Source organism: Dreissena polymorpha, chromosome 9, assembly GCF_020536995.1.
Source record: "Dreissena polymorpha isolate Duluth1 chromosome 9, UMN_Dpol_1.0, whole genome shotgun sequence".
Taxonomy (NCBI): domain Eukaryota; kingdom Metazoa; phylum Mollusca; class Bivalvia; order Myida; family Dreissenidae; genus Dreissena; species Dreissena polymorpha.
In genome coordinates, this window is record NC_068363.1 from 38,640,783 (window position 1) to 38,784,961 (window position 144,179).

General features: G+C 34.4%; 3 protein-coding genes and 1 long non-coding RNA gene across 6 annotated transcripts in view; 2 read left to right on the top strand and 2 right to left on the bottom strand.

Moving 5' to 3' along the window:
- Nucleotides 1–5,274: 5,274 nt before the first annotated feature.
- Nucleotides 5,275–21,174, bottom strand: LOC127845973 (C3 and PZP-like alpha-2-macroglobulin domain-containing protein 8). The gene is made up of 11 exons (XM_052377152.1): nucleotides 21,009–21,174; nucleotides 20,501–20,689; nucleotides 17,166–17,416; nucleotides 16,183–16,284; nucleotides 15,908–16,055; nucleotides 13,729–13,982; nucleotides 12,828–12,989; nucleotides 11,432–11,640; nucleotides 9,295–9,469; nucleotides 8,503–8,608; nucleotides 5,275–7,088 (listed from the first exon to the last, which is right to left on the bottom strand). The coding sequence occupies exons 1-11, from the start codon at nucleotides 21,166–21,168 to the stop codon at nucleotides 6,850–6,852; spliced, it is 1,995 nt and encodes a 664-aa protein (XP_052233112.1). The 5' UTR covers nucleotides 21,169–21,174; the 3' UTR covers nucleotides 5,275–6,849.
- Nucleotides 21,175–55,749: 34,575 nt separating this feature from the next.
- LOC127845466 (uncharacterized) lies at nucleotides 55,750–116,405 on the top strand. 2 transcript variants are annotated; one of them, XM_052376394.1, is made up of 3 exons: nucleotides 55,750–56,269; nucleotides 112,231–113,213; nucleotides 114,751–116,405. In XM_052376394.1, exons 1-3 carry the CDS (start codon nucleotides 55,932–55,934, stop codon nucleotides 115,101–115,103), a joined length of 1,674 nt encoding a protein of 557 aa, XP_052232354.1. In that variant the 5' UTR covers nucleotides 55,750–55,931; the 3' UTR covers nucleotides 115,104–116,405. The 2 variants fall into 2 exon arrangements, with proteins under 2 accessions (XP_052232354.1, XP_052232355.1); XM_052376395.1 differs by lacking the exon at nucleotides 55,750–56,269 and adding an exon at nucleotides 106,535–107,010.
- A 9,951-nt stretch (nucleotides 116,406–126,356) lies between these two features.
- LOC127845258 (uncharacterized) lies at nucleotides 126,357–129,838 on the top strand. The gene is made up of 2 exons (XR_008033145.1): nucleotides 126,357–126,705; nucleotides 127,107–129,838. It is a non-coding gene; the product is annotated as an uncharacterized LOC127845258 (long non-coding RNA).
- Nucleotides 129,839–133,959: 4,121 nt separating this feature from the next.
- LOC127844526 (biogenesis of lysosome-related organelles complex 1 subunit 4-like) overlaps nucleotides 133,960–144,179 on the bottom strand; it is a 12,103-nt gene continuing 1,883 nt past the window's right edge. The window contains exons 2-6 of one of the 2 annotated variants that reach the window (XR_008032783.1): nucleotides 142,780–142,851; nucleotides 139,898–139,999; nucleotides 137,757–137,873; nucleotides 134,785–135,828; nucleotides 133,960–134,460 (exon numbers count right to left, since the gene is read on the bottom strand). Coding sequence is in view for 1 of the 2 variants with exons in the window: in XM_052374798.1 (XP_052230758.1) it covers nucleotides 135,658–135,828; nucleotides 137,757–137,873; nucleotides 139,898–139,999; nucleotides 142,780–142,851 (462 nt within the window). In the remaining variant the exon portion in view is untranslated. Of the gene's footprint in view, nucleotides 135,829–137,756; nucleotides 137,874–139,897; nucleotides 140,000–142,779; nucleotides 142,852–144,179 lie in introns of both variants that reach the window. The other variant, XM_052374798.1, reaches the window with a different exon arrangement.

Genomic DNA, 144,179 nt, shown 5'->3' on the forward strand with positions numbered 1-144,179 from the left:
GATTATATGCATGACCTTTGTCCGAATGTCTGTCAATTTCATTTTGATGAGTGTCCCTCTTCAAGTGCTATTGCAACATATACCTTATCAAAGCTTGCAACATGGTATACCTTTTCACAGGTTTCACTGTTTAAAACTTCAAACAAATATAAGCAGCAGTAGGTAGACATGTGTCCCTTTGCAATTTACTCCTATAAATATGAGGTCGATATATATTCTTTAAATAAGATTTGATTTGAATGTAAAATATAGCTGTTTAAACCTGTATCTCTTGATAATGCAATTTTTTTTCAATCGAAATGTGAATTTTTTTTATTCTTCGCTCTTCGCTCGCTCGAGAATTTTTTTTGCTCGCCTCTTTAACTTTTTTTCAAAAAATCCGTAGACCAACATATCAATTTGGAGTGGCCTTATGCATTTTTGTGTTAAGTATTTATGTAATGTCAATGCATATATATTAAAACAGAAAAAAATTATACTGGATGGTTAGCTGTCCAGAACAATTCTAAAGTTATTATGAATCGTTCTGTTCGTGTTTATTGTTTTTTATATATTCAGTGTGCGCAAAACGGTTTGCGGTCGGCATGTATTACCAAACACAATATCATTGGACATGTGAAATTTACATACGTCTCTTAAAGTAATTAACATTTAATTGTAAATGAAGTTTTGAAACATTCAAAAGGTGGCGTGCCTTATTCAACAACATCGACAGATGAAATTCTTAAATTGCAGTTTAATTTTAACGATAATTTTATGTAGATTTTATATCAATTTGAAATACCTTAACCATGTTCACCGTGTGATATTTATCAATCATCTATGTTAAGCAAATATATCTAGTTGCACATTTCTTTCAGGACAACAATGCAAGTAACATATCAATGTTGTGTGTGCGCTGTGCTAGGCGCGTTGTTGCTCCCGGAAGTTCACCTGATGTCAGAAGGTGCTATATTCCAAATAAGCAGCCCGGCAGCAACTGCCATGGAGCCTCGGGTTACCACCGAAAGTCCACCATTGTGCGAATTTAGTATCTGGGGGAAAAGCAAAATATTCTTTGTTTCCCGTTTGCGCCAAATGAATCCGAAATTTATCAAGTTTGGAATACAATTTTATAATGGGACAAATGTGATTGAACACATTGAACCAGAAGTATTGCAACGAAACCCAAATCTGGTTTGGGACGTATTCCACGGTGGAAGAAAGATATCCGTATCTGAATTGGAATGGCAACTTTGAGTTGCTGACATTTGGTCTTCTAGACTCAGCAACTATTGAAATCCCTGATGTGGATTTTAAGGCATACACTACATCAAAATGTATTGTGAACTTTGGTGCAAACGAATCCATGATACATGTTGCAAAAGCTTTTCGGAGCAAGTGGTTAATAAAACAGTAAATGAGGTGCACCAGTTTGAACAAATATCTTTTTGTTATTTAACAGAGATCGCTGGAGCTAAATCTGGAATCGAATATTATGCTGGACTATACCTTTAATATCCAGTACCGTTTATTCAATATTCGTGTTGTGAAATATTATATCATTACACCACAAGTAAATATTCAGATCCGGATTGTAAAATTACTCACGACAAATGGACTTTATGCTTCCTTGGTCCACATATCGTATGTTTAATGATTCTCTTGTTCTTCCCTATAATGGTTTTTGAATTCACTCAATTTCTAAAGACGAAGTAATTCAATCGTACGACCACGAGAGTACGAATGAGTTATCGTGTGTAGTTTATTATCGAGAACCTGAAGCACAATAGGTTTTCCTAGATGGAGCATCGCCATTGACCTTATCTTATCTACCAGCCAAGATGTTCGCGGAATTCAAGGATGTGCAACCAGTCTTGTGCTCGCGACTACGACGGTTTGTGTACATGCTTTTGGTACCTGTCTTGTTATTTGCTAATGAGTTCATGTACAGAAATGGTATAGGAAATGACCTTAAACTCACTATTGAGGACTTGGTAAAGCGAGGAACTCCAATGGGTTTTCTTGCCATCCTTGCTGACACCTATGATGCCCGAAAAGTGTTTGTTCCAGCTCTCGGTGGGCCGGTTGAAGTTTTGATAATTTACTACACTCCTGGAGTCCTACTTCTGGTCATACCACGCAGTCTGAAACAGCTCGTGGAGAACGGGATGCCACCAAAGCGGACGTGGTCGCCTTTCTGTCTCAGTGTCGATGAGATACTCCGCATGGCGATGCTCGGGCCAGAGACAGAACCTGGATACCATCGAGCCCCTGCTGTGTGCCGTGGAAGCTTCTATATGGTCTTTAATAAGGAATGTTGGTACTGAATACTGTACATGCAGCAACGTCGACTCGTGCGATTAAAGCGAAATACACCGATCATGTTCGCTCTTACACTTCCAGTCGTGTTACTTGTTTGCGCCTTGAAACTGTAGCATGCGCCTTTTTTTAACCTTTTTCCTCTGGAACACTTTGCTGTGATTACAGTCAAGGGAGCAGTGGTATCACTTATTGAACAGAGGCGTCACTACGAATGCATCCGATGCTGTTTCTGTACACCATTGATCGTAGTGCTGCTGTGATGTGCTGCGTATTATTCACATTGTTTGCTTATACTGTCATGTTAATATTCCTCGAACGTTTTGTGTTCATCTCACAAGTTGCTATATTATTTTTTGTAGCTGTTATTGTTTGTCCTTCCGTTGCGTTCGGTTATCTGTTTTTCTTTGTAGTTCTTCTGTATTACCTATTTCGACTTGCTCGATGATTCGGTGATACGTATTTTGAACTGCTATCAATAGCAGTTGAGAAATCGCAGGATCTGGAGGCCCATGTTAATCACGTGTCTATGCAAGATGGTACTTTAGAAATCTCCAACGTGCGGGGTGCGGGTGTCAGAAGCATTCGTGTGAACAACGTTGTTATCGACGTTCCACACAACACACTTGAGAGAGAATTAAAAACAGAACAAACACCGAAGAAAACCCGACAAAGGGCAAATGTCCAAGGGATACCGAGAGACATATTTGAATATCTGGTAACCGAACATCGGCCTATTCATATCCAGTTTATAAGGCTTGTTTTTTACTTTGCACTGATTATAACGCTCGTTGCGTTGACCATGTTGATAATTTCGAAATTCAAAATGGTGACCCCATCGGAGTCGTCGGATGTCATGCACGTGATTTTCATTGTGACGGTCGGTGCGTTGCCAAGGGTTTTGGAGTTAGCATTGTTGGATGGCAATGAAATGTTTAAGCGACAGCTAGAAGAAACTAAGATTGAACAGTCCACTCTGAGGTACTGGGGAAATCGCTTGGAATCTTTTGAAGACAGTAGCCGATGCTCACATAACTCCTAAGAATAAACTTGTTCTTACAAAGTTACCTTAGGCAATTGTTGTCTTTGTTGATAATTGTGCATCAAGTATTTCATTTCCAAACACAAATGTACATTTTGATTTCACATATATCCCTTAAAATAATGATCTTAAAAACTTATCCTTCACAATTGAAGCCATGCAATGTAATTGTGTTCGTTAACTTTTTTCCATCCACCATCTAACAGGGGTATTAGATTTTTGTCTGACCAGAGTGTAATGTATCTTTCGCATGTGTGTATTCAGTGAGTATTATTTCGTATACTGTGGTAATACAATTCACAGCACAGACTGAATACTGAAATGTCGAAACTAACAAAATTGTAATTTAAGAGAACAATAGTATTATCATATGTTTTATACTCATTATTTAATATTTTTACTTGCATTTGAAGTGATCTGATGTTCATATTAAAAATATACATGTATGTATGTATCTTGTTGTTTATAGTACGATAGCATTTGGAACTTTTTAAGCTTCACCTTGGTGGTGCATTAATTCAAAACCCGACAGTATTTTTGCTTTAATAAGTAGCCGTCCACTTAAATTATGAATTTAACGGTGAACTATCATACGCAGTCTTTTTCGGTGTTTTGCGATTGTTAAAAGCGTAAAATACTATTTTCAACAGTCGTCAAAAGACATGTCTGCAGGGAACAAGAATACTAATGTGCCTCGCATATTCTAAACTGGACATCTATTTATGTTTGCAACTATTTTACAAGTGTACGGTCTTTCTTTGGATACAAAATCAATACTCTTCCAGTAACGCAACATTATATTTTCTATATTTATTATGTCATTTTAATTAACGTGTTTTTTACGTCCGAATGACATTCAAATCCGAATATCTGTCATTGTTATAAGCCGGCACTATACTTGTGTACTTACTTCATTTTATACCATGTAACGTTGACATGACTTTTTATTGTCCATTTACATGAACAGAAAATTCTCTGTTTTGTCCTCTCTAAATGGATGCCGAGGTCCTCGATTGTGTATATTATTAACAGCGATGTTGTGCCGACAATGAATAAACGTCGCCGACAATGAATAAACGTCGCCGACAATGAATGAACGAACGTCGCCGACAATGAATGAACGTCGCCGACAATGAATGAACGTCTTGACGCCTTCTTACTAGCTTGATCAAAGCGAAATGTATTGCCACCGATTGCTTGACGCCTTCTTACTAGCTTGATCAAAGCGAAATGTATTGCCACCGATTGTTTCAGTTGAAAGTGTTCTTAAATGATTGAGAAGTACTGAGTAGGAGTTTAACGGCAATGCTATTACCATTGTTCAATGACCGCATAACTTACCCCTGCTCCACTTGGTTACATGTACAACAGTACAACAAATTGTAAATTAACGGATCGCTATACTTGAAAAATGTGTTGTGCACATAAACATTTTAAAGACTTAAGTGATGACCTACTTGAAGTTTCAATGCAAACGCTGCGTAAAGGTGTAACTACATATAATATTCCCATTTGAAATTCCAATACAGAATGTTCTAGTCAATGTACACGTAAATTTCAGCACGCCTTCATCATTTTAAGGTTTTCTTTGACAATAAACCAGCCAAATAATAATATAATTGTATAACAATTTAGGAGAACATTTATATTGCCATTTCATTGACAACCCATTTAGGCATTATACCGCTAGAGTATCAGTGTTACGTTTTTTTCTATCGTTTGTATTTCAGCCAGGCCATTTATTGCACGCATTAAAATCACGCCGTATTTATATCAAGGGAAATAATTCTAAATGTTGACAAAAGAAAAAAAAACTTTTTACTGCTCTGCAATTGGCATGACGCTTATTTTTCTATTGCTTATGGGAAAAACCCTAACAGAACAGAATCGTTTTTGTTTATTTTCTTTATTATAGAATGTATGACATGTAATATGGAATGTATGCAGTACAAAATGACGCCTTAACTTGCTAGGTATATGTCTATGAGTAAGGTACATACACAATAGTCGCGATAGTAATATGATGTTTATCTGTAAATAACCAATGTATGGTTGCATGTCTATCAATAAGAATTAGACAACATATATCAGGCTTGCCTTAAAAATCAAAATATTTCCGACAAATTTGTTGATGTTTAAATTAAAATGTTCCAAATCACCAAATATATTTTTATAAATATTAATTAATTGCAACAATAAAGCTGTTGAAAAACAGCTTCAGAAACATTTCGTTTCAAATAAGAGGAATATATAGTGTTCAAGTAGTTTCATGACCTGTTTTGTGTGCTTGATGCATAAACCAAGAGACACTTGTGAAAATGCAGACAACTACATACTCCAGGAAAGAGAAGTTATTTCAAACATTTCAAGAGTTTAAGACAACGTTTAAACAATCTTCAGTCAATAAATCAATTCACATGATAAATTATGATCAATTAAAAATGACACGTTTCTATTGCACACATACATTAGTGAGCAAAATATATTGAAAAGCACAAAACCGTTTTGGAAAGTTATGTTACACTAATTTAGTCGGAAAATACAAAGTGGTACATATGTTTGAACCTAATATTTGAAACAATTAAACACTCTTGTACCTGATTTGGAATATAGGATGTTAGAATATCGATTCAACACACTTACCTAACAGTACTGATTGTGATTACATCACAATAAAATATGAATATGAGATAAAAATTCAATAATACATACAGTTCAAAATGTAGAAAAAGAGAAAATATATATACAGCATATTACAAAACTAAATATATGTGTGTTATACATATATATATACAACTCTATTTATCAATTAGTAAAGTAAATGAGTACAAAATACACAAAATGGTAATTACAATGAAACAATTATTAAAAGATCATGATATGACATATTTATGTATAACATATATCAGGTTATGGTTAAAAAAGTCATCTTATTATCTACCCAGACAGATTTAAAATGCAATTCATCAACCGAATCAATGCTTCATTAAATATAACCCACTATTATGATATTAAATTGCTTTTATAATTGATGAGTGTAAAATTTCCTTAAAAAAATAATTTTTAAATCTCATGTACATCACTTACATCTGTAAAAGACATACAAACATCCATTTGAATTTCTTCGCGGCACTGTAGCATGCAAACCTTAAATTTAAACCTCAAGTACTCATCAAACAAAATACGGATTATTTTTAAGTGTACCCATGCAAATGAAAACACGATTTAAAAAACAACAACTTCTGATTGCAAATACACACAACCTTGACTTAATTTTGCTGTATCACGACTACACCTTTCCTCTGCACAGAAATGAACAATTGTATTACAAATCTGGGGACATTACTAGTGTAAACATGTTTGTGTCACATCAAACATATCAATGCGTATCGCAGATATGCTGACACACTTTATAAAAATAATGGGACGTGTCACATAAAAATTAAATTCAATACTCCATAGTGAATCATTTTCTGAGAGATCTATATACAAAATCTGTTAAAGCACTAATGAATCCGCACGATGAAACGTTTCATCAAGAAGCCTAACACGAGCGCCACACACGTGCAGGTGGCCTTGAGGACATCGGCCCCATTGACGGAAGGGCTATTGTCGGCCCCATTGACGGAAGGGCTATTGTCATTGTCAGTGGCATTGCTATAAGGGCATTGGTATGAACCACACACGTAGCAGATGTTCAGGATGAAGTGGTTGTACGTCGTCCAGATCGATGTGTTGTGCATGCCTGCCAAAGGCAATAGAGTCAGTACCAGTAAAAGGACTTGTTGTCCTTAGTTAAGCTAACAGCAGTGAATATTTCAATCGTGTCATTCATGACACTTAATTTTTCTGACTTTAATATATGAGTCAATTGTAAACAAATTTGTATTCTTGAATAATTTGAATAAGTTTCATAATAATATTTTGTTTCATTTATGTAAATTGAGTCAAAAGAAAACACAGTGTTTTAACTTTACTTGTCGTAACAAGTTTTTTGCAACCGGGCCCTGGTTTTTATAATAAACATTTCATACATGTGAAGCTATGCATGTTTTTGAGTTTGTTCTTTATATATTTACATGTTTTAAAATGCCAGTTTTTTATTCTGTCTGATATATTAAAGCTTATGGCAATGACCTTGAGCCATAATTAAATTATATCCTATACATTAACCCTTTACCACTTAGATACGTATTTAACCCTTTACCACTTACATATGTATTTAACCCTTTACCACTTAGATACGTATTTAACTCTTTACAACTTAAATACTTATATAACCCTTTACCACTTAGATACATATTTTGACACACGCATAGTCCTTTAGAACGTTAACTGTATTTTTAGACCTTTCTTACTAAATTCAAGTTTTAAAGGCTTCAACTCCAAACCGTAGGTACTGATGAGCAGCAAACAGCATAAAACCCTGAACAGTCTGCGAGTTACAGGCTGTTCTGGTTTTAAGCTGTTTGAACCGTGCCATTTTAATTTTGCTTCTAAGCGAGAAAGGGTTTAATCCTATGCATTAACAAGGAAATTATTTTCTAATTGTTAACGTTAAGCCTATTTTTTACGCAAATGGAATGCAGTTATTCATTTCCTTTTGTAGAACAATGAATTAAACAGTTGCTTGTGGGCAACCTCAGGAAGCAACGAACAAATTTAATTATCGTAAGTAGTCACTTGAACGTCTTCACTTATATTGATTGCCACTGTATATAAAAAAAACCATTAAATCGAAACTAAATCTTCCTTAACAACAAATGGAAGACACATGCACTTGGAAGAAAACTAATGAACTGTTTGTAAAAAAACAACAACTTTAGGAACTAGAGCCATCACTGAACCATAACCCTTAACCCCTAAGGCTGACATATGATTGACATCTCGTCTAAACATTAACTACTGAAGTTTGGTGAGAGAGTCAACTGAAATCTGCCTCTGCAGATATTTTATGAAAATTGATCAAACCTGCTTTTTTACACAAAATATGAGCCTTGCTCTGGCTTATTAGGGACTCGATTAAGGCTGAAAAAGTCTTCTCTGATGAGCCGGTGCGGAATGCACGGGCTGATCTGGGATGACACTTTAGGAACATGAATTAAATCTGATTTTCTTAGAGAAAGTTTCATTAAATTACATATACCATATATGCGTACCTGGTTCATAGTAGTCATAGACGCGGTACCTGTGCTGGATGGTGCCGTTACCTACTGGGTACCACCGATCTGCACGGAACTTCACACACGTCCTACTGGTATCCACCTGCACAAACATGACAAAACATGACAACCTGTTATATTCAACAATCTTGGTGTATTCATCTTCACAAACATGGCAAAAACATGAAATTTATCATATGCAACAATATTCCAGTCCAATATATGGCTATTGAATGCATGGGACGAATGTGAAATCTATTTGTGATTAAAACAACTTAAGATAACTTTTAAGAAATCTGTTAACATGGTACTCATACATAATCAGTTGATATACACTCTCCACTGATATATTTTGTTTAGAGGTCAGCTGCAACTAGTAGTGGTAGATTACAAAACGCCAAAAACAGCAAAGTCCCTAAATTGTCATAATGCATCCGGTACAATACCTTTTAATTTATTATTTGTTCTGATAAAAATGTTTATTTATAATTACAAAATGAACAAATCTAGACGTACCTATCCTTGCACTGCCATGTACTCAAATTAATTATTTTTATGATTTGTGTAAAAGTTTAGAATTAGAACTGTTGTAACCCTGTACCAGCAGTTGTGGAGTGGGATGCCCTCGACCCACACACATCTATCGCCGAGGACAATAAAGTACACACACATATATATATATATATATATATATATATATATATATATATATATATATATATATATATATATATATATATATATATATATATATATATTGTATGGAAAAAACAAAACCAAAACACTTACATGTGAGAAGTAGAAGACCACTTTATTATAGTACATCTCTGCCCTCTTCAAGTTGGGCACCTGTTTGGAGCGCACATAGTCTTGCAGGGTGTGGTTCATGATCACAAACCCAGTGGGAAGGTCTATCTCCAGCACTGTGAGGCCGGACTGCTGACTGCGCTCAGTGTACACCCACCTGGCGAGGGATGTAGGAGTTAAAGGGCAGCATAATTAACCCTGTACCACTTAGATACGCATTTTGACGCAGTTCCTCAGAGAATCTTATTAAAGGCCTTTCTTACTAGATCCAAGTTTTAAAGGTAACAGTTCCAAGCCTTAGATGAGCAGCAAACAGCACAAGAGCATCGCATAGCGGGTGCCAACGCTCGGCTGTTGGTTCAGTTTTTAATAAATGAAAGCTTGTCAGAAGTGACCTTGACCAATGACCCAAAAACGGGTGTGGCGTGTAGAATTCATCAAGGTGATACTTTACCGTCCCACACTGCTCCCGATACTGTGCGGTAGAAAAATGATCCGTTAATTTCATCAATGACCACACGTGTCTAATGTTGTTAGCCATTAACACTTGAGTAAGGCCTGTCACTTTAACTGCATTTAACTGCAATTAATACACAGCCTGCCGAACGGCCGAAAGATTTATTGTTTTTAAATCATGTATTCGACTCGAAAAAAAATTAACAAATTAAAGTTTAATTCATTACATACCACTAAAATGTTTTGTCGAATTCTCAAACTGGCATAAATAAATTTGTAATCCAAAACACGCTTCTGAATTTAAATATGAACGCGACATAAACTAATTCTAGCTTCAAATAAACAGTGCTTCGTGTATTTCAGCTATTTTTTTGTCTCATTTAAAAGCGCGCTGAAACTATGCAGACATGTACAACGTCACGTGAAAAGTGTGGGTGTATTTTATTCATTGAACAGCAAGTCAGGCAACATATATCTGTTCACTTGGAAAACCCCGTCCCGATTGGACATTATTTCATCACATCATTAAATAGTCACATATACCAACATTCATTTGCTACTTAAGTAAAAAGGCGAATGTTTATGTTTATGAAATTGTTCAGTTTACTATTAAAAATGGAATATACGGGATAATCTGGCAATGTAGCGACGGGAAAAGCAGTAAGTATGCAGTAATTGATACGAGTTGGGCTGATATGGATGCATTGGGGATTCTTTAAAAATGCCCAATCGGATATCTCGAGCTCTCGTTATCTCGATAAATTTTGTCTTGTTCTCGCCGACTTCGAGATAACGAGAGTAGACTATACTTTGTTCATTGCATTAAGCAACAAAGAGACTGCCACTCACAACTAGAGCTTTGTCACAGACCTGACGAATACTTCACATGCCGCATTGACACAGAATAGTTTGCATGTTGTCGTCACAAAAAAGCGGACACCATGTTCAATGTTTAAAACGCACTAGGTGACCCTGTGACCTAGTTTTTGACCCGGCATGGACCATGATTAAACTTGACCTACACATCATCTAGATACAACATCTGACCAAGTGTGGTTAAGATCGGATAAAAACTACTTGAATAAGAGAGCGGACACCATGCTGATTGTGTAAAACGTACTAAGTGACCCCATGACCTAGTTTTTGATCGTGCATGTTCGAACTTGGCCTTAAGATCATGTAGATAAAACTTCTGACCAAGTTTGGTGAAGATTGGTTGAAAACTACTTGAATTAGAAAGCGGACAACATGCTGAATGTTTAAAACGCATAAAGTGACCTCGTTTGTTACCTAGATATCATCTAGATACAACTTCTGAATAAGTTTGGTGAAGAGTGGATGGAAACAAATTGAATTAGAGAGGGGACACTAAATACTGACCGACAGACCGACCGAAAGACAAACAAGTTCACACCTATATACCCCCTTAAACTTCGTTTGTGGGGGTATAATAATTAACAAGAGATTGTCACAATAGTACACACGTAATAACCTTGCAATAATTTGTTACAGACGATAATCAATGGCAATAAAAAAACTGCTTTGTTCACAGAAAACTGTTTGTTTTAAGTAAAAGTCCCTCATAGTGTACATATATCAGCCAGTAGACAAGCACCATAAAAGTGCATACATTCAGTACAAACAATGATGAATATCTGAATACCTGACGCAAGGTGTCATCTCCATGATGGAGGCGTTCCTGCCGGTGAATCTTATGTTCTCTGCTGTCAACTCAAAGAACTGGATTTCGTCGACCGTTTTCTTCAGTAACCACGGATACTCAACATGTACAGTGGTCGTAAGCTGCATCATGGACCGGCCAACACCCACAGCCTGCACTCCAATGGTACCGTATGTAAAACCCTGGGGGATCTGAAGAATAAAAATAGGAGCAGCGTAATGGTTGAGTGAATAATAGAACTGAAACTTGTGAACATGAGTTCACCTTTTCCCCCATAAGAAGCAAAGTGAAAATGGCTTTTGCAACCAGCATAAAACCAGGTTTTATGCTGTTTGCTGACCATATCTATGGGTTTGAAATGAAGCCTTTAAAGCTTAAATTTAGTAAGAAAGGTATTTAATTGAATGTAACTTTCTATGGGACTACAAATGCGTCAAAATACGTATCTAAGTGGTAAAGGGTTAAGTCCAATATTTGGCAGAAATTATATTTATTCTGCATTATATATATTCTGTGTGTCCCTTAACAAGTCATAAAATTAGTAATCGTGTATCTCAAAAACTACATATTTAACATAAAAATATCCTTAAACAAAAAATAATAATAATAGCAGTGGTTATTAATAATTGTTTAAGGTTAAAGTGATATTTAGACGCATTTTTCACTGTTGAATTGAGCTGAAAAGAATTAACAGGTCAACAGAGTTAGTTAAAATGTGGTAACTGACCAATTATCTGCAACTCATCTTTCTACCAGTTGTTTATTAAAACTATATTTAATATTCGATATTTTACATTACTCACCCAGTCCTCTAAGCCGAAATGATCCTTAAAACAAAAATGTGTCTTTGTGTCGTATAAACGAATCTGCACTAAAACTAAACTTAGATTCACATCGTACATGCATGATCAGTTGTCAAACGAAAGTGCGGTTGATATTGACATGCCTTATTTTTCTCTTTCCGGGATATTGTTTTTGTATGTTGATGCTGCATTAACAAATATAAGTGTATATTAAGTGAAAACACCAAAAATAAACAACGGTTGCGATAGACACCTATTAACATAGCAAATGCGTCTAATATCACTTTAAAAGAAATTCCTGACCAATAATACCAGTCTTGTTTGTAGAGACGTTTGGATAAAAGATTGGATAGACATTTTATACAGGTTTGGTAAGAAGTTTGAATAGAAGTTTGAATAGACCTATGGACAGAACTTTGGATAAATATAAGAATAAAAGTGTGGGTAGACGTTTGGATAAACATTTGACTTGAATAGAAGTTTGGATAGATGTGTAGATAACAATTTCAACATTTTAGGCAAAACGACACGATGCCCTTGCCCCATTTTCAATGTGGTGAAAAAACACTGCTTACATAGCTGCTCTGCATGATGGTGTAGTTGGTCTTGGACAGGGAGAAGTATGTGGACCAGGTGGGAGTGGAGGAGGTCTCCATTTTGATCAGCATGTTGTACACGTTACGGTTTGGGTCCACCTGAGTGTACTCAAACAGCGCCTCCATCGCGATCAGCGTGTCCTGGAAGCAGACACTCGGTTGAGACCAGTGAATCTCTTTAAAATGGGGGCTTCATGCATGTGTGTAGAGTGTTGTCCCAGATTAGCCTGTGTAATCTACACAGGCTTATCAGGGATGACACTTTCCTCTTTTATGGAATATACGAGCCTGGTTATGAGAAAAGGGTTTTCATGCACGTGCCTTAAGTGTCGTACCTGATCACCTTGTGCAATCAGCACAGGCTAATCAGGGACGACACTTTCCGCCTCGACTTAATTTTCCTTTAAGAAACTTCCTATAAAACAAGCAAATTTTTAAAATTGATCTCCTCCACCAAAAATATATGTTGTGAGAAGACAGACAGACTGACACGACGGATGGATAACAAATTCCTGTAACAAACTGCACAGGCTAATCTGGGACGACACTTTCCGCACATGCATTTAGCCCCGTTTTATCAGAGATTCTCATATATAGAAGAGGTTTTTTCTATGTTTTTGTATAATTGATAATTTGTTATATTGTCACTGAAATTGGAAAACAAACGTGTCTTATTATATATTTTCTGCTAGCGAGTAGTTGTTTTTACGTTTTAATTGATATATATTCTGACAAAGTGTGAACTGGTAAGTGCCAGTCTAAAATTCACGCTGAATTTAAAAAACAAATGGATATTAGGTACACTCATTGAAAGTAGGCAGATTGTCTTTTATATGTTTTACAAATCTTTTACACATCAGAATGAAGAACTTCAAAATACCTGAGTGGAAGCCATTCCTCCGATGAAATTGCGTTCGTTGTTGAGCCAACGCATCATGGCGTCCCGTTGGATCTTTGTTTCCTGATCGAGACCCATTCCGTTGTGCTCGATGTGGGCCATGAGAGCGTAGGCAGTGGCCTGCACTGCGTAGGCATCATTACTCTGCTCCATGCGTGGTCTAAGGAAGCGGAGAGCGTTGATCAACTCAGACGGGTTGTCGGGAATGGCAGCGTTAGAGAAGTATATCTCGTTGCCTAAAAGGTCAATCAAAGCTTGCATACTTAGTTATATTATAAGCCATTAATCATTATTAGTTTAAACTATTTATAGGAGGATTGCCTCAAAAGCCTAAGGCTTATTGAAATGCTCTCAATTTTATTGTGTGGGTAGAAACTGTTCTTAGGGGAAATAAAGAACGCCCCCACTGTAAGGATCAAACCCATTAACTCCTGGTTGCTTGGGGGACACCATATCCACTATGCCACAGCAACCTTATGCCTTCTTTGTTTAAGTTGCACTGAAAAGGTTTACGATTGTAATCAGACAGATCATATTACTAACAGCATATTTTTAGTAAAAGCACCAAAATGACTTGGTAGAAGTAAAATATTCTTTGAAAAATGGTTAATGTTTCAAATTTACATGAGTAACTGTAAAGACTTGGGCTAAAAAAGACCAGATGTATTTACAAAAAATATTGATATAAGAAATGATTGTAATTTGCTGACTCCCTGTCCTTATTTCATAAAATATTTTACAGATGTATTAAAGCTCTCTGACTCAAAAGTCTGTTACCTTTCAATACTCAACACATTGAACATTCCATACCTTGGTTCTGGAGTTTCCAAAGTATGTTACCATTCAATATTCAACACAATGAACACTAAATACATCGGTATTTGAGATTTCAAAGTCTGTTACCAATCAATACTCAACACAATAAATATTCCATACCTTGGTACTTGTGATCCCAAAGTCCGTTACCAGTCAATACTCAACACTATGATCAGTCCATACCTTGGTTCTTGAGATTTCAAAGTCTGTTACCAGTCAATACTCAACATAATGAACATTATATACATTGAAACTTGAAATTTCAAAGTATGTTACCAGTCAATACTCAACACAATGAACATTCAATACATCGGTACTTGACATTCCACAGTCTGTTTTCAATCAATACTCAACACAATGAACATTCTATACATTGAAACTTGAGATTCCAAAGTCTGTTACCATTCAATACTCAACAGTCACAATGAAATTTCGGTACCTTGGTACTTAAGATTCCAACGACTGTTACCAATTAATACTCAACACAATAAACATTCTATACTTTGAAACTTGAGATTCCAAAGTCTGTTACCATTCAATACTCAACAGTCACAATGAAATTTCGGTACCTTGGTACTTAAGATTCCAAAGACTGTTACCAATCAATACTAAACACATGAACATTCCATACCTTGGTACTTGAGATTCCTAAGTCTGTTACCAGTCAATACTCAACACAATGAACATTCCATACCTTGGTTCTTGATATTTCAAAGTATGTTACCAATCAATACTCAACACATGAACATTTCATATCTTGGTACTTGAGATTCCAAAGTCTAATACTATTCAATACTCAACACATGAACATTTCATACCTTGGTACTTAAGATTCCAAAGTCTAAAACTATTCAATACTCAGCACAATTAACATTCTGTACCATGGTACTTGAAATTTCAAAGTATGTTACCAATTAATACTCCAACACAAAGAACATTCCGTACTTGAGATTTCAAAGTCTGTTACCAGTCAATACTCACCACATGAACATTCCATACGTTTGTTCTTGAAATTACAAAGTCTGTAACCAGTCAATACTGAACACAATGAACATTCAATACATCGGTACTTGACATTCCAAAGTCTGTTTCCAATCAATACTCAACACAATGAACATTCTATACCTTGGAACTTGATATTTCCAAGTCTGTTACCAGTCAATACTCAACATAATGAAATTTCGGTACCTTGGTACTTGAGATTCAATAGTCTGTTACTATTCAATACTCAAAACAATTAACAGTCTGTACCTTGGTGCTTGAAATTTCAAAGTATGTTATAATTCAATACTCCAACACAAAGAACATTCAGTACCTTGGTACTTGAGATTCTAAAGTCTGTCAAAGATAGTTCTACTCTTCTTATATCTCAGGGAAAGAGCATAAGCAGTGATGGCAAGGAAATGCACCTCCTTATTGTCAATGTTGTAGGATTCTCTCAGCAGGTACTCAGACGCGAGAGTCCTGGTTTTGTCGATGCATGTCAGGGCAGCCTACAGTATGCATAACCGTTAATATGAGAATACTATTATTATTATCTGTAAGGCTTTTATTGTTTAAGCAGATATAATTTATGAAAACCCAACAAGACAACAAAAAAGAGTGAAAATTTAACCATACCCCAGAGACGTCAGTTTCAATCTTGTACAATGCAATCAGGACATAGGCAGTCAGTGGCACAGGATCACCGAACAAAGCACCAGAACCTGCTTTGACTGAAGCCTAAAAAAGCATAATTTCATACATTCTTATGAAACATATAAAACAAATAAGTTAACAAGGGCTACTTTATTATAAAATATTATATAAGTTTAGTGTTGAATAGTGTAATTTAGCACTGCTAATTTAAACATGATCACAAGCGTTTGCGAGTGCATGTTTGCATGTTTATGCTTTGTAAAAAACTGATCTTTACTAAACAATTACCTAGTATTCTAGTGATTTATTTTATACCTAATGATAAAATATGACATTTCTGCAGTGCAAAATAAACAAATTATTTATTATCATATCAAGAAACTCATATTTGTTTATGATCTTGAGTGAATATAAATCTGTATTTCACCGAATCCAACATTTTCTTTTCATGTTATGCTTGTGTTCACCGTTTATTTACATTGTAAAATAGTTTAATTGGAGAATTTCGAAGGAATAATGACGTCATTTTGTGTATTGAAATGTATTGAGGCATGCCACGGAAGAAAGGGTAACGTTTAAGCGAAAGGGAAAAAGCTGTTAATTATTTTCTTGGAAAAGGGCATAACAGAAAAAAAAATGTGTTCATGTCAGTGTAAGATTGTTTGTTAGTTCACTCGTGATCATAGAAAAAAAATATTTTCACTCGTGGCGCGAATATATTTTCTATGAACATTCGTGAAATAACAAACGATCTTACATTGAAATGAACAAATATCTTCTATTTATTTATGGTAGTAAACTATAAGAAAAAACTATTTAAAAAACCTTCAAAACTTTCTGTATAAAACACACACAAAAAAGTGTATACACTTTCTTTATACAACACAAAAACAAAAATCGTATACACATTTTGTATTAAACACAACAAAAGTACAGACTTTCAATATAAAACACAACACACTTACAAACTTCCTGTCGAAGATCTGGTTATCAGGGTACCAAGCTCCGGTCTCGTTCTGCTTCGAGCACAACCACACCACGATCTTGTCAATCAGATTGATTGGGATGTATATATCATGTTTCCACTCCCCGAACCTGGCCTCATGAAGCGTGTTGGCAACAAACGCGGACAGCCAGATGCTGGTAGAGTCCTCGTCATCTTGGAACATGCGGAATGAGCCGTCTATGTTCATGTAGCTAAGCTGTCGCTGCAGACCTGGGAATTGTAAAGAGAACATGTGAACATATGCCATTTGGTACTGGAATGCAGCAATTATAATTTTATGAACTTGGGCATGAAAACTATTTACAAAACCAGTTAATATCATTTTTTAAAGCGAACTTCAGTGTGCTTTTAAAGTAACTCTGGCAAATCGAAGAGAAGAAAAGCACACTTATTCTATGATGCAATCAATATATTCTCAGATATAAACAGAACTGTAAACAAGAGCACCGCCTTGCGGGTGCAGACCGCTCATCTATTTTTCTTTTTAAAGGTGTAGGGACCTATCTCAATTTCAATCACAAAGGAGCGGGGGTGGAGTGGAAAGGGGTGTTTAGTGTGGGGGTGTGGTCCTTTATTACATTATCTTCCAAAAATGAAAAAAAAGGCAAAAACTAAAATATTTTTTTTTTGGGGGGGGGGGGGCGGGAATTCTTGGTTAGGATGGTTGGACGGTATTTCAAAAATAAAATAATAAAAATAAATATTTGTGTTTTTAACCATGTTTGAAAAAAACAAGAGATGTGTTTGTCAGAAACACAATGCCCCCTATTGCGCCGCTTTGAAAAAAATATGTTTTTTTTACCTTTTACCTTGAAGGATGACCTTGACCTTGACCTTCCACCACTCAAAATGTGCAGCTTTATGAGAATGCCGCTTTGAAATATATTTTTTGACCTTTGACCTTGAAGGATGACTTTGACCTTTAAGGATGACCTTGAACTTCCACCACTAACAATGTGCAGCTTCATGATAACGCCGCTTTGATTTTTTTTTTTACCTTTGACCCTGAAGGATGACCTTGACCTTGAAGAATGACCTTGACCTTGAACTTCTACCACTCAAAATGTGCAGCTTCATGAGAACGCCGCTTTGAAATCAAAAAAGAATTTGACCTTTAACCTTGAAGGATGATCTTGACATTGAAGGATTACCTTGACCATGAACTTCCACAACTCAAAATGTGCAGCTTCATGAGAACGCCGCTTTGAATTATTTTTTTTTGACCTTGAAGGATGACCTTGACCTTGAACTTCCACCACTCTAAATGTGCAGCTTCATGATAACGCCGCTTTGAATTTTTTTTTTCACCTTTGACCTTGAAGGATGACCTTGACCTTGAACTTCCACCACTCCAAATGTGCAGCTTCATGATAACGCTGCTTTGATTATTTTTTTTACCTTTTACCTTAAAGGATGACTTGACCTTGAAGAATGACCTTGAACTCGAACCTCCACCACTCAAAATGTGCAGCTTCATGAGAACGCCGCTTTGAATTTTTTTTTTACCTTTGACCTTAAAGGATAACCTTGACCTTGAAGGATGACCTTGACCTTGAACTTCCACCACTCAAAATGTGCAGCTTAATGAGAACGCCGCTTTGAATGGTTTAAAACAATAACCTTGAAGGATGATCTTGACCATGAACTTCCACCACTCAAAATGTGCAGCTTCATGAGATACACATGCATGCCAAATATCAATTGGCTATCTTCAATATTAAAAAAGTTATGGCCAATGTTAAAGTTTTCGGACGGACAGACGCCATATATTTGACATGTGACCTTGAAGGATAACATTCACCTTTATCTTTCACCATTCAAAATGCTCAGCTCCATGAGATACACATGCATGCCAAATATCAAGTTGCTATCTTCAATATTGAAAAAGTTATGGCCAATGTTAAAGTTTTCGGATGGAAAGACAACATAAATTTTACATTTGACCTTGAAGGATGACCTTGACCTTGACCTTTCACCACTCAAAATGTCCAGCTCCATGAGATACACATGCATGCCAAATATCAAGTTGCTATCTTCAAAAGTGAAAAAGTTACGGCCAATGTTAATTTTTTTTGCGGATGGACTGACATACTGACGGACAGTTCAACTGCTATATGCCACCCTACGGGGGGCATAAACATTATTGTTTGGGGGTGGGGGGTATAGTGTGAGGGTGTGGTGGTCATTTATAAGATGATCTTAAATTTAAAAAAAATGGAGGGGGGGATTGAGGGGGGATTCGGGGAGGGGGTATTCGGGGGGCGGGTAGATGTTTTGGGTGGAGTGTATTGTGGTATGTCAGGTAAGAGTTGTTTTGTCAAAGTATAAATCGAATCTAATCATCAATAAAGAAGTTATGGCAATTTTAGCAAAATTTAGTAATTTGACCTTGAGAGTCAAGGTCATTCAAAGGTCAAGGTAACATTCAACTTGCCAGGTACAGTACTCTCATGATAGCATGGAAGTATTTGAAGTTGAAAAGCAATAGCCTTGATACTTTAGAAGTAAAGTGGATCTAAACACAAAATGTAACCATATATTCAAAGTTACAAAGTCAAAAAGGCTATAATTCCGTAAAAATGACAGCCAGAGTTATGCAACTTGTCCTTTACTGTCCCCTTATGATAGTTTGCGAGTGTTCCAAGTATAAAAGCAATATCTATGATACTTTAGGGGTAAAGTGGACCAAAACACAAAACTGAACCAAATTTTCAAGTATAAAGGGCCCATAATTCCGTCAAATTGCCCGTCAGAGTTACATCACTTTGCCTGCACAGTCCCCTTACGATAGTTAGTGAGTGTTGCAAGTATGAAAGCAATAGCTTTGATACTTAAGGAATAAAATGGACCTAAACACAAAATTTAACCAATATTTTCAATTTTCTAAGTATAAAAAGGGCACATAAATCTGTCAAGATGCAAGCCAGAGTAATCTAACTTTGCCCGCCCAGCCCCCTCATTATAGTTAGTAGGTGTACCAAGTTTGAATGCAATAGCATTGATACTTTATGAGAAAAATGGACCTAAACCCAAAACTTAACCGGACGCCGACGCCGACGCCAAGGTGATGACAATAGCTCTTTTTTTTCAAAAAAAGATGAGCTAAAAAAATATCAAGTCAGTCATATGAAGATGTTGTGTTGTATTGTTCGCACTAATCTTTGAATTATAAACCTGCAGGTAGAAAATATGATAACAGTATTTCTGCTCTGATGCCTACATACAAAATTTAAGACATATTTACCTAAAAACTTTAGATTACATACAAAGCCCCTTCCTATATATTGTACATACCAACATTTAGGTACTGTAGAGCTGTGATCAGGGTTTCCTGGGGCAACTGTTGGTTGGTCTTCATGAACCTGAGCGAGAGCAGGTTGTACGCAAAGTTGAACATGTTCATCTCACCAGCACCGTACGGCTTGCGGAAGATGTCCTCACAGTTCATGTACAGCTTGAAGAACCCAGGGGTCACAACATCACCTGTTCGAATGTTTTTATTTATTTTACTATGCGAACAAAATGAAAACAATTTTGACAAGAAATGTGTCCATAGAGCCCTAAAATGACAAGCTTCTATAAAAGTAAAGCATGACAATGCATGTGTAAATGTAGTTTTAAACTACTGCAAAAATATTCTAATGGGTATAAATTAATTCACTTACATATGTTATTTCACTAACAGAGATTTCATTTCACTAAAAGATCCGTTATCCCAACACAGATGTTGTATTTCACTAACAGCTGATATTTCACTTACAGATATGCTGAAGCACTTACAGAGAGAGTCCAATCGACTTACGGAAAAGACTGACTTGTGCAAGCCCGGATCCTGGCACATACAAGTGTTCTCTGACTTCTGGTACAACAAACTGATCTGGAACGTTGATCTGCAGGTGGGAAATCGTCTCTGAACCGTACCGTATCATGTCAATCAAGTATTGCGTGTGGTAATAGTTCATTACACCTTCCGGCCGTCAATAGATTTGTGTTGACCATATTGTAAAAAAGGACCATTACTGCTTTTGGATAACATGATGGGGGCTTGATGAAAGATTACAAATCAAATTACTGACAGTACTGGAGTGACGAGTCAACTGACTTAAGGTGAAAATATAGGAAACAAGAGCACCGCATAACGGATGTCACGCTCAGCTGCGGATGCATAAATAAAAGCTTGTCAGAATATTTTTTAGAGGTTACAATGGCCTTTACCTTTGCCTTAGTGACCCAAAAATGGGTGTGGCATGTGAAACTCATCAAGGTGCAGCTACATATGAAGTTTCAAAGTTGTAGGTTGAAGCACTTTGATTTTATGGCCAATTTTCAAAACCTTGACAAAATGTCAAGGATTTAGCGGACGGCGGACGACACGACGTGCTGGCTATGACAATACCTCGGGTTTTCTCTGAAACCAGACGAGCTAAAAATGTAGGAATATTTGCATCAAAATATATGAGGTTTTTGGCTTGTTTAGGGTTAAAATATAGGAATTTTATGGATAAAAATTATGTTCTAGAGATATGTAGAGAACTTCTTACTTACTTGTTTTCCGTCAATAATCATTAAATTCATGTTTTAATTAACAAAATAGTCCCTCATCTTCATCACAAAGGCAGATATGCTGATGCAGCAACACACTGTGGTCATCCATGTTGACACCTGAATTTCGTTTTATTTAAATAGTTCACAATCAACAAAACAGTATTAAACATAGTTTTACAACCTAACATAAGAGTGCAACATAACATTGATAAATAAATTATTGAAACAGAAAACATTAATCACATACATGTAGTATCACATCATGGTATATACCACAGGTGGTTAGCGTGTGGCTATGATATTAATTAGTGAAAACATCATTTTGAATCATGAATACTCATATTATAACGAAACATTAACTTTTCAAACCAGGACAACTTGGGGTTGCACTTGGCCGTGCTAAATCTTCAGAGGGACTGAGGGTAATCAATTTCGATTAACCTGTCATGTAATTAGTCAGCCAGAAGTGGTACAACTCTTCATGAACCAGCCCTCAATTTAGGAACATGAAGACCTGAGCTGCTGTAGACCAGGATTAAAGGGGTAATTACATTTCAGTTTTTTAATATATGTACACAATACAGGTACTTTAATCTAGCGAAGAATTTGTTGAATTTGAGATTAAAAGTAACGTTCATGATTATATTGGGAAAGGCAACAAACACATTTAAGTTATGGAATATCAAACAGTAACAAATCAAATATGACAATTGACATAATAATACACAGTTTACACCAAAATGATATACATGTAATTGCAAAAATTTACTATGACATTCATAAATATTGATTTCCAATTATGCTCAAAGAAAGTGGTGAAATGGTTTTAATATCAAAAAGTCAACATTTTTACTAAAGCAGCATGTCTTCCTAAACCACCGGGCTATTTTTGCCAAAACTTGGCAGGAATGAAGCTTCTTCAAAGTTGGTAATGGCCCTTAAGTCAAAATCAGACCTCCCCAGGGTGTCATTGTGTTTTCGTTGTATTTTTAATTTCTGTAGATTTCTTAAAATCTGTATACTTTGAATACATAATTATTTGCAAATGATAATATTTATCAGAAAGAAAAATAAAAATTTTAAAGCTACAGTATAAGGACAATACACCTGGATTTAGTAATTTATTGACCGACAGCTTGTAAACTACTGCTCAGGTGTGGAATGTAAACACATGTTTCCTTAAACAAACTCTACCTTTTTAACTCTTACTCAGTATTATGTTAAGTTGGGATAAGACATCAATTTGGGAATAAGTTGTGTTTTTTTAAGTGCATATTATGCAGTTTTATATGTTGTATTTATTTAGTTTGACAAATTATAATTAAAACAGATACTTGCATATATAGTAGCATCATTTAAATTAATTTTACTGCAAAACTGGATTGTTTTTTTTAAATACTCATGAAATGAAACTCTCCTTGTGGTGCATGGACACAGTTTAACAATACAGTAAAAATGATGAAAATACAATCTTTGTTAATAAAAAAGACATGGAAAATTGCTTATTAAGCTTGTAGTATAAATAAAATATTACAAAAATAAATTCATTTCATTAAATTAATAGTTTTATTTGAGAAAATCACCAAAATGATGTCCATTCCCAGTTTGATGTCTTATTCCAATTCACATAATACAGTGTTCTCTGGTCTTTTTCAATTAAGTCTTAATCTGTAATGCCCTGAGGCTCTAAGAATGGCATATAAGTAACTTATTAAAATATGCAGGCCAAGGTTATATTTGTACTAGTGTGCCAGCATTGGTTTACAATTATAACATTAAACGTTAACCCTTTACCACTTAGATAAGTATTTTTACGCATTTGTATTTCCTATGAAAGATAAATTCAATTAAAGACCTTTCTTAATATGAAAAGTTTTAAAGGCTTCATTTCAAACCCTTAGATACTGATGAGCAGCAAACAGCATAAATCCTGAACAGACTGCGAGTTACATTGTAATCGCAGACTGTTCTGGTTTTATGCTGTTTGCTCATAGCCATTTTCACTTAGCTTCTATGTGGGAAAGGGTTAAAACAGTATACTTGTCAGAAAAAAAGTGTTTTCTCAAATTTATCAAATGAAAAAATAAAATAAAATTATGCACATATTTATTAACATTGCACTAGTATCAAATAAGAACTTAAATATTTCCCCAGTTGTTCACATGGGGAAACTTCCAACCTATCAGAATACCGGTAGTAGTACATCTTAGTATAATTTGAAATAAAGTGTGTTTTTTTATAATGTGGCATGTACTATTAAGTTAAACTGCCAATTAAGACAATCATTGTATTATAACAAGCTTATTTATAACAATACATTAATGGATTGAAACATTCTTGGAAAATAAATATCTGACAAATCTGGTCAAAATTTACATAGAACATGGTCTTTACATTCTAATCCCTTTTACTTTGCTTTTTTCATGGGATGTTGTTTTCATTCTGATATAAGAAGTACCTTTACTTAGTGCTAAATTGTAAGGTATAGCTGTAGCACGATTTTTGCCAGCATTTGCCTTTTGAGAAATAATTCCCTGACCAAGTCATTGCTATTGAGTGCTTTTCTATACTGCATTGCATAAGTGTTAGAATAAGCTCCATGGTATGTGGATCTATGTTGATTTAATGTATTTTCTACAACATCCGAGTTAATTAATCCTGGTGTAATATACACTAGAGATTTCATGCCGAGATACACTTTACATAGTTCTATCATCCCCAGTATACAAGACTGTGTGTTTTCATGACATTGAATAGACATTATTTGTTTATTCCTTTCAACAAACTTTAATGAAGAATTATTCAATGAGACAGTTTTCCAATCATCAAAGAAATTTGCAACACAAATCATGCAATCGTGTATCATTCATTTGCTTTACAGGACGCATGTCTCTAAAAAAACTGACAAGTTTGCTGGTATACCTTAGAAGTTCAATTGCCCCATTTAAAACTACACATTTAGAACCTAAATGTGTTTGATACTGAATCATAAGGTTAAGCATATCTGAATTAATAACTTCATCCGCTATATGATTCCGCATTTTTGATTGTGTGGATGAAAAAAAAATGTTCATTGGATAATTTTCTTTGGAGTTGCAATGCATTTCCTTTGTCCCAATGGTAACAATCAATGAACATTTGCCACTGTATAGTGTCACTTGTTGTCAAAATAAGGAGTCGTGTTGAAGATTTACATATACAACTTTTAAGCAGATTATTTCTATTTTTTTTTGATGACATGAGAACTGTCCATGATGAAAATCATGCTGGAAAATGAACAAGGGCTTAAAGCAATAAAATTTGAATTGAAGTTATTTATTTTCATAAATGTGCGGTTGCACTGGGCCCCATCCATGCATGTGTTCAAGACGTTAAGTTAAAGCCGAACATTCTTAACAGATCCACTGCCTCCCAGAATAAGGGGTATAGCTCGGGTGCCTGAATTCCCCCTGACACAAAATGTGCAACAGGAAATCTGAACCCTGTTACACCTAGGAAGACAAGCTGTTAAGCATGGGACCCCAAACTCTTCTCATTTTTTCCTTTCCTCAATGTGTTTGACATATTTCCTTCTTCCCCAAGATGCACTAGACCAATTAACGCAATGACATCCCCATGTTTACAAAGTTGTACATCAGATTGAATTGACATTTCGTCAAATATCAGACCACCATAGAATCCTTCTGGAGGAAGTTTTTGCCTGGTGGCCTCTTCAAGCATCCATGTAAAGATGTTTCTGTCAAAACTCACATTCTGTTTGACAATATGTTTGTAATGGATAAGTGTAGATTTTGATTGAAGTAATAGGTAGCCACTTTGCCTAAAAGATTCATAAGAATGTGGACTCCTGCAGTACCATTGGAGGCAACTGGATATCATTTCTTCAGTCCACCTCCTGCCTCTTGGGTCTTTATCTACATTTGACGCCTGACTTAAAAATAGTTGAACCATTTGTCCAGTTGCACCTGGTATTATTTTTTAATTTGTCAACTATCTCATCACCCTCTGAGTAAATGTCAGATTTCGTTTGATAATCCATTGTTGGTACATTTTGTGATGAAGCAGTATTAGTAATTCTTTGGCATTTAATGCATGTGTTTGTCTTACAATTTAAGGGAGTAACCCTATTACATAGAACAGATCTCAACATTCTGGATGATGCTTCAGTGCCAGTAGCCAGATTTTCAAGGATGTGGAAACGGGTCATTATTGTTTTATTGTTGATAATGACACAATTACATAATCTGATTAAGCTCACAATCTTCAGGACAGTACCCGTGCCTTTGCTGTTTTTTGTGAACCTGTTCGATATAGAAAGGTTGCCTTACTCAATTTCCTGACCAGATATTTCCAAAGACCATAAACCATTTTCCAAAAATGTTATCTCTTTGAAAATGTTATTCCCATTACTTCTAATATTGGCATCAATGGAGCATACAATATAGCTTAAGGTACATTCCACAATTGCAACATCATGGGCTAAACACTTCATTATGTCAGACATGGTGCATGCTTCTTCTTGTAATGTTTGTAAAGCAAGCAATTTGACGCCTTTGTACTGGGTAACTTTTCTGTTCAAGTTTGTTGGAAGTGTCTTTTTTCTGTTGATGGCGTATGGCGTAAATTATATGTTTTATTGTAACAGGGCTTTCAATTAAAAATTTTGAAATTTGGAAGTCAAAACTTCATGGTCTCTGAATTTGGAGTTTTTCTCACAAAATTTTGGTGTAGAAGGTGACATTAATATGTTCATAACACTTTTCCATAGCTTTATTTATTCAATTATTATGTTCATTTATATATTTTTGCACATATTGCTAATTTGAATTATAATCAGTGATTGCACTTAATACTCCAATTATTGGATTTCAATAAATTTGAGACTTCAAACTATTTTTCATAAAAGCCCTGGTATTGGATACAAAATAGACGAAATAAACTAAATGGTAAAATTATTTTGAATATGAAGTATTAACAAAATATTTTATAGAGTTTTTGCTTAATATGATAAATATCATTCATTCATTCAATCCATCATTTAAATCATTTCATAATGTGAATATTTAAAATAAGACAGTAATTCTGATAAGGTGTGTAATAAAGTACAAAGCAAACCGTTTCAAAATATTAAAATGAACAAAAAGGGTAACATAAATTTAGTTTAAATCACTGACTTACAATGTATATCACTGAGCACTTAATTAAGTAAATTACAATTTGGTTATTAACCAACTCTTTAAGGGGCCTTTCCACAGATGTTTGCATGTGTTGAAGTTTGTCATTAAATGCTTAATTTTGATACATGTAAACATGGGATCAAGTAAAAAATCAAGAATACAATTTAAAAAAGAAGAAAAAAAGTAAACTTCAATAAGGCTCGAACCTCTGACCCCTGGAGTCCTGGAGTTAATGCCTACACACTTAGATCACTCATCCAGCCGTGCTCTTACCATGATGGATGTATTTAATTCTTTATATAAGCAATCCTCAACTACAGAACTCTACAAATTATTCAATCTATTCACGATGCAACGCTTCATAATTTTCAAGTTTTTAAATTGTCCAAAGATGCATATAATTGCTATTTTAGAGCAGGGAAAATGTTCAGTATAACTGTTTCCTCAAAAATATCATAACTAAAACAAGCATTTGCGAATCTGAAACAACTTTTTATGTCCCCCACCACTATAGTGGGGGGCATATTGTTTTTCCCTGTCGATTGGTCTGTATGTTGGTCTGTTGGTTTGGTCAAACTATAACGTTTGCCATAACTTTTGCAATATTGAAGATAGCAACTTCATATTTGACATGCATGTGTATCTCATGGAGCTGCACGTTTTGAGTGGTGAAAGGTAAAGGTCATCCTTCAAGGTCAAAGGTCAAATATATGGGTCAAAATCGCTCATTTAATGTACGCTTTTGCAATTTTGAAGCAAGCAACTTGATATTTGGCATGCATGTGTATCTCATGGAGATGCACATTTTGAGTGGTGAAAGGTCAAGGTCATCCTTCAAGGTCAAATGTCATATTTATGGGGACATGGTGTTTCACAAACACATCGCTTGTTTTAATTTTGTAAATTTACCAAAATGTGAAAAGGCCCCTTTAAAAGTGTAATGTGTTACTTTTGGGGTTATACTAAGTTGCTTCATTTCTCATTTCGGAAACACACAAGAGCCAAGCCCACCAGGGATATATACATTGCAAGACATGCAGCTGATACAAGAGAGCATAGACAATGTGGAGATGAATGAAAATGTAACTAGCCAGGAAGAATTTGATAGTGAATTTGATGAACTGATCCTAAACAAAAGTAGTGTTAAAGATGATTTGACTCTTCCAGATGATTTAAATCTGGATCAAATTCTAGATCGGATATATTTCAATGATCCAGTCACTGCGATGCAAGATCATGCAAATAGGATCATTAATGATATAAACAAAATAAAATACATTCAGTTCTGCAAAAAGGAGTATGCATTTTATTCAGCACTGATTGGGTCTTCAAATACTTAACCGATTCGGCCTTTTACAGCTTAACAGCAAACATAGTTTTATTCTAATGTGCATGCTCATCAAACTAGTGCTGAATTCCGAATGAGCTGTTTAACTTTATTCGAGGACTCGCGATTCACAGATGATCATGTCCACATTTGTGTTAATGTGTCTAACCAAATACGAAAATATGTGTTGCAGAGCAATGTAAAACGATTGCCAGTTGTTCAGCGACACATATCAAATAGATCTGTGACAAATGAATCACATGCAAGAGTAAGATACATTGGCAGTAACTGCATAGCTAAAGTCCTGCACAAGAATAAGCAAAAGAAAAAAACAATATGTACAAATTAGACAGTGACTCAATTAGTAAAAACAATAATTCATTGAAGGTGCTTAATGTGTTAGAAAGTCTGAAGGTAGAAGAACAGTACATTCAGTCCATCACCAAAGAACCAGAGTCACTCATAGACATTGCATGCAAGCAATACGGACAAATATTACTTACCAACATATCAGATGAATTGTACCATTTTTCCTGGAACTTACTCGAAGAACCTTAGAATTGTTGATTGATGAAAATTTAAACAAGTATGGGAGTGAAATGTTTGAAATGATCAAAGAAAAAATTCTGTCAAATAATACACTTTTCAAATCCTCTGCCAATACTGTAGAACACAGTTTAAAGAACAAGCAGCTAGAACATGGTGTAACAAAGAAAGTTTATAATCAGATAATTGAACTTTTCCTGATGGTTATGGTTAATCAGTTTCGCAAATACCTTCTTGAGAGTTTTAATATTAAGAAGAAAATGGCCCACAGGAAGCAAGTACGAGTTTCAGAGACAGGCATTCGTGACAAAAAAACTTCAAGAAAAGGTAAGGCCCCAGCCGTTAAGAAGGCACAAATCAAAAAAGATGCACAACATGTGGAAGAAAGTTCATCAGAGGAAGAATATTTAAGTGTTTCATATGATGAACCTAGTACATCTAGTGGTATATATGCTACTTAAAAGTGAGCGAGAAAGAAGAACATATCTACACAAGTTTTTGAAGGTGAAATTTCTGTAGAAGGAAGTATTGCTGTTAATTCCCAAATGGCTACGAAAGACAAAAAGTCACACAAAAAAGGGAAAACAAGAAGCACAGTTAAAGGCCCAGCACCGAAGAAATTACAACACAAAGCAGGTCAACAAGGTGCACCAGGAATGTGCACAAAGGAATTAACTTCTGGTGATGAGCATGATGAGTCAATCACTTCAAGTTGTGTAGTAACAAGAACAAGTGAAAGAAAGAGAAAGAAAATCCATATACCAGATTTTGAATGTGAATTCTCTGAAAACGAGAAAACTGAAACATCCTCTCTAACTGACAAGACTGTTATGTCTTCTGGCGAAGATGAGGTTTAGTGTAAGATTTGTAAAAAGACTGACAATTATTTTCAAGGTCAGAATCAGTGGATACAGTATGATGGTTGTAAGTATTCGATACATCGACAGTGTGCTGGACTTCAACAACATATGAAGTGGAAGAAAGTGTTAAAAACATGAAATCTATTTTTATTTTTATGTGTATCATGTGAATATCAGTGTGTGTTTGTTAAATTTAGGAAACTTAGGTCAGTAATATTCGAGGGGATTAGGTTTACATTTCAGTAATTTTGAATTGTAGTAATTTAAACTTCAGATTTAGGGCACTCGAGATGTTAACTGACCTGATTGTTGCATAAAGCGGCTATGAAAGTGTGATTTGAATGTATCAAAACAAAACTGTTTGTTAATCAAATAGTAACATACCATATATTTTGATGGTGAAGAAATAAACTCAGTGTAAGCCATGTGAGGACATTTTGATGGGAACTCCCGTAGTAAAATTTGTATCTACTAACACTGTGTGGTTTGACTATAAAAATACACATTACATGCGTAGAATATGCGAATTTGTAAACAAATACAATAGTTAAATTGTTGTTTCCAATTTAATTATTTAGACACATAAATTTTAACACTTTATTTCAAAGTAAGCATTAAGCCAACTTTATATTGTAAAGACATTTCTTGTTAAATTTAGTTAGTTAGTAGTTAGCTCTGCTGTTTTCGGAGAAATATTGAGGTATTGTCATAGCCAGCCCGGCGTCCACAGTCTGCCGTCCACCATCTTCCATCCGCCGTACGCGTCGTGCTTAAACCTTGACATTCGTCTCTAAAATCAAAGGGCTTCCACCTACAACTTTGAGAATTCATATGTAGATGCACCTTGAACAATGTTTTTTTCATTCAAAATTGGGTCTGGTAACCGGACCCATTCCCAATGGAAAAAAGTACATATTTTTTTCCAAATGGGTGCTCAAAATTCCCAATGGAACCAAAAAAACATCATTTTTTTTAGATCCATATTTGTTTAATCTCCCATCAATGTAAGATCAATCTTAGTTAATATAATACTGTCTGACACACCTGTATACTCAATTTTGAAGCATTTGTTAGCAATACAACAAAAACATTAATTTCCCAATTTTAGTCAAAACACCGCGAATTTTCCCAATCCAAAGGGACCCGGCCCTATTCCCAAACTGGTGAAAAAAACAACACTGTTGATGAATTCTAAATGCCACACCAATTGTTGGGTCACTAGGCCAAAGGTCAAGGTGTTATGCGGTGCTTTTGTTTATATTTTGTTTTAGCGATAAAAAAGCATTTTTGTCATGGTCTATAGTAAACCTGTAGTTATTTGTGAACTCTTGTTCAACGTTCTATAAATTGAGAACTGTGAATATAAACACATTTTACCTTATTCTATTGCATTGTTATCTCTCGTGATACAATAAGAAGGTAGATATTGGGAATAAGGAAAACTGTTTACGCAGTGTTTTTTTTCATCGTTTTGAGAATGGGGTTGAGAAAATTCGTGGCGTTTTGACTAAAATTGGGAAATTAGTGTTGTTGTTGTTTTGCAAAATATGCTTCAAAAGTGAGATAAATGTGTCCAGTATTATATTTACTATGGTTGAACTTGGATGGGAGATGAATAAAATGTTGAGATCTAAGAAAAACAAAAAATTAGTTTGCAAACCTTCCATTGGGAATTTTTAGCTCCCATTTGGAAAAATATACACTTTTTCGATTGGGAATGTATCCGTTTACCGGACCCGATTTTGAATGTAAAAAACACTGTTACGTTTATATAAAACATATGTTCAGTGAATCAAATTTTTAAGTTTAGATGGCCTAATGCCTATTGCAATAGAGAACTATCCTTTGGTGTGACATAATGATATACTATGTTACCCAAGCAAGTAGTAAATGATATGTGTGACATAACGATATACTACATCACCCAAGCAAGTGGAGAATGATTGTGTTTATATTAAGAACGAGAATGCCCTGATTTATACATCACATCGATTTAATTGGTATATTCTGTTTTATTATCAATAGAGCCATGAAAACACCTCATTAGGTGATACATGCAATATTTATATTGCTCTCGAATAGCCAATGAACACACAAAACACAATTTTTTTGTTTAAGCTTCATTTTTAAAATCATTCTAAAACAAACACAATTGTATATATGTCTTTACTTTTATATTCTGTATCCCTGATTTGTCTTGTAAAGCAGACATAGCAACATACATGTATATGAGCGAGATACATGTTATATGATTTCAGTTTTATAATAAGATATAATTAACTTATTATAAAACATTGAAATATGTTGGGGGTTATGATAAAACGTTGGTAAGTTGATTTCAATTAGATGTTTTTCACACATAATTTGAAAATTTGTAGGGTGTGTGATTGCTGAACTAATAATATATGTACATGTATTCACAGAGTTTTCTTTACTTTTTGGGGAAATAATTCATCTGCTAATTAGTTTTCTGTTTTGAAAACACAGTTGATGTACAGAGGGCACTTTGGCAAGCAAGGGTCTCAAGCATAGTAAGCAAGAGAGATAGAACTTCAGCCAGACGCTGTACATTCATGGAACTCCATCCTGTCTTTGCGAACGAGACTGTTGTTGGAACAGTTATATATTGATCAGCAGAAACTGTTACTCAAGCTAAACACTTGACACTATACTGGTTCCGTCCTGTTTAGGCGGAAGTGAAAGTGGTTTGGATAGTTATTAAGTGAGCAGCAGAAAACTCAAGTCAGACTCTGGACATGTACTGACATCCAAACTGTGTAGGTGGAAGTGACTGTGGTTGGAATAAGTGTCTAGTAAGCTACAGAATATTTCAAATATTATTCTAGCTAGACACTGGACATGTCTTAACCTCCCTCCTGTTGAGGTGAAAGTGATTGTAGATGAAACTGTTGTAAAGTGAGCAGAGGGACTGTAACTCAAGCCAAACATTTGACCCTATACTGATCAACTTCCTGTTTAGGTGGAAATGACAGTGCCTGGGATAGTTGTCAAGTCAAGAATCACAAGCCGCCAAGTCGGATCAGGTAAGATAACATTGATATCAACAACAGTCACAGCCTCATTGACATGCACCCCAATTACACATTGCATTCTCAACTGTGGTTCAAGTTCTTAGATATATTATATTGTGATCAGTCATTGTCAGCTGTAAAATGTGTGTTGCCTTTCATTTCAAGTACCATTTTTTGGCTTTTGACATATATCCTTGAAACCAATGGGAAATGTGGGCATGTCTTTGCAGTCCTCGTGCAATTGCCAAGAAATCCATTTATTTGATACTGTGTGTTGTAAATTTTTGTTGAACATTGTAATTTAAGATAATTATTAATTGCAGATAATAGCAAGTTGTTCTACGCAGTTATCAAATAATTATCAAGCCTGTTATTTATCACCTGAATTAACTTGGTCAAAATATTTTGAATGAGTATTTCATAAATTCCATAAATTTACCTCAAACATAACATCATGTTTATGACTTTAGTTCATGTCTAAAAGTTTATGCAGTAATGAATGTTGACATCTAAAAAAATCCTTTTTTTCGAAACCTTCAATTAGGAACTTTTTTTAGTTCGAAATGGGGCAGAATACAGGACCCGATTTTAAACAAAAAAATCCCAGTGCTTTTGTATTGGATAATATTTTTAAAAAGTACGTCCTCCTTGCAGCGCTAACCATTTACAAAGAAAATCTCATTATCTTTATATTAAAAAAATGCTTTTTATGTTAAAACTGGAGCAGTGATATTTTTGCAACATGATAACATGTGGACCTCTGCCATGATTGCTGTGATTTGAGCTTTGGGATTGTTCAGTTACAAAGCATATTTAAACAATGAATCATATGTAATAGCCATAATTTAATAACAAAAGCACTACCAACACTGTTCTATTATGATACTGGTCTTAGATTTATCTTTAGCATCTTTGACCCTGTCTGTTGACAACAATATAAGCAGTGACAAGTACGACTTTATAAATGTTCTATTGTTCTATGAAAATATATACAGATTCAAAAGGTTTGAACAGAATCAGTAGACATCAGTGGGAACTAGAAGATTTAAGGCTCCTCAAAACCTCTCCTCTTTTAATCAAAGTTTATTATTTGAGTGAATGATCATATCAGAAAATTCAAAATGTTTAAAGGGGCAAATTAATAGTAGTTCCCCATGACAATGCATATTCTTTGTTTTCAAAAAGGTATTTATCTAAAAAAGATGTATTATTTTTTGTTTTACATACATGCCTTTAGTGGGATTCGAACTTATGCCTACACAAAACCTACTTCCATGAAATTTTAACTTCACTAAAGTCCTCTTATTAAAAGTTTGCATGTGTATAGTGGAACTAAATGTACATTTCATTATACATTATTCAGGGCCCTCAATCTATTAAATCTGCCGCCGAAATTCGGCGGCAGTCCCCCACCTGAAAAGCATACTTTTTTCCCCCTTTTGGGGGGAAAAATTTCCCCTAAAAAAAATTAAAAAATTATAACAATATTTTTTTATTTTTTTTTAATAGAAAGATGTGTCTCATGATTATTTTATCTCAATTCTATTTCAATTTAATCATTGCAAACATACTCAATTATGAAAAATGCAATGAATATAGTGCAAACATGTAAAATGTAATAATGAGAGAGTAAGTAAAAAATCCCCCAAAAAGGGAAACGCCGCGAAAATTCCCCCTCCTTTGGGCTGCGGACCCCTTCCCTCAAAGTAGTGTGAGGGCGCTGATTATTACTTTATTACTACTACCAGTTGTCCAATGCATACTTAAATTCCCGTGGCGACTATTTTGAGCTCAACTATTATATATGAAATATATTTAGTGGAGCTATGAAATATATAAAGTGGAGCTATCCTACTCACCCCGGTGTCAGCGTTAGCGTGAGCGTTGGAATGTTAAAGTTTGCGTACCACCTCAAATATTTGTTTATGTCCCTTGACATTGCTTTTATATTTTGCATACTTCTTAACCAATATGACCCCAATCTAGAAACAAGAGAGACAACTGTATCAAGCATTTTGTAAGAATTTTGGCCCTTTTTCCACTTAGAATATGCATATTATTGATAAATCTATGTTTAAGTTTGCGCACCACCGCAAATATTTTCTATGTCCCTGACATATTGCTTTCATATTTTGCATAATTCTTTACCAACATGACCCCAATCTATAAACAAGAGCAGACAACTATATCAAGCATTTTGTAAGAATTATGGCCCTTTCTCCACTTAGAATATGCATATTATTGATAAATCTGTGTTAAAGTTTGCCTACAACCTCAAATATGTTCTATGTCATTTGACATATTGCTTTCATATTTTGCATACATCTTTACCAACATGACCCCAATATATAAACAAGCAAAGACAACTGTATAAAGGATTTTGTAAAATTATGGCCCTTTTTCCACTTATAATTTGCATATTATTGATAAACCTATGTTAAAGTTTACTTTCTACCTCAAACATTTTCTATGTCTCTTGACATATTGCTTCCATATTTTGCATACTTCTTTACTAACATGACCCTATTCTATAAACAAGAACAGACAACTGTATCAAGCATTTTGTAAGAAATATGGCTCTTTTTCCTTTTAGAATATGCATATTATTGATAAATCTATGTTAAAGTTTGCGTACGACCTCAAATATGTTCTATATCCCTTGACATATTGATTTCATATTTTGCAAACTTCTTTACCAACATGACCCCAAACTATAAACAAGAGCAGACAAGCATTTGTCAGAATTATGGCCCTATTTATGCCCCCGGATCAAAAGATCGGGGGTATATTGTTTTTGGCCTGTCTGTCATAATGTATGTGTGTGTATGTCCCAAACCAAAACTTTAACATAAACTTAAACCTTGGTAATAAATTTTGCAATATTCAAGATAGCAACTTGATATTTGGCATGCATGTGTATCTCATGGAGCTGCACATTTTGAGTGGTAAAAGGTCAAGGTCAAGGTCATCCTTCAAGGTCAAAGGTAAAAAAAATAAATCAAATCTTTAACCAAAATTTTAACCTTCTTCATAGTTTTGCAATATTGAGGATAGCAACTTGATATTTGGCATGCATGTGTATCTCATGGAGCTGCACATTTTGAGTGGTGAAAGGTCAAAGTCATCCTTCAAGGCCAAAGGTCAAATTTATGGCTTCAAAGCGGCGCAATAGGGGGCATTGTGTTTCAGACAAACACATCTCTTGTTTCCACTTAGAATAAGTATATTATTCATAAATCTATGTAAAAGTTTGCGTATGACCTAAAATATTTTCTATGTCCCTTGACATCTTGATTTCATATTTTGCATATTTCTTTACCAACTTGACCCGAATCTATAAACAAGAGCAGACAACTGTATCAAGCATTATGTTATATATGTTATAATTATGTTCCCTTTTTATACTTAGAAAATTGAAAATAAGGTTTTGTTATTGCCCTTTTTTTGTTTTGTGTTTAGGTTCACTTTATTCCTAAAGTATCAAAGTTATTGCTTTCATACTTGCAACACTTACTAACTGTCAAAAGAGGACTGTGCAGGTTAAGTTATGTAACTCTGACTGGCATTTTTACAGAATTATGGCCCCTTGTTTACTTAGATAATTGATTTTTTTTTTAAGTTTTGTGTTTTGGTCCATTTTACTCCTAATATTTCTGCAAATTTATTAAGCTTTAAAACATCTAACTGGCCACAACTCATAAACAGAGGGTTTAATATACAAAAATGTTCGCCAGGGTCTGTAGATTTCAGAACAAGATGTCGTTTTTCTGGAAAGTGCTGGAGGGCTTAGAAATCCAAGATGGCGTCTAAGATGGCCGCCGTTTTTTGATTCAATTACTAATAAATATGAATTGAATACGTCTATTGAACACCTATATGTACTGACTTTAATATCTGATAGAAGTAATCCATTGATATAGGGCTTCTTCCAAACAGATCACCAAGGTCACCAAAGGTCAAGGTCAAGGTCATTTCATGGTCAAAATGGAAAAATAAACGAAAATTTGAGTATTGACATATCATTTTCTTTTTTAATTCAAATGCTTTACATTTGCTGTGATAACGAACCTCTTTATTATATAGCCACATTTACAAGCTTCATTTTAAACAAAAGTAAATGCCTAAAATTGTGTTGGTAACCATGGTAACCAAGACTACATACGCTATGTGGCCATTTTCCTGGTTCGTGGAAAGTCTTTTGGCATTATACCATCAAGTTTAATGAGTTTGCTTTTAATCTTTAATAAATACTTTAAGACTTATCGAGGCAAATGTAAAGAACAGCTATGCAGTGTTCCATGTATCATATTTATTCAACAATCAAATCTAACCAGGTATTAGTGCTTGATACAGACTCATAAACGTTATTTACAAATGTTGTAAATTATGAGGTTTTACGTTGTATTTACTAATACAAATGATGCAAATTACAAATTATGTTTTCCAGTTACAAACACTGAACAACAACTCCTGTAAACCAGGAAGTGACTGACTGTCAAACGTCCTACTTGTTGCTTTCGGAAGTCGTGGAATCCTCGTTGACTCGGCTGGCGCACTGCTGACCAACATGCTTGTCATCGCATGAGTCGCCATTTACCGCCAACTGTTCGCTTATTCAGATACCAGTTATTAGCAACTGCAACTACAAGCTTCCCCCTTTTGTCTCTAGGTAGTATATTGTCTGGTACAATACCACCAGAGTCTGTTATTTTGTGTGATGCAATGTTCTGTTGGGCTGCTGATGTCAAGAATAACCGAAGATCTGGATATGAGATGGAATAAACAAGAGAGTACATATCTTCAATCAGATGGCGGCTGCCAAACTCGTTGTTGAGGTGTATCCCTAAGCCCAGGTGTTGAGGGGATGGGTTTTACGTGACAAGTGTAGTTAGGTCACAAGCAACAGCTAGACATCTTGTAATGGTCTTCTCAGAAGCTTCCTTGAAGCATTTCTGTCATGTAACCAACACACTGCCTTTAAAGAAGAGGCTCCACAAACTGCTTCTGATCTGACAATTTGATTTCTTCTGGAGCGTAAAAGAAGTCATCAAATTTAGTATTATTCTCTATAATTCGTCTTCTCAAAATACCCATCGCCTTATGATCTACAGCTTCATCTGTGTCGTCCTCTGACTCTGGTAGTTCATCGTATGAACACTCATTGTCATCTTGAATGACCTGTTCCATCTCCTTTGACTTTCTGACAGCATCATTAATAGTCAAACTAGACGAACAAACTAGGTCAGGCTTTTCATGTTGATGAATAAAGGATACCTCTGGCAATAATTTTTCAAACAACTTTTTCAAATTGGAACTTTAATAAGAGTTTGCATCATTTAAACATCCGTCTGATTCAGCAATTCCAACAAAACGTTTTTTTAATGTAGGAAAGAAGAAGACCTTTTTATCAACAACAATACAATGCTCAAATTCATTTTTAATTATCTCATCAATTAGTGTGTATGAAATTGTTTGGTTTTCAGAAGTGGCCTTATTGGGTGTCAGCCCGGAAAATGCATAAGTATTACACTGGTAGTATTTAGTCAAACAACCTTTTTTCTATGATATCGAGCCTAAATGGCTACAAGATCACCACCTGGAACACTTGCCAATCTGTCAATTATGGCTACATCATTTATTGCAGTAGCAATATCTTACACTTTGCGATATATAGAGTTAGAGTCTGAATATATAGAAGTTTCAACTAGGCCAAACAAAAAAAAAGTGTGTTCGGGTAACCCGACCCTTCCTACGATTTTGGTCCCGACCCTACTTATTTTCGTCTTGTAAAAAAAAGATCTCTGAAAAAAATTGTGCCAGAAAATAACCGCGCATTTGCCACTTCCGCTATCGTTATCAATCATCCGATTTTACGCCCGGCAATTATCGATTGCACACTATAATCCAGCGTAGAATTTCATAAATTTCCAAGGATACGCATAGTATTGACGATTTTGACAGACACGCTCCATTATCAGCAAAGAGTCGCTTTCGCACATGTAAATCCCTTTTGTTGAAACATCGCTGTCTACACAATAGGTCAGTAGAACCGCTAAGCGTGTTTTTTAATGGACCGGAACTTATTTCATACTCGACCTCGAAATCATTAGAACTAATGTTCTGAGCAAGTTTAATGATCATTGGACAAAATGATATGTGTTTTTAAGTGTTTACATGGTTTCTCAGACGCAAAAGAAGAAAAACCAGACCGGAATCATTTAATACAAACTCAGCCGAGATATCATTAAAAAAATGTTCTGATTGAAATAAATGATGATCGTCTTCTAGCGCGTCCACAATATATCACTATAGCCTCGAACAACTGCCTCACCTCCTTGTTTTACTATAGCCACATAAGAAAACTGCCCTACCCAACGGCGGCCATGTTTTTAAAAGGACAAGGGCCATTTGTAAACTATGCTGATATATCATTTAAAAAAACGGTTCTATGCAAGTCTCATAATGATTGTATAAAACATCAGACTTCTAGAGTGTCACAAGGTTTGACTATGACCATGTTATAACAGCTGCTACCCCCCTCCCGCAGACAGCCATGTTTTTAACGAACGAAAATCGTTTGCAAACACTCTGCTGATATATCATAAAAACACATGTTCTGGGTACGCTTCATGAAGATTGTGTAACACACGTTTCTTCTTGAGCTTTCACAAGCCCTTTTTTTAAATCTGACCTAGTGACGTTGTCCGAAATATCATTGCGACAAATGTGCTGAAAAAGTTTCGTAAAAATTGAGCAATCCATGTGTGCTCTGAAGTGTTAATATGGTACATGATAACGAACAGACGACGCACACAATATTGTCACAAAAGGTCTTCGTGAGCAATGTGTACTCAGATAAGAAAAAATCATTGTGCACACAACAGCAGTGAACACAAACAGTTTGGCGAAGAAATCAGAACATGCTATCAGTGGAAATCACTTGATGGAGATAATTGTCTTTACATTTGTACAGAATTAAGATTTTCCACACTTAATGATAATATCCTTGTTTTTGGAGAGCTTTTCAAACAAACTTCTCACAGGCGGCCAAATTGTTTTACCGCCGAGGATTAGTTTTATGACTTTTATCACATTTTTTTGTCTGACTCAGGAATTAATTTCAAGCAAGAATGTATTTGGACACAACTTAAAATATAAGTCGGGTGAAATTACAGCAACATTTGCCGAACAGCGCTTACAAGCAGAAGCACACTTTTGGATCTACCTTTAATCCAATTCCAAACACACTGGGGAAAAAAATGATTTAGATGAACACGCTACTGAAAAAACCGCATTGTAATCGGTAGAATAACGAACAATTTGCTATAATTAATTGCATAGATAGAATTATACAAGTGATTGCGCTAGAAGCCTTAAGAGTTAATCGATTAAGTTTACACGCAAAAATAAGTAAACATAAATATCGCACCAAGCGCTTTTGAGCAGACACATTTTTTTTCTTCAAACTAAATTCGTTTCAATGAAATAAAAGACGCTTTGTTTTATAAGTACTCATTATAGTTTAGCAAGACTCTTTTTTCAAACGTACTACGTATATTTAAGCATGCATTCTGTAGTGGCACGCGTATCATCGAAGTTGCAAACTGTGACCTATTTCGGCTTGAATCAGCAAGCTACGACTTATTTTAGCTTGGGTTATCAAACAGTGGAGGGCTATAAGTAAGCTATCTTCACCCTCGAATATAAACGAGTTCACTCGCATTAAGCTTTACTATTCGAATACAGTATTACTATGGGGAAAGAAACACACACGACAGAATTGCAGATTATTATGTTCATGTATATATGGTTTTTTCAGATTGAAGTCGAAGATCTGGGCAAAATTTTGCAACAATTTAATTTGTCAACCAAGTTTTACAAGCCATGCAGTTAACCGCCTTATAATAATTTTTAAACTGAGCACTGTTACATTACAAGATAAACGCGTTGGTTTCTGTCCACTCGAACAAATGTAGCTGATAATTTGCTCCGATTAGTGCAGATTAACTGAGGACTCTCCATATCACGTTTGATAAATAGCTTCTCATCTTTGTTTACTTGTCAGGATTACGGTATCCACCGACGGTTTTGATCTTAAAGTGAGTAAGAATTATCTGTAAGTATCGACTGTTTGGGAACAATATCTTGTTGAGCACAAGGATGTGTAGAATCTTGCAGAAACGAACCACTTTGTAGCATCTATTGACATCAATGTCAAGCATGTTTATACTTGGAGATTAATCTCCCAATATTAGAATTATGCCTTATTCATGATTAAATTACATGTGCTGATATATATGTATGGAGTGTCTCATTTAAAACAAATATGCACAGTTTTTGCAAGCATAATATAATAAGTACACAGGTTATCAGATAATTTGCAAGTAGTATTTTACAAGGTTTATTTAAAAACACGTTCAGGTTAAAAGTGGCAATATGCATTATTTCATTTATGTTAAATTAAAGTCAATATATCTGCCCATTTAAATCTTAACAATTGTTCCATGATTTGGAATTGGGTTAAAACCAATAAGTTTAAACTTCATGCTCGTTATACGTGATGCATTTTACGTACATAAACTACAGCCATGACTTAACATACCCTCTCACCACTTTGAAACAGCAAACAAAATTGTGTCTTGAACATCATACACTTCATGTTATTGCCATATTTCAAGTTTCAATTCTATCGCTTGAGAAATATGGAAAACGATCACTTCACAAACGGAGAAAATTGTATACGTTTGCCATAATAGGTTTACTATCAAGGCTAAATAACTCAAGAACGTGTGGATCACTGCTCATGAAAAAGTGTCTTGCACATCTTCACTTTAAAGGGGATAACATATTCCATGTTTCGATTCAATACATTGACAAATAAAGTCGATCAACAAACTTTAAACATTTGATTCGGACAAACAAACAAATCCATCATCCGACCAACCAATCGACCGACCGCCCAACAGCGCGACTCCTACATAACTCCCTGTCAAACTTCGGTGTATAATTATGTCAATCTGTTGTTGTTTTTTTATATATAATTAGCAATTAATCTTTAAGATCTATGAAATTGACACAAGATATGGTCAACGTACCGCTTATAAGACTTTTTAATAGTGTTATTTGTGTTTTTGTTGTTATACACCAACCACTATTTTTTTCATAATATTGTTTTTCTAAATGCTTTTCAGTAGATAAAAGTGGCCTGGTATACGTATACAACTAAAACATGAAACCCGGTTGACGACGACCGCTATTGGTACATACGAGCTTGACACAAGATTGTCACTGCATACTTTATATTTAGTCTCTGATATATATATATATAATGTAGTGATACTAATGTGAGCATACAAAATGTTTATTATTGCTTCAAACAGGAAAATTGTGAATCGAATTACGTGTTAATGATTTTCGAACAGTTTGATTAACAGTTATGAAGGGGGTTTATTCCGCCTGTCTGAAAACTGGTAGGGGGTTTGTTCCGCTATGGAAGGGTGTTTCTTCCGTTTATGCAAAATGTGAAAGGGGGTTTCTTTCGCTATGCTGTTTTTAGGGAAGGGTGTTTCTTCCGAAGGGGGTTTATTCCGGGATTCGTTTTGACAACACCCAACACTTAATCCAGTTTCGTCTGGATTTTCTGTTGCACCAGTATACAGTACAATAACTGTTTCAATAGTGACATATGTAAACGTCCGCAGCGATAAATATACATTGTGTTTGATTTGCAATTAATTTTGAGGAAATGTCAAATTCCAAATCATTCGCTATATCATTCTGTTAAAATTTACCACGGAACATTAAACGGAAATTTAATGCACGCACGCTTTCCATGCGTTTGACGTGACGTTGTTCATGTAGGGAATAATTTGCGCGCGCTTTTCTCGAGAGAAAGATTAAAACACACTGTACATTTACAGTTTGTTTGAAGAATGTGATAACGTCGAGTAAAAATTAAATAGGGAAGAGTGTTTCGGATTACAAATTTAATTATGCGCATTTGAGAATTCAACAAGAAACGTAATATGATCCAATTTCTAGGACGCGCACACTTCGGTACGATGTTTTTTTCAGGGTATTCCCATTGCAAAAGCATGTGAGCCATCGCAAAGACCAGAAAAAAATGCCTACCCTACCTAATTTTTTTTCAGCCGTTTCCCGATACACACAATTTTTTTTTATTTGGCCCTAGGGACCAACTTCTGCTAAAACCTCTTGATGTATTGTCTCTATGACGGCTGCACTTTTCGCCACAAATGAAGTACTATGATTTCCAGTCAAAGTTCTCATAGTGGACCTCGTCCTAAAAAGGTGTTCTTGTGTTTTCCTTGTCATCCATTGTTGAGTCATCATAGGACCATCTGGGCCTGAAAAACAGAAATACATATGAAATCCTATGCAGAAAAATAGAGAATTTGAAATGACATTAATGTTCTACTCTCAATGATCATGTTTGAAAGAAATCAAACTATGATATTTATGAATATCATTATCATTGTCATACCAGACCAGAATCACAACATTGTTGTCATATATGTCTTCAGTACACTCCTCTGCTTCATTTTTTTAAAGCAAACAAAAATCATCTTTGATTTAATAATAATTATAACTTGCCTTTGTTCTCATTGTAAGTACATTTATATCTAACTATTTAGTATACACAAACCGCTTTAATAAATGACTGTAATAATGGATCAACAGAATTCCAATTAACAATACATACTTTCTTACTTTGCAGTCATAGTAGATCTTTAAGCTCTGTCCAGATGTAGCCATGTTTTCTTCCCCGAAGACTGTGGCATTCCCTTGGCTGATGAAGTTCTTTTGTCGAACCTATTTATATTTTCCTAACAATAGTTTAGAATAGGCAGAAATTAACATATATTAGGCATACACAATAATTCATCAACAGAAAAAAAATATAAAAAACTCCAATAAGTTAATTTACAAGATAATAAAATGAGTGAAAACAATGTCCGCTTACTAGTACCTATCCGAGTACTACTCAAGTTTTTGAAAAACAAATATTAGCACATCTTATTAAATACAAAAGACAGTGTAGGTTTCTTGTTAGGGTTTCCGATTTTCACACACACACTACTTTTGCATGTATTCAAACGGATTTTAGTAAATATATGTGATGAATAACATCAATGACATTGCAGACAAATTTCCTTGTGATGATGTTTGAGAAAATGTTTTATCAATTAATATCTATAAACATAGCATTTAGTTATGAAACGAACAATTAATAAACATGTTTAATACTTACCATATTAGATGTACATGAAAACAACTTTGACATTGGTGTCTGCTAACTTTTATGTAAAATTTAAATCAAAGGGGAGTAACTCAACAAATGTTTAGTATCTAAAATAAAATAATTCTTTATATTATTATAGTTGTCATAGCTTTCAGAGTTTAAAGTTGGCTCAGTTCATAAAAATGGTATATAATTTCATTTAAATGGATAACATATTACTGGTATAAAATCATAATTTAAGTTTTAAGCTATGAATTAACACAATATATAAAATAGAAGTACAGTTACAAATCACTTCATCAATTAAAATATTATTTAATGATATCTGGATCGTATTCTTGACCATAAAGTTTTCTTTTTCATTTGTTTTAAAGGGTATTAATACACATATTAATTGTACTAGATTTTAAGTACATTTTAATCAAATACTTGATAGTCATACATTGAAATACTAGACTTTGCCACCAAAATTGGAGCATTTTTTGCTGATTTTCAGTAAAATATGCACAAAAATGCATTCCATTACATGGTAATAGGTAAATAAAGCATTTAAGATACACACCCCTTTCATTTAATGTTGATATAGAAGGAGTATAGCAATTTTCCCCACATAAAATAACAGTTGTAATGTATACAGTGAGTAGGACACTTTTGGCGGCCATCTTGGACGCAATCTTGGATTTTGAAGATCTCCAGCACTTTTCGAAAAATGAAATCTCATACCATAATCTACAGACCCAAACGAACATTTCTGTATATAAAACTCTTTGTTTATGATCAGTGGCCAGCTACTCCCCTAAATAAGCGACTTATGTGTGCCTGTTTGCAGCACTAATGTACACTCATTTCAAGTTTAAATGAAATCTGCACAAGCAGTTCCAAGATTTCGCTCCAGACACAATAGTGTGATTATTTTCAAGTAAAAAGGGCCGTTACTCTGTTATCTGCAAATGGATTGCACCAGCATTTTACACACATCATTCTATTATGATATATACACTTATATCAAGTTTCCATGAAATCGGTTCAAGCAATTCTGAGATATTGCTCTTGACACAAAAGTGTTCCGGACGGACAATACTAAAACTATATCCGTCCACCTATGGCGGTGGATAATAACATTCAGAGAAGAGAAGCTATTTCTTAAACTATTATTTATTATTATATCTTACAACAAACATTTTTGCAAGAATGTTAAGGGAACAAACTATAATAATAACATATTAGATCAACACCATGTATAAGAGAATTTAAAACCCAAACATAATAAAATATAACATTTTACTGCATCATGATTCAAAATGTGAATATATTGATACTTTTTTGCATTATTATGTAAATCAAAACAAAATAATCATTTATATACAAAATGAAATCCAAATGTACTGTTTTATTAATCATTTTTAAATTTTAAATCTTATTGATACTTGGTCAGAATGTTCATCTTGTCATTATAAAGGCTTTGTCAGAATTAAGGTCAATTGTGGTCCAAAACTAGAAAACCTAATAATGTCTTCAACAATTGGTAATCAGTTTTTCAAATCTTATTGAAACGAGCTATACAAACATTTGACAAAAATCAACACTCAACACAATAAGATTTGGAACATTTTTAGCTCGACTATTATATATGAAATATTATATAGTGGAGCTATCCTACTCACCCCGGCATGCAAATGTTAAAGTTTGCGTACTACCCCAATTATTTTCATTGTCCATTTGACATATTGCTTTCATATTTTGCATACTTGTTTACCATCATGACCCCAACCTATAAACAAGAGCAGACCACTGTATGAAGCATTTTGACAGAATTATTGCCCCTTTTGTACTTAGAATATGCATTTAATTAATAAATATATGTTAAAGTTTGCGTACTGCCCCAAATGTTTCCTATGTCCTTTGACATATTGCTTTTATATTTTGCATACTTCTTTACCAACATCACCCCAATCTATAAACAAGAGCAGACAACTATATCAAGCATTTTGACATAATTATGGCCCCTTTTATACTTAGATAAGTGAACAGTTTGCTTAAATCGCAATAACTTCTTTATTTATAATCAGATTTGATTAATACTTTGACAAAACAACAGTTACCTGAATACCACAATGGATTCCACCCAAACAATACCCCGCGCTCCACCCAAGATTCCCTGCCCCCCCCCCACCTCCCACCCCCAAACATTTTTTTTCCTTTTTTTTATTTTTGAAACTTCATCTAATAAATGACCACACCCCACATTATACCCCCTCTCAACCCCCCACCCCCACCCCAAAATTTGTTTTTTCCTTTTTTATTTTTGAAAGATCGTCTAATAAATTATTGAATATGAACAATTTCCCCATGATGGCTTACGTTATACTGTCAAGCACTCGAATAGTCGAGCGCGCTGTCCTCTGAGAGCTCTTGTTTTATTCTATGATTCATGATTTTAAAGTAGTGTTTGGTATTTAATAAAATATATAAATTCAATGTAGATACAGGTATGAATTTTTGCAAAAACCTGCTTATCTTTTAGGTGCACTGTTTGCCCTAACAGGTGGTCTACTTAGTACGTAGAGAACACAATGGATTTCTTTACAAATAATTTTACCTACAAAAATCAGATTAATTATCTCATACATTTTTGTTTTGTATATTCACAGTTGATGTACCAAAGGATTGGTCAGCCAGTGAAACATATTCTGTGAATATTGAGAATAAATGGAACTCTAGCCGGATACTGGACATGTACTATACTACTAACCTCGTTTGCTGTCTATATGGAAGTGACTGTACAGTAGTTGTAAAAGTTTCCAATTGAGCAGCATAATGGAACTCAAATCAGACACTGGCAATGTACTGACATGATCCCAATTGTCTAGGTGACATTGACGAAATAGTTGTCTAGTGAGTAGTGGTACCAGAACTAAATCAAGACACTAGACATGCACGGACCTCCATGTCTTGGTGGAAGTGACAGAGGTTGGAATAGTTGTCTAGTGAGCAGCAGGAATTGAACTCAAGTCAGCCACTGGACCTGTACTTACCTCCAACTTGTTGAGGTGGAAGTGACTGCGGCTGAGATAGTTGTCAGGTCAATAATTACAAGCCAAGTCTTGTCAGGTAAGATAAACTTGATATCAATAACAGCCACAGCCTCAGTGGCATGCATCCCAGTCACAGATTATGAACTGTGGTTTAAGTTCTAAGGTATGGGATATTGTGATCAGTCAGTGTCTGCAGCCAAATGTGTTTTGCCTGTCATTTCAAGTACCACTTTTGGCTTTTGACATCTTCCTTTAAACCACATGAAAATTTTGACATGTCTTTGCAGACCTTACCCAATTGAGAAATTTTATATCCATATTTGATACTGTGTGTTGTAAATTTGTGTTGAACATAGTAATTTTAGACAATTATTCATCACAGTGTTGTTACATGTTGTTGCAAGATAGTGTAAGTATAAAGTCATTATCAAGCCTGTTATGTATCACTTGTATCATCTCAGTCAAATTATTTTCAATAAGTATTTCATAACTTCCACAAATTTACCTTAAACATTAAACCATGTTTATGATTGACATGTTCATGCCTTAAGTTCATGTCTTAAAGAATAATGAAGTATATTTTTCAGTTTAACATGTGTATGGTGACATTAAGAACTTCTTCAAGTCCATGAAGTGAATTAACTTATATTTTCTTGACAAACAGAGAAGTTTGGTAAAATTGTTAATTTTGAGTGGTCTCCCTTGTACTGGCATTGCTTGTATGGTAGCAGACCACGGTAGACACACACTCTCTCGGAGACGCGGACGCTTTATTGATCTCCACCACGCTCAATTCTGAAAAAAACGAACCTGCAATCATAAAAACACATTCACTGCACAGAAGCAGTCTGAAACTTACATTTAAGTTATAAAAAGAGCATATGGAGCATGTACAGGTGATACTATTGACAAAAATGAAAGAATGGCAAGGCTGCAAACAGGGGCTTCAAAATCAACTTTTTACCGAGTACGAAAGTGGATGGGGACGAATATAAGGTAATGATAGCCTGCTTTTGGAATGATTTTTTTACATGCAAAACAGAGCACAACCCATCAAACCATGAACAAATACCACGTTTGCGCAATACTTCACAGCGCGACCCTACTAGAGATTCCAGCTTAAAAAAAACAAAATACAATATGCCTACTGCAGTTCGTGGGCTCCACGCAAGACTATCGTAACTCACTTTTTGAAAATTTTACAGGAGAAGCAAAAAACGTTTTATTTTTCTTAATACTTTTTTTAAAGACAGAAGTTCCTTAATGTGAGTACAAAATAACAATCTTTTAAATAGGAGATAGTAAAATCTAAATTAACTTTCATCATTTTTTATATTTTTAACTATGTTTGAGTTACAATACTTTTGCAGGGAAAATGCTAATTTTTTTTGGCGGATTTTCCACGACAAAGTATCGTAACTTGAGTTACGATACTTTAGCATGCAAAATACCATAACAATGGAAGTAATTTTTAGTTGCAAAACTACCGTATTTTTTGTTGTTGAAGTTTTCAGCTACTATAAATTGAAAAGATTTGTCTGCTTTAATTTTGGCAACGTTTATAATCATTTCTAATGGCCAGACTTACAGTAAGTTCAGGAAAATCTAAACAGAAACATAATATTTTGAAACTTTATTCAATAACTCTTGAACAGTATAAAACATTTATATAAACAATATTGATTGTTGTAAACATTGTGTTTGACTTAACAATTAATACAAATCAAGAAATAATAGAAATATTTTGGAAATTTATCAGTAATTAAATATTCAGCTCTCTTTTTAGTTGGTGTTGAATTAAAATACTTGTAGTATTAATTTATTTTTCATATGTATTTCTCAAAGATAATAATCTTTATATATGCACAGAAATCTAAAACAAAAATGGGATGTATTTTAAAATATATAGTTATTTAAACTAAAATCCAGAATCATTATTATTAATTAATATACAATATTGTCAAGACTATTATCATAATTATTGATGGTTAAAACGAAGATGCTTATACAATGAACTCAGTTTTTGATGGATAGGAATTTGAGTGTAACCCAAAGTGACAGCGTTACACGAAATTACCAAACACGGTAATTTAATCAATTGCAAATATCAAAATTATCAAATGGCCGGTTAACTAACCTGTATATGAAGAGACTGTTACCATACTCATGAGGCAGAAGTAGAAAAAATCAATGGTGCACCATTTTAAAAAGGTAGTCTGCACAAAGACCTATGATGTCTCTAATTTTTACTTGCTTGAAGTAATCAAATCATCCCTCATAAGAATATTGTGCTGGGTCTTGGTATGTCTCTTTTATTGTGTTAACGTACATATAGTTACAGTAAATTCCTCACTTTCATAATAAAACTGATACTTAAATTGATTTGGATAATTGATGTCCATTTTTATGGTTTTAAAGGGGCCTTTTCACGTTGCAGTAAATTGACATAATTTAATAAAATTGTTTCAGATTCGCAAACTTTCATTGTAATTATGATATTTGTGATGAAACAGTAATACTGAACATTTACCATGCTCTAAAATATCCATTACATGCATCTTTTGACGATTTTGAAAACCTGAAAATTATAAAGCGTTGCAACACAAAACGATTTAATAATTTGGAGAGTTCTGTTGCTGTCGTTATATATTTTGTGATGATATGAGGATTGCTAATATTTAGTATAAAATACATCACTCCTTGTGTAAGCACGGATAGCCAAGTGGTCTAAGCAATAGACTTTTACTACGATAGACTTTTACTCTAGGGATCAGACGTGGTTCGAGCCCAGTAGAGAGTTACTTTTTCCTTCTTTCTTTGATTGTATTCTTGTTTTTTTACTGGAGCTTTTAAGATCCAATGTTTACATTTATCAATATAAAGCATTTAATCAAAAATTTCAATACATTCCAAAATCTGTAAAAAAAGGTCCCTTTAAATCGAAATCAATGTATCTTTTCCCGCTCTGTTGTACCATTGAAATACAAATGTATTGTATAAACATGCCTTACAGTTATAGAAGTTATCCAAGGATGTCTATTCAACTTTACTATTCCTAAGAAAACATGACACACTATTCCCTAGACTATCAACCTATTTTGTCTGTTTTTCTCACCATTCCTTAGACTACTGATCTCAACTTGATTATACCCTAGAAAACTGATTTCAACATCACTATTCCCTTGACAAGCAGCCTCACTTTTCCATAGACAACTGACCTTTACTTCATTATTCCCTATACAACTGACCTCATCTTGACTATTCCCTATACAACTGGCCTCAACTTCATATTGCATAGACAACTAACATCAACATCACTATTCCCTAGACAACTGACCTCAACTTCATATTCCATAGACAACTAACCTCAACTTCACTATTCCCTAGACAACTGACCTCATCTTCACTATTAACTATACAACTGACCTCAACTTCACTATTCCCTATACAACTGACCTCAACTTCATATTCCATAGACAACTAACCTTAACTTCATATTCCAAAAACAAATAACCTCAACTTCATATTCCATAACAACTGACCTCAACTTAACTATTCCCAAGACAACTGACCTCAACTTCATATTCCATACCAACTGACCTCAACTTAACTATACCCAAGACAACTGACCTCAACTTTACTATTCCCTAGACAACTGACCTCAAGTTCACTATTCACGAGACAACTGACCTCAACTTCACTATTCACAATACAACTGACCTTCACTTCATTATTCCCTAGACAACTGACCTCAACTTCACTGTTCCCTATACAACTGACCTTCACTTCATTATTCCCAAGATAACTGACCTCAACTATACTACTGGTATTCTATAAATTAGTTGCCTCATTTTTGATTAACTTTTGACCTCAACTCCACTATTCTGTTGACAATTTGCCGCACCATTCCATTGACTATCAACCTCAACTTCCTTTTTCTTTTGAATAGCTGCCTCAATATTCCTTATTCTAATGACCTCAACTTCACTATTCCCTAGACTTCTTGCCTTACTATTCGGAGTATTCCCTAGACTACCAACCTCAACAATACTATTTGTATCCCTTTCTACGTGTACCTCACTATTCCCTATTACCAACTTATATCCCTTTATTCACCAAACTATTGACATCCACTTTAATATTCCATTGCCTGTCTACCTCAAATTAACTATGCCATTATCTACTGACCTCTTGTTCACTGTTCCTAGAATAACGACCCCAACTTCAGTTTTCCTTGGACTACCAATGTTCACTTCACTATCCCTTTGTCTGCCTTTGCATTTGAATTTCAAGGGGTCAGTGGTTCGAGTCACGTTAAGTGTTACTTTTGTTTTCTTAATTTAATTATATTCTTTTTTTTCTAGAGATTTTTAGATCCAATGTTTACATTTATCAATATAAAGCATTTAATGACAAACTTCAGTACATGCCAAAATCTGTCAAAAGGCCCCTTTAAATATTTTTTATAGTTGAAAACAATCGTTTTTTTAAATCAAATAGTACCGGTGATAACTTATATGGTTGATGTTTTTCCTAACAATTCTTTGCATCCTAAAATCCACATACATTTCAATGAGTACGAACCTAGGTAATAATCTTGTCGGAGACGTATGACAGTTTTGGCCTATCAACATAATACATCGCTAAAGAGTCATTATGTTGCATTTTCCTTGTTTTTTTTTAATGCGGATTTTAATTTGCAAATTAATATTTTGTATTTAATACCTTTCCTTTAAGACCTAAAAACAATTGTTTTGTAAACTGGCAATAAAACTAAATTATGCTTCATTTTGACATTTATACAATATTACCCTAATTTACACTAAGCTTACCCATACCGACACATTTACTCGTATGAATTGCAAAACTAAAAATGTGTCTACATGGTGAATGAACAAATCTACAAAAAAGTAGATTTCCCGAATTGCTATATCCTTTATTCTAATTACTACACAACAAAGATTGTCAAACAGTTTTTTAGATTATAATTCAACTCTTTTTGAAGACATTATAAATTATAAAGTTGTTTATTTCGCTTACCGGTAGTTTAGGTATTTGTTAAAAATTGGAAATATTCAGTTATTCAATTTTGGCAATTTTGGCCTACTGGCAGGAAATCTCTCCAACATTTTAATGGCTCTCGGTAAAGCTCAATGAGAAAACATGGTTAAGGTCCAGGCCAAAAAAAATATTATCAACAATAATGATGGATGTAGAATCTAAGTTTAAATGATCGTTCTGAACAGAAAACAGAATAAAATTAACAAAAGGATATAAAATGCACTTTTTTTTACTAAGTGGAAAACCTTAACTATAACCATGCTGAAAATAAAATAAAAACATTTCAAGTACTAAGTTTTAATAAATTTCAATGTAAAATGTGCCCTGAAAACTCAAGTTACGATAGTTTTGCATGAAATATTTATCATGATGTGATGCATTTTTGTATGCAAAACTATCGTAACTCTAGTTACGATAGTTTTGCAGGGAAAAAAAGCAAGTTTTGAGTTACGATATTTCTGCACTATCACCATTACAACAATAAAGATTGGAAATATAGTGCTAGTAATTTTACAGAATATGTAGAACATTTAAATACTATGACACATTCAGAAAAGTCATTTTCTAAAAAATGTGAAGTTACGATAGTTTTGCTTGGAGCCCACGAGTTGTCCTTCCTGAGTAACAAAGAACACAACAAAACAAGAGGTCATGACCCCACAGTTTCGCATTTGAAAATGGTCATATTCTTAGGATTTTATACAATTTGGGGGGTACAATAAGACCTATTACCCTCAAATTTGACATTGAAACCTACCCTTTACCAATATTTCACTTTCGTCGAAATTCTTATGTTTCCCGCAAATATTCTACAACTTTCTTGGTGTATGCCAATACGTTAATGATTTAAAAGTAATAATACTTTGATTTTGGTCAGGAACTCTTTATACATTTGCTTAAAAAAGAAGCCTCACATTTAGCGCATAAAATAGTTTGAACCCCACGGCAAACAGAAAATGCTTTCTGAAACCCTTAATAGAATTCCTGCTATCATTTGTCATCAGTTACTTATGTTGTTCAAAATTATAGGTTCATTCTACCAATTGTAGAATATTGCAACCCGTCCCTGAATAATGTGAATATGCCATGAGGTTGGATTCGCATATATCCCGATCAGACTAGAATATTAAATATACCAATTGTTGGTTATAAAAAATAATAACATAGGTTACAACTCAAATTCCTCGTGCATAATACGAATATGCTTACTTTGGTTAAACTTATTATAATTTGTGCATTATAAACTGGCAGGGGAGCAACATATGTGTGTTCTCCCTTTCTTCTTTTTTAATCACTGTCTGAAGAAGTATTTGAACATAAGTAAACTATAATTTTTACAAAGGAAATAAAAGCGTTTACCGTCTTGCTTTACCATTCGAGCATAACATATTGACTGATTATATTCATAAATGTAGCATTATTTGTGTTAAATAATATTTGTATGTTTCTTATTGGCTTTTGTGCTTCATTTGAATATAAAACGCCTATGCGATACATGTGTAGTAAACTTTAACACACTGATGCCTGTGATGTTAATCGAGATAAAAGGTAGACTTAAATATTTCTCGAAGAGGGATTGGCAGGAATGTTATATACTTAGAAACATGCTGATGATCATTCATTGTGTAACCCTTCAAACATGATCTACGTAAAATATACTTTTTTCATTGGGGACGCCGCCGATATTCGAGGGTAAAAAGTGCCAAACGAGGGCCCTGCTTTAAAAAGAATACTTGTCCTTAAGCATTGGCCTATTTCTATCAAATTTGGTATGTATTAAAATCTTAAAGTTCTCTACCAAGTTTGTTCAAATTATGCAACTGGGGTCAAATTTGACCCTGCCCCGGTGGTCACAAAATTGAACATATGCTTAAATAAGGCCTATTTAGTGCAAACTTTAAAAATCTTCTTGTTCCTAATTGTAGACAATAGGGATACTAAATTTGGTATGTAGTGACATCTAATAGTCCTCTACCAAATTTGTTCAAATTATTCCCATGGGCTCAAATTTGACCCTGCCCCGGGGGTCAAAAAACTGAACATATGCTTATGTTCCATAACCGTAGGGCCTAGGGCTACCAAATTTGGTATGTAGTGACATTTTATAATTCTCCATCAAGTTTGTTCAAATTATGCCCCTGGGGCCAAATTTATCCCTTTAAGGCTCCCATTAAAAAGTTGTTCAAGAAAATTTGATTCGTCAAAAACATGGCCACAGGAAGTTTGCATGTTCATGCGTTTTTGCTATTGATTCGATATGGGATGAAAAAACTATTTTAGTCTCAAACTAAAAGTTCATCAAAATACACTTGGGATAACTTTTAGTTATAAGAGATAAATGCATACATGTCGAGCGTGAAAGGTAGACCAACATGTTAACCATCCATAAATGTTAACCCTTTACCAAACGACACATTTTGGACTGCCCCAAATTGAAACGATTGCAGACGAGAAATAATATTGTAAAGGACTATTTATAAAGTGGCTGGGTGGGATAAAAATCATTGTGATAAAAGGAGAAATTGCTCATAATAAGCAATTTCTCCTTTTTGAAACCGGAAGTCCTGTTTTCAAAACGAAAACAAACTCTTCAGAAGGAGTTATGGTCTAATGGAACGTCAGATGGAAAAAGTAAAGGAAAGTTAGGTCAAGCTAATTGTTTGTCATGATATCTCTTTAAACCTCACGCCATATGCAAGTAGTGTTGCCATAATCGCAACATCTTGATGAATTATAATTCAAAGTTTTGTCTCATAAACATTTACTTTGTTGAACAAACAACCTCTACAAATTTATCATTCCTACTGCCTTTCGGCACCTCATGAACCTGAACCAAAAAAACGCATAACTTGATGTTTCCTCAGGCAAATATCTTCTTTGTACAATTAACAATTTCTTCACAACATTAACAATCCTGCTTCACTCACTAATGCCTCAAGAATGAAGCAAAGTTCAGGTGATATACGTCATTAGATATTTTGCATATGTCATGAACTATATAAGTAACAGAAACTTTGAAACCTACATACACTTTTTGGAATTTAATGGAAAAAGATTCATGATTGAATGAAGGAACTTTCATTTATCTTGTCGAACATGCGTAGATTTGATCTTCAGCATCTAAAAATATGTGAAATAAAAAAACGACAATATTGTTTGGAGAGATAAATGTACCTACGCGATAAACAAAGGACCTGTGCAACAATTCCCGGGCTTTTAAGTCTGTTTATATAAGTTAACACCGTAGTAACATTTTCCTTATATAAAAATGCTCACCCTTCCAACTTTAAGAACCCAGTGGGACGAGGGATAGAAAGAGACAGTCACATGCTTGAGTACATTTCAACCAATGCGCATTGCACACTTTTTTCGAATAAAAAACAGTGGAGCGATTCAGGGCCATCATGGCCCTCTTGTTAATACTGTATGAGGAAAAGGATCTGATATTGTAATAAAATTGGTTTATGTAAGAACCTGCTTAATATTATCATTATAATTCCATGTTCATAACATGTCATTTATTAGAGCAATTAAAAATGCTGTGTGTTAAATAATTTGGTTTAAAGGTTTTATCTATACAGCTTCTTTGGTACAGTTTAAACTCAAGTAATCAAAACACACATTACCCAATAGTCATGTGACAGCATACATAGTTACACTGTTAACCTCTATCATACAAGCGTCATTTGATGGTTAACTTGGTTGCTGTTCAGTTAGAAATTTCATATCACTTGTCTATGTTAAATAACATTGTGTGTGTGTGTGTGTGTGTATGTGTATTGTAAAACATATGCTTGGACATAACTATTTCAAGTTATTTCAGATTGTAAAATCGTGTTTGAAAATCGTGATCGTCGTGATTGAAAGTGAATTATCAAAATGGCGACATCTGGAATTTCTAGAAATTCTTATGTGGTTAAATATTATTGTTGTACAATCTGCGAAAAAGAGCGGTCTGTAGAAATGGATGCAGATTTTTACTGTGAAAAATGTCTTAAATACTTCTGCAGAACATGTATAAACTCCCACAAACAGCATGGTTGGTGGTTTTATAAAAAATCTCCTTATGGAAAGGATAAAATAATGAAGTGGCCACTTTCTAAGAAGATGAAGACTTCTCTTTTAATATGCATCATACACAAGGTTGAACAGTTAACAATGTACTGCGCGGACCACAATCATCTGTGCTGCTCGAGATGTGTTGAGCTTAATCACAGGTAGCTTAAATTATTGCTTATTTTATATCAGTATAAATTATTGCATTGTATAATTCAATAACAATCATCTATTTTAATTTGTTTTGATTATTGTAATATTAGTTATATAAGTATTTCCAAATCTGTGCATGTGTTCAATCTGTTGTTCAGCTTTAATTTGTTGTTAATTTGTGTTTGTTAATAAATAATTCTTCAATGGTTCAAGTATATGGATTACAAGATATTGGCCATATTTCAGCAAAAAACATAGTGTAAAAAGTTCTTCTCTGAAATTACTAAATTATAAACTCTTTCTTTGTTGTTTCAAGTCAAAATGGTAAATGCAATAATCATGATGGACCTAAAGCTTTGACATTCAACAGTTAATTAACAGTAAATTTCTTATAAATAATGTAATAAATCCAATGCGGCCATGCGAGCTTTGTTTCAGAAAAACCTTCAATCAACCTGCCTGTATAATTTCTTATGCATGTATTCCTTTACCCAATTTACATGTATGAAGGATACGTCACACTTAATGGCTGAATGTTTGAGCCTGCATTTTTTAACTCACTTGAGCTTAACCTGCTCATGGTGAGCTTTTCTCAGCCTGATCTCTTTATGTTGATTGTTCGTTGTCTGTCCAACGATTAGCAAATGAAAACTATAGAGGCGCCACATGAATTGCCCAATATTCATGGGACGTGGTAAGAACATAATTTGCCTCAATGATATTTCTGCCAAATTTGAATCTGGGCTATGTGAGATAAAAAAAATGTAGGTCACATAGTCAAATTGAAAAAAACTGTTTTTCAACTCTATAAAACAAAAGAATTGCTCGCATACATTCTTAAAAGTGCCGAACCGTCGTACCTGACCAACGTTTTTAAAACATATCCGATTGAAAATGCTTTGTTGTCGGTCCATTTGTCCAGTAAATAATTAAAGAGCAAAAGTTTCTTTATTTCATAGAATTAAAACATGAAACTAAAAGCGAGCTTGAATGAAATATGAGCAGTACAAATTACCTCGTTTTTATGTTAACAGTCATGAAATGTTACTGCACATGCGCACCGAACACTTTCTCCTATGCGAGTAAATGTGTCAATAGGTTTTACTGTTAAACCAAAACACGTTCTGCAACACAGATCGTTGTATTTGGGTATTTACAGTTGGTGTTGATATTAATGTACGCTTAATAGTGCTTTTTCATTGATTTTTATATCTTTGTGGTTGGTTTGTTGATATTTGTAGTTTAATTCTGAGTTTTTATATAATGTCCGGACCGGGAAATGTATGTCATTGAAATATTGTAAATACCTAGTATGGCTTTTAAAACTTAGTCTGTAAAATTATTTAATTGATAGCAACATGTGTTAAAATGTTTGAGGTACTTCATTGAGTCCTTTTAAGTATAAAGGCGATGTTTTTGTGTAGAAATAATTTATTTACATTCTTCAGTCATTGTGACACCTAACTAACAGCATCTGAAAACATTGGTGTTCACAGAAATGTGCATGCCAGTATACAATTACTGAATTTTCAATTGAAAACTTGCATTGTCTTTAACTTCATTTTGGTTTAAATATTGTTCTTAAGAATACTGTGATTGTGTTGTGATTTGTTAGTGTTAATTGTTCAGTGCTGTCTTAATTTTTCATTTCATTTTTATGCCCCCGGAGGAGGGCATATAGTGATTGTACTGTCCGTCTGTCTGTCCGTCACTTTGCGTTTAGGTTTCGAAAAATGCTCATTACTTCTATGTCGCTTCAGATGTAACCTTCATATTTGGTATGCATGTGTATATGGACAAGGCCTTTCCATACGCCTCAACATTTTGACCCCTGTTACCTTGACCTTGAACTTAGGGTCCGCGTTTAGGTTTCAAAATCTGCGTTTTTGTTTCTAAAAATGCTCATAACTTCTAATTCAAAGCGTTTATAGGGGGCATATGTCATCCTATGGTGACAGCTTTTGTTCCAATTATCATTATGTCAATAAATTTGAGTTGATGACGTGATGTATAGGTCTTATGAATCCAAGTCCGGTCGTACAATTTTAATAAGTCAACAGGACCAATTGTCCTGTGACCCTGAAATATTTTTGGGAATGTCTGGTTTGTCCGATCTTCATTTAATTTTTTCAGATTATTTTATGCCCCCCTTCGAAGAAGAGGGGGATTATTGTTTTGCACATGTCGGTCCGTCCGTCGGTCTGTCTGTCGCTCCTTCCACCAGATGGTTTCCGGATGATAACTCAAGAACGCTTAGGCCAAGGATCTAGAAACTTCCTAGGTACATTGATCATGACTGGCAGATGACCCCTATTCATTTTCAGGTCACTAGGTCAAAGGCCAAGGTCACAGTGACTCGAAATAGAAAAATGGTTTCCGGATGATAACTCAATAATGCTTAGGTCTAGGATCATGAAACTTCATAGGTACATTGATCATGACTGGCACAAAACGTGTTCACACAATGGCTGCCACTAAAACTGACAGCCCATAAGGGAGCATGCATGTTTTACAAACAGCCCTTGTTTTCTAATGATATAGCTGGAAAGAGGGACATGCTTCTGACATGCCGATGGTGATACCTTGCAAACACTCTACACATCACATTAAAAGATCACCTGAGCACAACATTCTCATGGTGAACTTTTGTGATCAAATTTTGTCCATCTTTTGTTGCCCCTTGTTCGTCATCAACATTTGCCTTTTGAACACCCAAGGATGGCATTTATTGGCAAATCTTCATAAAACTCGTTCAGAACATTTTGTCATAATGATATCTCGGCCACGTATTAAGTCTGGTCATGGGAGGTAAAAACTAGGTTACATGAAAGAACAATCTTGTGAACACTCTAGAGGACACATTTATTGCCCATTTTGTTATGAAACTCTTTGTCAGAACATGTGTCCAAATTATAAACCTGATATATTTAAACCTGGGTCATGTCTGGTTCAAACAAATAGTTTGTAAGACACAATTTTAAAGAAGCCTGTTCACACTCGAGAGGCCACATTAATTGTCAAATGAATCTTAGTAACAACATTAATCCTATTAAAATCTTAGACATATTTCATACGTCCTGAAAGCTCAAGAAGAGTAATACTGTATCAGATGTTCAGTCCGACAACCATATTTGCCAGATCAATACAAGATATACATGTAATCACTTGAACATGTTCGTGGTCTATCACAACAAACATACTTTTGTATTGAAGTCCATGTCAGGGGACATAATATTATGCATATATTTTATACAAATTAATACAAACTTACAATATGCATATTATTGGTAAAAACAAATCATTTGTTTGTACGAATCACATTACTCACATGTATTGTCAAATCTTCATGAAACTTGGTAAAAACATTTGTTCCAATGATATCAGTGGAGTTCGAAACTGATCCTGTTGGATGTAAAACTAGACCATTACGTGAAATTGAAGAATAGGTTTGTTAACATATTTCAACTTGTAGTTAAAATTTATTTCGCATTGTTTTCATTAAACTTAGTAATATTTGTCCCAATAATAAATCAGACTAGATCAAAACTGGGTAGGGTGAAAAACTAACTCACAAGGTCAAACTGAATAAAACTCTGATAAAACTCTAGAGTCCACACTGATTGTATAATCCTCGTAAGAGTATTTGTTCCAATGATATCTCAGCGGATTTGAAAACTGTAGAAGTCATAACATTTGTCCAAGTTCAAAACTATGTCACAAGGTAATAAAAAAAGAAAAGACTATGAACACTGTTGAAGTAATATATGTTTCCTCAATATTATTGACACGTGCTTAACATTGATTTAAGTGATTTCTCCGCAAAATAAGATATTATTTATATCTTATTTTGGTGCCGGCAGTTTTGCTTATGTTGCTATAGTAAAATCAGTTTTACACTAAAGAAGTCACTTGTGTGACCCACTTTTAATGAAACTTGCTCAACACATTGAAAGAGTGTGATATCATGATATGTGTTCTTAGAAAAAATATAATTGTGTTTTGTTTAAAAAAAATGACCACCAGAGGCAGTTTTAATCACCAGACCAGGAAGTGCAATAGTAATCACCCTTTGTCAGGCGTCCGGTGTAGTTGGTGTGCGGCATGCAGTGTTAGGTGTCCGATTTGCACCGTTTTGTTACCACTCTAGATGCAACATGTGTTATGTATTATAAATGAAACTTGGTCAGAATGTTTATCTAGACACTATTAAGGCCAAGTTTGAATCTGGTATAAATCAAAACTACATTATTGAATAAGCCTGAAATCAGTGCCAGAACTTCGCGTTGCATGCAGCACAACCATGTATATGAATCCATTACAAATCAAATGGTTGGCTAAGAACGCAGGCTTATTAAATAAAGTAATTCCGATGTTTTTCACATTGCCATTAACCACATAAAAATTGTCTTTTATGCACTAGTTGAAATTCTTCTGAAAAATGGTTTTAAAAAGTTATATGGAAAAAAGCAACACTTACCGGAGTGGTTACATCCATTAACATGAATTTGTGAACCCCATAAAGTAACGTAATCCTGCATCCTGAATATGTGTCAAGGCTGAGTTCAAATGTTTGTGTCATGTGCGTGTAGAAAGTAGATTAGCAGATGAACAATAACAAATCAGTTGTGCCACTACAGAGACCAGATTTCATGACTCAATCTGGACAAAACACAGAATGTGTATGTTCACAATATCTAGGCCAAGTCTGAAAATGGATCACATGCGTCTAGAAACAATGTCACCAGGTCGAATCTTTCACTAAATTCTCACCACTCTAGTGGCAACATTTATGACTCATCCTTAATGAAACTTGATCATAGTGTTTATGTTGACAATACAATTTCAATGTTTGAATTTGGGTTAAGTGGAGTCAAATAATAGACCACCAATTGAAGTATTCCACAATGCATGTTCAGGAACTCAGATGAGCCCTTAAGGGCCATGATGTCCCTCTTTGTTCATATGTAATATGTTTGACATTAATTCAAATATAACATGAGGCCTACATTTGTCATACACAAAAGAAAGGCAAGTGTGGGCTATTATGCAACCAATTATGATAGAAACTTAACAAGCATTTTTGCAAAGCTCACATTTTATGGAGTCGTTTGCAGTCGTCATATAATGAAGTACAAAGCCACGGAAACAGTGCTTTTTATTCGCATAACATTTTGTCCTTCGCTTTCTGGCTGTCATGAGCACAACGTGCTCATGGTGAGCTTTTGGGATCGCCTTTTGTCCGTTGTGCGTCGTGCGTTGTCATCATTTTGCCTTGTGAACACTCTAGATGCCTTTATTGTCCGATCTTCATGAAACTTTGTCAGAACACTTGTTCCATTGATACCTCGACTGAGTTCGAAACTGGGTCAAAAACTAGGTCACTAGGTCAAAAAAAAGAAAAACCTTGCGAACACACAAGAAGTCACATTTGATGCCAAATCTTCATGTAACTTTGTCAAAATGTTTGTCTAAATGATATGTTAGTTGAGTTCAAAAATGGTTTCAGTCCGTTGAAAAACATGGCCGCCAGTGGGCGCGGCAGTATTCCCTATATGGCTATAAAGAAACCTTGTGAACACTCTAGAAGTCACAATTTTTGCCCAATCATCATGAAACTTGGTTGAAACATTGGTTTCATTGATATCTCGGACGAGTTCGAAAATGGTCCAGATCGATGATAAACATGGACACCAGAGGGCGGGGCAGTTTTCTCTATTTGTATATAGTGAGAACATGTGAACACTCTAAAAGTCACATTTTTGGTCCAATCTTCAGGAAATTTGGCCAGAACATGTGTTTTCTGAATATGACGGTTGAGTTCGAAAATGCTTATGTTTGCTTGAAAAACATGGCCACAAAGGTGCGGGCCATTTTTCCTTATATGGCTATATATGGCTATAGTAAAATCTTGTTAACACTCTAGAGGCCACATTTATTGATCTTCATGAAACTTGCATGGTCAGAAGATTCATCTCAGTAAAATCTTGGACAATTTCAAAAAAGATGCCGGTTGGTTGAAAAACATGGCTGCCACAGTCTCAGCCAAACATGACCTGACCGACGGTCATGTCATGAAAAAAAAATAAGTTCCGGCCTGTGGGTCAAATATACAGGGCCGATTGTCTGGTAAAAAAAAGAGAACCAATTATTTGGTTTGTAGATCTATAGGTTTAATTGTTAACGGCTCTGAAAGTTTTCTGAGGTGCAAAAATAGGATAGCGTCTTTATACACGTGCTTTTCCGTACTAACGCTCTTTTTGCTGACAGAATTTTCCGAGGGCATTTAATTGGTCCATTTTTAGCTCACCTGTCACGAAGTGACATGGTGAGCTTTTATGACCGTGTGATGTCCGGCGTCCGTTGTGTGTGCGTGTGTGCGTCCGTACGTCAACAATTTGTTTTTGTAGACAGTAGAGGTCACTGTTCATCCAATCTTTATGAAATTTGGTCAGAATGTTTATCTTGATAAAATCTGGGTTGGGATTATATTTGGGTCATCTGGGGTCAAAAACTAGGTCACTAGGTCAAAAACAAGGTCACATAATAGGTCAAATAATAGAAAAACCTTGTGTAGACAATAGAGGTCGCAGTTTTCATCCAATCTTTATGAAATTTGGTCAGAATGTTTATCTCGATAAAATCTGGGTTGGGATTGTATTTGATTTATCTGGGGTCAAAAACTAGGTCACTAGGTCAAATAATTGAAAAATCATCAACAATGTGTTTGTGTAGACAGTAGTGGTCACAGTTTTCATCCAATGTTTATGAAATTGGTCTGAATGTGTATCTTGATGAAATATGGGTCGGGATTGTATTTGGGACATCTGGGGTCAAAACTAGGTCACTAGGTCAAAAACTATGTGAAATAATAGAAAAACCTTGTGTAGAAAATAGAGGTCGCAGTTTTCATCCAATCTTTATGAAAATTGGTCAGAATGTTTATCTTGATGAAATCTGGCTTGTGAATATATTTAGGTCATCTGGGGTCAAAAACTAGTTCACTAGGCCAAAAACTAGGTCAAATTATAGAAAAAACTTGTGTAGACAATAGAGGTCGTAGTTTTCATCCAATCTTTATGAAATTTGGTCAGAATGTTTATCTTGATGAAATCTGGGTTGGGATTGTATTTGGGTCATCTGAGGTCAAAAGCTAGGTCACAAGGTCAAATAATAGAAAAACCGTCAACAATTTGTTTGTGTAGAAAGTAGAGGTCACATTTTTTATCCAATGTTTATGAAATTTGGTCAGAATGTTCATCTGGATGAATACTGGGTTGGGATTGTATTTGGGTCATCTGGGGTCAAAAACTAGGTCACTAGGTCAAAAACTAGGTCACTAGGTGAAATAATAGAAAAACCTTGTAAAGACAATATAGGTCGCAGTTTTCATCAAATCTTTATGAAATTTGGTCAGAATGTTTATCTTGATGAAATCTGGGTTGGGATTGTATTTGGGTCATCTTGGGTCAAAAACTAGGTCAATAGGTCAAATATTAGAAAAACCTTGTGTAGACAATAGAGAACACAGTTTTCATCCAATCTTTATGAAATTTGGTCAGAATGTTTATCTTGATGAAAACTGGGTTGGGAATGTATTTGTTTAGTCAGGTGAGCGATTCAGGGCCATCATGGCCCTCTTGTTATGCATCTTACGAATGCGGGTCAGGACGGTCGAATCCATGACGTCCTAGTCGCTTTTAAAACAAGATAACCATAAACCTGATTTTTAAAATAAAATGATACAGATATCAATTTATGTGGTGGTAATAGCAATAGTAATATATAATATTGATCATTGTCATTTGAACCGTTACTATCTTGGCTGTCATGCGTGAAAAAGGCTGGTTGTCATTTATTGAGGCCATTGTCGGTTTCGGCCATATTGAACGTATCTGACATATCTGACATGCGCGCTAAGCGTAGCTTAGGTAAACAAGTATCAGCTACTTTGGTTGGAATATGTTCTTACATATTACAAATGAGGGATTCCCGTTTATATTTACTGTTAACATTCTTTGAACATTTAAAAAAAATATGTTTTAACTTAACAAGACTAGTACCATGTATGACGTGTATTATTATTTAACATCAGATACAAATGTGTGACCTTTAAATTATGGCTTTTTAATCATTTACCATTTTATATCATGAACACCTTGATCCCAGCAATGATACCAAGTTATTTTACTTTTATATTATGTCGCCAGTAGGATCTGTTAAAAAAGAGGAGGTTCTGTATTTTTAACCATTTAACAGGACCTACTGTCCTGTAAAAATTTGCCTAGTTTGGATTTGACTGCTGCCAGGTGGCCGGACATTTTTCCTTATATGGCTATAGTAAAACCTTGTTTAAACTCTAAAGTCAACATTTTTTTCAGATCTTCATGAAACTTGCTCAGAAAAATTTTCCAATGATATCTTGGATAGTGCTGCAACAATATACCAGTATATCGGTATATATCGCAATACGCATTCCGCATATTGTATTGCGATACGATTTTCATCGTACCGGTACGAAAATTTTACAAAAATTCATTCACATTTCGTCCAGAAAAGCCATCCAAAATAATGATAACAAGGTAAACAAAACAAAGCAGTGTAAATAATTTTTTTCGTAAAAATAGCATTCTGAGAAGTGTATTATACGGAGTAGCGTTGTTACATCGGAGCATTCGTTCGATGCTTTTGAACAGATTATCGTTGAATTAATTGCGCACAGCTGTAAATGTTTCGTTCGATTCTGAATTGAGCATTATTAAATTTGTAATCCGAATTCCGGAAATACGCTTCCAAAATTAAACGCTAATACGACAATAAAAATTTTAGCGTCAAATAAAAAGTGCCTTATCCTTTGTCTCAATAAAAAGCGCGCGAAAATCATACAGACATGTAGAACGTCGCATGGAAAGTATGGGTGTATTTTGTGTTGTATAAAAACGGGAACATCACGTCAGGTGAATTACGCGTGTTCAGTGGAAAAAAACGCCCCGGTTGGACGTTATTTCATCACATCTTTATAACAAATGCCAAAATGTATTTGATACTTCAGAAAATTTGCGAATGTTTGTGTTTCTTGTTATTCTTGAGCACATTTATAGTAAATATTTACCAGAATTTGCTTTAAAACTGGAATATACGGGATTATCGGGTAATTGTTATAATTTTGGTACAAGTAATCAATTTATTGCGATATATTGCAATACAGGTTTTTGAACTGGCAATATATTACAATACGATTTTTGGCGTATTGTTGCAGCACTAGACCTGACACACGGGTTATATTTTTGATGCGTCAAAATGACGCACGGCAGAAAAAAGGGTTGCGTCAAAAATGAGTCATTTTTAATTTGCTCGCGTCAAAACGCAGGATTCTGCGTCTATTGAAATCCTTGGTCCAATATTTGTTTTGAAGTTAGATATTCATACCGACGTTGATGGAGATTAGACTAACAATGTGACTTCTGTGGTATAAACATGAATTTTGTTTATTTAATATATTAACCAATTTTTTTAGCTCAAATGACCCAGTGTCAAACTTGGCTGAGATTTAATTGATACAAATGTTCTGACTAAACTTCATTAAGATTTGCGAATAAATTAAAGAAAGCGAAACAGTTTTTCAAATTCAGCCAAGACATCATTAGAACAAATGACCTGACCAAGTTTCTTGAAGGATGCACAGTAAATGTGATTTCTAGAGTGGTAAAAAGATTCTACTATAGCCATTGGCCCATATAAGGAAAACTGCTATGCCCTCAACGGCCATGGTTTTAAACTGACAGAACATTTTTAACTATACCCAGAATTTATAAAACCTTATCAAACATTAGTAATTTGAATGACTATAGATGTATTAAACACCCAAAAAATATTATGAATGTAAAATCAAACCCCGTTGTTGTTTACTTTTCAACCTCAGTTTGTGAGAAATAAATGGGTTTCTAAAATTTATCGCATGGAAATGGTATATACAATAATAATAATTCAACTCGTCATAACAATTCCAGTGCACAGTTATACTTACAGAGTATTCTGTCATATCTATTACCTGTCAAGAATACCCGAAAGGGGAGTTAGCCAGTATACCGTCTTGGCCAAACATGGCCGGACCGACGGACATGTCCTGTAAAATTGTGTAAGGTACGGCCTGTCTGTCAAATTTACAGGACCGATTGTCCTGTAAAAAAACAACAACAAATTCATAGGTTTGTATAGGTTTGTTTATGGCTCTGAAAGTTTTCTTAGGTGCAAAAATAGCAATAGCGTCTTTATACACGTGCTTTTCCGTACCAACGCTCTTTCTGCTGACGGAATTGTCCGAGGGCACCTGATTAGTCTATTTATGTGCATCTTACGAATGAGGGTCAGGACGGTCCAAATCCATGACGGCCTAGTCGCTTAACAAGATAATCATAAATCTGATTTTTACAATTTAAATGATGCAGATATCAATTTGTGTGGTTTTAATAGCAATAGTAATGTAGAATAATGATCATTGTCATTCAAACCGTTATTATCTTGGCTATCAATGTCCATGCGTGAAACAGGCCGGTTGTCATTTATCGAGGCCTTTGTCGGTTTAGGCTGTATTGACCAGATTCATACCTGACATGCGCGCTAAGCGTAGCTTAGTTAAACAAGTATCAGCTACTTTTGTTTTGGAAATTGTTCTTATAAAATTAAGATTTTACAAAGAAGCGATTCCCGTTTATATTTACTGTTAACATGCGTTCAGCATTTAATTATTTTTTTTAACTAAACAAGACTAGTACCATGTATGGCGTGTATTGTTATTTAACGTTAGATACAAATGTGTGACCATAAAATTAATTTTATATCATAAACACCTTGATCCCAGCAATGAAACCAAGTTATTTTACCATTATATTCTGTAGCCAGTAGGTCCTATAAAAAAGAGGAGGTCCTGTATTTTTTCCCATTTTACAGGACCTACTGTCCAGTAAATATTTGCCTAGTTTGGATTTGACTGAGTATATATAGATAGAAAAACCACACGCTGCACATTTTACAAGCTTTTGTATTGCTGATATTTAATTTCTTCTTTGCATATTCAATTGATAAAAAACCTCAAATGGATGTCTATTCTTAGTTTGCTGTCTTATTGTACCCTTAATTTATAAATGTTTCTTCAATAATTGAATTTTCAGAAACCTAATTCTTTTTAAAAGAAATTTGAAAAGTTATTTGGTTAAAGCCACACACTTTGAAATGAAATACATGTTAATCCATACATAAAGATGCAATTTGAAAGTGTGCAAAATTGTCATTAAATCTATAGCCTAGTTAGAAAGTATTTTTTTTATTTAAAAACCGAAAGTAGGATTTCTATATACGTATACTCATATTTCGACCAACGCCATTATTTTTTAGTTTTAAAGCGCAAAATAGACGGATTTCTATCTTGTAACCACCAGATACATGTTTATATTCTAATTGGCAAAGATAAAATCAAATTTATAGCCTAGTTAGAAAGTAATATATTATTGTTTAAACGGTACCGCTTTGAAACCGAAAGTAGGATTTGTAGACATATACGTATATTTCGACAAACGCGATTATTTTTAAGTTTTAAAGCGCAAAAAAGACGGATTTCTACCTTGTAATCACCAGATATATTCTAAATGGCAAAGATAAAAATATGTTTCTTATTTATACATAAATTTACTATGCCATGCAGTTAACTTTCAGGTGTCATTTACAAAGTTGAGCAAATATAATCATTTTTCTAAAAATAAATCATCCTCTGAAGCCCCCACTGAGATTCAAACTCAGACCTCTTTCCTCTGTGAAGGAAAGTATTCTATATCGAAATACAAGGGCATGTAAGAGGAAAGTTAGCTATTTTAAATCTATCAACAAATAGATTTGAACAATATTTATATGTTATTAAAATATGCAAACATCCCATAAGTTTATTTTTCACATAACCTTCAAAACAGAACAGACATCTCTGAATCGCAATACATTACATTCTTAAGTGTTAATAAGGTAAATGTTGACGACCAACAACAGACGACAGACAAAAGGTGATCACGAAATTTAAAAGAATTTACGATACACGAGTACTTTACAAGAGCGAAGGAGTCATAAAAAAACTGAATTTATTATTAACAACACGCTTACCTCAATTTAAACTTAAATCCAATGCTTTAAACAATAAAGTTACAATAATATGAACTTCCATTTTCTGTTCTTCCTTTCCTTTCTCAAAATTTATTTAAAACCACACTATTTTTTAATAATATAAGTATAAAATGCTAACCATTCTGACCTAAAACACAATATAGGAAACCGTACATCCAACTTGTCGTCATTAAAGTCCAGGGTTTACATGAAATTATGTTACACGAGATATGTATTTCATACTTTATATACAGAAGCGAAGGAGTCATAAAAAACTCAATTTAGTATTAACGACACGCTTACATGTACATCAATTTTAACTTTAACCCTTTGCTTAAAACAATAAAGTTACAAAGATATGAACCTCCAATTCTGGTCATCCTTCTCTTTCTCAAAATTTATTTAAAAACACACTATTCTTTTTTAAATTTGTGTATCAAATGCTAACCATTTGTACCTAAAACATGATTATGGAAACCGAAATCTTGACGCAGCGAATTATTTTATTCTTATGGAAGATTTAATTATGCATGACAAAAATACAATCGGAAATATTTTTTACAATCTTTTGATGCTTTAAAAATATTTTACTTATAAATAAAATAACACGTCTGAATTGTCGTCATTAAAATCCAGAGTTTGAATGAAATTACGTTACACGAGATACGCATTTCATACCATATAAGAGCAAAGGAGACATAAAAAACACGCTTACCTAAATTTAAACTTTAATCCATTTCTTAAAACAATAAAGTTGCAAGATACAGTAACATGCACGCACTTTCATTTTCTGTTTTTTTTGCGTTCCATTTCTCAAAATTTATTTAAAACCACACTAATTCTTAATAACATTTGTATCAAATGCTTACCATAACAAAGCCGTAATCCTGTCGCTGTGAGTTATTTTATTCCTATGAAATATTAAATTATGCATGACAAACACAAAATCCAAAATAATTTTGGATTATTTCGATGCTTTAAAACATATTTAACTGCACGACTGACTTGTAGTCATTTAAATCCAGAGTTTAAATGAAAATACGCCACACGAGATATGGATGTATTCCATTTCATGTGTGCTGAACAAAGGGGCAATTAAACAGTAGGTTTACAATTCTCAAACCAAAAGGTTCCAAATTGTTGCAAACAAATAAATTAAACATTCACATTAATCCAGTATAATTACAAGCTATTTGTTTTTGTACTGATATATATTCAATTGTGGTGTGGTCAACCGGGATCACCTATGAGAGAATCAGGTGAACCAACCACTTCCCAAATCAGACATCAGTCTGAAATTAATGTTACTCAGCTTTACATATTCTGCTAATCAAATCTTGTCAGAACCTTGGCAAGTTGACGATGCTTAGATTTGAGAAGTTTATGATTTATAATCAGCGAGGGGGATATTCCAGACGTAAAGCATTGCATTATTATATGAAAAACAGCTGCACAACTGTATGCGAAAAGGTAAAACAGTATATTCTATCGAGAACTAACTTGCATAGCAACGTCCGAAATGTGCAACATCCGACTTCTATTTCGATATTCATGAATTCAAGATACATATAATGTTAGCTGAACTGTTGTACTTTAAGAAATCAACATAAAACTTGTGTTTTTATAAAAAATATAAGCAAATCAAAACCAAAAACTTACCCTTTTAACGGCAAAACAATTAATTTATCCAATATTCAACACATTTCCATTCAAATTATGCCCTTGAACTTTAACGGTTGATGGTCGTTTCGTGCAACTACCAGTTCGTGCCACTCATATTTGTGTTGTCTATTTTTTCAAGGTAAGTTTCGTAAGAAATAAATGTGTTTGAAAACTTTCTCGCATGGTAATGGTATATAAAATTCAATTCATCGGACAAATTCAAGAACACAATGACACTAACCAAGTTTTCTGAACAACCGTACACAGCGCAAAATGCGTGCCAGTGGTCCGAGACGCTGCGTGATGTCTGCAATTTCGTACGCTGAAGATTTCCATATCCACGGGTGATTTTATGTCAAATGTTAGTGTTTTTCAATAGATCGTATACTTATCTACAAAACAGCGAAGTAGCGTTCACTTTAATCATTTTTGATGATGTTATTTTGTAAATACTTTCTCGCGTTCTTTTTGAACGTTCATTGGCAGCCATTTTGATTGTTGGTTGTATACTTCCGAAATTATGTGTTTTAATGACTCTCATAAATGATTTTAGTGCAGAAATTGTAATTTTAAGAATCGATTTCTCGGATTTATTTTTTATATTTTGTTAACTTATTTGCGTTTAATTTGATTGTTTGTTGCTTACTTGCGAACTATTTTTTATGTGTACGCTAGTGGATATGTAATTAGGTTACCATATCTACATCAATGAAATTTAACTGTTGTTTGTTTTTGTTTGTTTTGTTAATATTTTCTAAATGGGTTCAGCTTCGTATGTTAAACGCAATATGAACTTATTTATTATTTGGGAATAAAATCGCAATATGTATATTTTAAATCAAATTTGAAGTGTCTAGCGCGTGAATTGGCTCCTGGGGGTGAATTGTCTTTGGGTTGCTATTTACGCTAATAAAGCTTCCGGCGAGAATTCATTTTATAGCGATTGCGCAATAAAAAACACCACTTTTTCGGGATTTAATCAAAAACTGGATTTTTCCCAGACATAACGAATACGCCATCAAGTAGATCGTGTTCTGGTACATATTCATGTAAAATTTCAGCAAGAGTGTTGGGCCAGTTTTCAACACTCCCAAATCGCTGCTATACGCTGGAGCTTATCGAATTTTAGTCGCCATTATAATTCGTTCAATTGAACGTCATCAATAGATGACGTCAATATATATCACTCATTCCATAAATACTAGAGTTGCGACACCTTAAGGGTTTCGCGGGATGGAATGAGTGGGGAGATGAAATAAAATTGAAAACCTATTTCTTTTTGTGCATTTAATGATGGTAACCTAAGTTCTCGCAAAAATATAATATACATATCACATGAAATTAACCATAATACTGGCAGACATGTTTATTGTTTCGAAGCCGTTCGATTAGCTACCTTAAAAAGTAGAACTTCAATTCCCATGACTATAATATTAAAAACGTGAAAAGAGCAAACCACTGCATTGTGTCGGACATCCCCATCTTAAACACTATCGACTAGCATTAAGCCTTTTTCTGTGTCTACAAAATTCTGTGTATTTATTGAAACATCATTATAGCTTTGCGTTCAAGATAGTGTTGAATTCATTTTGCAATGCAATCAGCGCTTTGATTTTATATTACGAAATGTACTACGCAGTACATTGTGTGACGTCATTTCGGTGACGAAACACAACAGTTTAATTTACACTCTCTGGAATTTAAGGACATGTCGCGGACGTTGTGTTTTTTATATGTAAACTATTTGTTTAAAGCATCAAACGAATGCAAAACGTATTTCGGATTGTGTGTTCATCATGCATAAATGTAAACATAGATAGAAATACAATACAATTGTGTGGTTTGAACTAAGTTACGATAAAGACATGGATTAATAAAGGTGGAAGTGCATATCGTTTCAAGGTGTTTGTTATAAACTTTGGATTAAAGAAGTCATCTTATTGTTACAAACATTGTATTAACGATGTCATTTAGATATGCGTGACGTTTATACTTAATTAAGTATTTTTATAACTCTTGTTAAAGCTGAAATTGAGTCATCAAATTTCGCTACAAAACGGTGTCAGTTGCAATAGATATTTAAATGTGCTACATTAAATTATTATTATGTTTGATTATTTTGTTTATTTGTTACGCACTTTATGCTGCTAATGATGTGTTGCTCACGGCAAGCCTCGCCGTGTAAACCTTTCTTCAACTCGTCGGACAAATTCAAGTACACGTGATACTTGCATTGTATTTTATTTTTTCTGTGAATTTGATGATGGTCACCAAAGATATCGCAGGGATTTTAATATACATGAAACTATTTCAATAAGTGTTATTTTGAGAAGTCCGTCCCCGCTCTGCCGTTTGATATTGTTTATATCATGCTATTTTGCTTATCTATATAAACATTTCTCAAAACCGGCTTTCCGTACTTTTATTTTGCATGCAACTGATTGCGCAATTATGACGTATGTTGTGTGACGTAATTTATTTGTCAAAACAAACAATTTTAAGTTAAATTCTCTGGATGTTTTTAACAGTTATTTATTTGTTTAAAGAATCGAACGAATGCAAAAACGTATTTCGGATTGTGTGTTTATCATACATAATTGTAATTGTTATAAATATTGGATTATCGTCGTCATTAAGGTAAGCGTGTTGTTTATACTAAATTGATTTGCTGCTCACGTTTATCTATTGATTCAATAATTAAACCCTAAATTAATAATGTATTTGTCTCATGATTATCATGTATATTAAAGATATTATCGGATAAATAGAATACCATGTTAATACCAGTGTGTACTTACATTTATCCGACACGTCTCGGAAAGCCTCGCCGTGTAAACCTTTCTTCAACTCGTCGCTCACAATAACACATAGATTTATGTCATTTATATATATATATATCTAAACAACCACACTCGATATCCACAAAAGACATGCATGTGTACTTCGTATTGATATTCAAACACAATTATTACGTCGTTGTTTATCGATTTAACGCCTAACTGTATATTGCATTAATAACGCGTAACGTCAGTTACTTTGTTTCTTAACAAGATGGAAGCTAGCCTAAGCGCTTTTATGACGTGACGTCGCAATGTTTATCTTAGCGCGTGTGGTTTCCCATAAAAAATATTTAAACGCAAAATACTCGAAAACTAGATTTTTCCCAGGTATAACGCCTACGCCAACAGGTAGATCGAATTCTTCTCCACATACATGTCAAATTTCAGCAAAAGTAACCGACCAGTTTTCATGGCGCTCAAATCGCGACTATATGCACCAACTTAACGAAACTTAGCCCCCTTTATCATTCGTTCGAATGAACGTCATCAATGATGACGTCCAATACAACACTCATTCCATAATATCTGAAAAACGATGGGTGAGGGGTCTGATATTTAGCCTGTACCACTCTAAAGTTTTCTTTTTTGTTGTGTAAAAGATAAGCTTAACTAACAATGACGCTGGGGTCACATGATTTATATAGACTTATATAAAAATTACATTACTAAAAATCGTATAAACTCATGCTCTAAAACCGCAATAGTTATCAGTTTAATATTTTATGTGCGATATCGTACGGTGGTGATGAACTAAGTCTGTTTAAAATATACACACCCTTGTGGTTGAAAACGATTCCACACTAGGGGTATCTTGTTTTTATATAAAACAATGCAATGTACTAAATATAAATACATAAATTAAAACCGAAAACATAAACTGTAACTGTTTCCAAATTATAATCCGATTTCCCATCACCACCAACAGCACAACAGCAGTATAGAAGTCGGAGCATGTATTTATTTCTTAACATTGCTAATAGTTAATAACCTTTATAATTAATTGTGGTAATTGGTACACTTTATTGTAACCGTGTTAATGTAGTACTATTACACGTACTAATTTAATATGTATTTGTTATTTTTGTTTGCAAACTGTTTATAATGGAGTTATTATCAAATAAAACAATAACACTTCCGATACTTGCATACAGTGTGTTACTACTGTGGTTTTTTTAACATAATTATTAAAAAAAACAATAGCTCCTTTTACAGTGAGTTTTGTCTACGTTTTAATTACAAAATGATTTAATACAGTTATCCGTGCTAAAATAACCTCTGCAATGTTTAGCTTGCCTCATCAAATTTCATGAAACGGTTTAATAATGCATTGTTTTAGTTGTGAGCGTTAGCTCACAATCAATTAAGAGAGGCAGTTTTGCATGTCAATCTGCTAAAGCTACGCTAGGAACGATAACTGCAAGTCAGTCTGATGTAAGCTACGCTAGGAACGATAACCACTGCTTGTCTGAACTACCTCCAGTAAAATTATGCAGACGACGAATGCTAGGAGCGTCTGCTCTTCTACTGCAGTGTGTGTATTCAATCAATAGTGTGTTACAGCTTGTTTGACGACATTGGCCAGTCTAGTGTTTACCATTGAAATCTGTACATATTGGCTGCTTTCAGTGAAAACGGGACTTAATGCATGTCAAATAAGATAAGCCTGTGCACACTGATTAGCCTGTGCAATGTGCACAAGCTAATCAAGGATGACACTTTCTGATTTTATGGTGTTTTTTGTTTAAGACAGTCTCTGGTACTGGGATGACAATTTATGCAAATACATTAAGCCCTGTTTTCCGAATATGAAGCTTAAATTATCAGTTTTATTAATTATTTGAAAAAAAAACACCATATCTCAACCTGTGCTTTAAGACACACTCTTAATACATTTGAATCGGGTGTGTTTATTTCAAACTTGTGATATAAAAAGCTATAACATAATTTTGAAAACTTAGTTGCGTCTAAGATTATACAACAGCGAACACCTTCAGCGCCTTCAGCGCATTGATTTATATGTGTTTATTAACAGATCATCATAACTCGCTAAATAGCTGCTTTAAAAGAGGGATTAAGCTGTTTTAATTAGTATATATAGTTATGGGGTAATAAAATAAATTTGCATATTTTATCATTTGGAAGTTTTGATAATACAAAGTTTGTGGATGTTTTATCAGGATCATAGAACACATAAACACAATATGACTAACAGAGAAGGGGATTTGTGGAGGTTACAATCTTCTAGTGCCGATGTCTACGTTCGTCTTAGGTTAAAGGTATCGTAAGTACCGTATTTTTTACAATTATTAGTTTATATTGATTAAAATATCACGAATGGTATATTTATTTACTTGAAAAAAGTTCATATTTACAGTATATTCGGTAATTAATTTCGCGATGTGAAATCGAAAGAACATCTCGAAAATAGGGGACATAACGATATACACACTATAAATGTGATTGATCATTGTTTATATAAACAAATACAATTCACTACGCATGCACATTTTGCATTCCTGGGTTGACCACGTGACGATGATGACCAATCTACTGGCGTTAATTGGTAGGTACCTGATACCGGTACCCAGTAAAATTTATTACCGAATATACTGAAAATATGAAAACTTCACAACTTTTTTTCAAGAAATGTAATATACCAGTCGTTATAGTTTAATCAATATATACTAATAATTGTTAAAAAATACGGTATTTTAGAACTTTTTTTTCGTCATTCGTGGTTGACAGTACCTTTAAAATCTTCTAGTACCGATGTCTACTGATATGTTTCAAACTTTGTAAATGTTTATTGTATAACAGAACGTTGTTTTAAAGGCCCATTCGTTACTTCTTTCAATGTTTGCATAAGAATGGATAAATGGATAAATAAGCATTGTCACAATGCGAACGATATATAAAATTACAGTATTTTAATAGACCTCTGGTAGTGTTTTTGTAATTTAAAAAATGGCTATCAAATTAAGTTATTTAAATGTTGACCCATTGTTCAAATAGGCTTGCAACTAAATTATCACAGAGCCTTACTTAACTGTTTTGCCAAAATCCGCTATTAAATGTTTCAAACTATCTCCACGGTGTATAACCATATCGGTCCCCCTCTCGGATGAAAACCTATATCGGTACCCCTCCCGGATGCTGCACCGGTCATTCTCGGATAAAAACATGTTTTTTTGTGGATGGTCATCCACAAAACTACAATGTATTGTTGAAAAGGTACAAGGGTCATTCAAAGTAACTATTGCACGGAACATTAGAACCATTCTGCTTTGTAGTTATATGTTTATTATCTTTGCTTCGTTAGTGATTAATTATATATAAGAAAAACACTCGAGGGATGTCCCGCTATTGATTATGAGTTTTATCAGTTTTAAATGTGTTTGGCGTGTATAATTATAGGATTGAACGAGACTTACCTGTAAGGTGAAGTTTAATCCGGATTTCATCTCACACAAAACTTCCACACAGAGATCACGCAACGCGCAGCAGCCGTTGGTCATGTTTTAGAGTAACACCGAAGAATGATGTTTGCAAAATTTTATAATTGTTATGGGTGGATGCGGGTGGGTGTGTGGGCCCTTCTGGGAGTTTTGTGTGAGATGAAATCCGGATTAAACTTTACGTTACAGGTAAGTCTCGTTCAATCCTATAATTTCGCCTCACACATTAAACTTCCAAATGGTACCCACAGAGATTGTAGAGTCTATTATGCAAATATCATGATATTATGAGTGTTTGTTGTATATAAATTGTATCACTTATAATATAATAATAAAGGTGCTGAATGAAATGATCTTTAGCTTGGATTATTAGTCATTCATTTGTATTCGATCATATTTACCGCTGTAACAGCGCATTGAGCTTAAAGGATCGAATATTATGTATATAATCTGATTTGTTATAAAGCACATACATCTAAACGATTACGTCCAATCTTTACTTCACAAATCAAAACATCATTGAGACAAATTATCAACATAAAATCATGCTCTATAGTCATGTCATATCGCAATAATATAAAGAATTATCCCAAATACAACTAACGCATGCTCACTTATTCAAAAGTACTTGCTGCAGTGACATTTCAGAAATCCCATTATTCAAGGGCTTGTCATAATATATAGCGAATGTTTCTGCATTACTCCATCCTGCGCGTCTATAATTGATTGTAATCTCACACCGCACATTTTCGCTTTTGATGTTGCCGCCGCACGCGTACTATGCGGTTTGTACCGGTCACTAATACCTGCCTGCCGCAAAGTCTCTTTAATCCATCTTCCTATTGTTTGTTTCGAAACGGGCCAATGGGGCTTCACGGTAGAAATGAGTAGTTTATCTGACGTTCGTAACTCATGTGTTCGTTCTAAGTACTCTTCTAAGGTGCGCAGAATACACAAATTCTTAGCAGGACTGAAACGTTTGAAGATGAACGGTGATTGATGTTTCCCAGGTTTAGACATTTTCAATAGGCGTGGGGTCACTATAGTAACCGCTGTGCTAGATATTGTTACATCTTTTACGCATTCCAGATGTAGCGTTTGGCATCTTTGTCCCGATACTAGGAGAAACAGCATACTAAGTTTTCTTGAAAGAATCAATAATGTGTTTGATTGATCATGTTTCAGGAAATCCAAAACAATTCACACGTCTCGTATTGATGAGTAGCAAGATAAGGCTGTTGAAAACTCCCTTCATAAAGCGGCACACCAATGGGTGCAGTCCAATGTTCATACCTCCTACAATATTTAAGAAAGAACTCAAGCCGAACGTGCAATACCTATTGCACTGTAACTGAGTCATTTGTCATACAGAGAGGTTAGAAAATGTATTACTAATTTTATATCCGGATTTCCTTCCCCATTGCAGAAATTACGCCACTGTTTAACTATAACGACTGGTATATGTTTGGTAATGTTTGGATGTGGTATTTCGCCACGAGTTGATGATAATGTTCTGAGACTGTTCCGAAATGCCTGCGTTTTGCAATGCCGCCCTGATATAGGAAAAAGTGCAAGTTGCATTTTCTTCAGTGGATGTATTTTTCCAGGCCGATGGCTGAGGCCCGAGATTTGTTTGTGGGTTTGGAAGTAGCAGGCATGGTGCGACAATCAGTCGAACAAGAGTTTGCCACCACGCTTGGCAAGGCCAAATTGGAGCAACAAGGCACAACTCGCCAGTTCAGCGCAACACTGTTCCAACTCCATTTTACAAAAGTTTTCAGGAAGAAGAAAAAACTATGGTTTTATGTTGCTTCTTTAGATATGTCATATGTTTTTTCTTATAATGATGTAATATTCAAATACTTTATAAAATAGCTCTTTACTACAAAAAATATAAATTTTAAAAGAGATATTAAACATTATTGCAGTTAGAACAGTTTTCCCACTTAAAACTGTGTCTTTATGGGTTTTTTATTTCGTGGAACACTGTTCTAACTCAAGTTAGAACAGTATTCCACCTAACAATTATTGTTGTTTGCTTATATTAAATATGTGCAACACTGCTCCAAGTGACAAGTAAATTCTATCTTATTTAAATATGGTCGTTTTAAACAATAATCATTTAAGACATAAACTATTAGGTTATTTATGAACACTTTATAAAATTTCTGGTACACAAAACTTTACATAATATATTAACATTTTGTTTGTTAATAATGCAAAATGCTCGTCATATTCTTTAGTATTAATATATTAACATTTAAATATCATAATGAATATTCAAAGTATCAAACACATGCTGTTGCTAATTTCAAAGAACACTGTCAAAATCTATACTTAAGGCAGCTGTTGACAAAAATACTATGAATAACATACATGTACATACGAAATGAAAGGCAATTAATGCAATTAACTACATTGATATAACTTGATACATGATTAAACAATATAAACACATAATGTATAGTTATGATGGCTTTATCTCAATAAGTATACTTCATAGGAAAAGGTTTAAGAATATAAAAGTATGGAACGCCATATCTGACTTTATATGAGCACTGTCGCTGTTTGCAGTACATTCATCATTAGTTTCGGTGGGATAAGCTTTATGTCGTGTGCAATCTTCTTTACGTTCTCTACATTCGTTATTATGTGCAGTACTAACAGCGTTACATGCAGTAGTTACATCATTATGTTCTGTCAAAACTTAATTACATTGGGTACATTCGTCAATATGTGCAGTAGTTACAGCATTACTTGCAGTAGTTACAGTATTACATTCCGTGGACAAATGTTATTTTTCTGTGCAAACTTCATTCTTTTCTTTGCAAAGTTCTTGGCGTTCTGTACATTAATTAAGAGCGGTAGTTACAATATAACGCGCAGTAGCAGCTTCACTGTTTGCTTTGTAAATTTCATTATGTTCAGTTCATTCGTCATCGTGTGAAGTAGCTACAGTATTATGTTCTCTCCAAATGTCTTTATGTTGGGTACATTTAACATTTTGTGCAGTAATTACATCATTTCGTGCTGTGCAAACGTCTTTACGTTGAGTACGTTCGTCATTATGTGCAGTCGTTACAGCATAACGTGCGGTAGTTATAGCATTAAGTTATGTCAAAATGGCTTTACGTTCGGTACATTTGTCATTATGCGCAGTAGTAACAGCATTACGTGTACTAGTAACAGCATTATGGTGTGAACAAATGCCTTTACGTTCGGTACATTTAACATAATGTGCAGTTGTTACAGCATAACGTACGGTAGTAACAACAATATGTTCTGTCCACATAGATTAACGTTCGGTACATTTATCGTTGTGTGCTGTAGTTATATGATTACGTATTGAGGTTTTAAAATTTCGTGCTATGCAAATTCCATTGTATTCAGTACTTTTGCTGCTACCCGTACTGGTTACATCGTTATGTTTGATAGAAACGACTTTATGCTTGGTAGTTAGCCTTTTCTTTTTGTGGATAGGTCTTTCTAGGAACATTTATACGTGTCACCGGATGACGTAATTTTCCCACAAGTGTGAAACAGAATCTTTGACTATTCACCCCAAGACAATTCACCCCCTGGACAATTCACCCCCAGAATTTAATTTCCTTGGTCATATTTGAAAATAAGTTGTGAGCAGATGTTTTGGGGTTATAATTTTGACTTTGTAGCACAATTTTTACGTGAAAATAATAAAATGTACTATGTCAATGAAATATGACATTGTAAATTTTTGTCAAATGCAATTCAACCATTGTTTTTTTCTATAAACTGTGTAACAACATATTAAATTGAAATAAATGAAGTATTTTTATATATTATTTGTGCATTTGTTTTAAATAATATTATTAGGTTACTATTTTATTATTAGTACTTTGTCAATTATTGAAGTCGATTTATTAATTTCATTGAATTCTTAGAATTTTACATTATCACCATTTCTTATTAATTAATGTTAGATGGGATAATTAATTTTATAAAATACAATGGTTTAATAGAAAAGAAAACATTAATTAAAGAAAGGAAATTTAATCAGGTTGGGAGCGTGCCATTAATGGGTATTACAATCAAGCATTCACTGGGCAATTCTAAAGGTCTAACATCTATAAGATAAAACAAACAACTTCATAAACATTAATTATGACTTTTATTGCAAATGTCTATAATGTCTACGTAATGCTTTAACTAAGTGCACATAATGATGTGTAATGAACGAAAAGACACAGCACGTAATGTTTTTATAACAGCACGCTGTAACTATTGCGCATAATGACGAATGTACCGAACGGAAAGAAGTTTGCGCAGCGCATACTGATAAAACTACTACACATAATGACGAATGCACCGAACGGAAAGAAGTTTGCACAGCACGTAGTGTTGTTACTATTGTACATAATGATGTAACTGCTGCACGTAATGACGAATGTACCGAACGTAAGACGTTTGTACAGCGCATACTGATAAAACTACTACACATAATGTTGAATATACCAAACGTAAAGAAGTTCGCACGGTATGGAATTATGTTAGTACAGTGCATATTGATGAAACTACTGCACGTAATGACAAATGTACCGAATATAAATAAAGTTTGCGCAACACGAAATGATGTTATTACTGAACGTAATGCACATAATGACAAATGTACTGAATGTGTAGACGTTTGCACAGCAAGTAATGATAAAATTACTGCACATAATGTTGAATGTACGAAACATAAAGAGGTTTGCACAAAACAAAATGATGTGACTACTGCATGTGTTGATGTAACTACAGCACGTAATGACGAATGTACCGAACGTAAAGAAGCTAGCATAGAACTGAATACTGTAACTACTGCGCGTAATGCTGTAACTACAGCCCATAATGACAAATGAACCGAACGTAAAGAAGATATCACAGCACGTAATGATATTGCTACAGTGCGTAATAATGTAACTACATCACAAAATGTCGAATGTACAGAATGTCAAGAAGTTTTGACAGAACAGAATGTTGTTACTACTTCGCGTAATGATTTAACTACTGCATATAATGACGAATGTACCGAACGTAAAGAAAATTGCACAAAGCATAATGCATATGCAACGACAACAGTCATATGAAGCCAGTAATGGCGTTCCATAGAAAAAGGTATTGCTTTAATACATTTACCTTATTGAGACCTTTATTAATGATTATATTGATATACATAACCGTCTAACGATTTTATAATGTGCATTGTATAAAAAGACTACCTTTTGCCTTTAACTTTTAATATACAGGTAAAATCTGTTACAAATTGTAACAGTATGAAAAGTAACTATAATAGCTGCAACATTTTATAAATCTACACACAACCTACAAACTTTGTATGAAAAATGTCTTTACATTATCCTTATAATCTCACAATAAATTGTGACAATCATGGATTTATTCTGAAATATCTCAACAAGTCTGGACACAACATAGTTAATTCCCAGCAGTTTACCCACAATTATGGACACAATTCTGAAATATCTCACCAAGTCTGGACACAACATAGTTAATTCCCAGCAGTTTACCCACAATTATGGACAAAATTCTGAAATATCTCAACGAGTCTGGACACAACATAGTTAATTTCCAGCAGTTTACCCACAATTATGGACACAATTCTGAAATATCTCACCAAGTCTGGACACAACATTGTTAATTCACAGCAGTTTACCCACAATTATGGATACAATTCTGAAATATCTTAACAAGTCTGGACACAACATAGTTAATTCAAAGCAGTTTACCCACAATTATGGACACAATTCTGAAATATCTCAACAAGTTTGGACACAACATAGTTAATACACAGCATAATACCCACAATTATGGACACAATTCTGAAATATCTTAACAAGTCTGGACACAACATAGTTAATTTACAGCAGTTTACCCACAATTATGGACACAATTATGAAATATTTCACCAAGTCTGGACACAACATATTTAATTCACAGCAGTTTACGCTCAATTATGGACACAATTCTGAAATATCTCAACAAGTCTGGACACAACATAGTTAATTCCCAGCAGTTTACCCACAATTATGGACATAATTCTGAAATATCTCAACAAGTCTGGACACAACATAGTTAATTCCTAATATCTTAACAAGTCTGGACACAACATAGATAATTCCCAGCAGTTTACCCACAATTATGGACACAATTCTGAAATATCTCACCAAGTCTGGACACAACATAGTTACTTCCCAGCAGATTACCCACAATAACAAGACCAAACATTAGTATGTCATGACATCATACAATAATTCTTAAAAGGTTTATGTGTAATCTCTGTTCATCGGCTGACCAAAACCCATTTGTTTTGTAATTATCAGTCTTGTCAAAAGCTCCCCACATTTAAGAAGATGAGTCGGTATACATTATAGCATATTCCCGCGGTAATTGAATTAGTTTTCTGCTGGAAGAAATGTTCTGAATCCACCATTCTAATGTATTTTGTACTTGTTGTGACGGCGTAAAGAAACACTTGAAAGTTCCTTTGTGTTTCTTTAACAAGAGTTCTTTTTCTTTTTCGAGTGGTTTTATGAATAATGGCGCGTGCTGGACACCTGGTCCTGCCGCTACTAGTTTCCCGATTAGTTTCGCAAATTGATGTAATGTTATGCGCTTCTTAGAAACAACGGATTTACACATGTTGATGATATCCTCACATTTCGATGTAGATAATTACACCGTCATGGTAACGGAACACAGTACGAAACCCCAAAACGTAATTTTTTGAGTAGGTTCCAGAACTGACTTTTCTATAGAAATCGTAAATCCTAGATTGTCGAGAATTTGTACAGTATCAGTAATATTATTTTTGCATGTTTCATACGACTGTCCTTGAAGACGCGTGTCATCAATATACATAGTACTTATGTGGCCTTTTAATCTTTATGCTCTAAACACAGGTTTCAAAATTTTACTAAATATGTAGGGTGACTTTTTATATCCCATAATAAACGCTTTAAATAGAAATTAAGTGTTATCAAAAACGAATCTGAAGAAGCGTCTGTCTGATTCACATATTGGAACGGTATTGAAATCGTCCGCTATATCAACCGAACCGAAATAACAGTTTTTGCTTACGGCCGTAATAACCGATTGTAAAGTTTCCATCTTGAAATGAACGTTTTCTACAAAATCTTTATTGAATTTTTGAGGTCAAGAATGAGTCGTATACGTCCATCCGTTTTTGATCGCGAAAATATGTTTGAAATGTATTCGCCCGAAGTATCAGCATCAGCAATCTCGATAATGTCTTGAGATAACAATCGATTAATTTCCGCTCGAATTTTTTGTTTTTCCTCATGTTTAAATTGATATGGTTTCGGCACCGAGTCTTGAATGGGAGTACTGGAAAGTTCCACTTTATAACCTCGGACGGTCTGCAAGATCCATTCATTATTTGTTACTTTTTCCCATTCGTGAATTGCATTGTCTGTTTTCCCGCACTAAAGTTCTCTTTTGTATTGTTCACCCTTAAATAACTTACATTTATTAATGCTTCAGAGGCTGCCTTGCAGGTTGATACAGTCTGCGAGCTTGTGCTCTGTTCCTGTAGAACGGCCTGCCTCTGCCCGGCGTTGTTGTTTGAATTTGTACGCTTGCTTCCGAGCATGGGGGTAGGTGTTGTTGTTGTTGTTGGCACGAACGTTGTTCGTTCCCATTCTTCGCCCTAAAAAAGGCTGATTCGTCAATGTGACTTTTGGTTCTTTTATTTTTTTCAGTTCTTCCTCCAGTTTGCCGCTAAACAGCAAAGTAGCAGAGGGTGTTGTTTTGCATAGCGCCTTAAACGAAGGAAGGAGCTGTGTTTTTATTTTTTTTTCTTGTCGCATAGCGGAAGTTGACGTGATGGAATACGACAAAATTTTAATAATATTTCTTAAACAATTCTTTAGCCTTTTCGTCTTTTGCTTTTCCCCTCAGCGCAGAATTACAAAGGGACGCAAAATGTCTGGCTGACCGGCGCGCCAGTTTCCTCTTCGCCCTCGAAAAAATTGTTCAATGAAAACCCATCATCAGAATCCGCGATTTCCCCGTCTAGTGCCTCCGGACCCTCAAAATATCCAGTGTCTGATGCATTGTCTATTTCTGAGTCATCATCTATGGAAGACCCGGGATCTGTGCAATGTCGCTTGGCACTCGGCGTATCCGGGGCTTCATTAGTTCCGGTCATATCGGAATTATCTGAGCGAACTGATCTTTTCAATTGCCCAATCTCAGATTGTATGAGCGCCATAGACTGTGCGATTCCCTGCAATGTTGCCTGCAGGTTAATTGCGGGTTCGTTGACGTGAGAACTAGTGCAGCGTGACCGCTCCACGATTGACTGCTCGCTGGTCAGCTTGTCCGCCATTGAAATCTGCAAACCATAGCGACTACATTTTAATGTTACAGCCATTGTCTGAGAAACGTCCATTACGCTGAATGGATTAATATCGAATATCTCAATAATGCCTTTTAGGCGGTTTAGCATTCTCATTTGTGTGCTAATGGATAGGCCTTGTCCATATACACATGCATACCAAATATGAAGGTTACATCTGAAGCGACATAGAAGTTATGAGCATTTTTCGAAACCTAAACGCAAAGTGTGACGGACAGACAGACAGACGGACGGAAAGGACAGACGGACAGACAGACAACCAGACAGATGGACGGACAGGGCAGACAGACGGACGACAGGACAGACGGACGGACAGTGCGATCACTATATGCCCTCCTTCGGGGGCATAAAATGTTCGCAGACATAAAAATCCCTTAAATCTAAAGTTAAATTTGTGACTACATTTAGTGGGTATGTATCACACTAGATGAGATTTGAGTTTCCTCTCAGCTGAGTATGGAGATCATTCAGCTAACTAACAATCTCAAATCAAGATAACAGAACACTCAGAATTTAATGCAGCACCCTCTACCTTCTCTGATAGTAGATCTTTCACTATACATGTACATACCAGAGTGAGCAAGATGCTGGACGTTTTCATATCATTGATGCCATGTTCAGCTGTTATGTTGTTTAGGATGTAAAGGATGGAATGTAGTTTGAGAACTACACATATAGTTAAATCCATTTCATATCCATCCTTTTTTAAATGCCTGTGCATCGGTACCCCGCTGTAATTACTGTGAACCCGTCTCTTACTGGCTCATAATCATTATACAGATTTTTGGGTATCACAAACAAGTTAAGGTTCAGCCATCGGTGAACTGATTGTTATATGTGTTCCATTAAAACTTTCAAAATGAAAAATACATTTTGTTCGAAAGCAGCAAATTTTTTATTATTTTATTTTGAGAAACAAAATAGCTGTTTAAATGATGCTGGTAACTTGGACTAAATGACACAAATATTTATTGGGTTATGTTCATGTTTCAGTCTTTTGTTTGTTCAAGCCATAGAGAAGTGCTAGCTAAAATACCTTGATATGTCTATCTTTCTTTATGTATACAACAATCTTATTAAGTTTGCTCATTTAGGTCAGTATTGAATCAAGAATCGTGTTAAGTATGGCACTATTTGAAATGAATATTACTTAAATTTATACAAATTATTTAATATTCTTTCAATTGTCAATTATGTATTTACTACTATAACTAAATTGATTTTAATGGAGATGGTTTGTTAAATTATAAGATGATGACTCTTTCTTTATTTGGCATGCTTTCAATGTTTTGAAACTAAGTATTTTAAAATAGATTATTAGAACAATTATGATAAGATTCATGAATAATGGCCAAAGTTACGCTTGTTATTGCCTATTTTGTGTTGTTATATGTGTACTTACATGATCATAAGTGTTGACATTTGTTTTCGGACATAATATTTTGATTTTTATGCGTGTATATAGACATTTAGAAGACCAGATATTCATCCTCTTAAATCGCTGTAACTTTACCAGCAATCAATGTTTTATCACTGTATATAGGTAAATTGTTCAATTGATATACAATGTAAAGATGAACTTCAAAACAATTGTATGTTCGATGTACTCTATTGATATATTGTTGACATTTTGATGAGATAAACTCTATGTTTTCATTGCTTTGTAAAAATTATGTGTATAAGGTACATCTTGTATATGCTTGGTAACACAAACAACTTAGCTTCTATTAAACGTTTTATATAATTCATACAGAATAACAGATTCTGAAAAGAAAACATGCCTTTAAGCAATAGGAACAGCTTGTTATATGCAATGCTTTTTAGTTTGCAAAGTTAACTAAGTTTTTAAAGATTTGTTTAATTTTGTTTTACATTATATAAGGATAATTAATATCTCAACACTGAAATCAGTCAATTACAAATAAAGGGAGAGTAATGTAATATGCTTGCAATTGTTAAGAAGTGCAGTTGTCTCTTTTTGTTCTCAAGTTAGAACAATGTCATTTGCTTAAAAAAATGTTGTCTGCCTTGTTAGAAAATAGGTGTGTACATCTCAACAAAACACGTAAATTCATTTAGTATTTCAAATTATTCACACTTTATACTCAAACATAAGTTTAATGGCATTAGTAGAATAAACACTAAAAAGTATTTATGCAAATTATAAGTCAATTTTTGGCACACAATGCCTTTTTAAGAAATGTGTTTATTTTAATGATACATTTATACAGTTTATTATAGTATACTTAATAAACTTGCGGCTGATAAGTGAATGTGATAGTTTACTAGATGTGGTACAGTTTCACGTTCACAGTTCCACATAAACTGTCAGTGGAGTGCATTCACTGCAGTCAGTTTAAACAAATTCTCTCAATTTAAATCTTCAGCAAATGTCTTAAGAGCAGATTTTCCTTAATGTTGTGGTGGTTTACAGTGATATTAAATTTAGTTCATGAACCGTAATTGTGTTGGTGTTGAACAAATAAAAATTGCTTTATGTATGTTAATTTTATGTCATGTTTAAAACATATAATATTGAAACATATGTAAGAAAATAAACATTGCGCATTAATGTGTATAAATGCTGTTTATACACGCTTAGGTTAATTAACGAATGGTTCCATACACGCATATTAGTAATGGACAGTATTTGTAGTACTTAAGTCTAGATGCGTTTTTAAAATCATGTCTTAATTTGTTCGCCTACTCCAAATAAACATGTTGCATTTGAAAATAAAGCGTGCATAAACTCTATGTACTGTTCTAATTCCTACTTTCAAATACTTGAGTACCTCATATTGATCAGGGACGTCCTAATTTATTACAATTTTTATGCATATGTTTGACTTATATAAATATCTTCAAACTCCTGAGATTACTGTCAAGAGTATTTTGAATGTAAAACTTTGAATATGTCTATAGACTGTAACCTGGTCTCTGTTAAGTTAATATTAATACATGTATAATGTCTAGCGTATCGAATTTGTAAGAGTCTATATTCCCGCGTACATGCATTGTTGTTGTATGGTTGAGAAAAAGCTTACTACACAACTCATGTTTTTGTTCATCATTTATAGAGGTTACATAATAATATACTATCCAAATAAATCAACTTGATTTATTGATTTGATTTTGTATATAGGCACTTCTCATGACTTAATTTGTGAATATGCCTTTGAATATGTGGAAGGAAAAACATTAGTTTTTCTTGAAGATTTGAAACTTTATGATGAGATCTTGACAGATGGCGGTTATCATTTAACTGGAGAGTAGCCGTGAAAAAGATGGCTATAACACAGTGAAGTTTGATTCACGTTGAGTTCTGTCTTTTATATCACATTATCTTTTTTAATTAATTTTGATCAGGATTATCTTTAAAGATGGAATTATTATGAGGATATCTACGTGCAAAATGTTGCATCTATGTAATGTTTAATTCATTGCTTTAAATTTTAATTTGTTATGGAAATATTTAAGTTTATTTGACTTTAAGCGATATACAAGTTTACGTTAGTGATGTGCTCTTTGCTGTTTAAAGAATTGTCTTGCACTCTTGTTTAATTAGATAGTCATTAAGTCACGTTCGAATACTGTTGTACAGCTAAATTGTGTTGTTATTTCAAATAATAATACTATGAAAAATATAGTTTAGTTGTCCCTCGTTTTCAAGAACACATTTTGATTGCCCCTGGTTGTTGTTGGTGTGTGCATTCAGGCATAATAATGCATTGCTTTATATGTATATAATGTAGACCCTCGTTTACAAGACCACATTTTGATTGCTCATTGTTGGGGTTTGTGTTTGCATTCGGACATATTAATGCAATGCTTTCTCTATGTATATTATGTAGACACTCATTTACAAGACCACATTTTGATTGCGCATCGTTGGTGTTTGTGTTTGCATTCGGACACAATTATCATTGCTTTAGATGTGTGTAATGTATACCCTCGATTACAAGACCACATTTTGATGTGCTTAAATGGGTTAATAGAATGACGAAATTTGTGTTCACTATGCGATTAACATTTTGCCATTTTTATTTAAAATAACTGAACAACCAAATGAATTATCAGTGTAAAAAATTCATTCATTCGTTGTTGTTCAATCAGTTTAAGTAAAGTTTTCATTCATATGTTTTAATCATTTTCATTATTTCCATCTTTTAGATGCAAAGCTTGTGTAATTTCTCATATGAAACTGGTTGTATATCAAATGACTGCTGTGTGCTTGTGGTAAAGATAAAACCATTCTTTGAATTGAAATACGTTGTGATTTGTCATGTTTTTCATTTAATAATAGCAATATTACTCTTGAACTACTTAAAGATATGTTTTATTGTTATATACAATTATCTAATAAAATATAATTGTATATAAGAAAGAAAAATTAAAACTGTTTATTGGAAATAAGTCAATTACAAGTCAAGGGAGAGTGATGTAAGATTCTCAAAATTGTCAACAACTGTCTTTGCCTCTATAGGTACTCTAGATAAAGATATGTTATACCCCTTAAAAAAATTGTTACCCTTGTTAAAATAGAATGTGTGTACCTCTCAACATAACAAGTCATGTGCCTACGTATTTCATATTCGTTCTCACTATCCGCACCCTTAAGTCCCTTATGGAATTTTGTGGAATATTTCAATATTTTTTATATTTCCATATAATCGATTATAAGTTGAGGAGAAAAGGATACTCAACGCACCTAAAAAACGCTAGTTTATGTGCCTTATCAAAATACATCAGTAATGATATTAATTAAATTCCATACAATTTGACCATACAGTGCTACATGTTTTGTAATTGTGACTATTAAAAGTACATGATCTGCAAATAATGTAATTTTAATGCAATTTGCATATTTTTATCAGGATTACATCCCTTCCAACTAGATTGTACTTGATAAGTATCGACGTATAGCTGACAATGTATTGTGACATTATGTCAGTGTTTAGCACACCTGAGCACAATGTGCTTATGGTGAGAGCTTGCGATCGATCACCCTGTGCCTAGTATCCGTTGTGAATCTATCGTCTTGTGGCGTCAACTTCAAGCTTGTTATTTCACTAGAAGCCAATTTAGTTTCAAGGCTTGATAAAACTTGCTCAGAATGTTTGTGTTGAACATATCTTGACCGAGGTTAGAATCTGGGTCGCATGTGTCCAAAAACTTGAACAATAGGTCAAATCTAAGTAAAACCTTGTTATCACTGTAGATGCCACATTTATTAATCGATCTGTATTACAATGCTCAGAACACTTATCATGACAATATATTGACTGATGGCGAATCTGGGTAACGTGCTTCCAAAAACAAGGTCACTAGGCGAAATATAATTAAAACTCATAAAGATATCAACATTGATAAAACTTTGTCATATTGATTGTCATGACGATTTATAGTCGAAGTTTAAATCTTGGTCACGTTCGTCCAAATACTAGGTCACCATGTGATATCTTACATACATCTTGTTACCACTCTAGATTATTCATTTGTTCACCGTGAGAATATCTAGGGCGAGGTTGAATCTGTGTCACGTGCATCCAAAATCTAGGTCTACTGATCACATTTGATAAAAACTTAAACTAAAAAAAAACATTTGAAAGGGTACTGCTTGGGAACCACATGTATGACTAAATATGTATGAAATTTGTACTTTATTTTTGAAAAACTTCAGCCTCATCAAATTTTCCCCAAAACTAGGTCACCAGGTTAAGGTTGACAATAAGAAAACCTTGAACTTCGGTGTGCGCTTGAGGGCCATCATAGCTTTCTAGTGTGGTCTGCCCCGCCTTCAACCTCGGTTACCCTTTGAACATATTAAGACCTATTCATTGCAGAGTTTTCATATTCCACCTGGTGATTGATCTTCGTGAAGGTAGAATCTCTTTTCATGGGTCATTGTAAAACATGTGTAAAATTCACTTCTTCGTCATCACTGACGTTGTATTTTTTTATCCATGGTTACATTGCCGTTATTGAAACGTTCTAACATATAAAAAATTCCCAAAACATGCTGACAAGTCTTTAAAGTTGACAACATACAAGATGTAATTGGACGTTGACAAATGACAAGATGTTATTGGACATTGACGATGTTGTCATTACATCAAAACGATGGCATTTGATTGGTTAAAGATAAAATTGCCCAAGAAGACGCTGACATTTTCAAGAGAAACAAGAGAACTGATGCAAATTGTGTGATGCAAACAATAATGCAAACTAAACCGACAACTTATCTCGATAACGAAAAAGATATTTATATATTTTGGAATCGATACTTCTGTTAGAGGTGTTTAGTTAGTAATATACCAAACGATATTTGTTTATCTTTATGAAGATCACCGAGAAAAAAATAAGCAAATGAACAAATAAATAATGTTAACATTGTTTTTAATTGGTAGTGGCTGCCAAATAAGCTGTGTTGTTATATAGGGAAACATATAAAGGTTATCGTAATAAACATCAGTAATGAAACATTCTTTACATAATATGTTTCCATTATCGACCAATAAGATTACTATTTCCGATATTATGGTTTCAAACCACGATGATGCTATTACAAATGGTTTAATAGCCGTGTATCGAAACGAAACAGAGTAATGGATATTGATTTGTAAACAAGGGTACTGCCTTTTTTTATTTTTAGTTCATGCCATTATCAGTTAAACATATTGCAACCATAATGAAAACAACATTGTGGTAGAGTCCGCTTGCGGGAAGCCCAATATAGATGTCACAGTTGTTGATTGTTCAGGCATGCGCGCTTTAATTAGTAATGTTTGTCCGCCTGAACTCGTCCGAACTATTACTTAATGATGAATAATGCAAAATTTATAATAACATACCACAACTATTCACCATTTGGGGACGGCTTGTTACGCCCAACACCTTTCGCCCTCTCTCAAAGGTGTAATCATAATAGATGACCCTCATACATTTATCCGGGATGTAACTTCACCAATCATCGTGCAATTATTCAATAACTCCCAAAATATTAATCATATGGGGACGGTGTTTGAGATTTAAGACCAGAGTCCCCTTCTAAAAGGTCAAGTGCACACTTAGACTTCAATTGTCAAATTTGAGCAATATAAAGCGTGTCCAGACTGCACCTTCATAATTTTAAATAACTCTTCACCATGTGGAGAGTGCACATCATTCGCACGTCATGTGACCCTTCGCACAGATCTATGCCACACTAAGAGATAACTTGTCCAACATGGGTTTGGTGCAGTTTGTTATATAAATATAGGTTCTATTGAAAATCTTATCATATCGCTGACAGGTATCTTGTTCATGCATCTAGAACTATGATCTACTCAAATTCGGCACTTCAATTAGCGCCGTATTTATATCGCAAATTAATTATAGGTTATTGTGTTATTGTTGTGTTTTTTTTCAAACAAAAATCAGCACGAAATATGTTATAATATTGTTTGAAACGCATAGGTCAAAGCCATCTCAATATTATATAAAGAGTTTATGAAATTCTCATTTGTCAGTTTCCACATAGAGGTTCTCGTGCAGATGGCTAACTCGCTTTGACGATCTTTTAATAGGTTTCACGGTCTACTTATATTATGTGTGATAAATTATTATGTTGGACGATAAATTAATATATTACACGATCTATTAATATGTTGAACTATCTATTGATATGTCAAACGATCTATTAATAGGTTTTATAATCTGTGTTAGATCATGAAACATATAATATATAATATAATTTATAGATCATGAACCATCATAATAGATCGTGTTACATATTATTTAATATGTTGCACAATCTTTTATTATATTGCACGATCTATCAATATGTTGCACAATCAATTATTATGTTGCACGATCTATTAATATGTTTCACAATCTATTAATGTTTTTCGCGAGTGTACCGCTAGGTCTTTCAGTTTGCTTTCCCAACCTAGCTTTAAAATATGTGACGAAAATTATGAAATAATTTCTATTTAACATGTCACTAATTTAATGTGATACAAATTTAGTCTTCATAAACACACACGAATGTTGTTCGTATACTGACAATATTTGTATTGTATATTTATTCTGTTTATCGATTATTGTCCGATACAGTGTATTGGAATTTGACAAGTTGACATGGAGTTGATGAAAATGTTCAGCATAAACATAATTTAATATGATATGTTTTATATTTAAATATTTGTTACATTTTTGGAATGGTTTATTATAAAACTCATCATTTAAATATAAGCCCTTTCCGCTCTTCAGCCATATCACTATTCACTAACGATAATATGAAGGGATCAAAAGTGTCTCTAAGTGGTACATTTCTGTGATTATGCGGCAACTGATTTTATTAGGCACAATTATTTCAATGTTTTGTTTTCAATATAATGTTTGCTTAATCGCAACTAGGCATAGCAACGACGCTGTCACTGAGTTGGAAACGGATTTGTTTAAAAAAAATGGTGCGAAATGCGGAGGATCGAATTGTTTACGCTATTTTCATGACAACATAAAACATTGACACATGAGACATCGCGGGAATATTCCGTTTGTTTATTTCCGAGAAACGAACATAAAACTCCATTGTGCAATAACTATATGGAATGGTCGGTAAGCGCTTTTTATAATTAATCCATATAGTTTGTTTACGATATATTCAATTATAAGCCATTACCTTTTACCGCAACACGACAATGTGATAATTCGTCCAATGATAGATCCGGGTGATGGACGTTTCGCGCCACAACAGTCAAGTTATCATTACCGGATCAGTATCATGATAAAGTTGTTCTGGTGAAAAGCAATAACTGTTGTGAGACTTCTTTTTCACCAGTTTGATTAAATATAACCTTTGCTTACTGATTCAGCACATAGGGTCATAGTATTACTTGTAAACGCAGGCAAAATGTATTTGTGATACCTTTTTGTCGCCGCAGAATTCATGCATTAACGGATCAGTTGTAGCCATAACGGATCACGTGATCAAAACCACAACAGCATCCAGAAAACGTCCAAATCGTGCTTATACGGTTGAAATCAAATTAAATGAGGATCCCTATTTATCTGCATCCAGTTGACATTTACATGCAATTATATGGTATTAATTGCATTACGAGCTGATGTAACCCAATCAATCTGCATCGAGTTGATAATTTGATGTTGTTTATACTGTATCAATTGCATCAAATACATAATAAACTTATATTTATCTTTGTCCATAGAATATTCGCATTTTCTTTATACGGATTTAATAGCGTTGGGGAACAAATAAATACCTTTTACAATGCGTCTGGACAACGATCACATCGTGCTTATAAATCGAGTTTTATAAATGAAGGACCCTTTTAAAGCAGCGACCAACTAACATTCTCATGAGCTTATACGGTATATTTTACATTTAAGAAGTTATATACGATTACAATTAATGGAGCTATATTGTTAATGTTATAATTTATAAACCCTGATATAACAATTTGCTATATCAGGGTTCATTAATAACAACATTATACTAACGCTCATCAAGCCGAAAACAAAATGCATACAAATGCAAGTCATCAACAATCACTTCATACCATAATGTTTATGAAATCACTGTACATTTGATCCTGTGTAAATTGTACTTCTTCTAAAGAAATAAAAACAATCGCTATTTTCGCCGCTTATAACTACAGCGGACTTCGAATAATATTAGGGAACGATGCATTTTTTTATTATATCACAACAGTTATGAAGTTAAGAGCAACATGAATATAGATTGACAATAATAATAATATAGTAATAAGTTGATATTAAAATACCATATATTTGAACAAATTAAAAATAGGAAACAATGCAGACGATGTAATTGAGTTATCTTCATTTATAGTTAATTGTATTCGAAATATTAAATTACTATTGTTGAATACAAAATGTTATGTTTGATTAGAAATCGATAAGAAGCTCGTTCTTACAGTAAAAAAGTTTATATTTGCACGTGTACCAGCCAACAAAAGCTATACAATCTTATTATAAAAAAAATCATGTAGGCTATGTTTTCGTTTAAAGTGACATGGGAAGTCTTAATAATGCTGTAAAAGTCTAATGCAATCTTTTCACGCAACATGTGTCTCAAGTCACAATGGGAGATTAGAAAAAGATACGTTGGGGGAGGGGGAATTACACTTTTATAACATAATTGGTATACGAATATTTCGAATAATACAAATATTGTTACAAACACAACTTGCTTAGAACGACAACAACATTTATTCAGCAATAAAGCTTAAACAAGCTCATAGCCTTAAGTATATATGCATTATACACGATATAAATAATGGTAGAAGAGAGAGGTTGAACGATAGTGTTATGAAATGGTTAACATTGTAAGTTATGAAGGGAATAAATAATTGCTTCTTATACAAAATTTTTGCCCACTTAAAATTTACTAATTTACTTACCATTCATACGATTAAAATTTGCAGTAGGGAAGAAACATATTGATACTGATTTTTTCAAACGATACATTTTTACGTGAAATGTATCAAATGGATTATTTAAAATCATTTTTTATGTGGAATTTTTATTCAAAGACATCAATTCAAAGGGTTTACAACTTACAAGATATATGAGCGTTTATTTCAACAAGATGAAATGTTGAGTCACCGTATCTTATCACACGCTAGACGAAATTTAAAATGTTTGGATGCAAACATCACCAGGGAAATACTCTAAGGCAAACACATGTTTGAGTAATATAGCTCGAATTTTTAATGAAGAAATACAAATTCAAAATCATCGTAATTAATAATGATGTTAAAGCAAACATAGGCAAGTACATATTCCTGTTTTCAAAATGAAAATAGATTTAACAAGTATCAACCACCCAAGATTTATGAACTAAGACATATAAATATTGAAAGGTGGACGTGCCCTATCGCAACTTTCCCAAAGACGACACAGCATTAACATGAAGTGTATCTGTCGGATTATTTTTTTCATTTTACATCGATCAAACAGTGTGTGTGGTGGTTATTTTTACAAGCTGTTTACATTGCTCCCATATTGAGTGTCATGTTTGCTAATGGCATTTTTTGTCACTAATATTTTGTTTGCCAAGGCTAAAATTGTTGAAACATTATCTGATAAACTGCTGGAAATTAACCACTTAAGATATGAGCATTTGTTTCAACAAGGCAACCCTATACAATATTGCGTGACCGTATCTTATTACACTGTAGTTGAAATTTCAAATGTTTGGATGCAAACATCACCAGGGAATAAATCCAAGGCATACATACGTTTTAGAAACATGGCTGTTATTATCAGTTGAATAATCAAAAAACAAATACACTAATCGTAATCGTAATTTGACGATGACATAGCAGTCGTAGTCAATTACATATTGTTTTAAGTTTCGAAATAAAAATTAATTTAACAGGTATAAACCACCCAAGATTGATGAACCAAGACCTATAAATAAATAAATAAATATATATATATATATATATATATATATATATATGTATATATATATATATATATATATATATATATATATATATATTAAGGGATGGTCAACCAGATTGCTAAATATCACGAAAAAAAAGAAAAGTTCTTAAATACCGTATTTCATTAACAATTTTTAGTTTATATTGATTAAAATATCACGACTGGTATATTGCACTAATTGAAAATTGTTGTTAAGTTTTCATATTTTCAGTATATTTACTATATTGGGTTATAAAATTTATTGAGTATGTGTAACAGGTAATTGGGAGAGTTTTGTTGTTGTTGTTGTTATATATTGTGAAACTACGAGCATTGCTTATATACAGTATACAAAACAACTCTCATTGTATGAGCAGGGATGTCCGAGTGGTCTAAATGGGAGACTTTTTACTCCAGGACTCCATGGGTCAGTGGTTCGAGTCCTGTTGAGGGTTACATGTGTTTCTTTTTTTTTAAATTGTATTATTGATTTTTACTTGAGATTTTTAGATCCTATGTTTAAATTTATCAATATAAAGCATTTTATGACGGTATTTTAGAACTTTCCTTTTTAAACTGATATAAAGCAATCTTATTTACCATCCCTTTAAAGTTGGACGTGCCAAATCACAGCAAAGGGTGGCACAGCATTGAATTGAAATATCTATCAGATTAATTTTCCAATTTAAAATGATGAAACAGTATGTGTGGTCGATTCTCTTGACAAGCAGATTACCTTACATTTATATTGAGAGTCATTCTTCCCCAGTGGCATTATCTTGTCATGAATATTTTGTTTGCCAATGCTAAACTTGTTTAAACATTGCCTGATAAATTGATGTACGGTAACCAAGGTAACCAGTAAAGATAACCAGTTTAAGGCCAAACAATAAGTGTTTAGTTTTATAAGCCCCACTGCATAAATTTTAACATTTATGTTTTTGTTTTTGATCAATGGCAAACAATTATTGTATCAAAAATAGTGTTTTAAGATTTAGGCGTTAATAATAGGTTTTTATTTATTTCACTTTACATGTGTTTGGGGCCACTATGTCAGATACATTACTAATTCTATAACTCCGACCTCAATTTGAAACTTTACGCATGTCTTTTGTGTTATCAGTGTTGGGCTCTGACAAAACCCTGACCCGTAATTTAGCAGATGTATTGCCTTTTCATTATTAGACAAGTCCGGAAATTGCGTGCAACATTATATATGTATGTCTACTACAGATATTAGAATAAAACTACATATTGGTGCAGTTGCTTTTGAAGCTTGCTAAGACCTATAACTTTGACGAACCATTTAACGTGAATTTACCCATTTGTTACTTAGAAAAAAGTCATTAAAATAAGACGCAAGTTAGATTCATTTGAGGTCACCAAACAAGGTCCATACATATGTTTGCGCACAACAACTTTCTGTATGAGGTTTTTATGGGGGCCCCTTTGGCCAATGTCATTGTTGCACTAAATAACTTTAGTTAGGATGGATAAATTATGCTGAAATTTTGTTTTAAGGTAGGTAACATACGGGCATAGTGAAGGATTGCATTTGGGGACAGTTGGGTGAAGTTCACCATTGCTAAAAATAAAAAAAGGCTTTGCACTGGATAACTTTAGTTTGGATGGAATTATTGTGCCATTATCATGTTGGCAAGTAGATCCCACATAGAGTGGGATTGCATTTTAGACCAGAAGGGTAAAGGTAATTTTTATTTGAAGTAGAACAATGGTTTCGGCTCAAAAGCGTGACTTATGATGGAAGGCATGCTTCGAACTTTATTAACTTAATTAATTGGTAAATAGTAAAAAATAAATTTTCTGCGCATGGTCAATTTTCTTTTCCTTTTTCTGGCTTTCGTTGTTACTTTATTAATTATGGAGATGTCATTTAGCAACTACTTTCGCTACTGTTAGTTCTTATCCTATGGCAAAGCCATTACCTGTGTTGCTGCTGATTGCTGTTGCTGATGATGATAAGTGCTGCTGTCAATGCTGATGGTTGCAGTTATACAAGCACTATTTACTGTTGTTACTTGTGTTGCTGCTGCTGATAATAGCAATGGTCCTGACACTGCTACTGTGTTTAATGATTTTAACACATAAAAGTCATTTTATGCCCCCGGTAGGGTTGCATATAGCAGTTGAACTGTCTGTCAGTCTGTCCGTCTATCAGTCAGTCTGTCAGTCAGTCTGAAAACTATAACATTGCCCCTAACTTTTCCAAAATAGAAGATAACAACTTGATATTTGTCATGCATGTGTATCTCATGCACATTTTGAGTGGTGAAATGTCAAGGTCATTCTTCAAGGTCAAAGGTCAAATATATAGCTTCAAAGCGGTGCGGTAGGGGGCCTTGTGTTTCTGACAAACACATATCGTGTTTGTTCTGATGATAGCATTGCTGTAGACGTCGCTGATATCTAGGATGACGGGACATTGCCGCCGTTCTAAATCGCCACTTTGCTCTTTACAAAGGCAAAATCAGCTACACCCTTGATAACATCTTAATTGCCTCTTCAAGGCTCTTGACCAATTTTCCTAGCCGAATATTAGCAGAGTATGGCCTTAAGGCAGCCAAGACGCACGCAATTGTGAATAACTCCGTGTAAATGTAAGTCGCTAATGTCATTGGCTTTGTTATACCAATCACACTAATCGGTTAGTAATGTTAACTCCTCCACGATAAAATTGTGGAAACTTACTTAGAAAACTTATAATGAAAACCGAGTGTGATCCTCTTGGAAATTGTTCATTTCATGTATGATACTGTAATATCGAAACATTTTTTTTTACACATAATTTAATGCCAAATACAATAAGCTGTATCTTAATAATTATGGTCTTAAAGTAATTATTGAAACAATTATTAAACTGTTTACTTATTAAACAAAACATGGATTGCCAATTTAGTCGGACATATACGATTTACGTTGCTATGCGCACCTGTCGCTTCAATTGATTTGATGGCAGACATTATAGAAAATAAATTGTGACTCTCTCTACATATATAACAATTAACAATCAAATGATCATCATACAGGTAGTAGAGATTAATGAAATGCCTGTAATAATTAAAGATGTATAACGTTGTAGATACAAACAATATATTTATTAGTTATCTACACAGTGGATGTATGTCACGGAAACGAGTGTTTGCAAATTTGCAATCAGTATACTCGCAAAGTTAAAACATTTGACAAGATTATCGTTAGAAAGTTGGATAAGACAAACATGGTTTCATTTATATTATAGTCGACCTGTGTATAATCAGATTTATGTGCATTTATTTCTTTATTGTGTTTGTCATGCTGTACAGTTTACTGAAACAGCATAGAACTTAAATGAAAGATATTGCAAGGTTTATATATCAATCACACTTAAGTGTTTATAGCTTTTATGTTTTTTCCGCCACTGCCGCTGATGCCATTAAATGTTCCTCTCAAAACCAGGTTATCACGGAAAATGTTGCCCTTTTTTGCCTTAACTGCGCATTGTGTATGCACTGCACCACGCCCCTTTGTCCCTCTTCAAAAAACCCTATTATACCATTGCTGATGTTGCTCCTGATGCTGATTATGACAGTGCTTTTGGTTCTGCTGCTGTTATTGCTGCCTATGGTACTGTTACCTTTGATATTGTCAATGTTGCCACTGCTTCTACTTTGGCTTGATATTGCGAAGGTTGTGTGTTTGCTGATGTAAATTACTCCAAATGAAAGCTTATTCAACATTTCATAAAAAAAACACATTGAGTTCTCCCTGCAAGTACGTACGTAGGCTCCCCGCTGCATCCCACACTTTTTGTGGAGTTCCACACCTTGTGTAGTGCACAATTCTGCCAGTTTGGCAACGATTACTATCAATAATTGTATATAACGTAAACAATTTACACCATATAAGAAAGCATATTTCTCTTTGTTTAACACAGGCTAAAGTCAGTTATTATATACAATTTGTGCAAGAAAGTGATGTCTTCGGAAGTTAGATTGCAACCGGAAGCTTTGACACAACATCAAAAAGGGCTTATAAGAAAGCTTCCGAAAGAATATTGAGCAAGTATTTATGAAATAACATTGCCAAAACTGACACATACGTTAATTATTAAGCAATATTGTGTACACCTATGTACTGAATTGAACTCTGTTGGCATTTGATGAAGATACTTCAAACGGAAAACAATATAGCGTATAAAAAAGTTTCACATGGTTATGTGAATTGTTTGTAAATTTTATTTCAAAACATAATCAAACCATTGACTGGCAAAACATATGCATCAAGCAGACTTGTTCCTACATGCTCATTTAAACAACCACATAATTCATGTGGCACAGCCTGGGTGTCAACAAGAGCAGATTAGGCATGTCAAAGTATTCGCATTTCATATATCATGAGTCATGTTGGTTTATTTACACTTCTGGCCAATCAATGTTTAATATGGAGTGGAGTTTTACATTTTATACAACATTGGATGATAGACACTTTTGATCATGAATATCTTGTATTAGTTACATGCTGATGATCATTTGGTTTGATCATCATGTGCAGTGCCTGTGTCAATGATATAACAATAAAGTCAACTTATGTTCAGAGCTAAAGATGTTTAACTAAAGAGGGTGGGTTTCCACATAGCAAAAGCAATTTCTCATTATAAATGTCTTTGTAAGCTTATTTTTGTATATGAAACCGCTTATCTAGGGAATACTACATAAAAATCATTAGCGGTATAACATAAAATCCTCCCTCCGAAATTCATTTTAGATAGAATGGCCTTGATAAATTTAACGTTTGAGAAAAGTATAATGCTATGCATATATTTGGTGTATTCCCTGGCCCCTTTCCCTCTTCGATAAAATGGTCTGTCGGTATGTTGGTGTGTCTGTAGAGCATTTCTTGACCACGTATAGAGAACGCTTTGACAAAGGGTCATTTAAGTTTTTTATTCTAAAAACTTGCACTCTGAAATCTAAGGATCATGGGTTCGATATATATAATGAAGTGTAACATTTTATATGTGTCCTCTGCTTAGCTTGTTCAGATCATGCCTCTGGGATCATATGATACATAAATACCTATGAATATAACTAACGTTAGCATTTTATCATCTGACATTTTTTCGTGAGAACAAGAATGTTCCTATTAATTTTAAAGGTCACATGTCAAAGGTAAAGGTCACAAAAAATTATCACATTAAATTTGTTTCTGGATATCTTGAGAATTCTTCGAGAATTTATAAAATGGCAGTTCTGTTTATAAAACTGCATTTCTCCTTTAAATAATGATCGCTAATAACATGCATAAAACTTAAGTATTGGCCCGGATAAATTGTGTGTGAAAGACTAATGTTAGGAGTCCAAACGCAGCACCTTATTTTGAGTATTTAGGAATGCTTTTGCTGTTTAAAATGTGTTTGTCACAGAGTTGACCAAATGTAATCTGTCTTAAACAAAATTGAAGTTGTTTTAAAGTCGAATTTATGTTATTATCACCGATACTTTCAAAAGGTTTGAGTACATTTTAAATGAGTAATGTTTACTTGGCATTAAATAGTTTTGCAAATATAAAGTCTATCTGAATTGTAACTTCATTATTGGTCCATATCTTTCATAAAGTGATTGGTTTGTTTGTATATCTTACTATTGTTTACAAAATATAGCTTTTAAATAACCTTGTAATTACAAGTATGCTTCTTCCAATTTGTTTACAGTTTTAAATTCCAACCTTAAACGAAATGCCATAAACAAAAGGTAGTAAGCATATATAACAACATTGTTCTTTTATAGTTCTTACACACAGAGCAATCAGTGCTTCTTTTAACCTGTCAATGAGAAACAAAGCACACAGCTTGAAAGACGTATTTGGAATTGAATACATTCCATGTCACACACCTCCCCATAGAAGTCTTTTTAAGCCTTATGGTAGTACAAGCTCAAAAGAAGATATAACATTGCTATTGAAAGATGTGTTGCAGGAATTTTTTTTGAAATGTATGGAACTGAAATGTACTGATTTATAATGTGTAAAGTGTTATGACTCCCAAAGTAGTGGGATATTAGTATTCTCACTATTCCCATTTACCAGTTAAATTGTGGCCTACAACTCACATGCTTCTAGACTGTCAATAGTCAAGGTTTCAAAATTAAAAGTTATGCATGTTTATGTACACTCCATAACTTTCTTCTGTAACTGATATAACATACATTGTATTTTATGACAAGCATTTTCTTCGGGAGCGTAATGTGTCGCCTACTGTGAAAAGTCTTGTTTCTTGCTGTTTATATCAAAATAATGTTTGCTTTTTGCTACTGGATATCTATTTAAGCAAGAAACAAAAATGTGTTAAAACTTATTTTTAGCTGCAAAATTATGTATTTTTATCTTCGATTTATAGCCATTCACTGGCAATCTCAAACATAATTGCTTTGAGAGATCTGTCTGACAGTATAATTTAAATAGTTGGTTTAACTGAATCTGAAACAAATGAGATTTTAATAGCATAAGGCTACTATTACTTTTATGTCCATTATTTTAACTGGAATGCATCAAAATCCTAAGGCTTATTATTAGGCTATCTACTCTGTTTCCAAAGTAGATTCAGTACTTTGATGAAGATCTTATAACGCAATCTAGATCAAACTCAAGACCTCCTGGTTGCTTGAAAGACATCTTATCCACTGTCGACTATCATGGTCCAATAAGATACACGTATTGAATTTCAAGCAAGTGCTCTCTATGTGGTAATACAACTTGTATTTATACCCTACTTGAAAGGTCAAGACATAAAACTTCTATATCTAAGATGAACATGAATTATTATCCGCAAATAGACAATGGTGAAATATACACATTACATCGGATATGACCTTAATGTGCAAATGATAATCATTACCCCGCTGCAAAGCGGTACGAAGGATTTTAGGAATACCCTACGTCCATCTTTCAGGTGGTCAGTGTGTCGTTTGTCCATAAAACTTGTGTGGTCGCCCAATATACCCTATCCCTTTTGACGAATTTTCATATAACTTGCGTCAAATGTTCACAGCCTTCATATGATGTATAGAAGGCAGAGTGTTGTTTTCCACCATTTTGGGAATGGGGCCGGGTCTCTTTGAATTGGGGAAAATCGCGTTATTTTGACAAAATTTGGGAAATTAGTATGGTTCATTTTAGCAACAAATACTGTAAACTAAGAATAAAAGTTGTGTTTATATTATATTTACTAAGGTTTAACTTATAGAGCTGAATTCAAGATGTATTAAATATTGCGACTTGAGATATCGAAACATTTGATTCATCTTCAATTGGGACTTGTCAGGTTCCATTTGGGAAAAATACATGGGTCCCCCTACAGGACTTAAATTTGAACGGAAAAAAAAACACAAATTGATGCATGAGTCAGTCTTACCAGCTCAAGGTCTTACTTCAAGGTCAAAGGTTTGAGTCCACATGTTCGTGTCGGCTTAATATTTCCTATGTTTTGGCTGATTTTTATTAAGCCTTGCTTAAATGTTTAGGACATATTCATGATGAGTCAAGCCTGCTCAATGTAAAGAATCTACTTCAAGATTAAAACTTTGAGCTCCTATAAACATGTTAAAAGCGATCATTTAAAAATTACACATTGAACACATGTGTGATAAACATTTCTTGTAATTTGTTTAGCAGTTTTTATTACACAATTTTATTTTGCACTGACCGTGTTTACACACTAACTACATATAGTATTGGCTTTCTTGGTATTCGTAACGTTTGTTATTTTAACATGTTATATGATATCAAATAAAACAACGCAAGACAAAAGTAGGTGTCCGATTATTTTTGTTTATGATTGAGCTCCTATAAACATATTAAAAGCCGTCATTTAAAAATTACAAAATTAAACAAATGTGTGATAAACATGTCTTGTAATTTCTTTAGCTGTTTTTATTTAATCATTTCATTTTGCACTGAACGTGTTTACACATTATATATAATATAAACACAGTATTGGTGTTCTTGATATTCGTAACTTTTGTTAGTGGTTAGTGTAATATGATATCAAATAAAACAACTCAAGACACAAGTAGTTTTCCGATTAATTTATTTCATGATTTTACTTAATGTTTTTCTCAACACATGACACTTTATAACAAATCATAACAAAATGCAACAAACAAGCACATTTCATATCAATTTGTTGTAAAGAGGTTGATTGAACTAAGGGCGTTCGGTCCATCCATTCAAACAAAAACAACTCATAACAAAATACAACAAACAAGCACATTAAAAATCAATCTATTGTAAAGAGGCTGATTGAACTTAGGGCATTTGGTCCAACCATTCAAACAAAATTCTGCAATATATTTAAAATAATCACAATACCCCTTATTGTGTACACACTCCACATGTTTTTTGACACCGAGGCAATATAGATGCAAAAGTTGTCAATCAGTAACGAGTGAATTTGATAGATACTTTCAGTGGCTTTGTGGCAGTCTGTTTGCTTTGTTATGCTCATCAGAATCAAGGGTCCCTTCGATTTTTTAATTCACGATAAAATGATGACCACATACTATGTAGAACGATGAAAGCAACTGGGTGAAGTCCTCGTTGAAATTGTGCATTTGCTTAAAGGAAAGACATTTATTATTTGCAAGCTGTGATCACACTTAATAGTAAGATTCAGTTAAAAAATGATGATTTTGTTATAAATCAACGGGTATAACAACAACAATAATTACTGCCACATTGTACTGAATCTCAGTATTGATTAAACAAATAGGTTCTTATAAATATCAAAGTGTATGAGTATATAATTGAGAAAATATTCAAAGCAGTAATAAATATAGGGCTACTATGCCCATACTAAGTGTTCATTAACTATGATACTAATACAACAGAATGCTCTGGCTATGATTTTGAACTTTGGTCATGAGATTAAACAAGCAAGCATATAAATACATGAAAATTATTAACTTAGATATTCATGCAATGGGACAAATAATTTTAAATTTCAAGATGACAAATATCAACACATATATAACAGCATTTTGAACAATTTTTTTCCGAAATCAAACATAAGAGAACATTTAACAAGTCATGGATAAACATTAATGAAAGCATACTTGAAAGAATTTCATGTTTATGTGGGCCTTACACTCCATTATATGTGGTATTAAGCAAAAAAAATAAAATTTGTTTGCCACACCTGAAGGGATTGTTCTTCGTTTTTTTGGTTGGAAAGTGTTTATATAAAATTATGTACCATATTTAATTATAAAGAACTTATCTTAAACCACACAGCACACAGCTTATATATGTGATATATGCCATCAGATTGTAGTATGTTACAAACATTGTTGAAATCATGCCAATGTGATCAAAATTAGCATTGTTCCATTAGCCAGTTGAGCTATCTTGTTCAATGTCGGCCCTCTTTTTAAAATAGTTGTCATATTTTGTTTTTAATTTCATATTGCATTTAATTACGAGAGTTTAGCCGTAATTTTGTGTTAACAATAAGTAAACTGGCAAAATAAACAATATTATGTTTATGCTGAAGGATCAGATGTGTGAATAATTCATAAAACCATCTGTATAATGGGTCTGTGTAAAAAGCAGGTTTAAAGTAAGTTTATGTCACGCTACAAATCTCATTCACTGCAGAACATAATCTGAATGTCACTCGAGCCAATACTCTGTTGACAGCTTACAATGTTAAACTATTTACTTGTATCGGACCAATGAATGTCATTTGAAGCTAAGCTTGGTTTCTGTTCGGATCTAAATTATAATTTCTAGACTTTTAAAGGGGCCTTTTCACAGATTTTGGCATTTTTTAACTTATTCATTAAATGCTTTATATCGATAAATGTAAACATTGGATCGTAAAAGCTCCAGTAAAAAATCAAGAATAAAATTAAAAAAAGGAAAAGAACATTGCCCGGAACAGGTTTCGAACCAGTGACCCCTGGAGTACTGCCAGAGTCCTGAAGTAAAAACGCTCTAGCCTACTGAGCTATTCCGCCGAGTACACGTACTTGACGTATTTTATACCTTATATAAGCAATCTTCGTAGTTTCACAAAATTTAACGACAAAAACAGAACTTTCCAAATTATTCAATCGTTTCGCGTTGCAACGCTTTATAATTTTTAGGTTTTAAAATCGTCAAAAGATGCATATAATGGCTATATTAGACCATGGTAAATGTTCAGTATTACTGTTTCCTCACAATTATCATAACTAAAACGAAAATTTGCGAATTTGAAACAACTTTTTTCAATTTTGTCAATTTACCAAAGCGTGAAAAGATCCCTTTAACACACAATTGAAAGTTTTTTTTTAAATGCTTGGCTTATTTAATACAATGTGTTGTTTTTTTTAAATGTTATACAGCCATACCATGATGTTACATTTCATTTTTATTATGGTTGCTTAAACTTCATTATTAAACATCGCAAACTTTTCAGTGGGTTCTGTTGCTGATGGCCATGTTTTGGATAATGAATATTGTTGTTCAATCTGCGAGGGTCATAATAAGGAGATAAATGCAGTATTTTACTGTAAAAAATGCAATAAATTTTACTGTGGACAGTGTATTAAGTATCACAGAAATTATGGAATATGGTTTTATAAAAAATCTCCTTATGGCAAGGATGAAATCATGAAGTGGCCACTTTCTAAGAAAATGGAGAATTATCTCAGAACATGTGATATTCACAAAGATGAACAATTAACTAAATTCTGCCAGGACCACACTCGGCTGTGCTGCTCTAAATGTGTTGACCTTGATCACAGGTATTTTAAATATATATTAACTTCTTGAATATAATGTATATTTCAATACCAATAATTGTACCGCATTAAGCAATAGTGACTAGCAATATTCAGTCATATTGATAATATTCTTAATGGTGTGGCAAAATGCTGTGGTAGCTAATTGCTACCTAGAGACATTTTCTGTCTGTTTCTTACTGTGGCTTCTAAAAAAAGCATCTGTTGTGATTTAACTCCCATTTATTCAAATCATTATGTTGTTAATTATTCCAACCATGGTGTGGATAAGCATGTGCAAAGTAGCATTTAAATCAGTTTTTTAATTAAATAAAAAGTTTGATGTTATCATTCACACAAAAATCCACCAGTTTTAGAAAATAGTTTGGTCATGTGAAATTCAATCAACATTTCAGTTTACATGCCAATTGATCACTTTTGATTGTTGTTTAAGTAAGAACAGCGTCCAGTGCGTGCTTTTCAGATTACATGATAATGTATGTGACTGACGTTCCGATAGAAAATAGAAATAAAACATGTCCCACAACTCACTCAACTTCCAGAATATAATTAATCGTTATGTTTATGACACTATTGTCTGTTCAATCTTAGTCAGAATTTGATTTGTGGTGCGAATGGTATGTGGACAGACATTGAATATTGTTTGTGAGTGTTGCAACACCAGTAATATTGTCCTAGCAATTTTGACCAAATGTCCCAATTTTGGAGTGAAAAATTAAGGCATGCATGTAAAATTGATATATTGATTATCAATAATCCAGCCTGATAGGTCAGTTGGTCTTTTGTAGTAATCGACAACAAATCACAGGATTCTCGGGTCGGTTACTCGCGCGGCCTCTTTACTTGTGTAATTATGAAATTATATTACAGAGATTATTTACCTACCTCTGACTTAAATGTTGCAGTAGTCCGTTAATGAAATTAGTATATGCACTGGTTAATAGTTAACCAGCTAATCCAGGAAAGTGTAAGTTGCTTAATTAAACACCGTTTCATCTCTGAAATACTGATGAAAAAGGCTTAAAACCCAAACAAACCAACACAACAAACACATAATCACACCACTGTGATAAAAAATGCAGACTTTATTGCACTTATCATATAACACTTGTACAATATATATTGATCAATTTAAATTTGAAACATTTGTGTTTGTTACATCATTTCCTGTTAAGTTGCATTAAAGCAATTAAACATGCTGCACTGAAATTTCTTGGCCAGGTGACAGTTTTGCCACAGACGAAAAGACATTCTTGTTAAATATTAGAAAACAACCTTTAATAATAAACTTTATGCCTAATATTAAGGGACATGCACGCAATCTTCGTAAAAACGAAATGAGATTTTTTATGTTCACGTTATACACTTTCATGGCATCATATGTGTTACAATTTTATTGCAAATGTTTCAAAGTTATTAAGGTAATTGTAATAACACGAACCTCTTGCAGTATGTGAACCATTTTTAGTTTTTTGCGAACAACTTAATTCCAGGCGTTTCAGGCCAGTTTTCCTATCTACGATAAATCTGATAACTGCCGCATCTTCCGCATCTTCGCCGAAAAGGAGTTGTATAATTTATGCAAGAGAATTGTGTTCAATTATATACATCCACAAATGGAAACATACTGTGACAATCGTGTTAAATAGAATATGCTTGAACGGAGCGTATATAGAAAAGAATCAATACACAATGTTTCTTTTACACGCGTCGCGGAAGACAATGTTTATGAATGCTTAAAATAGTCCACCATCTGCTGCGTCTTAATGACGTGGTATTTTTGCTCAGCACAGGGCATTCATAATCTGAGGCTATTAACAGATGCGGAAAAATAAACTATTGCTGATCAACACGGCGTAGGGAGAGTCCAATACACTGTCACGCGTCTATTGAGTAACCTTTTTAATTGTGCTGGCTACTACAACGGTGTAAAATTTGATATGCCTGGGAAAAGTTATTTTGTTCTCAACAGTTAGCGGCGATCTCTCCTGTATTTTCAATTGCACGTTTGATAACAATTCAGCAGAATAAGGTTAAGATTGTTTATATTAACAGTTCTCAATTTATAAAACGTTGAACATGAGTTCACCAATAACTACAGGCTGGTATACTATAGACAACACCACTAATGCTTTATAATCGCAGAACTAAATATAAAAACCAACTAAATATTACAAGTAATATCTATAAAAAAGATATTCGGCGTAAATGCTGAATTTGAAAGAAAATTTGAGAGTTTACGTTTCTATATAATTAAATTGAAAACGAAAGTGTTTTTTCACTTTTTAGTCGCATATTCACCGCATGAAATGTGTGTTATTAAAGTCAAACCACACGTGTTAGCAGAAACAAAATTAACTACAGGATTTCACACTATATGTGTTCTCACATGGCTTATTATGAGTTAATTTCTTAAGCATCAAACTTTTATGTATGCTTATATTGGATTAACATGCAGTTGTCTTCTGACACATTCCAATCACACTTTCATAACCGTGTCATGCAAAAATTGGTATTATGGCGTTACGGTAAGCATAGCTCAACCCAGCATTTGCACAGTCTTGTCAGAGGCGATGCTTTCCGCTATGAAATCACTCAAGGTTTTATGGGCACATTATGTATCGCCTGACCAGACTGAGGGATGCGACGGCTGGGTGGGCTAAAGGTATAGTGTCGCTTATGGCATAAGACCCATGTTCGCATGACGCGGGACTTTAAAAATCTCATTGCGGTTTGTAATTGGCAAATTTAGCGCAATGCTTTCGGATATAAAATTGAAATCAAAATATCAAATATAGCAAACTGGCAAAAAAAGGGTAGCCTATTCAGGCGTTCAGGAATGATTTCCAGAGGTGCTGACCGAGTACTGCAAACATTTGTGGTTAGATAATGAAACCATGGTCCTCTAATCGTGACACTATACTATTTCGGTAGTGTTTGTGTTCATCTTGCAAGATAAAAATGTGTTTTTCGATAGTCAATTATGTCTTCCCATGACGCTTTATCGACCGAGTACAGACCATTAAATTCTGCGATGGATTTTAACGCGTAAGTGTAAATGAGCCACACTTTGTGTCTATGTGTCTAACATGCAGGGAGTAGACTGGACTTATTTACACTGAACTGTGTTGTATCCTTTACGCTGTGTACAGACGCAGTGATGTATCCAAAAATCAGGGGATTTCTCTCGAATTAGTCTATGAAACATAAGAATGTATTTATTCATGTCTGCTGGCATAAAGGTCATTTGAAACAGCTACACAGAAAACGCGCATTAGTATTCTATACCGATGTTAAGGGCATAAACCACATAAAAACTGTATTGTATGCACTAGTAGAAATTCTTCAGAAAACATGTTTTAAAAAAGTTATTGGGAAAAAAGCACCACTTACTGGTGCGTTTACATCGATTGACATCAATTTGTGAAAACCATAAAGTCATGTGATCCGGCACTCTGAATATGTGTCAAGGCCGAGTTCAAACTGTTGTGTTATTTGTGTGTAGAAAGTAGATTGCTAGATGAACAATAAGAAAATCCTTTGTGCCACTACAGAGACCAGATTTCATGACCCAATCTGGACAAAATGAATGTGCATCTTGACCAAGTCTGAAAGTGTGTCACATGCGTCTAGAAACTATGGAACCGAGTCATTTCTTTAATTAAATTCTTACCACTCTAGCAGCAGAATGTATGGCTTATTCTTAATGAAACTTAATCAGATTGTTGTTGTTGACAATACAAAGTCAATGTTTGAATTTGGGTCAAGTGGGGTAAAAAAATTGACCACCAATCGAAGTCTCCCACAATTCATGTCCAGGACATCAGATGAGCCTTAAAGCACCCTCTTTGTACATAATATCTGTGTCTTTAATTGTAATATGACATGAGGCCTACATTCCTTATACACAGAAGGAAGTCAAGTGTGGTCTAGTATGCAACCAATTATGAAAGGAACTAACCAAACGTTTTGAAAATATTAGATTCAAAGAAATTGTTTCATAAACAATAACATGTTTAAATGCGGGATCAAATACACATTTGAAAAAAACACTTGCAATTTGTCCCTTGCCTTACATCAGACAGTAACTTCTTTCTTGATTTAAGTTTATGGAGTTTCAATTTGAGTCAATATACTTGTAGTTTGTACAATAAATCTGTTCAAACGACTGATTGTGTTTATGTGCTAGTCCGGTGTTTATTTTTACAGTATTTAACAATAACTATGATATCAAACCCTTCTCACAGTGTTGTTTTTCTCAACATTATGGGAATGGGGCGGATCCCTTTTGATATGGAAAATTTGCGGCTTTTTAACAAACATTGGGAAATTAATGTTGTTGTTTTGCTAAACAATGCTTAAACATTGAGAATAAAAGTGTTTTCAGTATAATTTGTTATGGTTGAACGTATATGGATAAAAGTTGAACAAAATATTGAGATGTAAAAAAATAAGATTTTTTGGTAATCTTCCATTGGGTATGTTTGGCTCCTATTTGAGAAAAATATAAAAAAAAATCATTGGGAATGGAGCCGTTTACCGGACCTGATTTTGAACGGAAAAAAAACACCATCTTCATCTTCTTATGAATGAAGCTAATATCATTTAATGCAAGAAAAGGATTAGTTAAGAGGAATAAATTTCTCATAATATAAAACCTTTAAAAAAGATAAATATTATAGTAAAAGAGTAATATCAACGGCTTATGCAAAAACATATTTTCATGTAAACTTAGATTGTCATTTCGTTAGAATTATTTTAATTTGAAACACTGAAAACACTTAAGGACTTAATAAAAACCACATTTTGTCCCAGAGCACTTCAATGTGGTTGGAAATTCAGAAGAAGTAAAATATACATAGCTTTATGTCATACATATGCATTCCATTAATGACATTACTATAGAGTGGTAGTACCGTTATACTGTCCAGTTTGTTCAATGAGGTATGCATTATTTCCCAAACGCACAATATATAGATATATATGCTTTTATATTTTTTTAACAATAATCAATATAGTCTTGCTTCTAGAAAAGTAACATTGTGAATTTAGGGAACATGCATTGTTATTGTATGTGCCTACATTTTGTTATTTTTAGTTATAATGCCCCTTTAAATTTGTATTATAATTACAATATTTCAGGGGTAAGTGTTGTCTATTGTCCAGTTGATTTTATGCTTTTGATTACTATTATATAACTAACTGTCTTCCGTTTTTTTTCAGATTTTGCATACAAGTGACCACATTACCTCGGGCTGCCACAAAAAAGTCAACCGACTTCAAGAACCTGTCTGTCAAAACTGAAAATAATATTTCACACTTGAAACGGTTTCAGACCTATCTGGAGGACAGAATGGAGTCTCTAAAGGTTTCGTTCAATGAACATGAGAGGCTTATTGTGGATCGTTTGCGTGTAAATATAATATCGTATTTACGCGAATGTGATACAAGAACAGTTAATACAACACAGGAACATATACAATACCCAATCAGTGAAATGCGTGAGGAAATCAAATATTTATTAGCAGATTTTGAGAAAAGCACTATTAAGGAGAAGAAAGAAGAGCTAAACCTGAAACAAGCTCCTCTCAAGGTTGTGAGAAACAGTTGCATCAGGCTTCACTATGAATTGTTCCATCTCCATGTAGCCATACCGAAAGTACTGGGTAAACCTGAACTCTCATTTATTGCCAGTAAAAGATGTCTGGAAAAAATACAACAGTCTGATATATTTATAAAAGAGTACTTTTCAAACAATGTTTTCACTGTGAATGAGAAGTCTGTGCAAAATGTGAAAATTCCAAGTGATTCAGACATATGCTCCATCTCAGCTATATGTGCTCTCCGTGATGGGCAGGTACTGATTGCAGACAGAGTTAATAAGAGAGTCAAGCTGCTGAACGAGCAGTACCAGGTGGTGAGTCACTGTGGTGTGATTGCTGATATATGGGACATGTGTCCAATCACACCCAGTGAGGTTGCAGTGGCTGTGGATGATCTAGGTAACACACATGAGGTCCAGTTAATCACAGTCATCCAGAGCGAGCTGGTTTCAGGAAGAAAACTTCAGTTGCAACATAGATGTAGAGGTATTGCTCACCATCAGGGAGACCTGTTTATTGCATCTGGTACTGCTCTGTTCAAGTACACAGTGAATGGCCAACTAGTCGGTACACTCTATGAAGATCAATCAACTGATGATACAGGTATTATCATAGTGGATTCTGTTATTCATCCTGATAACATTCGTAATATGTACAGGGGTTTTCTAGACATTTCGGAATAAGGAGTCTGGTCAAATTGGAATTTATGAAATCGCCAAATTTGGGATTTTTTATCGACAAAATGAACCGAATCGTTTTTTATGCCCCCTGACCGAAAGATCGGGGGTATATTGTTTTTGGTCTGTCTATTTGTGTGTCTGTGTGTCTGTATGTCTGTGTGTCTGTAACAAAACTTTAACCTTGTTCATAATTTTTGCAATATTGAAGATAGCAACTTGATATTTGGTATGCATGTGTATCTCACAGAGCTGCACATTTTGAGTGGTGAAAAGTCAAGGTCATCCTACAAGGTCAAAGGTAAAAAATTATCAAAGTGGTGCATTAGTGGGCATTGTGTTTCTGACAAACACATCTCTTGTTTAACAACAAATATTGACACATCCTGCCTTTACCTCGCCATTTTGTAAAAAAAATCATATAAATAATAGTTATATACTTGTTAGGCGATTATAAAATAAAATACAGATATAATAATGCTAAGACACTTCTTTCTTAAAAAGAAAGGAAATTGAGATTTTTTTGTACACTATATGTTTGGGATCGGGTCCGTTTTAGGGCCAATTTTACATAGCAGAAAACTACCTGATGTATTATAAAGTATTTGTTATATAATCTGCCCTTTGATTGCTACAGCAGCCAAAATAATACATGTGTTCAGAATTATTGATTTATAACCATGAGTAATGAAGTATTTTGACAGTCACTACATGACATGTCTATAAATAGAAACTGAGTTCCTGAGAAAGAGACACTTTCTGACCTGGTGTTTATTTTTATGGTTGTCAGATTACTGTAGAGTGCAATATGTTTTATAAATAAAAAAATCATATAAAATGGACACTCTTTAAATTGCTGTAGCTGGATTTTAAGAAGTTTTCAAACGTATGTATATAATTATGAAGATTCATTTTAACAACTTGCTTGTGTAAATGGTTTAGTGAACAACTAGATAGAAAACCGTCAATATTGATTTGTTGTTTGAGATATAATTTTGTATGTTGAAAACACTTTAAAAACACAAATAAAGTCGTAACACGGCACATGTATGAAGCATGTATGCTTGTGTCAATTTTACTAGTGTCAGTACATCGCTATCACATTTGTACATGTGTGGGAAATCTATAGTTGTTGCATATATTAACATTCATAATATACACGTATTGATTGAACTGTGGAATAGTTCCATATCTGTAATTGTTTCTATCTGTGTAATTGTGCTACACTTCATGTCTAACTCACCAGTCGCTTTTCAACTTGTTAAACGTCTACACAATAACACTGGTACTGAAGTATCTTTTCACACTTAACTATTGCATTATTTGAATGTATGCATATGTTTTAGATGGGTAAAGGCATATTTATAGCAACATATGTGTAATACAATATCACTGCAATATGTTTAATAATATTACTTAACATTTACATTAATTCAATACCTTGATGTTACTCTGTTTTGCAGTAGACAAGTGTGCTGTGAGTCCCACAGGGGACAAGCTGTACATTACAAGCTGGACCCAGTCCAAGCTCCTCACCCTGTCCAGGGATGGCAAAATCCTGGCTACATTGACAGACACAGCACTAAACCACCCACGTGGGGTACATGTGACCCCTGAAGGCCAGGTGCTGGTCTGTGGATGGTTTTCCAACACTGTACTACAGGTGGACATGGAGGGGAAGATGAAGCTGGCAACTCTGGCTACAGAGTGGGATGAAATGGTGTGCCCAGAGTCAGTCTGCTACAGCAGCACTACATCCTCCATCATTGTAGGTCAGTGGGAACGCAACATCATCATTGTGTTCAGAGTGGAATAGTGTGTACGTGTATGTATTAGTTGTAATATGTCATTAGTAATTCAATGACAATGTGTTGTTTAGCATTCGAGCATAGTAGTGTGTGATATTACAATACAACATTCAGTGTGTAGTTAAATATAACAATAATTTATGTACACATATTGTTTTCTGCTTATACAATGTGAGGGTTTTTGTTAGAACATTAGATCTAATGCAAATTATGTTATGTTGTCATAACATTTGTGTCATTTTGGTCCTAAAATTTCGTTCTTGTAAACTTTGCAGGAAAAAACAAAGCATTTAAACTCAAAATTTAATATGTGTACATAGATGCACATGTACATAACAACTGAGGCTATTTTTACACTTTCATTTCCATAAACACCATGCCATGTAAGAAATGTATATGGATGAATACTTTTTTTTTATAAAATATGAAATTGTTTAAGTAATCTTTGGAGATGTATATATTGATATTTTATGCAATGTTAACAGAAAGGTTACACTTGGTGTGAGATTTATTAATGTGCCATGTTTTATGCTGTTGAACATTTGTTATTGATTTTCAATACATTTATATAAAAGTGGGTGAGTCCTAAATATACATACAAGAAATACGTCAAGCTTTTCGGCTGCTCCAGTCGCTTCTGAGTCAAGACAACGATGCTCAGGATGTGGTGGACAAGAATGACCTGAATAAGCAGAAAAAAGACGCTTTTATTGTCAGGCCTTTTCTTGGTCACTTTGGGAAAAAATGCAATTTTAGAATTTTGAATTTGTTGGTGCGAAAAGTCCAATGATTTCGGAAAAAAACTAAATTAATATAACTCTTTCTTATACTTCAAATTATAAGTATAAAATCATATTATGATAATATACATTTTTATGCCCCCGAAGGGGGGCATATAGTGATCGGACTGCCCGTCCGTCCGTCTGTCCGTCCGTCTGTCCGTCACACATGCGTTTAGGTTTCGAAACATGCTCATAACTTCTATGTCGCTTCAGATAGCAATTTCATATTTGGCATGCATGTGTATATGAACAAGGCCTTTCCATACGCACACAAATGTTGACCCCTGTTGACCCTTGTGACCTTGATCATGAACTTAGGGTCCGCGTTTAGGTTTCGAAATCAGCGTTTAGGTTTCGAACAAAGCTCATAACTTCTATCAAGCGTTTATAGGGGGCATATGTCATCATATGATGACAGCTCTTGAATTTTGATCTAATTGAAATATAATTGAGATATAATAATCATAAGGCATCATAATGCGTGGATTTCTCAGTTTGGACAAATAAATGAGGAATTTGTGTCAGTTATTTTCTCATGTGTTTGTGTTAAATTTGTGGATCACTCCACCCTTAAAATCAACAAAACATAATGTCCCACTAATAAAATAAAGATTTGACAGTGTACCTGTGTATTAAGAATGTTAAAGATGAAGTTGACAAGAATTATGTGATTTCACATAAAGTAAAATGGCGCCTATTCTTCTGTATATCCTGTTTACAGCACGACTTCTTTTACTTGAGGATCAAAAACTCAAACCCTTCTTCAGCTCGATGCTTTCCAACTTACCATACAGAAACCTCAGTCACACAACACCCTGAGAATTTCTGTCATCCTCATGAGGCTTTGAGTTTTTATAAAGTTGTGAGATATTTAATTAAGCTTATATGATTGGAATCTATTCCATGGAATGCAATTGTTCCCAATAAGAAGGACCCCGGCCTCATTACCAAAACAGTGTTAGAAAAGCTTTAGAGTTAGTTTTTTTCATGCATGCTATTGCAAAAAATGTAAGGTTTAATGTTATGGGAAAACAGGACTCAATGCATGTGTATAAAGTGTTGTCCCAGATTAGCCTGTGCAGTTTGCACTGACAAATCAGGGGCAACAGGTTCCTCTTTTATGGAATTTTTAATACAAAGCAAGTTTCTTTCTAAAAAAAAATCAATCTTTGCAGACATTCCATGATTAGCCTGTGTGGCTGCACATGTTAATGCAGGAAGACACATAGTGCAATATTTATTAAGCCCTGTTTTCTCAGAGCAAGACAGATACAATCTGTTACAGAGTTTTACAAGGTGGTACAATGTGAGCATCGTTTTTGGAAAACGGGGCTTAATACATTGTAAGTGCAATCCACAGGTAAGCCTATGCAGTGTTCACACAGACCAATCAAGTATGATAGTTTCTGCTTTGTGGAAATTTTCGTTTAAAGGGATTTTTCCTGAACAAAAATCAAGTCTGATTAACAGTGTCGTCTCGGGTAAGCCTGTGAGGACTGCGCAGGCTAATTTTGGACAACACTTTACGCATGCATTAAGCCCAGTTTTCCCAGAACAGGGCAAAAGGTAAGTCTGCTTCCAGTCTGTTGTATAGGGGCATTTATAAATTCGGATCAGAACAAATCTGGTATAACAAACAATATGATTAAAACGTGGTTAATGAGACAATGATGTTCATGTACATGCACATAAAAAATAATTGTTAAGCGATACTTATGTGAGCAATGTATGATATTTTTTATTACTTACCGTAAATGGGTAGTCAAGCTAGTAAACAAAGTCTTATTAGATTGTGGAATCTTAATTTATTTAAATAAATAAAAATAGAAAAATGTAAGAATACAATTAAAAACGTATGTAGAGAAGCTATTGATGTATTCGGTCTTGTTCATAGATTAACAGAATTGCAATTTTCAAATTATTATAATATATTCAGCAGTTTATAATAGTATTAAAACTAAGGAATATACCTGACTGAGAAAAATATTAAAATTATTGATCTTAATGAACAATCATATATCAAAGTAAAAAAACAAACATCAAATAAAGCATTGCTTTATGAATTATAAAATCGTTATAATTTGGTAGTTGTTCAGGACAAGTGGTCTGTAACGGAATTTTACCCCCAGGTGTATGTGAACAGCCATTGTTCTCCTTCTTTATAAAGTGCACATAAAAGGCACCTTCTTAGATGCTAGTGGACTTATAAAATAAATATATGACGAATGATGCTTCCTAGACACTACATGATGCAGGAACACAATTTGACAGGTCGCGAAATTATGCAAAATTTACCTGAATAACATTCCAGCCACACTGGATCCACTACCGTTGTTTTTAATACAACTCAGAAAGACAATAAGGATTGAAAACTTACTTATTGCCATTAGGAATTGCATTTGTAATCTGTAAATCCTCCATGATTTCGAATTTATGGAAGCATATTTGTGCCACTACTTACCAGATGTAATAACGTGAAAATAATGGCGGATTTCGCGAAAAAAAAACGTTTTTCTCGATAGCAGATAAATGTTCACGAAAAGAAAATAAATTATGTTAACACGAATTTTTCCCTGTTAGTGCTCTAAACTGCCACCACATAAAGATAAATTAAAGTGTTTACGAAAATAAATCACTTATCTCGAAAACATATAACTTTTCATGAAACCTTACTTTTCGTGAAAACTTTTCACGAAACCTTAAAAAATTCGCGAAAATTGCCAGGTCTAAAAATAGATGCACTTCAGAGCCTTTAACGTGAATACCTAACGTGGTGTTCTACGCGTGGTCTGTTAGTATGTTTTAATTAACTTATACAAAATAGATCTATTAATTGTATAATATAGTGATATTAATTGTTATTAAAAATGTTTGAAATGTGTTTGTTCTACACTTCTTTTATAAATATAATTTGGGAAGGCACGTATTCATAAAAATCAATGTTTTCATTGGTAAACTTATATTTTTTGTTACAGCTGTCCCAGAGCTTTTTTTTTACTTTTTGCTGTGTCTGAGGCACTTGATAAAACCTTGTAAGACCTAAATTATTTAACATGAAGTGTTAAAAGTGTTAGTATGGTCTTGTGTGAGTGTTTTTGTTTTGTTCTTTTCAGAGTATTACCTATCCTAGAATTCCAACATGCCAGATTTTCAGAGATAGATATTGCGATACCTTTTAAGACTGTGAGCACATGCTGTGCTACGTTTGCAGCTGCAAAGAAAGGGGTTCGATATGCCCCATTTGCAAGTGTCAGTTCAACATGTCAAAAAACGGTTTTACTTAATAAAACTATATTTCTTGGACTGATTTATGGCGAGGGAGTAGTTGGGTACGATTGATTAACCAATGAAAACCAAGATGTTTTTTTTTATACAGCAGTAACCAAGCTCATACTATGTACTATGTAGTTTTAATCAATATTTAATGAAAAGTGTTAAGAAATACCCAAGGAGGGTGACACTCATGATATTATCATGTTTTTTTCATTATTTTGGAAATTAGGTTTTACACACTTGAGCACAAAGTATTTCTTCTTTTGATTTTCTTGCTGTCCTGTTGGTAAATAGTTTTACATAGACTTATTTAGCGCCATCTTGGCCTTGTATATTTGACTTGAGGGTTTTAAACATGAGATGCCAGCATATATGTTCATGTATACTTGTGTACTGTTGTATTGTGTTTTATAATTGCTATGTTTTTACAATTCTTATAGAGCACTTATTAAACCAGGGTATCTTAAGTGTGGATATTAATTTGTTCAAATTTGGATATTGATTTCAAATTTCTAAATGTCAGATTGACATTACATTGGTAAATATTTGGATATTTTTATATATAACATAGTTTGTTGAAATTTTTCCAGATTTCATTTTTTACACAATGAAAGTGTATATTTTAGCAATAGTGTCAAATGAACAAATTTATGACAATGGAAGTCATTTTTGATAAGGCTGAAAATAATGAATATTGTAAAATTAACTATAAAATACATTTTCAATTCATCCAAACATTGCTTGATAGCTGGTAGAAATATTCCTGCTAATGAAAAGAAAACTGTGTCCCTTTATGTAAAACGGTAATTTTTTTAGAATTTTATTCTTGAGAACAAAGTTAAAACTTAAGTTTTCTGATAAAAAATGTATTCCTTTAGTAACATTTAATACAATGTTAATGTATACTTTTAGAAACATTTTAATAAAAAAATAGCAAATACTTATGAACATAAATGTTATACATTGTCATCTTTGAGATTATTAAATAAAGCTTACTCAGTTTAAAAGGCCTGTCTGTGAAGAGTTTGAAATAGTTCTGTATTACACAAATTTTCAAGTTTTTTTCGCATTTTATATCCTTCAGTTTAAGTTGTTATCCCCCCTGATAGGTCGGAGGGGGATATGGGAATCGCGATCGTCCGTCCCTCTGTGTGTCCGTCCCTTTTTTGTCCGGATCATAACTCTGCCATTTATCACTAATCAAATTTCACTCATCCTGCAACGAAGGCTCCCTACTATTAGACGATGTGTCTCGCCGTAAATTAAGATTGCTACCCCCAAGATCAATGTCACACTTATAGGTCAAATGTCCATATATGACAATATGATAGTGTTTCGCGTCCAGAGCATAATTTCGTCATTTATCAAGCAAATTTCTTTTAACTTGGCAAAAGTGATCCCCATCATAAGACGATATGTCGCGCTTTACAAACCAGGGTCCCTACCTCCAAGGTCAAGGTCACTCTTATAGGTCAAATATCTATTTATGACAATATGATACAGTTTGTGGTGTCCGAAGCATAACTTTGTCGTTTATCAAGCAAATTTTAATTAACTTGGCTCAAATGTTCCCCATTATTTGATGATGAGTGGCACATAACAACCATGTCCCATTCTTCAAAGTCAAGGTCACACTAATAGGTCAAATATCTATATATGACTATATGATATAATGTTTTGTGTCCGAAACATAACATCTTCATTTATCAAGCAAATTTCATCTAACTTGGCACAAATGTTCCCCATCATTTGCCTATTTGTCGCGCTTAACACCCAGGTTCCTACCCCCAATTTCAAGGTCACACTTATAGGTCAACTGTCCATATATGACAATATGATATAGTGTTTCGTATCCGGGGCATAACTTCGTCATTTATCAAGCGAATTTCATTTAGCTTGGCACAAATGTCCCCCATAATTAAACGATGTGTCACGTTCAACACCCAGGTCATAACCTCCAAGACCAAGGTCACACTTATAGGTCAAATGTCTATATATGACAATATGATACAATTTTTTGTGTCCAAAGCCTAACTTCGTCATTTATTAAGCGAATTTTAATTAACGTGGCACATATGTTACCCATCATTTGACGATGAGTAACGCTTAACACCTAGGTCCGTACCTCCAAGGTCAAAGTCACACTTATAGGTCAAATGTCTATATATGACAATATGATACAAGCTTTTGTGTCCTGAGTCAAGCAAATTTCATTTAACTTGGCACAAATGTTTCCCATCATTAGATTATATGTTGCTTTTAACACCCAGGTCCCTACCTCCAAGATCAAGGTCACTCTTATAGGTCAAATGTCCATATATGATTATATGGTACAATGTTTCGTGTCTGGAGCATAACTTCGTCATTTATTAAGCGCATTTCATTTAACTTGGTTCTAATTTTTTTCCCCATCATTAGACTATGTGTCGCTCTTAACACCCAGGTCCCTACCTCCAAGGTCAAGGTCACTCTTATAGGTCAAATGTCCATATATGATTATATGGTACAATGTTTCGTGTCCGGAGCATAACTTTGTAATTTATTAAGCGCATTTCATTTAACTTGGTACTATTGTTCCCCATCATTAGACAATGTGTCGCGTTAAACACCCAGGTACCTACCTATAATGTCAAGGTCACACTTATAGGTCAAATCTCCATATATGATACTGTTTCATGTTTCATTCGTGTCTGGAGAATAACTTCGTCATCTTTCAAGTGAATTTTATTTAACTCGGCACAAAGGTTCATCATGATTGTCCAGGGTGTCATGCTTAACAGCCAGGTCCCTACCCACAAGGTCAAGGTCACACTAAGACTTATAGGTTAAATCTCTATTTATGGTACAATGTTTCATGTCCTGCCTGCGTCCGTAGCACAATTTCGTCCGCGAAGTTCTTGTTTTTTTGGGGTTTTTTTCTTCTTATTTTCTTATCTTTTTGATAACATTGATTTCACATTGATTGCTATGCTGTGATATGACAAAAAGTCTGTCTTATTTTATATAAATTTTTTCTAAAATAAACAGTGTCATTATTAATTTTATTTGCCCTTGCTTGACTTAATCATGTTTATGTGTTTTAGCTCTACTTTTCGACGCATGTTGAGTTATTTTTGTCAGACCATTGTAGTTGAGGACATCAGTCTTGTTTAAGTGTGTGACTGGTGTCCATTTTTCAACAACTATCAAAGGTTTTCACCTCTAACTTTGAACACTTGCAGCCAGTTGTGTAAACTTTGATAAAAGTTATCATTGGTTATCTTTTTCAATATCTCTGGTGTTTGGATAATTTAATTTGGATTCCAGTTGTATAAAAAGATTCACGAGACCATTACATGCTTTGGATATTGTTTTGTTGTTGTTAAAGTTAACCAAGGTCTTAACCAATTTGGACAAATTTAAGCAGTGCGCAAAGATAACCGGCGGATAAGATATCCAAGTTTTATACAATGGGCTGTAGTTAACTATCAAAAGGAGAACACCAACTTGCAAGACAGATAATCCAAGAAATATTTTGGCAGAATTATGCCCCATTTTCAACGTATATTTGTTCACTTAGATTTTCATTTTATAATAATAATCTAGCACTGCCCTGAGAAAAGTCGAGTGTGTGGATGTCGAACGGTTCTTGTTTAAATATCAGCTTGATTACCATCAAACAAATTCAACTAATACAGCCACCTCTGACTTACCTTTGCACTTTCGCATACTCTGTGTAGTTGTACCTTAACAAATAGTTAGTTGTACATAACTATTAATGTATTTATCCATGTTTACTGGTGTGTTTTAGGTATGTTACTCAAAGGTCAAGGTCACATGTAGACTACTGCATAATAAAAATTAGTTTGGATATGAAACACTCTTATTGTATGGCATAAAACTGCTATTCTCACCCCACATTGGCGGAACAATGCAAGACGAGAAGTGCCTTATGACAACCCCTGCATTCAAGGGAACACGAGAAAATGACACCTGACAGCCCTCTGACACTACTGCAAGAAACAATGATATCAAATTTGACAGTCGTAATGAGTCAGTTTCTCTCGTTTATCTTTAGTCTTTACAGAACCGTCTCAAGGCTCACCTTGTGTTGCATTGTTCATACCGTATGCCCAAAAAATTTATAACTATCTGACAGTATAAGGGCGATTACCACACATGGGCAGAACAGAAGCATTCCATCGTTCATATGATATTTGAAAGTGTTACGCAAACAGTGCAGTGATCCAGAAATTATATTTCCAGACACTCTACCCATCGTGTAACAGTACTTCCCCCGTGACGGTATTGATTCCATATACACCGTAACCTGGTTTGTGTTTTATTTTTATTTCAGGGTGTTCATAACAAATAAAGCTAGCATTTTGGCCACATATTAAAATGATATTTTAAAGCGAAACTGACAAAACATGTATTGTTTTATTGACACACAATCATACATGGCAATGACAACGCATACAAAGCCAACAGCTTGTTTAAAACTAGTACTTGCTCTGCTTTCACATACAACTATATATATTAATTGACATTTTGTCAACCAATGCACAAGTTAGCCAGCTTGTAAGGAAGTATCATTAAGTTCATTTTTGTTTCATTTCCGTGTTAAACGAGGCGTTCAATGTACATGATTATTGCAGCAAAAAGCTCTGTTCCTTTTTCTCTGTTTCTAGGTGGGTATTGAAGATTCAAATCTCCGACAGCTGCTCTTGCAATTGTCAGGAACTCTTGTGATACACCAAGTTCTGGAGGGCGTTGAGAATACTCCCGTTCCACATCATTTAATTCCCTTTGGTCAACCAGTGATATTTTACAATCTCTTGCGCCATGTACTTCTGGCTGAAAGAACAACACCTCAGGTTTTCCTGCAGGACATGAAATTCGGTTATTTCGACGAACACAATGAGTATTCCAAATATTGCAAACTTCATTCAGGTCTTTACTAATGACAAGAAGAAAACAATATCTAATGCATTCTAAGTGCACACTATCAGATGTGTCCAGTAATCCGAAATCACTCATATCTTTAAAATGGTTCATCCAGACATTTCCACACATTTCTCTATGACTTCGCCAAAACCTCTCAATTCAGACATTTCTGTTAGATGAAACATAGACGAAGCTTTGGATCCCCTGGTACTGATCTGCGTCTGTCCATCGTAATGCCATTTGCACATCACGGACAATAGAATTTTCTATACCGCGTCACCGTAAACCCGAACTGGAATGCCATCAATTTCCCTAATGTAATCTAAATAAAAGCTAGATATGTACATCGGCAGCACCTTGTGAATCAATGAGTCCTAAAATAAGACGAACCATCTCAAATGTAGCTGCAAGTCCATGATTAATCAGGAGTCTTTGACGCATTTGCCGGTAACCAGCATTTTCACCGGAAGCTGATAACTCAAGCAATATTTCTTGAATAATTTCGTCGAGACTGTGCTGACTTTGGCCTCTAGTCAGGCGGTAACGTCTCAAGACTCGGAAAATTGATCGTTCGCTTGTTATTGTTCCATGTCGTATGGCCATAACTCCAAGAATTTCACGTATAGAATAACCTCTCTGACGATACAAAACAATAAGATGTGATGATGACATACCCCGAAGATCGGCGTCCTGAATATCGTATGCGGGCATGATCTGGAATAACCATAAAGAAAATTAGAGATCTATTATTCAAATAAAAAATCCAATGGTCTAACAGGTGGCTTTCCAAAAGGGGAAATTGGTACTGTACCGTTTTCGACCTTTGAACTCTAAATGTGACATTGACACTGTATAGACTGTTGCATTAATGAATACAGAAAAATCGCACATCCATTTCTCACCCAGTAATTTCCATTATTGTGTCTGAAAATAAATATGTAAAAACAGCTTCATGTATTTTCGTCAACAAAGATGCATTTACATAAAAAATAAAACAATAAAAGGAAACTTACTACTTGCTATAGTATGCACGTACACTCCAGTTCTTGGTCTGTAGGATAAAGACAATGTTCACCAATTGAAGAGCATCTATGTTTATATAACTGGCATCTTTCGCGAATTAATATTCATAATTTCATGAAGTTATCTGATTTCGAGAAAAGTTATTTGTTTTGCGAAATCTTCCATTATTTTCATGAACATTTTTTCTGTATGTGTTGGCAGTTTAGAGCACTACCATGCATAAATTCGTGTTAACAAAATATATTTATTTACGTGAAAATTTATCTGTTTTCGCAAAAAGAATTTCTTTTTCGCGAAATCCTCCATTATTTTCATGTTATTTTAAGTTGTTAAGTGGTGGCACAAATATGCTTCCATACGAATTAGTTTTGCTTTGGGCGCTCATTGTAGTTCATTGAAAATATTGAAAGTTGTTATTTTTGTACGCTCAAATATTGAACCTTACTGTTGTGGTTACACTGCACTATTGTTAGTGTCAAAAAAGGGAGCTGAATATATAAGGGTCTGAGTGCTTAAAGTATATTTCTAACGATGTAAACTTTTGCACCAAAACTAAGCATACAGCTTCAAAATGGCGTCCAAATGGTCGAAAGTTTAGATTTTCATATAAGGCCGAGTTTTTCCTGGTTTCTGATTGGCTGAATCTCGTATTGGCCGGCCTTTTTCCGTATTGGCCGTGTTTTTTCCATATTGGCCGCCTTTTTTATCGTATAAAGCGAGTTTCGAACTTTATTGGCGAGGCTCAACTTGTATTGTGCGAACAAATTAAAGACATTCTCGTCTAATATTATAAAGTTTATTAATAAATGTGTATATTTAGGGAAAACATCATCGATATGCCCCTTTAAAATGGCTTGTAATTTCGAAAAACAGAAACATTGTTTTGAATCAATTGTTAACTTGAGGTTGTCGATAGTTTCATTTATTTATACTTCCTTTCCTCGAAACATATCGTCCTTTGATATAACGGTTTAAGGCAAACCTCTCAACAATCCGGTACATCAATTCACAAAATAGGTTACATATTTTACCTAAAGCTATTTTAAGTTAATATTGTCCGTACAATGCTATATTTTTGACAAAGGAGCGTTGAAACGCATAAGCTGTCTTGAAAATGTTTATATAACGATGATCGCCTTAGGGATTTAAAAATGTATAAATTATCGTGGGTAACTATTGATTAATACTTTTTTGTGTTAAAGTGTTTCAAGTGTTACGTGTTATCACAGGTGGTATTTTAATGATATATATGTTCGCAAAAGTGTACAAAAAGTTGATCAAATATTGCCTTATTTTGATAAGATTCTTAAGTTTTAGTTAGGTACAACTGTGCTATGAAGGCTAGCTTGACAACGACAGGCGACATGCTGGATTGCTTAATCAACATTTAAATCGGGGTTTTACCGATGCCAGAAACTCTGAATGTTTTAAAAGGCCAATCTCAATGGGATGAGATAGTTGGAGTTGGCTATTGTGTTTTGTTAAGCGTAAAGTGACACAGATAAGAGTATTTTGCGGAAGTTTTAAAACTGTTTCATATCTTCGGCTTTTTATTTACAAACCCAGTTTAAACGAAACGATAACGACAGGTACATCGGATCGCTATGTAAGTACAAATTGTCTTTATACTAAAAATATTGATTCATTTCGAAAAAATATGTTTAATTACATGTATTATGCTTGTTAAGAAAACAGCCAGTTAAATACGAAATATAAATAAAACTTTTCCTTATCATTCCGGTCGGGACTTATTTCTTATAGACTTATTGTTATGTTATGGCTAGTATGACATGATATTTTCGTTGCGTTTGTTTCTTTCACGACTCAAATCGGATATTATAGTTTGTTCTTATTTGAAAACGTATTTTTCTTCTTATATGTAAACGATGTTTAAACTTTAAAGGCATATACAGAAGTCAACACAAATCAAATATATTAAGTTCTTTAAATATGGAACACATTATAATTTGTTCAATACTGCAGCATTGAGGTTATCTTTTTTTACAGAGTGTACATGATGTCTTGGATTCGAATTCCTCACGTAACAGTCGCTTTACTACTGGCAACAGTGTACCAAAAAGGCGAGTGCACCTCAGATGGCATAATAGTCAGCGATGCAGAAGAGGTCGAGAATGGTGATAACACGTCCGCGCCGCTTTGCAAGTTCAGTGCATGGGACAGAAGCAAGAGTTATTTCGACGTGCAATTTCACGAATCAGATCCAGTATTCGTGAAATTCAAGCTTAAGATAAATGAGACATCAATCAACGAATCGCGTCACACCGACGTGATATTGCCTCATCACTGAGTCTGGACATACTCAACCGAGAATTCGAATTACATGTATGCCCTCCTTCGTGGGCTTGACAGTCAAAATGTGTGCACAAGTGCCTTGAATTGATGATCACCAGTGATTATATATACACAATTTTAGATACGGATATCATATTGCAGTCATTAAAACTAATGTAAGGCCCCCATTGAGTTGACAGGTATGAAAGCAATTGAATCAATTTTAGATCTCTTTTCAAATGGCATGACACTACACTCACACAAACAGATTTGCATAACATATTACAATGTACATGTTTTCGCTGGGTAGTGTAATCTGTAGGAGCTATTGAAGCATGGGTGCTGAATAATTTTCGAAAGTCATTATTGGACCAGAGAACCTATTAAGGTATAATATTTTGATTATAATTATTCAAGTGCGTTATCAATTCAAAAGATCAAATAAGACATGCCAATCGTCTTTCCATTAGTATAGTCTGGATAAATATGTTAATAGATATGTTATTCAGCTTTTAAAAATTGCTTTCACGTTCCAACAGACCTAAATTTATTAATATACTCTATAGATATTTCTATTTTGCAAAATTCTTATAAAGCTATTGAGTTGGGCGTAATTGAAACATTATCTTATGAAAGGAAATTTCTTAATTTTATAATCATACTTCAATATTTATATATAAACCAATGACGTCTACTGACATTTAACGATTGCGTTAACAATTATTTATCCGTGTAAATTTGTTTATGTTCTGAAATTTATAATTCAATCTTGTGCGCCCTCTTAACAATGTACACCAATCAAGTACATACCCGGTACATAACAAGAACATTTGTTAAATTGATATCCCCGCCAAATAAAGTTTGTTTATGAATTGTTGCAAATCTCTTGATATACAGTATTACCCTTAACAAAATAGTGAAGTGTAGGGTAATCCAATAAGCTAAAGACTGTCAAATTACACATACTAAGTATTGAAAGCCATACCTGGAGCTTTCGTCCGTGCACTACGGACTTCATCAGCAGAATTAATTATACTGTTGGGAAACGTTTACACCGCTAAATGTCGGGGTGAGCGATGTTAACGTATGGTCCCAGGTGTGCGAGAGTTGGAAGCGTTGGTAATTTGACAGTCTAAAACTTATAGGATTATCATGGAAACCAGTCAAACTTTCATCGAAGAAGTGTATGATAATTGTTTTTATGCATTGCAATCGTCCTCACTGATAAACCCATGTAGTTTCATGTTGAAATCTTGTAGTGTTTCTGAGATAATGCCCTGAAAATTTACATCATACAAAAACAACAAAGGGCATTAACTCTTATTTGAGAAAGTGTAAGGTTAATATGGTTCTTGTGCAAGGCAATTCTCTTTATTGATTTCAACACATCATTGAAGTTTCACGTTGAAATATTGTATCATATCTGAAATATAGCCCTGACAAGTTACATGATACCAAAACAGCAAAGGTCAATTAATCTTATTAAAGAAAGTGTAGGGCTATGGTTCTTGAGCATTTCACGTTGACCATTCCACATCAGCTTTCAGTGGAGTGCCTTTAAAGGGCCAGTTTCTGAAAATCTCCATAAGTTCAGCAAATCTGTTAATACCAGATTTCTTTAAACTTGTGGTTGTTTATATTTAACTTTTATTGAATGCGTGAAACATGTTTGTTCTGTTGTTGAACAGCTGAACATAGCTTGATGTTTGTAAATTGTGTAACATGTTTCAAACATATCAAATTGATACATACAAAATAAACATTTTGCATTTATGTACATGCATGTTAAGCCAAACAACAAATGTTACCAAACACAAATATTAATATTTGGTATCAATATTAGTATTGGGCTATTTTCGTAATAGCCTATTTAATACAGTTTTTAAAACTATGTTTTTATATGTTCGTCTACTCCAAATAAACATTTATATACGTAAATATAGGGTTATAATCCCTATGGAAAGTGCCAGTAGCCCTTTTCAATCTCTTGTGTACGTCATATTGATCAGTGACTGTCTAAATTATTTAATGATTGTTCATGCCTGTGTCTGAACTGTGTAAATATCTTCAAAGTCGTGAGACAAATGCAAAGATGATTTTAATATTCAAACTTAAAATATAATCTTAACCGTAACCTGGCATCTGTTGCGTTTATGTTAACATGTTCATATTTTCTGGCTTACTGAATTTAGAATTTTCTATAATCGTGCGCACTTTTATTGTGGTTGTTTTGTGAAGACGAAGCGCATTACACTGTTCATGTTGTTATTGTCCACGTTTTTTATAACAAAAATGTTTTGTATGTGAATAACTTAACATGTTTATATTGTTGACATGTATTTTCCGATCTTCTAAGTTTGATGTTGCACTCTCGATAAAGTACATAGCCATTCATGTGGAATTGTATTGTTCAGTGTTGTTATGACAAATTAAATCCCTAAGGATTGTCTTTGTACTTATATATAGCTTTCCCCTTTTGAACCTGAGGAGGGGTGTGCTTTTTTATTGGACTGTCCGTCCAGTAGTCCGCCGTGCACTTATCATATCATATTTCACGTGGTGATTTGTCGTCATCCAGATATAACTATTTTTGAATTTGGATTCACCAAGTCAATGTCACAGGGGAGCACTTACGTCAAAATGTTTATAATGACGGGGTATGGATGCTTGTCTTTCCTAAACGAGGTAGAAAGTCACACTTAGAGTTCAAAATCAAGTTCAAACAGTTACTTCATCATTAATACTTTTAAATAACTTGCCAAATATATTCGCCATGAGGAGACGATGTGTGTAAGACAATGGTCCTCAGTCAAAGGTAAAGATTACACTTAAATGTCAAACGTCAATTTATCATTATTTAGCGTGTCCAGACGGAGATGGAATGTCATGCACGAGTCGTGCTCACCTTGTGCAAAGATCGATGTCACACTTCGTGATAAAAATGTCAAACATGGGCTTGCTGCGGCTTGTTAAATAATTACACAAATAGTTGACAATGTGACTGACATGTTACCGACTGGAATCTAGTGCTTTGATCTCCTCAGCATCCTTACCACTCTTTGTATCGTATTGCTTTGTATTTATAGTTTAACAAAAATTATTGGAGTATTTTTTCTACGGAAAAGTCAGGGAGAATTATGGTAGAATATTTCAATTACACATGGCTCAAAGCCAATAACACATGACATAAATAAGGTGTAAGATAGGATTTTAGGTTAAGCTGAAGATGTTGGATCAAACACGGCCTATGGTAATCACATAAAAAGCAAAGACACATTTACCTCTGGATGGATTCTGATTGGAAAGTTTCGCCAGCTTAAGCTGTTACATGAACAGGGTGCACAATCAATATGGTTTACACGCAGGTTGGACAGAATCTAAACACGCCGTTAATAACTTATTTTTTTCAAACATGTCAAGTTGTTAAAAAGCATTTGCTTTTATGCACTAGTTGAAATACTTTAGAAAAAATAACTTCAACAGTTATTTAAAAAAGCACCACTTACCGGTGTGTTAACATCAATTTACGTTTTTTGTGAAGCCCACAAAGTCACATGATCCTGCACCCTGATGAAGAATAGTACAAACAGAACAAGACACTGTTGTTGCATTGGGCTTAGGTAGATTCTCGCAGCACAATTCTTATACTGTAAACATTTTCTTAATACTTTATGTTGAATATTATAAATCTTAGGAGGATACAATGATTTTGAATTCATTGCTGCGATGTGTAACTATCATCGTGCAATGCTGTTCACACTAGAACATTGATTTTTTTAATTTCTTATTATTTGAACATTTGTTTGAAAAATGTCATTATGTTTTGTTAAGTTGCGAACATGTTTCTTTAAAGGGACGTATTAAATGTTGCAATAAAGACAGAAATGTGCATTATTATTGAAAGTACTAGCCTTATATTCACATATCACTAAAATTATTTAAAATTTAATGCTTATAACAAACATTTGCGTGTACGCAAATTGATTGGGCATATGGTTTGCATTAAATTAAACAAATATACAAAATGTAATACCTTTGTAAACATAATTCATTAAAATGACACTTTCATATACATGCACATTTCTTTGTTAGACTCGAGCATGTCTTATAAAATACAAGTTTTGAAATTTCCATTGGTCGTTCAATCATTTAACGATTTGCTCCAGCACATTGTGGAACTAACTGAAGAAGTGCTTCGGAAAAGTGTCGTATTCTGTTACCAAATCTTTAATCGCCGATTGGATAAAAACAACGTAAATATGCATATCCACCTGTACATCCGCCCTCGTGTAATACTGCCCCACCTGCATTCCTGCTCCTCATTCACTTCCTTTCAACATTTACTTCCGTCCCCGCCCCCAAAACAAACTCGCATTCACTTCAGTCGCACATGGATTAAAGACCCTAATGCACTTAATTCCCCTCTGCCCTCCTGCACTTCTGCCACCCTGGACTAACATGTCTCATGCACTTCCATTTCCCTCGCAGAAACCATTTTACTATTTCCGGTCACTGTGACCTTGACCTTTGACCTAGTGACCTGAAAATCAATAGGGGTCATCTGCGAGTCATGATCATTGTACCTATGAAGTTTCATGATCCTAGGCATAAGCGTTCTTGAGTTATCATCCAGAAACCATTTTACTATTTCAGGTCACCTTGACCTTTGACCTAGTGACCTGAAAATCAATAGGGGTCATCTTCGAGCCATGATCAATGTACCTATGAAGTTTCATGATCCTAGGCATAAGCATTCTTGAGTTATCATCTGGAAACCATTTTACTATTTCGGATCACCGTGACCTTGACCTTTGACCTAGTGACCTGAAAATCAATAGGGGTCATCAGCGAGTCATGATCAATGTACGTATGAAGTTTCATGATCCTAGTCCTAAGCGTTCTTGAGTTATCATCCCGAAACCATTTTGCTATTTCGGGTCATCGTGACCTTAACCTTTGACCTAGTGACCTAAAAATCGATAGGGGTTATCTGCGAGTCTTGATCAATGTATCTATGAAGTTTCATGATCCTAGGCATAAGCGTTCTTGAGTTATCATCCGCAAACCATTTTACTGCTTTTGGTCACTCTGACCTTGACCTTTGACCTAGTGACCTGAAAATAAATAGGGGTCATCTGCGAGTCATGATCAATGTATCTATGAAGTTTCATGATCCTAGGCATAAGCGTTCTTGAGTTATCATCCGGAAACCATTTTACTATTTCGGGTCATTGTGACCTTTGACCTAGTGACCTGAAATTCAATAGGGGTCATCTGCGAGTCATATTCAATGTGTCTATGAAGTTTCATGATCCTAGGCATAAGCGTTCTTGAGTTATCATCCGGAAACCATTTTACTGCATTGGGTCACTGTGACCTTGACCTTTGACCTAGTGACCTGAAAATCAATAGGGGTCATCTTCGAGTCATATTCAATGTATCTATGAAGTTTCATGATCCTAGGCATAAGCGTTCTTGAGTTATCATCCGGAAACCATTTTACTATTTCGGATCATCGTGACCTTGACCTTTGACCTGAAAATCAATAGGGGTCATCTGCAAGTCATGATCAATGTACCTATGAAGTTTCATGATCCTTGGCATAAGCGCTATTGAGTTATCATCCGGAAACCATCTGGTGGACGAACGGACCAACATGAGCAAAACAATATACCCCCTCTTCTTCGAAAGGGGGGGGGGGGGCATAATGAGAAAACTGCCCCCTCCCAGCAGCCATGTTAATCAACTGACTGGAACTATTTTTGAACTCAACTCTCGTATTAAGGAAACAAATGTTCTGAGCGAATTTCATGAAAATTGGGCCAAAAATGTGACTTCTACTGTGTTCACATGTTTTCACTATATACATATAGAGAAAAATGCCCAGCCCACTGGCGGCCATGTTTTTCACCGATCTCGACCATTTTGGAACTCGTCAGAGACATCAATTGAACCAATGTTTTGACTAACTTTCATGATGATTGGGTTTACAAGGTTTCTCTATAGCCAAATAAGAAAAACTGCCCCGCCTACTGGCGGCCATGTTTTTCAACAGATCGGAACCACTTTTGAACTCAACCAAGATATCATTAAGACAAACATTTTGACAAAGTAACATGAAGATTGGGCATGAAATGTGACTTCTACAGTGTTTACAAGGTTTTTCTTTTTTTTGACCTAGTGACCTATTTTTTGACCAGGCACAACCCAGTTTCGAACTTGGCCGAGATTTCATTGGGATAAAGCTTCTGACCAAGTTTCATGAAGATGGGACAAGAAATGTGGCCTCTAGAGTGTTTACGAGCAAATGTTTACGGACGGACGGACATACGACGGACAAAGACCGGTCACAAAAGCTCACCTGAGCAATCAGGTGAGCTTAAAAAGGAAGTTATGAGGTTAGGAAAAAAATGTTCTTGCAAAACTTCAATCTTATTTTGAAAAAAATAAATATCTGTGATTACCCATGAAAAGGTAAAATATGCATATCTGTTTTTCTATGCAGCAGACTGAACTCTGCTGGATATGTTTCAGGTGAAATGATATTTTACTTAAACACAAAAGATCCTTGATACTAATAATTTTTTATTCCTAAACATTCACAGTTCACTAAAATGACACACTTTTATTTTAAACACAACAAAAATAAAAGAATTGCACAAACGGTAACTAGAGTTTTGTCATAGACATCATGTTACCCCTACATGATGCATTGACACAAAATATTTTGCATGCTGTTTTCACAAAAGAAGAGAAGCTTATTTATTGCGATTTTTAAGACTTATTATGCCATTATCATTTATGGACATTTTGACCTTTGAACACTTGAATTTCTTTTCGCATGACACACCGTTCAATGACCGGACTCATTTATAACCATTTTTGACTTTTGAACTCCAAGTGTGACCTTGACCTTGGAGATATCAACGTAATTCTTTCGCATTACACACCGGCCGATGATTGTGAACAAATGTTCTGTGTAATTGTAAAATCTAACAATGAATGACATAGTTATGGCCCGGACAAGATCATTTATGGCCATTTTTTACCTTTGAACACAAAGTGTGACCTTGACCTTGGATATATTGACATAATTCTTTCGCGCGACACACCGTCCAATGATGGTGAACAAATGTGCCAAATGATTTAAAAATCTCACAATGAACGACATAGTTACAGCCCGGACAAGCTCATTTATGGCCATTTTTTACCTTTGAACTCAAAGTGTGATTTTGACCTTGGAGATATCGACGTAATTCTTTCGCGTTACACACCTTCCAATGATGTTGAACAAATGTGCCAAATGATTTTAAAGTGTCACGATGAACGACACATTTATGGCCCAAACAAGCTCATTTATGGCCATTTTTGACCTTTAAACTCAAAGTGTGACCTTGCCCTTGGAGATATCGACATAATTCTTTCGCCCAACACACCGTCCAATGATGGTAAAAAAATGTGCCAAATGATTTTAAAGTCTCCCAATAAAAGACAAAGTTATGGCCCGGACAAGCATTTGACCTTTGAACTCCAAGTGTGACCTTGACCTTGGAGATATCGACATAATTCTTTCGCGCAACACTCCGTCAAATGATTGTGAACAAATGTACCAAGTCATTTTAAAATCTAACGATAAATGATATAGTTATGGTCCGGACAAACTTTCGGTTTAAAACGCACTAAGTGACCTGGTGACCTAGTTTTTGACCCGGCATGCCCCATATTCAAACTTGAACTAGACATACATGTAATCTAGATACAACTTCTGACCAAGTTTGGTGAAGATCGGATGAAGTTTTCGGGACAGACCAACAAAGTGACTCCTATATAGCCCCCATTAGCAATGGTAATGGGGGTATAAATATCTGAACATAAAACAAAAGGTAATAACTTATCCTGGCCCCAGTCAACACAATAACCATAAATAATGTTTAAATTGCCTGATGATATTATTATTTACAGTCAAACTGAGTTGTTGTTTATTCCACACCTGCTATGCATGTAAAATTATACCAAATTGCATTTTCAGTCTGATACTCGTTCATCTATTCATATTTGGTACAGTAATAAATTTATCATAACGGCTTTGATATACAATCATGCCTTAAGGTCAGCATAAGATAAACATAACTGAACATTCTGATAATTTGTAATCAACTGAACTTGCATCCAAATTTGCAACACTATCATTCATAATGGTAAATCTCAGCATACATGTAATTAGTCCCAACTACAAACACAACATTTTTAAAGAGTTCCTCTACGATCAAGTATTGTCTACAATGGTCAGAGGCTTGGTGAGGTCAGTCGGTCCGGCACTGTCTGGTTGTCCAGTCTCAGGCAGGTCGCCAGCTGAGCTGGGTCTCAAATATTCCTCTGTGATGAAGATGTCAGGGGGTTGGAACTGCTGCAGGTCCTTTTGCTGCGATGTTTTTTTCTGCAAGAAAAGCCACAAATCACAGTCATAATCATGTTTGAGCCTTGTTCTGGCTTAATGTATTAAGTGTCGTCCCTGATGAGCCTGTGCAGTCCACAATGGCTTATCAGGACGGTCTTTTTCTTACATGACTGAATTTTTGTTTAAAAAACACTTCCCTCAAAGAAAAAAATCCATAAAAGAGGAATCAGTCATCCCTGATAGCCACTGTGGACTGCACAGGATAATGGGACAGGGTAGGCTTATCTGGGATGCCACTTTATGCACATGCATTACCCCAACCTTTAGTTTCAACCTATTTATTTTAGATCAATTGCATTGAAAGCCTCAGGCTTATTGAAACGCTCTCGAGTCTGTTTCCTTGGCCTAGAACCAGTACTTGGTGTCTTTGGGGGAGATCTTTAGAACGATCCCACAAAGGGGATCGAACCCATGACCTCCCGGTCGCTATGCGGACACCATATCCATTACACAACGGCGAACTTACCCCAGTCTCTTTACCCCAAGCTTTCGGACAGTGAGGCATATATGTAAGTTTGTTAATAAGTTAACACATACTCAAAACATATATGCATATGTCCTATGAGGTTCAAACATGGCTTCAGAATATAACATTGACAAATTGTGTGGTCTATCAATAATGAAAAAGACCTGCGTTTGTGAAACACAATTCCCACTACTGCACTTTGAAGCTGCACAGCAGCTATTTTAAGAAAATTGTTATGTCCAACTTTGCCAAAAATCAGGTGACCAGAACGAATTTTCACACTTCATCTGTAGGTCATGTAGGTAGACTCACATACCAACAAGAGATGTGTTTGTAAGAAAAACAATGCCCCCTACTGCACCGCTTTGAAGTCATATATTTGACCTTTGACTTTGAAGGATGACCTTGACCTTTCACCACTCAAAATGTGCAGCTCCATGAGATACAAATGCATGCCAAATATCAAGTTGCTATCTTCGATATTGCAAAAGTTATGGCCAATGTTTAAGTTTTCGGACGAACGCACAGACTGATAGACGGACTGATAGACAGTTCAACTGCTATATGCCACCCTACAGGGGGCATAAAAATGTGCTCAATATCTGAAAGCTTTGCGTAAAAATCTTCCAGAAAACAGAATGCCAGACAAACAGACGGATGGACAGTGTGACTTTTATATGGCATCATACCGGGGCTATAAAAGTCTATAAAACAATACAAATAATCTCAACATAATGCACAAGATGTAAAATTTTAAAACACTTGATGGTATGACTGTTCTTTTTATGGAATAAAGCAAGCATGCACAGTCAAATCAAGCAGATTATATTGCTTTTTGTGATATTTGTGTTGCGTTCCCTCCATAAAAAATAAACACATACAAAGAAACAAGAAAAAAGGTGTTATACAAGTTCATTTGCTTTGCACAACAACAAATGCACAATTCTTGTTGTTATGGTTGCCCAAGCCATACCAAATAGCTCATTTAAATAACGCACAAAGCTATGATGATCTTTTTACTAGGTTATGGCTTTTGACTTATCCTCTTAACTAATTCCTTGTACACATAATTATGTTAAATTCCACTAATACTATTTAAATAGTACTTTTAATTTGACACAGACTAATTATATTAAATTAACAATACATGTATTTCATTGAATTTATTATATTCAATGAATGAAATAGACTCCGTGAATTGCTTCTAAAAGATTTTTATATGTAAAGAATGCACAATCGCATTAAAATGTGGGTACCAGGTATGTCTTATAATACTCAAGCAGCTTAGTAAAACAGGGTTTATGAATGTAAGGCTTGAAGTTTCACTGCAAAATATATTGCCCCATGGGTGCAAAAAGGTACCATGTAACATTGAAATAAGAAGGCACATGGTACCTTTTTGCACCAATGGGCCATATGTATACAGCATCACAATACTTACTCCAACTAGGGAAGTGAAGATCTTTTTGAGTCCCGAGAATGAGCCCATCTCTGACTCAGCTTTGTTAACACATTCTTCCATAACATTGACATTCTTATGGACCATGGCAATAAATGCCTGCAACATTGAAAAACAAATAATATTAACCCGTTTATGACTAGTGTCTAGAAAAAAGTCCTTTGCAAACAGCATAGACCCAGATGAGACGACGCATGATGCGGCGTCTCATCAGGGTCTGCGCTGTTTGCTTAAAGGAATTTCTGTAAGAAATATTCTAAATATAGAAATAAATATACTAGACATCCCTAATTTTGGAAATAAATTGATCCAATTTAGAAGGATGGGAGAGTCCACTAGGCATAAATGGGTTAAACAAGTGTATTATTCACTCCCAAAAAATCAGCTTGGCGTCTATACATGATGACCATGTGTGGTCATTTATTTGAAACTGTAGGTTGATTAACGAAGTTACAGTCCAGACAACTTATATCGTGCCAAAATATGTATATCCGAATGTGGCCTTTGACCCTTTAAGTACGACATTGACCTTTGAGCTACCAGCATAAGTCTTGTATGAAACATGCACAGTGAACATTTAAACAAGGGCTGTTTGTAAAACATGCATGCCCCCCATATGGGCTGTCCGTTGTAGTGGCAGCCATTGTGTGAATACGTTTTTTGTCACTGTGACCTTGACCTTTGACCTAGTGACCTGAAAATCAATAGGGGTCATCTGCGAGTCACGATCAATGTACCTATGAAGTGTCATGATCCTAGGCAAAAGCTTTCTTGAGTTATCATCCGAAAATCATTTTACTATTTCGGGTCACCGTGACCTTGACCTTTGACCTTGTGACCTCAAAATCAATAGGGGTCATCTGCGAGTCATGATCAATCTACCTATGAAGTTTCAAGATCCTAGGCATATGCTTTCTTGAGTTATCATCCGAAAACCATTTTACTATTTCGGGTCACCGTGACCTTGACCTTTGACCTAGTGACCTCAAAATCAATAGGGGTCATCTGCGAGTCATGATCAATCTACCCATGAAGTTTCATGATCCTAGGCATATGCGTTCTTGAGTTATCATCCGGAAACCATTTTACTATTTCGGGTCACTGTGACCTTGACATTTGACCTAGTGACCTCAAAATCGATAGGGGTCATCTGCGAGTCATGATCAATCTACCCATGAGGTTTCATGATCCTAGGCGTATGCGTTCTTGAGTTATCATCCGGAAACTATTTTACTATTTCGGGTCACTGTGACCTTGACCTTTGACCTAGTGACCTCAAAATCAATAGGGGTCATCTGCAAGTCATGATCAATGTACCTATGAAGTTTCATGATCCTAGCCCCAAGCGTTCTTGAGTTATCATCCGGAAACCACCTGGTGGACGGACCGACCGACAGACCGACCGACCGACATGTGCAAAGCAATATACCCCCTCTTCTTCGAAGGGGGGCATAAATATGTGTGGAAAATTGCAGGATAAGTATTTAGGTTAGGACAACACAAGACAGGTGTATGGTTAGGACAACACAAGACAGGTGTATGGTTAGGACAACACAAGACAGGTGTATGGTTAAGACAACACAAGACAGGTGTATGGTTAGGACAACACAAGAAAGGTGTATGGTTAGGACAACACAAGACAGGTGTATGGTTAAGACAACACAAGACAGGTGTATGGTTAGGACAACACAAGACAGGTGTATGAACACATGGATATACAATGCAGCCCTAGCATTAGTTTAAACCTACTTATTTTAGCTCAATTGCATAGAAAGCCTAAGGCTAATTAATTTTGAAATGCTCTCGAGTCCGTTTCCTGGGACTAGAACCAGTACTTGGTGTCTATGGGCGAAATTTAAAGAACGCTCCCACAATGGGGATTGAACCCGTAACCTCCTGATCGCTAGGCGGACATCATATCCACTACACCACTGCAACCTGCCCTACCTTTACTGAGCTAACTGCAAGGGGACTAAACAAAAACAGAAATACAGCAAATGATCAACTAATAACCAACAGCCAATCCCTTAATTATTCATGTTTAATGAATTAAATGTAATAAATAATCATAAGTCTTTCAATCTGACTAAAAGATTTGTCCTTTTTTCCAATGGAGTCCCTACCTCTAGCTGGTCCACTCTGGCAAATATACTGCTCATTTCCTCACATTTAGCCTGGATATTCTTTACATTGGTGTCCACACATAAACTGGTATCACTTCGTACCTGTCAAAAGAAAGTATTGATGAGCCCTGGGCCTGTATTAGCAAACCAAATATTAGACTTAAGTCTAAGAATGAAGAATATACGAAAAACTATAATGTTCTATATAAAGTTGCATTATAAGTGTCAGTTGGCTTGTAACTCTTATATAATAACATTATTTTGGTCTCTGGACAAAAAGTACCTGGAAAATTGGCACCCTTTTTTTTTGCATTCCCGTACAATCGGCTCCCCATAAATTTGTCGACCAGGACAATTGGCACCCGATTTAATTGTAAAACGGACAATCAGCACCCAATTAAAGGCGATTGATAAACACGTCAGCATGCACCTTGTTGGACAAATTTGCCCAATCTGCTAATTATTTCTATTACATATCGATGTGTTAATTACAGTACAGCCAAAGCGGAACAAACGTATTTCGCGATCCGCGGCGGCAAGGCGAAACGAGTCGATGCCGCGTCAGTCGTTGAAGCCGCGTCAGTATGCGGCGGCAAGTCGCATTTCGCCGCGAAACTTCGCATCTGTCCGCCGAGGCATGCCGCGGTCCGCGACATGATGCCGAGTCGATACGATCATGAAATTTTTTTTTTTAATTATTAGTTACATGTAGTTAACAAATTTTGAAAGAACAATTATAATAATAATTAAAATCATAATAAATTTATTGTGTGCGGATTGTATTAGCATATACATGTAAGCATGGTTAATGTGTCTGGCCAATTATTAAGTTGGTTCCCGCCCGTAGCGTATGTATTTCACACATAAACAAGGTCACGTAATTATGTTTTCGCACATACAAGTGGTCAAGGCTCCAGCCCAGCATATGGTGGATTTATAAATTAATTGCATGTTGATTTCGCTATTATATTTTAGCTGAGAAAATTAGCAGTTTGAAGCCACATCAATAATCAAGACGGTGACGACGTATTTGTAGTTTTGTTAATTATCAGCTTATTATAACTATTGTTTGAATATGCGTATATAAACACGTTTTATTTTGTTCATATTATACAGTTAATATCGCTACTAATTACCCGATAATCCCGTATATTCCAGTTTTAAAGCAAATGCTGGTTAATATTTACGATACACAAACATTCTCGATATTTCCTTAAGTATCAAATACATTTTGGCATTTGTTACTATTTATAGAGATGATGAAATAACGTCTAATCGGGGCGTTTTTTTTCTCCACTGAACACGCGATTTACGCCTGACGTGATGTTCATGTATTTATACAACACAAAATACACCCAAACTTTCCAAACGACGTTCTACATGTCTGCATAATTTTCGCGCGCTTTTTATGAAACAAAGGATATTTTAGCACTGTTTATTTGACGCTAGAATTTGCCAAAGGACGCGTAAGCATTAAAATTCGGAAGTGTGTTCCGGATTACAAATTTAATAATGATAATCGAACGAAACATAAACAGTTGCGCGTAATTAATTCTACGCTACACATACATGTATGTACATGTAGGTGGATATCTTTTCACTCGATCCGCCGCGTACGTATGCGGCGGATTTACTCCGCGAAAGTACGCGTGGTTAATACAGACTCGGCGTCGTTGCGCGGATCGATGCCGAGTGCCACGGCGATACGCCGCGTGAACACACGATTCGGCCGCCGCGGACTAATAATCTGGCCGTGGCGTAGCCGCGGATTATGTTTGTGCCGCTTTGGCTGTACTGTATATGAGTTGCGTTCTGAGAAAACTGGGCATAATGCTTGTGCATAAAGTGTCGTCCCAGATTAGCCTGTGCAGTCCGCACAGGCTAATCAGGGATGACACTTTCTGCTTTTATGACATTTTTCGTTTAAATGACGTCTCTTCTTAGCAAAAATCCAATTAAGGCCGAAAGTGTCATCCCTGATTAGCCTGTGCGGACTACACAGGCTAATCTGGGACGACACTTTACGCACATGCATAATCCATTAAGCCCAGTTTTCTCAGAATGAGGCTCATATAATAGCATGATTGATTGCCTATATGCTAGTATCTTTAAACTCTTAGTTATGTTTTCTTCTATCGAAGTCTATTCTTTATTCTTAAGTCTAAGATTCGTTTGGTGAATACGGGCCAAGATACATGTATGTATGTATGTATACTTGCCAGTCTATGAGTATAAATATAACAGAGTTATGAAAGAGATATATACTAATTGCATAATATAAAACTAAGTACATGGCTTAGACAATGGATTGAAAGTACATAATAGAAATGATGCAAATTTCAACAGCTGATATTAAGGATCGGGTTAACATACTTTAACTGATCTGTTAAATGATTTTTTAGCGATCTGATCATTCAGTTTTACCAAAAAACTCCTTGGAAAAATCTATTTTAAAAATCAAGAAAACATATAGACACAGCCTATGTGCATCAGACATGATATGAATATTAGTCTTTGGGGAGCAAAACAAAACACTGAATTAAAAATGTTTTAAACAAAAACTGTGTATTTTTTACACTTTGTTTGAGATCAATATGTATTCTAGCACACATACTTTTCAAATAACAAAAGAAAAAGAAAAGCATTACAAAAAAACATTATTCAGTCTATTTTTATTGATAATAAGATTGTGTATTCTCAGTCTTCAATATTATTTCGCTCAAAATATAATTATGGCTTCCTATTTTTTAAATCAATGACAATTTTTCTTTTTAATTGTTTGAATCTGTAAACTGAGGTCCCTTTAAACCAGAAGCTGGTCAAACTGTTGTAACGTTTCACTAACAAGCAAAATTATCTCATTTGAGTCATCTTATACTCACAGTATCTACAAGTCCCCCAAACTCATCCAGTCTTGTCAACATTTCATCTATGCTGCTGTAAAATGACTGCTTCTGTACAAACAAGATTCAATCAAATGTAAATAAAAGTACCAGTATATCTAGAAACAATATAATAGAGTTGCACTTAAATTATTTCAGCAATTAAATATGCAAAATATGACTTCGAATAATACACTTATTTTTTTCTTACGGTATTTTGTGAATTATGTATTAACAGTAATATGCAAAAGGATGTATAACAGATTACAAAATGATACAAGGATGATCTTAACCTAGCCATCTAAATCATATTTGACCCACAATATCTTATGATAAGTAACATTTGTGCCTCAATTTGCTTTAATTCCTGTCCCCTGAGGTTCCTTAAGCTACATTTACAGCAGAAATGATGCATTAAACATGGATTAATAAAATCAGTGATTTTTTCCTTCTTTATAAAGTCACGGTAAAAGGTACTTTCCCAATTAAGGAAAAATGACAAAATTCCCAATTGCCATCTGAAAAATTCCCAAAAGATATCTAGGAAAATGTTGTCAATTTTGTTCCAAAATAGCATTATCTGCAAGTTACCAAATAACATGAGAACAGAAACTGAATATTTCAAACCCAAATGCATGTAAATGAATATTTGAATTGATTTATGCGATGTAAACTAAGCAATTAATAAGATCCGTATTTTCCAATCTGAAGATTTTCCCAATTTCATGAGTTTTTCGCAGGTATTTTTCCCACTTGGGTAAAAATAGCGCAAAAGATCAATGAAAAATGTTAATGCGTGTCTGTTTTGATAACGAGACGGAGGGTCAGAAGCCGAGAGTTGGATTATGCAATTTATGGAAACGAGAAGTGACTGAGAGCGTGAAGATATAGCGAATTTGTGGACATAATAAGAATCCGGGTCGTTTCGCCCTTATTCCCGTTCGTCCCTGAGTCGTTTCGCCCTAATTTCCGTTCGCCCTGACTCGTTTCCCCCTAAATACAGGGTCGATTCGCCCTAGTTTGCGAATTAAAAGGATTTATCTTTAGCTTGTCACAAGCTGAATGGGATATTGTTTAATACAGTATTATATTATCTTAATTACTGTCTCTTTTGTCTTTTTCTTCAGGCATGCCGTCGTCGAAATGAGGCATTACAATGCTAGAGACGGTTTGAAATAAAACAAACTACAAAGTTATTTATATTTCATATATTTGGATAACTTTAAAGTGATAACAAGAAGGAATACACGTGTCTCAACAAAACATTCGATACAGTGTCGTAGAACACACACACACACACACAATCAGTTTTGTATATTGGCTAATATTTCTCTATTTCTTGCACACACACACACACATCGTACTAAATGACGCACAATTTATTTTACTAATTTTTTAAT

What these genes read in the sequence shown, in the direction of transcription:
- LOC127845973 (XM_052377152.1), bottom strand. Translation starts at nt 21,168, where the DNA reads ATGAACTATTACCACACGCAATACTTGATTGACATGATACGGTACGGT. An exon ending in TTGAAACTGACGTCTCTGGG is followed by an intron (nt 16,056 to 16,182) that starts GTATGGTTAAAT and finishes TGCATACTGTAG; the next exon opens with GCTGCCCTGACATGCATCGA. An exon ending in TGGTCTTCTACTTCTCACAT is followed by an intron (nt 8,609 to 9,294) that starts GTAAGTGTTTTG and finishes ATGTTTGTGCAG; the next exon opens with GTGGATACCAGTAGGACGTG.
- LOC127845466 (XM_052376394.1), top strand. Translation starts at nt 55,932, where the DNA reads ATGGCGACATCTGGAATTTCTAGAAATTCTTATGTGGTTAAATATTAT. An exon ending in TGTGTTGAGCTTAATCACAG is followed by an intron (nt 56,270 to 112,230) that starts GTAGCTTAAATT and finishes GTTTTTTTTCAG; the next exon opens with ATTTTGCATACAAGTGACCA. An exon ending in TCAATCAACTGATGATACAG is followed by an intron (nt 113,214 to 114,750) that starts GTATTATCATAG and finishes TCTGTTTTGCAG; the next exon opens with TAGACAAGTGTGCTGTGAGT.